Source organism: Xenopus tropicalis, chromosome 1, assembly GCF_000004195.4.
Source record: "Xenopus tropicalis strain Nigerian chromosome 1, UCB_Xtro_10.0, whole genome shotgun sequence".
Taxonomy (NCBI): domain Eukaryota; kingdom Metazoa; phylum Chordata; class Amphibia; order Anura; family Pipidae; genus Xenopus; species Xenopus tropicalis.
In genome coordinates this window covers 74,895,444-75,039,622 of record NC_030677.2, presented here as the reverse complement: position 1 = coordinate 75,039,622, position 144,179 = coordinate 74,895,444, and the positions used below count along the sequence as shown (strand labels likewise).

The 144,179-nt window shown below is 39.4% G+C and overlaps 3 protein-coding genes and 1 non-coding gene across 6 annotated transcripts in view; 2 read left to right on the top strand and 2 right to left on the bottom strand.

Moving 5' to 3' along the window:
- Positions 1–20,360, top strand: part of rap1gds1 (RAP1, GTP-GDP dissociation stimulator 1) — a 55,398-nt gene extending 35,038 nt beyond the window's left edge. For both annotated transcript variants that reach the window (XM_004911102.3, XM_002936739.4), the window contains 8 exons: positions 8,031–8,174; positions 11,445–11,576; positions 12,396–12,530; positions 13,759–13,884; positions 16,366–16,505; positions 17,560–17,686; positions 18,635–18,763; positions 19,755–20,360. In XM_004911102.3, the coding sequence (XP_004911159.1) occupies positions 8,031–8,174; positions 11,445–11,576; positions 12,396–12,530; positions 13,759–13,884; positions 16,366–16,505; positions 17,560–17,686; positions 18,635–18,763; positions 19,755–19,882 (1,061 nt within the window). In that variant the 3' untranslated portion in view covers positions 19,883–20,360. The remainder of the gene's footprint in view (positions 1–8,030; positions 8,175–11,444; positions 11,577–12,395; positions 12,531–13,758; positions 13,885–16,365; positions 16,506–17,559; positions 17,687–18,634; positions 18,764–19,754) is intronic.
- A 27,805-nt stretch (positions 20,361–48,165) lies between these two features.
- tspan5 (tetraspanin 5) lies at positions 48,166–121,127 on the top strand. 2 transcript variants are annotated; one of them, NM_001078730.1, is given in 8 exon segments: positions 48,564–48,736; positions 99,558–99,608; positions 108,923–109,069; positions 112,294–112,464; positions 115,451–115,576; positions 117,205–117,252; positions 117,527–117,643; positions 118,869–119,652. In NM_001078730.1, coding segments are annotated over 8 exon segments (807 nt in total). In that variant the 5' UTR covers positions 48,564–48,655; the 3' UTR covers positions 118,935–119,652.
- An 8,216-nt stretch (positions 121,128–129,343) lies between these two features.
- eif4e (eukaryotic translation initiation factor 4E) overlaps positions 129,344–144,179 on the bottom strand; it is a 17,838-nt gene continuing 3,002 nt past the window's right edge. Inside the window, exons 2-7 of the mRNA NM_001015909.1 lie at positions 138,668–138,765; positions 137,535–137,630; positions 135,909–135,972; positions 135,713–135,826; positions 130,979–131,118; positions 129,344–129,902 (exon numbers count right to left, since the gene is read on the bottom strand). Coding sequence (NP_001015909.1) covers positions 129,788–129,902; positions 130,979–131,118; positions 135,713–135,826; positions 135,909–135,972; positions 137,535–137,630; positions 138,668–138,765 — 627 coding nt within the window. The 3' untranslated portion in view covers positions 129,344–129,787. The remainder of the gene's footprint in view (positions 129,903–130,978; positions 131,119–135,712; positions 135,827–135,908; positions 135,973–137,534; positions 137,631–138,667; positions 138,766–144,179) is intronic.
- LOC116408503 lies at positions 133,120–133,250 on the bottom strand. The gene has a single exon (XR_004221006.1).

Sequence of the window (144,179 nt, the reverse complement as noted above, 5' to 3'; positions counted from 1 at the left end):
TGTTGCCTTAGTTTTGAAAGAAATTACAAATTATTTCCTTATAGTATAGACTTGCAAATAGAATGCCCCATACTCTGATTCTGTATATCACTGAATTTACTCTGCGGACCGTACAACCCCACAAGGATAAAAACCAGGTATTTAGCCCCCCGCCCCCAAAAAAATTAGATTATATCCTGACCTGGATGAATACTTTGTTGAGGAGGTATGAGCTGAAGCTTGTAATTTGGACTCATTTTGAAGCTTGTAACAGCATGTCCAAGGGAGCACTGCTAGGCTCATTTTTTTTTTTTTTTTTTTTTTACTGCAACAGACCCTATAGCTATATAGCTAGAAGTAATCACTGGTAGAAAAACTTGAGCAGGATGCGGCCTAAACAAGCAAAAATAGGAGGGCAGTGGCCAAAATAAATGCATCTTCTGCTTTTTTCTTGTTGCTTCTCTAATCTGCCATTTTTGGTGTCACCTACTGTGAATTATTCACCCAGGTGTTCAGGCAACCCATGGATAGAAAATGTCCCATCTGTCCTGTAGCACACAGCATGGGTGGACAGCAACCCTTGAATCAGTAAATGAAGCCAACCTAAAAAATCATGCTCATACAAAATTTTGGCGGTGAGCAGGTAATTACACAGCCCAGTAAACAAAAATTTTGCATTTCATACATTTTAATGCATTGGCCACAATTGTCAGGTGCATTAGCCCCTCAAACTACCTGAAATTATGGGAAAAATTGCTGTATCAATGATGAAAACCATGTCGAAACTGCCCTTTTCACTCATAAATGATCCATTATGACTGTATGTCTTTAATATCAATTGACTACAAAGAGAGACTTAGATGGGGTAAATATTTGCCTTTTTCATGTAAATAGACATACACAATCTAAAGATGAAAACAGCAGATTCGAGCCCCCAAAATCTGCTGTTTTCATCTTTAGATTGTGTACATCTATTAACATGAGAAATTTCATGCCTCTAACAGTGTTATGGACAAATAAGTTGTTTCTCTTTCTTCTCTTTAGAAGCATTAAGGGTTAAAAATGTGGTATCTTTTTAACATGTTAATAAAGTATGATGTAATTTCCTGTGAATGTGTTTTAAAAATGGATAATTTATCTCCCCCTGTATAGCCTATTATTAAGTCCAGTGTGGATGAAACGCATCGGCTGGTTTTAATGTTTTGATGGAAAATAAAGGACATTGAACAATAATAATCCAGTGTGCGAGCCTTCTACAAGAAAAAAGTAGATTTGCCTTTCCCTAGTGGAATTTCCACCTCTGACCAGTGTATTATTGATCATGGGCATTATTGATATCACACCCACTCTTTGTCTTTATTGATAACACACCCATGGTTACGGGATCTCAAGCATAAAATCTGCAGTTAATACATTCTATTCTATTCAGAAAATAGAATCAAACTGCATGGACAGATTATTTCTTTTGCATTGTAAGATGAAAGTGCTTCTCTTCTCAAAAGAACTATGCCATTTATGAATTATATAGTAAACACATAATTATTCCCTTCATGTAGTTCTTTACTAGAAGGCCAGCAAGTGTTCTACATTACAAATACAAAGCTATATTTGAAGTAACTTTGAAGTAACAAGGCAAATGAGCACTGCTAAAACCCCCTCACCCACCCAGTAAAACATCCAGTGATTTTGGCAGTCACAGGAAGTATCATCATTGTGCAGATTTCATAATGATGGATTTTGTTACAACTGAAAATGCTGAGTAACACACAGAAAACTAGGTTGCATGGAGTCCTATCTATTTATATGCTATTGTCTTTAGAATTAGCCGCCGTGTTAAATATCTTCTTTCAAGAGTCCTTGAGGTGTTGTCATTGTATTGGTTATTGGGATGAGTCGATTCAAGGTTTAGAGTATTTCCTGCAGTTGTCTGTGAAGCCATTTGTATGTTTTGCTACTATATTAATGAGGCTTATTATGATTGGGGAAGAACAAACACTCCTCTTTATACATTATAAAAGAACCAGCTTTGAAAAAGATACTTTTATTTGGGAAACAGGTGCCCTGATTGATTGTTAAAATGCTAAGTGCATTCTTCTATCAATAATACTAAAATAGCAAAGAAGGCCCTAACTATAATATCCACCTGCCATGCTTATGCATACCTCCCCACATTTTGAAAATGAAAAGAGGGACAAAATTTTTTGTCCATGCCCATTTTTGCGACCACACCCCCTAAATACCACTCCCATTTGACTAAATTTGGCAAGTTATTTAAAGTTTGAACACATTTCTGGGGGTTTTGGAGTGTTGTTTTATGTGTTATTACAGTTGGGTAAAAAAAGCTGAAATTGCCCTTTAAGCTACAAGTCTCAGTTCCCCCCAAGAGACCTGTTTAACTTATTAGTTACTATTGTATCTCAGTGCAGGGGGGGCTTTTTAACTTTGTGGGCTCTCTGCCAAAAGCTACTTTTTAATTAAATTTGTATCTTTTTTTAGCATTCAGTGCAGGAGATCCAAGGGAAATGAGGGACTTTTCAGTAAGAATATGGGACTGCTAGTTGAGCTGTCAAAAGAGGGACTGTCCAGCAAAAATCGGGACAGTTGGGAGCTATGCTTATGTCATCTAGATGATCTTTATTGCACCTATATGGCATAGCCTTTAATGTCCTAGCCAAGCAGGCATTAAACGTAAGGCATATAAGGTTAAATATTGAAGGACTGATAACATTAAAATCCACCACCTAGCTTTAACTCCTTATTCAACTTAACAGGTATTCAGTTTCCCTAAATTCGAGACCCTAACAACTCTGCATCTTTGGAAATAAAACCATTAGCAATAAACTGAACCTCCTCATTGTAAAGGTATGCGAGCAACTGGCATTGAAGTCTCACAAGAATTACTGTGAATTTTACTTTCTAAATAATCTGTAGGTCCTCGGTTCTTGCTCTGCAGAGGAAAGAATTCCTACTACAGCACATATTTTTTTGAATTCTATGGAATCTCCCATAACTTAACTTGAAGTTCCAAAAAGTTTAGTTACTTTTGCCCCTTACTTAGCTATCGCTATTTTACTATGCCGTAACAGTGTTTTTTTTTTATTGCTCCTAGCTTTTGCCGGGTTATGTCACCCTGCCTAAATATTAAATAGTTTACTGTTGTTTTTATCACGTAACCAGATTAAATACCTGGGATATTGTACATGTCATGCTTTTCAGCCTGCCTTTCTGCCTTTCCCTAGGAAAGGCAGCTGAGCAGCCACAGAGAGGCTGAAACAAGCATGTTCGGATCTAATAGGTTAGAATATCCTGCTTCAGTTATAGTATGGCATGCATTAAGAATATTGTTGTGGGGCTGAGGATGTATAAAGGAATGAAAATTAGGGATCACAAAAAATAGGGATTAAGAAAATCATAAAACGGGGGAAGAAAACCAGTATAGTAGATGCTTCTGAAAAATGAGAAAAGTGTGATGAATAAAGTATCAGAATTGTAGAGGAGACGATACAAGGAGAAGCAGAGGTGAAAAGGTGGAAGGAAATAAGAACAGACAAATGAGGGCTGATGGGAAGAAGAGAAGAGGAAGGGGACAAGCAGTAATGAAGGGTAGAAATAAAGAGAGTGACAAAAATGTTGGGTAAAGGGAATGAAAGAAGATATACTTTGATGACTGTTTACTGGTTATTATTATTAATATTAAAGAGGTCAAATGACCGTTTTACCTGTGTTAGATCTTAATCCACGAATCATGGCACCAATACTTTTTTCCCATGTTTACCTTGAGAGAGTTGAGAGTTGTGCATAGGCTGTTGGCATCCTAAGGTGGAACGCTGCAAAAGCTTTGTGCTTCAGACACCAGGGTAGATGGTATAGACTGTATATGTCTTATTAAATAAGTTTTGCTTTTTAAATTGGGTTTCTTCTTCATTTTTGAGTATTCATTTTCAATTGAATTACCATTAATATTATTTTCACTTATGAATAAAGCAGCAATATAGTTGACTTTTGTGGAAAAGCATCCTACAGATTACTTTCCAATAGTAACTGATACAGGACCTTAAGATGGGCCCTGCTCTGTAAACAACAATATAAAAATGTTACACAGTTTGTTTTTCATAGCTATACTAATATCTGGGTCCTTATACTGTAATCGTATGATGATGGTAATAGCCATCCCTAATACTGTAAACTGTTGGTTCTTCATATTATTGGTTATGAAATGCTGACGTGGTATTGTCAGATTTGTAATAAAGTCAATGTTGGTTTGTAGGAGTTGTGTACATCCTTGTGCTGATTTCTGGTAGTATGATCGGTATATAGTGGGTTCTTGCTGTTCAGCTGGGCCAGCTGGTAAGGCTCATAAAGATGTAGATATGATTATTTATTAATGCCCAGTGCAAGCACTAAGCAAACTAATGGGAGAGCTTATGCCCATTTTCTCTGCAAAGCAGCTGCACTCTGGTTACGTACGCTCCTCTACACAACGGTTACTTATGATTAGAAGAATTTAGTACAAAGCTTGCCAAGATTATGAGAGTTGTAATTTGCAAAATATAGCAATTGGTATCTGGAGAAATAATGAGGTTCTAGTGAAACTGAAAATAGCGGATGTCTTCCTGATAATGATAATGGAGTTCTCTGATAACCAGTAGTACCATTTTGTGGAATTGATTCACAATCCCTACATTCACTCTGGAAATTAGGGTGCATAAATGTGTGGCACTAAGACCTACATGCATTGCTATATAGTTCTTAGTGCTACAGCTTATTGCATGCATAGGAAAACTGCTGCATAGATTTTGCAACTGTAACTTTTAGCAAACATTTTTATTTATACGGATATTAGATTCTTTATCCAGACTGCTTTGGTCCTGGGGGTTTATGAAAAGGGATCTTCAGTAATTTGGATTACTATACTGTAAGTATGCTAAAAATCATCTAACCATTAATAAACTCAGTAGGATTATTTGCTACCAGTATGGATTTATGCAACTTAATTAGGACCATTTACATTGTTTTTTTATTACAGAGAAAAGGGGGAAAAAATTAATATTTGCTTAAAATGGACTCAATGGGAAATGGTCTTCCCTTAATTCTTAGCTTTATCGATAATGAATTTCCAGATAAGGGAACCCATAGCTAGGGCTGCCATCAGGGGGACACTGGGGGTACAGTTGTCCGGGGTCAGCAGAGGGACCCAGCTAATCCAAGTAAGTGCAGCAGGGCCAGGCCCCTTAAGTGATGAGAGTGTGGGAGTTGCCACACATTCTTTATTTAAAGGAGAAGTAAAGCAAAATACTAAGAGCCCTAATGTTTTCAGGTTCTCTTTTAATGAGCCCCTGGACAGCAATGTGTGTTTTGGTTTTTATGCACTGACTCCTGGGGGAGCCCTGATAATTCTATAACATAATTCAATAATAGTTCTATGGGCCCTGTGATTTCTGGTGGCAGCCCTGCCCATAGCTTTACTGGAATCCGTTCTATTTACATACCAGCACCACATGCAATTTAACATAAACACCATTAAAACAAAAGTTTCAAAGAAACCCAGATACATTACATTTTTTTACTGGTCTGGAACTGTTGGATGACAAGTAGCTCACAAAGACCTCCCAGGTAAATTTCAGGTGAAATGAGGTGTATTGTGTTTATCAGTTGCAGACTGTAACTCAGTGGGAACCTCTGTTCTGTAATGTTAATATCATCTGAGACATTTTGTGATACAAAACTATTACTAGGGGTTATACATTTTATACATTTTGTGAAATACACAAATCCTAAGAATGTAATACATATTTATACCGCCTAAAAAAGATTTTCTCCCTAGGTATAACAGAAAATGCAGTTATCTGAAGAGAGAGTGGTCTAGGGGCCTGCATCGCATTAATATATACAGATGGGGCAAATATTGTTTCAGCATCAGAAGCACAGAATTTCAATTAAAAAAAGGTGTAAAAATTATTGTAACGGACATTTGAGCAAAATGTGTAGATGAAGCTTACTTCATCAGTACATGTCCCAGCCCAATATGACACAAGCAGGACAGAAATTGTTAACCGATTTCCAGCCAACATGCTCTTAAGGTGGGTGGATAAACCCCAATTACAATTCATGCTGCACAGCTTCTGTCTGTTGCTGAGCTTCAGCTTCCAGTATTTCCTTTTCAAATCAGATTCACCCAGCACATGCTAGGAATCGTAATGAAGCAGCAGCTTGAAAAGAAAATATATTCTGTTTGTGGTTAACTTTCAGATTTCATTAAATTAACATTCAGATTGGTCACTCTGTGTACATTGTTTTTTTAAATGTCTTCATCCTGATAATTTGTTTAGGGTAAAGGTAGTGAAATGAAAGTAAAAATATGGGGGTAACGAATGGTCATAGTTACCAGTAAATAGCAAGCAGGGAAAATGCAACTTGTATAATAGTCACAGTAAATAAAATATCTGTTACAAGGGGAAATAGTATGCATTGTATGTGTAGTATGTGGAAAAAAGAACACATCTTAATTGTACTTAACAGAGAAGTAAGCAAATGGTTTAGAACAACTTTGCCAATGTCTGTAAGCATACCCAACTGCCATAGGAGGAGGACAAGGTTAAGACCATGCAAATCAGTTACTTTAGTACAAACAATCAATAGACTTCATTTACCATTCATGGCAAAAGTACAAAAGGCCAAAAATGAACACAGCTCCCCATTTTGCACTTTGCACCTTGCCCATAGCTAATGCAGCTCTTGCACTGCACTGCAGATGCAAATGTTTGCACAAAGATTTGTGAACCCTCTGCATATACAGAGCAAAAAGCCCTTACTGCATATATATGCTCGGTTGGTAGATGGGACTTGGGCACTATGTTGAGAATCAAAATAGTGAATTTATTTAAACTGTATTATATAATTAATAAATCCAATATTATTTCATATAAAATTTTAAATATATCTTCTTGTGCAATGCTTCAGTCTTGAATCATTATATACATATGATATGCATATATTTACTAAATACGTTTGCATGTGATCTGATTAAATTTTTTAGGGTTTTTGTAAAGTTTGTAATTCAAAAAATGTACATATTTTGATAAAAAGAAAACACTTAACAGAATTGTCTTATGGTGTCTGAAGTGAGGTAGTGTAAGAGATACACAGAATACACTGCAGCTTTCAACTATCACAAGTAAAATATCACACCGTTATGATGTTAGCAAAGGAACGTTTTCCAGCAGATATTCTCAACTCAAAAACTGTGGGTGAATTTTTCTGTGGTGAGCTTTAATTTTATACTTTGATAAATCTTTAAGTTTTTGTTTATTAAAGGACAAGGAGAGCTGACTTCACTGGAAAGGTGCAACTATTTTAGGCATGCCCCATGTGAATTCATAGACAAAGACTTGCACCTTACTCAACTGTAAATGAGTTAGTCTAAACGTGGGCATACACAAGAAGATTTAAGCTGCCGATTTGGCAATTTATCTGCCCGTGTATGGGGCCCTTCACAGATCGATATCTGTCTGAAAATCAGCCAGGTGTCAGCTCCTATACCCATTGTTATAATTCGATTGAATTGAGGTGGCCATACACATAGCAATTTCGATCTTTCGTGGTCGCACAAAAGATTGTTGTCACCCTCCACTGACGTTCAGGGCTGAATCGTCAGATATGGAGGTAGAAACAATATAAATTCAATAGAAATTTGATCGGGCACCTTCAAAATCTTTTAACCTGGCGGTATCGTCAAGGCACCTTACACACACTGAATATCATATGAAACAAGGTTTTGTATAATATCATTGGTGCGTGTATGGCCAGCTTTAGCCTGATGGGGACAGGGCACTGCTTTTTTTCCTGGCCAGGTGCATTTTATTTTTAAAAGGAGCACAACCCTGGGGAAAAACTATAGCGTTTAAATCTAATTACACGGGGGGCGGTGCTTAATGTATTGGCACTGCCCAGTGCTTTCTTTGTCTTTTAATATTGGATAGTGACAGACAATTCTCAGAGACTGACCAAGAAAAGTGGAATATTTGATATTAATACCCCCTTATTGTTTGCAGATGCAATCAAGATGCAGTTGGTGGAAGCTGGCTTAGTGGAATGCCTCCTTGACGTAGTTCAGCAGACTGTAAATAGTGAAAAAGATGATGATATTGCTGAATTAAAAACATCTTCAGATCTTATGGTATTGCTGCTCCTGGGTGGTAAGTAAAATGCTTTTAAAACTATATGCATGGATAGTGGAGGTACTTTCAGTATTACTATGTGATAGTCTGACCTGTAGTAACATAATGATTGGGCCAAGACATGTCTGACATAGTATTCTTTTTCAGATAGGTCTTGAAATTATGATATCATTTCCAGTTCCATATTTGAAGAGAACAATGACAGTTACTGCTTAATTTTATAAGGTTCCCTACTACATTTTTTGTTTTTTAATTTAGGGGGATATTTTTTGTTGTTGTTTGCTGCTTTTACTCATTACATTTCTACTTTTATAGCTAGGGATTAATTAATCTCCCAAGGAGGCAGCAGTTCAGTATCAAAATAGAAGATGCATAGGAAATGACTAATATAGAACTTTAAAAATAACTGTAGAACAGAAGCTTTACAATGTGTCAAAGAACCTAATATGTTAATTTGTCCTTAAAAGGAGCAAAGAAAAAAAGAAATACTCCAGGTATCATTTATACCCTCTGCATACAATGTATCAAGCTTCTTTATCCAAAATGCATCTGCACAATTTTCTATTAAATGGCAATCAGCAAAGTAAAATGATAAGTCTTTATGTGAATTTATTTAAAATGCCATCTGGTTATGCATATATGAATAATGATACAAATCCTTTATTATTTCTGCTACTGTAAAACTCTGGAATCTTTTTTTTTGTGAAAATAAAAGTGCTTAAAGAAAAACTAAAGCTTAAAGGACATGTAAACCCCATACACAAAAATTGAATCAGTGAACAGCCTCTTTGAAATCTTTTAAAGGACAAGGAAAGGCAAAGTCACTTGGGGGTGCCAAAATGTTAGGCACCCCCCAGTGACTTAAATCGCCTACCTTTTACCCCGGGCTGGTGCCCCTGTTCGGAGAGAACCGCACCAACCCGGGGTACCTGCAGCGATTCCTCCTTCCTGATCGCGTGTGCGCGCATGCGCAGTAGAGTGGAAAGACGAACTTTAACAGAGAAGTCGGCTTTTCACTCTACTGCACATGCGCCTGTCCTGGGGTCCCGGCAGGACGAAGCAGGAAGGAGGAAGTGCTCGCTACAGCTACCATGGGCTGGTGCTTTTCTCTCCTAACAGGGGCACCAGACCGGGGTACAAGGTAAGTCTGACTTGACTTAGCCTTTCCTTGTCCTTTAATACCTGACACTCTGGTTGGTCTACTCTTCTTTGACCTCACACTAAATCACCTAGATTTCCTTCTCCTCTTCTAACTCACTCAGCCCCCTGCCTCAGGAATTTACTTTGGCTGTTGGCTACTAGGCATGCATATATAGAATAGAAATAAGGCTGATTGGTAAATAATATAGATTATTAGGACACAGCGGTTCTAAAAGCAGTGCAATTAGCATCAAAATGTAATAATCGACCCTGCAGCATCGGCTTATATGACAGACAAACATCATTTTCCATTTGATAATTTGAGATGACCCCTAATTTTAGCTTCTCAACAAAGGGCCAGCGGAAATGGAGCATGTGCGTGTCACTGACCCTTCTAAAAAAAAAAAAAAAATCCAAGATGAGGAGCTCCTGTGACAACTTTAAAAGCCTGGATCTTTACTGTTATAAAGATGCGGCACATTTAGACTGGTGCAATTCTATCCATATTTATTTATAAGGTTTAGTTCTCCTTTAAGAATTAATAATTCTATTCAAATCAGTTTGTAAATATTTATCATGTATTACTGAATTTGAAATATATAGTAGGGTGTCTGACTATTAATGGGTGGGTGTTTATAACAGATAAAATATTTTTGTTATATAGAAGTAGATAAGCAAATATGTTCCAATATTCCAGATACACTCTAATTTGTAGAGGTTATGTCTGGTTAAGTATAGGGACATTGTCAATTCAGCCCAAATACAAGCACTCTGATTAACACCTTTTTAAAGTCCAGGATTTAGGACTGTCCCAGTGTAAATTCAAACAAGCATGATCTGGTATTAAAGGAGAAGGAAAGTCATTTTGGCATTTTACTGCCAATAGATTTGCCACATTAGTGCCACCTGGACCATTATATTTATTCTGCAGAAAGCGTTATCATACCTGAATAAAGAGCCCTAGAAGCTTTCTCTGTTTGTTTAAAGGAGAAGGAAAGGTCTATGTAAATACAGCCATAAGCACTGACAGAAAAGCTGCAGGAAGATACCCTGAACATGTTTACAAAAAAGTAGACAGACACAAATCCTGTGTTTCTTTTCTTTTAATGCTTATGGCTGTATTTACATAGACCTTTCTGATAAAACTTACTTAGTTTTTACCTTTCCTTATTGATTGCTTTATACGTTACTCTGTATGTCTAATGTATGTAACCCACCTATTGTACAGCGCTGCAGAATATGTTGGTGCTTTTTAAATAAATGTTAATAATAATACTAATATGGTATATTAGTGCTGGTTTCTAATTCATTTTATTATATTTCTTCAAACAATTATGTTTGCTTCATTTTCTAGGTTGTAAATTGTATTACCAGTTCAGCATTTGTGTTTTTTTTCTTGCTCTGCTAAATATATAATAAGTTAGTCCTTCAGGTAAAAATGGTTAGTATTAGAAGTACTGGAAAATAAGGCTGATAAAAGTAAAGCAGAATTATAATGTTCCTCCTTAAATATACATATTTGAGGGCATTGTACATTCTATACACAAACTGCCTAGTTCATACAATACATTTCCTCATGTTGGATGCTATGTGATGTCATGGTCAGAGGTTGGCTCTTATCAGTATCACATAGCAAGGAACTGATTTACATATTAAAATAATGTAACATTTTGACTAAAGGTGGCCTTACGCAGGCCAATTGTAGCTGCCAATATCGGTCCATTGGACCAATTCGGCAGCTTATCGGCCCGTGTAGGCACAGAAACGATGGCCATACCCGACAGATATCTGGCCTGAAATTGGCCAGATATCGATCGGGAAGGTTAAAAGATTCATTCGGATCGGGGACCGCATTGGCTCGTTGATACGGTCCCCGAACCGACTGTGCCATTGCCGCCATTTTCCCGATAGGTGGGGATATTGGGAGAAGATCCGCTCGCTTAGCAACCTTGCCAAGCGAGCGGATCTTAACATGTATGGGCACCTTTACTTCATATGGGCAAATTGGTGTTGTTATCACATAATCCCCCTTTTGTCTGTTCATATAAAAACACAGGAAAATATGCATATGGACATAACTGTACAAGTCTGTAGAGGCAGTTCTATTTTATTGGTTTGTATTGATGTATATTTATTTTTTTTACACAGATGAGTCCATGCAAAAACTCTTTGAAGGGGGAAAGGGAAGTGTCTTTCAAAGGGTGTTATCATGGCTTCCCTCCAACAATCACCAGCTGCAACTTGCAGGCGCTCTTGCAATTGCAAATTTTGCAAGGAATGGTAATGTTAACTCTCAAATCTTGTTTTAACCACTAATAATTTACTTGCTAACAAAATCCGTTCAAATACCTTGTGTAAACCCAGGTGGATACTTGGCCCCCAAATAATCGCAAGTATCTGCCCCTGCCTGCACTCAGAGCCATTGCGTCGCCCTGGGTGCTGCATACTGGAGCAGTTTTGCACTGAAATCTGCTCATTGTGTCTGTACCTGGGCCAAAGCGATGGCTTTGAGTGCAAGCACTTCAGTAAGATTTTTAGAGCGTGGAGGTGGATTTTTGGCCTGAGAATTCACCTCATGTGGCAGTGCCCTGAGTATGTTTATACGGATATGTTAAAGCCATGAATATGTTTACGCAAGGCATTTAAAAGGATAAATATGCTAATATGCCAAAATCCTGGCAGAAAAGATTGCAGTAGGTTTCATGTATTGTACAAAGTTGTGCAGGTGTGGGATCTACCATCCAGAATGCTTGGGATTTTTATCAGTTAAATCACTATATCTTAAGTCTGCTAAAAACATTTAAACATTAAATAAACCCAATAGAATTGTTTTGCCACCAATATGGATTCGTGCTTACTTACCGTCAAGTACAAACTACTGTGTTAATATAAAGTATATTCTTTTTTAATATCAGATTTTTTATTTTTTTTTGCTTAAAATGAATTTATATGGGAGATGGCCTTCCTGTATATTAAAATTTCCAGATAAGACATACCAGTTTTCCAGAGAAATTTGTCAAAAATACCATTGTGTTGGCCTGTAAACTGTTTGCTTTTTTTTTTGTTCAGCAAACTTAAACACTGAGCTTTTTCTTTTAGATGGAAACTGTATCCATATGGTGGACAGTGGGATTGTACAGAAACTTCTAGATCTTCTAGACAGGCATGTAGAAGATGGAAATGTAACAGTACAACATGCAGCACTCAGCGCCCTTAGGAACTTGGCCATCCCTGGTAAGATAAGTATTCCTAACATGTATTTAACATAACATAATATTATATATATAATATAAGTTACACATATAATTTTTTATCAACAGAAAATGCAATCAATGCAACAAGAGGGCTAAAACTACTAATATAAGATAAAAAATGATTCTCGGAGAATAAAATGGATTGTTATGAAGGGTTTTGTTCATCCAAGTTATGATATGCAGTATCCAGCGGTGATAAGTCTAAAACAATAGGATTTGTTTTATCAGTGATCCTCAACCTTATTTACCCCTGAGCCACATGTAAATGTAAAAAAAATTGAGGGGCAACACAACCATGAAAAAAGTTGCCCTTTGTGGACTGGCAGCCTACGGGAGGCTCACTTTGGCAGTATTCCTGGTTTTTAATTATACAATTGCTGCAAAGTGTAGCACCACTATGATGCCAATGCCTAAAAAAATCAAACAAGGTGTACAAGGTCATAATTATATGAACCTATTGTTTTGAAAAAGAAAAAGTAAAAGAATGCACCTCCCCTTCAAGACAAAGTTTCTCATTCAAATATAACTTTTATTCAGTATAAATATTATAGTTTTTTAAGCAACCAAGTCTTGCCTCCAAGCCAGGAATTGAAAAATAAGCTCCTACTTTGAGGCCACTGGGAGCAACATCCCAGGGGTTGGTGAGCAATCTGTTGTGAGCAACTGGTTGAGGATCACTGCTTTAGACTTATCATTACTATATACTATCTTCAGAAGGCAACTATAGGAAATTTTGATTAAGCATCTATGTACAGAAAAAAGAGATGCAGTGTGTTCTGGTAACTTTTTCCACAGTTGGTAAATGTTGTGTGCATTGAGATAGAAATCCTGCTGATCAAATGTAAGTATAAGTTGCAGAAGCATGGAAAGGGATCAGCATTCTCTTGTGTGAGGCTGATGCTGGTACTTACATATCCGCAGCAAAATGCTTTCACCCCACATTCCCTTACCATCTGCCCAGTGCATAACACTTAAATCTCACCCACGGATCCAAATGCTTATACGTCTGCATATTGTTTGAGAAACAAAGCCAAAATAATTTTCTGGCTTAGAAATACAATATACTGTACCTTGGGAAAATGTCATTTTCAAAAATACTGAAAACAATATATAACAGGCCCTGATTAAATATCAATAATTCAAAATGAAATGTTTTTAACAGACATACTGTATGTATATTATAAATATTTTATTGTTTCATTTTCCAGTTGTGAATAAAGCAAAGATGCTGTCTGCGGGGGTTGCAGAAGAAGTTCTGAAATTTCTTCGTTCTGAAATGCCTCCAGTGCAGTTTAAATTACTAGGAACTTTGCGAATGCTAATAGATGCACAAGGTAATGACACAAAGAATAATTAGGAAAATATACTCCATGTCCCCTCACCAACTGGAATAATGTTAACATTAATGTACAGTATACATTTGGTAATGGTGAAACTCATTTTCTTATATAACCCTAAAGAACAATATAGCCATACAGTCTGCTAGACTGTCATTTGTTTACAGGAAATGTGATTGTTAGTGAGATAGCACAGTGTTTTAATAAAAATGTAACAATCAGCATGTGTAACACTAAAAAAGGCTTTAAGTAAAGTGTGTGTTATGCTGAATGTGATAATTTAATTGCATATTATTCTTCTCCCAGCAGGATATTGTTTATTTAAAGAATGTTAAACCTAATTCACAACTTAGGTATCAACTAACTTTTGTACAATTGTACTAATTATATCTAAGATAAAGCTTTTTATACAATATATTCTGTGACCTCATAATGGTTATTTTTTGAAAATACTGTCATGTTCTTTTCAAAACACATCAGTTAATAGAGCTTCTCCAGCAGAATCCTGCAATGAATTGTGATTTAAAAGTTTAATATTTAATTTTGAAATTTCACATGGGGCTAGCCATATTCTTTATTTCCCAGGGTGCCCCAGCCATGTAACCTGTGCTCTGATAAACTTCAGTCACTCTTTTCTGCTAAACTGCAAGTTGGAATGATATCAGCCAATCAGCAGAACAATGAGCAGGGGACAAGGTAGCAGCTCCCTGACACCTCTGCTAAAGGATTCGGCTGTTTAAACGGATAGTGTCTCCATGGGCTAATAGTACTGCTGGTACTGTCCTAAATTTTAGCAAGCGGGTAAACCGGCAAATTGCTTATACTGCAACACAGTACTAGTACACAGTTTGCATTTCTAAATGTGCTCATGTGCCCCACCTAGTGGTAGACATGACAATAGCACCCAAGCAGGAGAAACCATGTTTTGCTATTATACAACTTGGGTCCTATTGAAAGTAAATTGAGTATTCAGAAACAATATGTTATCTGAAAGCAGTTCTAATGTGCAGCGCTGGTTCCTTCTGACAGCTCAGAATCAGGCACAATGCACAATGCCTACACACCAATATTACAGCTAAAAAAAATACAAATACATTTGTTGGTTCAAGAATAAAATTTTAAATTGTAAAGTGAATTTAGTAGTGTAATTTAGAAATAAAAAGTACAGCATAAAACTCAAAATCCCTCTAAAGGGGTAGTTGATTGATAAGTGAACTGTTATATTATAAATTGATCAGCTCAACTTTTTTCAGTTGATCTTCATTTTTTATAGTTTTTTAATTATTTGCTTTCGACCCCTTTAATATTAATGACACACAAAACTATTGTCCACTGGTGAAATGGGGTTGTTGCAAGCAGTATACATCTGTCCTTTGCTATTATCTGCACTGATTTTTCTTACTAGATGTACAATTGAATATGTTGCATATTCTGTGATTTACAGACCTGTAAAGAAGGGAACTCGAAGCGTGCAAATTATTGAGGAAAATAATCAACAAAAGTCCAGTAGCACACTGATCAATTGTCAGCTAGTGAAAGTGTTTATTCAGCCCAATGTATATAGATACTGGCAGCGTTTTGGGCCACTTTGACCCTTCCTCGAGTCAGTATCAGTATGCAGTGACAATTTATTAGTGTGCTACTGGACTTTTGTTGATTATTTTCCACAATGATTTGCACGCTGCTTGTTGATGTATACTGACTCATATGAGAGTCCCTCCAGTATTGCCACCTGTCATCTATCCAGGTGGGTTGAGCTCCTCTTCTATAGTTAATGGTGGAAAATAATGTCTTGCCAGGAGTAGAGCTGACACAGCTTATTTTTTTAATGGTACACATAGTCAGAACCAACAATTCAGAGAACAGCTGTTTTCAGTAGCAATCACATTCACAAACAACTTTAAGATTACAAAACATTTTTAATCAATATATATTGCACAGTTGCTTAGAATTCAATTTGCTTTTTTATGCAAAATATGATATTTTGGTTTAACTATACAGTACTTTTTGTGTTAGGTGTATACCCCCAAAATATCGGTCATGGGTATACAGTAGACCCCAGGAGTAGTTGGTCAAACCCATTGGTCAAGCATTTTCAGGCTGCAAAAATTGGTGGTGCGTGTAAGCATGGCCCACCACAGCACACATTATCTGACATTTGTGCACTTTAGCTGGACTCCCCACTACTTCTTTCTTTATGGTGTAATATTGCCCAGAATTCCCCCCATTTTCCCCCCAGTGTAATCTCTGACACCACTGGGCTTGGGCCATCAAATCCCTTCTTAACCTCAAGCTGGGTCAGGCCTAGGTTGAGAAACAGAAAGTTAGGGCATTTGTGTGTCTGGAAATTCACAAATGATAACATCACTACCCAGGAGCTATAATTTACTTGTTGCAGAGCAAACTCTACTGAATGTTCTGTTCTGTTTCTCTCTTTTCTGTGTGTTCATTCAATGTTTTACCTGTCTTGTGACCTAGCTGAAGCTGCTGACCAGTTAGGAAAGAATGAAAAACTGGTGGAACGCTTAGTTGAATGGTGTGAAGCCAAGGACCATGCTGGCGTTATGGGAGAATCTAACAGGCTACTCTCAGCACTCATAAGGCACAGTAAATCAAAGGTCAGTTTAAATACTTAAATTTGAGAACCGTAAACAAAACAAAGACAACTCATGTATATGAAAGTTTTCTTTGTTATGTTATGTTTAGCTTATATCCAGCAGTGTGTACAAACATAATTTATTTAAAAAAAAGTAATTCAGTAATGGGAGAATAGGAAAAAAAATAAATCCTTCCTGACTCCAATATGGCAATGGGACCAGTCCCTGGATCAACCTACTATAAGCTATTTTCCATAACCCTGTATTCCCTCACTTGTTAAAAAGCCATCCATTCTCCTTCTTGAAGCTATCTGATGTATCTGCCAGTACGACTGATTCAGGGAGAAAATTCCACAACTTTACAGCTCACCCTGTAAAAACCCTTTCCAAATATTTAGACGGAACCTCCCTTCTTCTAATCAGAATGGGTGCCCTTGTGTCAGTTGGAAGAACCTACTGGTAAATAAAGCATTAGAAAGATTATTATATGATCCCCTAATATATTTATACATAGGTATAATGCATTTTGCCATAATGTTGTACCCACAAAATAGATCTCTAACATTTATATAACACTAGCAGGTTAATATGAAGAAACGGGGATCCTACTCACAAGGGCTTATAACCTTAAGATGTACACATATCTGCATCAATTTTAATCATACTTATGAGACTTGCTTACCAATCCCTCACTAAAATACTCATTCTTATCATTGTTCAAAGCTCTGACTGTGAGTGAGTACACAACCATAACCACATATTAGTTCTACCAGTTCCCACAAGCCATATTAGTTATCTCAATGGGTTCTCTATTCAAACTGGTTAGATCATAAAGTCCTATTTTTTGCAGCGTGGAATTAGAACATAAAGTCCTATTTTTTGTCGCATGGAAATGTTAGCATTTTTTACTCTTTAATAATATAGGTGATTATGCTAGAAGTGAAAGCTCTATTCATTTCTTTGATTTGCCGTGCCTATCATGTTGTTTTGGAGCCACAGTGCACTGTAAATTGTATATTGTTGGTATAAGAACTTATTGTGCAAACGGTTTCTTTCATTGCTTGATTCTCTATAGGATGTAATTAGAACAATTGTTCAAAGTGGTGGCGTCAAGCACTTGGTCACCATGGCAACCAGTGAACATGTAATAATGCAAAATGAAGCCCTCGTTGCTTTGGGATTAATAGCTGCATTAGAATTACGTGAGTATTTTTGAGTAATGTGTTTCATCTTGACTTTGATAGCAGATTTGATTACTCTTTTTTTTTTTTTTTTTTTTTTTTTTTAAATGAATACCTATGAATGTTTTAAACATCTGAGTTTGTTACATTGCATTACTTATTTGCTACCCTGCTGGCAGTAGAAGATTCTTCTGCAAACATATATAAAATCAAGTACAATAATATACCAGTATAAATCTCCCTTCCTTCACCCTTTGTTGTGACCATTTTTAAAGCAGCAGTCCATTATGCAGGGGGTTTATCATTGCAGTGTAAATATATTTTTCTTTTTTCTATTTTTTTTTTAGGTTCCATGTTTTTCCATTTTTCATGATTAAAACAATAATCAAAAAATATTTTCAGCACAAAACCTATTCATTGAACTCATGTTGACATGTTATACTGTGACTTTAAGAAATAGAAAGCAATTAAAAAAATTTGTGGTACAACAGTTGAAAATTAATGAATAATGGCAAACTACCTCTTTTAGGGCTTATTTACTAACAAGTGCTAAAGTGCACCAGTGTAGCAACAACCAACTAGTGATTATTTTCCCTCAGTCTTAGAGGGAAGAAATAATGAACTGAGCAGTAATGAACTGAGCAGTGTAGTTGCCTTTATTTGTAAATCAGCCCCTTAAAGATGTGTGTCACCTTCAGGTTAACTTTTAGTATGTTTTTAGAATTTATTTAATTATTTGCCTTCCTCTTCTGACACTTTCCAGTTTTCAAATGGAGGTCACTGACCCTGGCAGCCAAAAAACTTTTCCTCTGTGAAGCTACAGATTTATTTTTATGGTTACATTTTATTACTTCATCTTTATCTACCATCATATCATAAGGATTTAGCTAACAACTAAACAGAATTGTATTAAAAATATCTTATATAATATCTTTTAATGTGTTCCTTTTGTAACTGAATATATTGTAGAAGCTGCCGAGCATGATCTAGAAAGTGCCAGGTTAGTGGAGGTCCTGCACAGACTGTTGTCCGATGAGAGAAGCGCTCCAGAGATAAAGTACAACTCCATGGTCCTGATCTGTGCTGTAATGGGATCTGGTATGTATTACATTTGGTTTAATTTCTAAAGTAGGGATCCCCAACCTTTTTATTTGGAGCCACACAAGCATGAAAAAAGTTTCCTTTGGGATGCCAAAAAATGACCTTGATTAGCTGATTAGTAGCCCCACGTGGCCTGCTAGCCTGCAGTAGGCTCTTCTTGGAGTCTGTGCTTCCAAAACTTAACTCCAAGCTGTTCTCTTGTAAAATGGGCACCTACTTTGAGGCCACTGGGAGCAACCTGTTGCTCATGAGCTACTGGTTGCGGATCACTGTTCTAAAGCATTAAATGTGAGCTGCAGAGGGTTATAAAAATGTTTGGGTTTTTCTTTTGTTTTGTTTTTTATTAAATCTGCATGCAACTAAGCTTGTTCAACCTCATCTACTACCAGGCCCCAGCTGTGGTTCCCTTTGCATTGTCAATTCGTATTTAAAAAGTTTTCTTGTTTATTTCTCATGTTTGTTAGTTCATCAATCTAAGGGATATCTTACCCTTAACTCACTGTGTAGCTCAGCAATAAAAATATTTGTAGAAGACTTTTATTTATTTAGTTATTTGAAGGTTGAATTGTGCCTGCTATTAAAAAATGTTTGTTGAATCACAGAATAAAACCATTATAAATACCTGATGCACTACAACCAAAAAGTGGGGTCTTCATCAGGAGTAAAGAAAAGCCAGCTGATAAAGACCAGTGGTTGCCTCCAGCAGCTTCCCTTTCTTTGATTGGTAAATGCCAGGAAGTGCAGGTTCGATTGGTTTCAGCAAATGCTTAATGGCAGAAAAGCCCTCACACCTTTACTTTCTGGTGTTTTTTATGCAAGTGAATGGGAATTGCTGGTGTCAATCACAGGAGGATTTTTGACAGCTAAAATACACCAGTCTAAAAGGCACCCGTCAAATACAGATGTTTTACTTCAAACTATTTGTAAAAGCTAAGCACACATTGAAGGTTCCCACAAGCATTATGTCTTTTGTTGTTCTCTTTTCCAGAACCTCTACACAAGGAAGTTCAGAAGCTAGCATTCCTCGACGTTGTATCTAAATTACGAAGCCATGAGAACAAAACAGTTGCTCAGCAGGCTTCTCTAACAGAGCAGAAACTTACTGTACAGAGCTGAGATTTGTTTGCACACAATGTCTATAAACACTGAATCCATTGTTCTCCCCTGTTTTTGCCAATGTCCCCATTACTTGTGTTGTTTTATTTGTGCATGTTTGTTATGATACCTCAGTTACCTTTGTTATGAGCCACCGTAGGTACCGCTACGACCATATTGTTCCACTTCTATCCTTGTTGCTTGAATCCAAGGATAAATGTGCATGTGTAGTCCTTTGATGTACATGTGATAATCAGTGCTCCCTTGATGCAACCCTGAACTGCATTGTAGAGTATTGCTAGATTAGGGGTAATGCATAATACAGCCAGTTCTTTTTGAATTGGATTATCAAATGTAGTAACACCAGCACCATTTTTGGTGCTCTATAAGCATACTAGGAAGGGACTGTATTTCCGCACATTCACTAGTCTTGACTATTGCTCTTAAACATGTGGTACAGTACCTAGAGTTGACTAATAAAATTCTGGTTCCCTCTTGATGTTCTCTTGTTTTATCTCTTTTAAAAGAACCTCACTAGATTGTTGGTCCTCTGATCATCTCTTTTTAAAACACCTTTTTGATGTCTAGTTGTCTTTTGCCTTCACTGATTAAATCATGTGACACATCTCGCATGAGCAAAGGCTATAGCCTGCTTTAAGTGCATAAGGACAAAGCTTTGAAATCAACATTACTGTCAGTATTGTCAAAACCAAAAGATCATATCATAAGCAATTTATGGTAAATTCATGTAGTCAATTGTTACAACAATTATAATGTATTAGTAAAAAGCAATAACCCTTTGTGAATTTTAGGTACAGTATGTAGAGGAATATTAGAGGGATACTTTTTTGTATCACAGAGGAATGTAGAATTCCTCTGTGATACAAAAAAGTTTTTCAATAGCTTAATAGGGTTCATAGGAAATGAAATGGAACTTTAGTCTCTACTCTGTGCAGATGGAGCCCAAAGTCATGTTCTTGTTCCCCCCACTCCCTGCTGCTTGGCAAAAGGAAATAGAATTCCAGACAATCTTTTAGCTTGCCGTGAAAAGCTCACACAGCCAATATTCACTGCTATCAGATGGGAGTTTTCCTAAACTTCCTAAAACAAAATAGGTTAAATAATGCCTGCTGTGAGAGGGAGGCAATTTCCTAACCCAGTAATGTTTGGGGTCAGTATTGCTCCATAGGCATTTTGTGATCTGCTTGTTAGGCTTACAGGCCATCAAGGGGGATCAGTTCAGTTTAAATGAATTGCAGATAGTGCACTTGTTTCCCTGGGGGGCGATGTGTTCTACAGTGAGTTAAAATACAATGATGCTCCCTGCCTCTGATTACCCTAGTGGTCAACATCCCAGTACCAAAAACAGATAACTTACCTGTAGCTGCTGCTCTTTTGTAAGAAAAAACTAAGGGGCTGATTCACTAAAGGTTGTTAACACTTAACGCATAGTTTTATGCGTTAAAAAGTGTTAATTAATTAGGTAACGATTCATCAAAGTAATTTTGCATTCATTATTACTCATATTGCATGTGCAAAAATCTCAATTATCACAAAGCGATATGTCCATCGCATTGCGGTAATTATCTAATAGAAATAATACTAACGCATAATTCACCGACATATTTTAAGCGTTAAAAGCATAAAATGTGGCAATAATTACTGTGGAACTTAACGCCTCCCAGGAGTAGGTGTTTTTAAACAACATTGCAGTTCATGATCGTCTGTGGTGACAAGATGGAGTTTGCAGTCAGAAACTAATGGTTACATGCGTGTAATAGTGCACGCTAATATTGCGTCCTATGAAATAACACATAAATATATTGCATGCTTCAAAATATTGCTTAAAAATATGTCATCGCAGGATAAATAACGACAATAAAATCGCTTCTTAATTCAGACAAGTGTCCTTTTTGTGATCACTAATTCTCAAAATATAAGAAGTGATAATATTTTTAGCGCATGCTAAATCGGCCCCTTAATGTCTGGTAATTTAATGTATCTGAATATCAGTAATGAAAGTATGAAGTATGCCATGCCGTTACTAATGTTGGAAGCCTGCTGCGGGTTCTAGCCAACCTGCTTCCCTCATGAGACAAAGCCCTGGCAATGCATGGTGTGGCCTGCAGCATTTTGTGCTTTTATATGGTAACCAAATACAAAAAAATGGATAATGCTTCACTATATGCTTGTAGCGTCAGGTGCAAGCTGCCAATGCCACTGTAACTCACTGATAAACACGCTGCAGCACTCCGCTTCTGTGTGAAAAGTGTTTATTGTGCCAAGAAAACCAGGCAACGTTTCGGGAGCCAGCCCTTTCTCAATATGGTAACCAAATTCCTTGGGGACTTGGGTTATCCTTGTTAATTAGGTTAGGGGTTACAATATTCACTGTATTATGTTATCATTACACTCCTAATTTTCCTGATTAAAAGGGAACAGTATACCCCTTTTTCAGTGAACAGGTCTTGGGTTTAACATACTTCTTCCCTTTTGTTTTAATTAAGAAATATTATTTCTTGCACTATACAGGTAAAATTGGACATTGAAGTTATACTCTTCTTTTTTTTATACAATCAAAACAACCAATCCACTGAGAAGCCTCTGTATAACCAAACCCTCTCTTCACCCAGCTGGAGCCTTTGTTAGACTATCAGATAAGGAATAGCTCATCATATAGAGCGGACTGGAGATATCTTATGATTGTGCATGTACGAGGCAGGATCTAAAATGTCACTTCACTTTCAATTTCAGATTTTTCCAAGTTTAGTTAAATAAATCAGTTATGTAACTACCAGGGTTGCAGGCAGTGTAATTGCAACCACATGGGGCTGCTGGAGACAGGACGGTGCAAGATTGAAATCACATCTGTAAGTGAAAGCTGAGGAAAAAACCTTTTTGCTGTCTTCCGCCACTCCTGTGTGTGCATTCACATTTGCTGCACTGAAATCCACTCCATGTTCCTGCACAGGCCAAGCAGCACCCGTGGATGCAGACATCAGAGTGGGGCTGAGGGGAGCAGAGGGGCTGTTTTGCAGGCCAAAAAACAACCCTGTGTGGCACTAGTATAAGGAATGTATGAGATGGTAACAGAGCATTTATACTGTAAAGAAAATATTGTATGTTATTTTCTGTGAATGACAGAACTAGAGATAAGCAAAATATCCAACAATATGGACTGGATAAAGAAAACTGACATTTCTTTTTCTACAAGCTTACTACAAACTGGGAAAGATTCACAAAGCCGTTCTTTCTTCAAATACAAAATCTGACCCAGATCTGTCAACCTGCCAGAAAGCTATATGCCTCTGGAAATAATGCTTTAGCACAGCCTGTCAAATAGTTCAAAGTGAACACATTGTTAAAGAATGACCACCACATTTTTTCTCTCTGCTAAAACGAAGCACTGAATGTTGTGCCATTTTGAACAAGGGAAAACTACGTGTAGTTGCTATGTCTGCCTTAACCTGTAATTTAAGGTTAAATACACATGGGCACTTAAGAGCTCTAAATTGTTACAGATACTCCACAGAAAATGAGCCTGTAGCTTTCCTGAGAAGCTTTCAATCCTATATGGATTCCAAAAATTCTCTTTTACAGAACAGGGATTTAAACTCAATATAAATTTCAAATTTAGCCTAAACTGTGTAATTTCAATTATCAAAAATTGCTCAACAACATTATAAAAGTTGTTTTGCATTATATAGGGTAATTTATATATTTTGAAATACCCAACAGATACATGCTTCCCAAATTATACATAGTTTTTTGAGATTTCTGGTCAAAAAGCCAAAGTAGTACAAAAGAGGAGTGGCACTCAAGGTATATTTTGCAAAACCACTAAAACATAACTTATAGCAAATAATTTTCTTAAGCTCCAGCTATTTGCTAAATATAATGTTTTATACAAACTTATACACCAATACTAGTGTTGGTAATAGAATATGGTGTTAGAGAATATTAATATGGATATGAATATGGATTTGAATAGAATATGGTAATAGAATTCTAGTCTATAAAAGCCAGGAAACATCCAAGTAAGTTAACACAGACAGCACCAAAAACAGGTACTTTCTAGAGACCCTAATAGTTACAAAACCATAATTTGTTAACATAACACTAAACCTTAAAAACAAATTGGAAGAAATTCTGTATTTTACATAGTGAACTTACTACACTAGCCTAAAGGTTCAGAATCTCCAGGCATTCAGAGTTATGCACAGGAGCTCCCCATCTTAGATTTTGTAAGGAGTGTCAATGACGCTGCACATGCTCAGTACGCTCTTGGCAGCTATTGGGTCATTGCAAATCATCAAGCAAACAATTAGGTGGAGACACAGATATTCCCTGCTAAAGGGCCGTGGTTGCCTTGGGCTGGTACAGAAACCCAAATATAATGTACAACATTTCTACTCTACTTCTTTGTTAATGGAAGCCAGTTTTGACTACTCCCCCTTTTTAAACCAAATCCACATTAAACCACACCCTTGTTGTCACATGAGCTTTTAAGACCAGGCCCACATTAATGGTGGTAGCACACCAAAAAAAAAAAACAAATAATTGGTACTTAGGGATAGCACCCATCACTCATAAAAAACGTTTGTCATATTAAGTCACACCCTTAAATCCATATGCCTCCTCCTTCCCTGTAAGAAAGCACAACATCCCCAGCATATCATAATTACACACTGTAGGGACCCTTAAAACTATTTCCAAATGCTAACAAACTCCCATAACAACCAGAGTATGGCACACACAGGCAGCATATGGCAGGCAGAGTATGGTGCACACACAGCGTAGGGCAGGCAGAGTATGGCACACGCAGGCAGCATAGGGCAGGCAGAATATGGTGCACACACAGCGTAGGGCAGGCAGAGTATGGCACACACAGGCAGCATAGGGCACACACACAGGAAGAGTATGGCACGCAGAGTATGACACACACAGGTAGAGTTTGGCACACCCAGGCAGCACAGGGCAGGCAAAGTATACAGAAGGAAGGAGAGAGCAAAACCTATAATATCTATGTAAGTAACTGATCATGACCACTCCAAGATGAACAGTTTGTGCTGCAATACATACAGTGACACTGCTCCTACAATCTGTCTGAGGTGTGAACAAGGGAACAATGTGGGAGCTTACAGTCTGAGGTGTGTAAATTCTGCAAAGTTTAATGGTTATAAAGCCAGGTGCCATTCCTCCACAGCCCTGCATTGTTCAGACCTCAGAATTCAGGCTGTAAACCCCTGTATTTAACAATACAGGGGTTTACAGCCTGAATATGAGGTCTGAACAATGCAGGGGGCCAGTTAATCTTAGTATTGATACCATTTAAAGCTTACACAAAGGTAAGCAGTCACAGCCAAACAGATGGGGGGACACACACGTGGGTGCCTTGGGCCACCAGTTGGGCAGCACTGCTCTATACAGTGGACATGTTTTCCAAAACTGGGGCAAGTAGGTAAATCTGGTTGTGGGACCCTGTAAATATAGTTCGCTAGAAACCTGATGACAGAGTTAGAAACCAATTTGAGATTGGTCCAGGAGTACCCTGGTGGCAAAAGCACTAGTACAGGGCTTCAAGTGATAGTGGGGATTGAGGTATTTTCTGCCTCTGCTATTAATTCTATTATGTGAATTATGTTTATTAAACTGTATGCACAATTGCATTTGGTATCTGTACTTTTCTAAATAGTTGCCTTTTAGTTGTGGGTCAGTGCTTTTATATTGTGGAACTGGCTTTGGAAGCCCACTGGAAGCTGGCCAGTTCAGAACATGCATTGATACATGAAAATTGAAATGGTTGTGCTGCCTACTACTGCAGCCCTGAGAAATAGTTACAGTCATGTCAGACAGACAAGGAAATTCTGTAAAGTTTAATGGTTATAAAGCTAGGTGCAATTTTTCCACAGCCCATTAGATGGCAGTAAATTAATATAGATCATAATTTTAATTTTAACAGGTGGTAAAGATCAGTTCTGCAATAGACTTCCATATTAATTTAATAGGGTTGATTCACTAAGGTGCGTTAAAACGAGCGCTATTTATAGCATGCGTTAAAAATTTTATTGCGTCATAACACACGATTCACTAAAAGGATACTTGCGTTAATTTAGACGTGATGCTGTTTGCGTTATTTAAGTTGCGAAGACTATTATCATGTGGTATTTGACGCAACGCACGCTAATTAACGCAGTGCGCACAAACTGTCTCCGCATGCACGCCATATTAGCCATACACGCCATTACTTTCAAAAAACTACTGTACTGAAAATTACCATTTCCCTGCAAACTGGAGGCTACATCACTCTAGGGCCAACACAGACTTGAATAAATCACACTACAAAGTCCATATTGTGTTGCCAAAAGCTCATGAACTGTACTTTTCTATAATTACCGCCTGCCCCAAGTAGGTGTTAATTTTCACACAGACTAATGCGATATTTAGCGCGTCTAAGTGTTTGTGAATCATGCGTTAGTATTATTTCTGCGCGAGAATTAACGCAATGCGTTCAAAATAACGCATTCGGTTGTGCGCTATTTAACGCACACGATATACGACTTAACGCATGCGATAATACTTTAGTGAATCGCGCATTTTTCGCGTCAATTTTAATGCAAAAAAGGATGCGATAACATTTATCGACCTTTAGTGAATCAGCCCTAATGTTTCTTAATCACTGAAACACATAGTGAAATGACTAAAACATACCCTAATGTTTTAATAATAAAATTGACATGACACTCCATTGCAGGAGACACTGAAATAAATAAAACATAAAAAAAACTAGAAGGCCCGGATTGGTGGGAAGGTCAAGTGCCAGACCTAGGGCGGCAAGACTTAAGGGTATGCTGGTCAGCCATTTGGGACATGCAAGAGATTTCATATATTTTTAAATCTCTCATTCTCTATATCACTAGTGCTACAGACCCAATGACTGTGAAACTTGACAATACATGGGGGGGTAAGGTTGAGGTGAAGAGTGTGTAGGGAGACTATCTGGCCTAGGGGGCACACATTTTTAAATCCAGGCATGAAAACCAGGACAGGGCAGTGTCATGTAGGCCCAGAGAATGAGGCACTGGAGGAGTAAAGGTTTATCTCAGATGTCAAAAGCAGAGAAGTGTTTTTTTTTTGTTTTTGCTGATAACAGGCCATTAGTTAGCCATGTTAGAGCAGTCTCAGTGAAATGCTGTGCCCTAAAGTTGGATAGTAGGGGGCCAGCAGGTTATGGTCACAGAGGTATAGCATCAGTCAAGTAGTTCAAAGCTGACAGAAAGCAGGGAGATGGTGTGAAGGCTACCAAGGTTATGTGCAGATTTATTTGTGCTTTCTAGGATGACAGGGCCATGACTGGCAATAAAATCATGAAGGCTGAGTTAAAAACTTGATTACAAATTTGCAGATCTCACAGTTCAGACAATGCCATTTTTACCATGGGCACCCATGAAGACACAAACAGGATCTAATGAAAAGTTTATATGCTGGCATAACCTTGAGGCACGGAAGCCACTGCACCCTTAAGATAAGCCTCACTGTTGTTTGGACTTGACCGATCTGCATAAGCACTTTAATTAGACCGAAACCAAGTGATGACTGAAAAAGGAACATTTAATAGTGGGAGATTAAATCAAAATATGACATGACACATATTCACATGGATTGTGGATTTCTTTAAACAAAAGGCTGAACTTTGCCACAGGTTTCAGCTTTCCTCTAGCTGTGCTTTGTGTATACCTTTACTATGGAAGTTATTGCCTTACTTTTCCCAGAGAGCAGACTTCTTGTGTTTCTAATGTGCTAGTGTTTTTGGCTTTGCGCACTTATAGGAGTTTTTAAAGAGTTTGCTTTTTAGGGCTCTGACCTCCTTACAAGCTTTATATTTTGCAGAGATTATTATTATCATGAGTGTTTGTTTCTGTGCTTTCCTCCAGTGCCTTCCTCTATGTTTCCCCACAGGGAAGAGCAGAAAGAAATGCGCCCGTACGCACATGTAAGCAACTGAACGCAACACGCTGCGTCCCACCTGCATTTGGCGCTTACATGCATCTGTGTCAGTACAGGGGCATTATGAGGAGTAGGGTGTGTATGCTTCTGCGCATTCCTGCATTGGACTGCAAAGGAACACACCGGAGGATAGAATAGAAACAAACACTCGTGAGTACAAGCCCTAAGGCACAATAAAAGCAAAAAATTTCTGCCTTCTTGCTTTAGTCACTGCCTATTCACTATTATGCAGCCATGCAAGCTGACCAACCACACTCCTGTCTGCTTCCTATGAAATTATAGATCTGCTATGACATTTTGGTCTGAAATAATCAAACAATGACTAGGATTCTGTACAGTACAGTATCAGTATTGTCTTTGGGGAATTATATTTTGCTTCCCTCTTCATAAATGTCAATGTGTCAGTGGTTAGGACTGCAGTTTTCCTTTAAGATGCCATGTTTTACTAAGGAAATACCATTCCTTCCCAAAAACCTAAAAGACATTGTGAAATGACAAAATATTGGAACCCCAACAATATTCAGGAATTACATGTTATATTTACTTTGAATATAAAATGTATTGTTCTCTAACCGCCTTGATAATAATTGTACTCACTAAATTTAAATGTAAGGGAAACTGTTCTATATGTAATATAGGCCTGTGGTCTGAATGAGAAAGGGTTGCTAAGAATTGCCCTAGGCTGGGGCTCACAAGGGTCTAGGACCTTCTGAGAGAGAGATTCTCTGGTATTCAAAGCCATGCCTCCTAACATTTGAAAAATGCAAAGAGGGACAAAAAGAAATAAGTGCTAAGGAGAAGATTGCAAGAAGATAATCATTATCCTAAAGATCCTAAACACCGGGAGATCAGTTCAAAGGGTTGCAAAGCTTTCACTTCAAGTTCTGCTTAAAGAAAGAATGATCACTATACCTTAACTTTAAATACCCTTTAATATGTTTGTTTAATGACACAGCTACTAATACATAAATCAATAAAGCAAAAATATTAAGTCACCATAATCTAAGGAATTGTACACCACTCAAGCAAGAAAACAATGCAAAATTTGGTACATAACAGCAGAAATTGTGTAAATATTTGAAAAGTAAATCCAGGAAACTCAACTGCCTAAACCACTTATACAGCTGTTTTTCAATATTGAGACAACAAAAATAATCAGAAACTAAACAACCACACAGTACAACAGCAACATTAACATGAACATTTCTGGATAAATGCAAAACTGCTTATATCAAACAGATTCAGAAACTCAGCAATATTAATATGGCACTTGTTATCCAGAATTCTCAGGACCTGGGGTCTTCCAGATAAACAGTCTTTCCTTAATTTGGATCTTCGTTAAAAAAAATGATTTAAACATAATTAAACCCAATAGAATTGTTTTGCATCCAATAAGGATTAATCTTAGTAAGGATAAAGTACAAGGTACTGTTTTATTATTGCAGAGAAAAAGGAAATCAATTTGAAAAAATTAAATTATTTGATTAAAATGGAGTCTATGGGAGATGGCCATTCCGTAATTTGGAGCTTTCTGGATAATGGGTTTGCAGATAACAGATCCCATACCTGTACATATACCTTATAATATATACAAGCAAAGCACCCAAAGAGATTTACTCATCAGCTCACTGCATTCCAGCTACTCACTAACCATTTGTGATTTGTCCTTGCATGTGTGTGGGACTAAACAAAAAGATGAACTGGGCAGATCAGCCTACTATTTATCCAAAACAGAAAACTAGAGTGGGTAATTGGTGGGTGTGGAATTGCATAAGTCTCCATTGGTGCCTAGTGATCCTATTACTCCAGTGGCATGATGCTTCTTATCAATGCAAATTGCCTATCTAGGTGTGTTATCAAGATACACTAGTATGAGCCCAGTCTCAGTTTGATTTGCCACTTTTTTAAATATGTGTAAGTATTCTGCCACAGGGCAATATATAGTACATTCATAAAGTCCCATAGAAATGTTTAAGAAGTCTTTAATCAAGTCCCTTGGGCACACTGCCAAAGCAAAATAGCTGAATTAAAAATTAAGGGGTAACAAGAAAAGGCTTTAATGCAGTGATAGCTGCAAAAAGTAGTGAGTTTTAAACAAAAAATACAATTATTATTTTTTAGATAGCAAAATAACTTATACACTGTACTTCTGTGTCACACTGTCATGACACCATTCCTCCTGTTTAGGTTAAAATAAGGGGGAAAAGGTCTAGCAAAGCTTGGGGATTTGGATCTTGCACAACTTTATATATTTATTTGCTAGTATTTATTTAGTGCCACATTGCTATACAGAGATGAATCATCATTCTTATCAGTCCCTGTCTCATTGGAACACACAGTGTAACAAACTACACACAGAAGGGCCAATTAACAGGAGTCTGTTAAAGGGGTGGTTCACCTTTAAGTATACTTTTAGTACGTCATAGAATGGTCAAATCTAAGCAACTTTTCAATTGGTCCTCATTAATTATTTTTATAATTTTTGAACCATTTGCCTTCTTCTTTGCAGCCAACAAACTATTGCTCTATGAGGCTACAGCTTTATTGTTACTTTTTATCATTTCATTTTCTATTCAGTCCCTTTCCTGTTCATATACCAGGCTCTCATTCAAACCACTTCCTAGTTCCTGAGGTAATTTGGACCCTAGCAACCAGGTAGCTGCTGAAACTCCAAACTGAAGAGGTGCTGAACAAAAAGTGAAATAACTTAAAAAAACTAATAATAAAAAAATGAAGACCAATTGCAAATTGTCTCAGAATATTACTCTCTATATCATACTGAACATTAACTCAATGGTGAACAACCTTATTAACCTTTTATTTTTTAATGTAGCAGGAAACCAGAGTAGCCAGGGATAACCCACACAGACACAGAGAGAACACACAAACTGCTTGTAGTGCCTAAGCTGAAATCAAACTCAGGAGCCCAGTGCTACAAGGCAGAAGTGCCACCCACTGATCCGCCATGCTACTGTTTTTGTCTTCCTTATGTAGTCAGAGAAAGAATTTCGCAACTATATTCAAAATGCAAATACCCATAAAGCCTGCAGTTAAATACAATCACAAATGTACATTTTTTTAAACCTGCATTCTAGAGTCAGCATTTCTTTTTATGTTACAGGAAAATGATATCTTGGTGCTAAAATGTCTGGAATGTTGAGTTCATCTGCTAGATTTACATCTTAAATAGCTGTGCAATATTTTCTGCTAAATTATCTGTAATTTACTTTCCCTAAATACTTTAGTACTGCTAAATTTGTAGCAGAGTGCCATAGTGTATTTTCAACTTAGAGGCTGAAAAGATGAGATCAGAATTATTTTAGTGCTGGTCCAAGCTTTCTGTCCCAACAACGGCTTCTTCTGATTTCAGCATTGGCTTCCAAACTGCTGAACGGCTGCTTCTATTAGTCTTTAGTCAATACCCAAATAGTTCACAGAAGACTGAAAAAGCACAACGTAAACTGGCTTATAGTGAGAAATATATATATAAGCCCTATCATTAAATAATTTAAATAAATTGCCTTGTGCAGCCTGTCTGCTGCTACCAATGAATTCATGGAACTATTTACAGGTGCATCAGTAATTTTTCACCCCATTCAACTCCAAGATGACTTCAAATATCCTCATATTTTACAATGGGGGTAAATTATTTATTATAATACACAAGTTTCTGTGAGTCATGTGACCGAAATTACATCAGTAACCACTGATTATAATCAGTGACATTACTAAGTACTGTTTATAAGAATACATTTTACAGGATATTCATGGTTATTGCTTATTACATATAATGTACCCCTATTGTAACTTATAAGGATATAATATAAGGAGTTCCGTGATCATATAAAGGCGTGAGACAGAAGGCTGAGTGCTTGTATACATAATGTCATAAGTTAGTCACAATCTGAGCCAGGTAATGTAGATTTCTTACCCGTAGTGTAGGTGGGTCCGGGTACTCATGCCCCAGACCTTCAGCTTAGGGAGCCATAAATCACATGGAAAAATATGAGCAGGCACTCCGATTCCCAACACATTTCAGTGTCAAACAACTACAGTCATGTTCAAGGTAAAAATGTATAAATTTTTATTTTAATCCATATATAAAAAAGAGAAACAAAAGCCTTACCCGTTTCATACCATTAGGGTACTTAATCATAGGCAATATAATGATGACATCACTAAGCTCTGTTTATAAGAATATAATTTACATTATATTTATGGCTCTAATGTATTATATATTCATACTTTACCTACCTGTTTCCAACAGCAAATGTAAAATTTGCCCATCCTATGTTTATTGTAGAATAAATTGATAAATATGAATGTAATAAAATGATTGTGTGTTGTACAATAACCTCCTTATTGTATTATTTGATGAGATAGGACAGGATTGAATTCTCTGGATGACTGTCAGTATGTTTTTATTTTTCTTCACAGTTGTATACTGGTTCATACAAAGAGTACCAGCATCAAAACTGGGCAGCAAAATGGAAAATGAGGTTCAATGTTGACAAGTGCAGAGTTATGCACTTTGGTAGAAATAATTTAAACTCCAGTTATGTACTATCAATGGATGAAAACATAATTTTGCCTCTTTATAGGTCCCTGGTAAGGCCTCACCTTGAGTATGCAGTGCAGTTTTGGGCTCCAGTCCTTAAGAAGGATATTAATGAGCTGGAGAGAGTGCAGAGACGTGCAACTAAACTGGTAAAGGGGATGGAAGATTTAAACTATGAGGTTAGACTGTCAAGGTTGAGGTTGTAGTCTGTGGAAAAAAGGCGCTTGCGAGGGGACATGATTACTTTGTACAAGTATATTAGCGGGATTATAGGCAGATAGGGGATGTTCTTTTTTCCCATAAAAGCAATCAATGCACCAGAGGCCACCTCTTTAGATTAGAGCTTCCATTTAAAGCAGCGTAAGTGGTTTTTCACAGTGAGGGCAGTGAGGTTGTGGAATGCCCTTCCTAGTGATGTTGTAATGCAGATTCTGTTAATGTCTTTAAAGGTGCCCATACCCCTTAAGATCCGCTATCTTGGTGATGTCATTAAGAGAGCAGATCTTCTCCAGATATCCCCCACCTATGGGTGGGTGATATCAGGATAATCCTGTGGCCAAACGATCAATTTATTACGGCTGGTATAGGCAAAGCATCGGCTCGTTGATGCAGTCCCCGATCCGACTAGATTTTTTAACCTGCTGGATCGAGATCTGGCCGATTTCAGGCCAAATATTGGTCGGGCAGGACCGTCGGTAGTGCCCATACACGGGCCGATTAGCTGCCGAATTGGTCTAAGGGACCGATATCGGCAGCTAGAATCGGCCCGTGTATGGGGACCTTAAGAAAGGCTTGGATGACTTGAACAAGCATAATATCCAAGGCTATTGTGATATTAATATCTAGGGTTGAACTTGATGTAACTATGTAAATACACAGAAAGAACTCTATAAAGCTTAAGTTGGCAGGCAGCAATGTTTAATTATTATTAAGAATACAATCTAAAACACAAATGTCTGACTCTTTTTTGAGTAAAGTCTTCATAAAGTCTGTGGATATTTGGAACATGTTCTACTATAAATAAAATATTTTCAAACGTAGCAGTAATCCATTCTCTAAAAAAAAAAAGTAAAATGTTGACCAATGCTCTCCATTTAGTGTTTTACTTAGATGTTGAAGTACAAAGACAAAAAGGTCCAAGTTCCAGCAAAAAAAAAAAACCATATGTAACAGAGAATCTGTCAATTAGGTCTGGAGCTAGTCATTGCATCCTTTGTTACATAGTCTGAGTTCCCAGTAAATTAAAACTTGAAATATATTCAATTTTCCAGACTCCCTACATGTTTTATCAACAGTAAAATGTAGACATATAAACAACTGGTTATAGGTATAATACAGTATTAGCTACTGGTAAGTCCAAACCTTATCTACTGTAAATTGGTAGATCAGATAAGAATATCCACAATGCTGTATGTATGGAACCAACAGTACATTTTATTGAATATAATATAATTTCTCTACTATGTATACATAAGGTGTTATGGTCATTATGGTCTTTCCTTGATCAAAAAAATCAAGAAGTCTCTAAATTACAGGAAGGCCATCTCCCATAGAGTCCATTTTAGCACAATAGTTTTAATTTTTAATAATGATTTCCTCTGTAATAATAAAACAGTACCTTGTACTTGATGGTAACTCAGCAGGAATCCATAAGGTGTAAATGATTTTTAGTAGTTTTAATGTATGGTCCCAAGCATTCCAGATAAGGAATCCTACAACTGTATTATTATTGAAGCATATTTATGAAGCTCCAACATTTTCTGAAGCAATGTACAATAAATGGATACATACATTGAAAATACAGACTTGCATAAAAAAACAAGCAATAAGAGGGCCCTGGCAAAAAAGATCTAACAATTTAAAGGATATGTGAGTATATTGATCTGTATATGTTTGCGTACCTTTATGCATTGAGGTTTATTTGGAGGGGATGCACTTCATAGACTATTATCTTTTTTTCAATCCAAATTAACTGTGTAACTTTATAACTCCTTCTTGTAGGTTTCCCCCTTCACTTCACCTTGCCGCAGTATACCTCAGGTCCATCCTCCTGCAATAATAATCTTCAATTTAATCCTTTTCTGTTTCCCTCCAGAGTTTTCCCCTGCCATGATAAGATCGTAGCACACTCTTTAGAGAGACCTGAAAACAGCTGAGCCTCTTAGTCGAGAGCAAAAGTTTCAGCTTTGAACCTCATGTCAACTTCGCCAGTAACTAAGCATTTCAGTTAATTTAGCGAGCATGCCAAAGATTTTATCATTACAGGCAAAATCTCTGCAAGGAAATGGAAAATTATTAAAAGGGCAGTTGTGGATGTAGAGGGTATTATTTTAAGATACTTTTTAGGTGGGGGGGTTGGTGTGGTTTTTACATTCATTTTTCTTTCTGCACCAGTCCAGTTTGGAATTAAGTTGCTAGGATCCCATTTATCCTAGCAATACATTATTTTTTTATTACAAAATTAATTTCTAGTTGCCTATCACTGCTAAGTAAATGCTTTTTTTCACCTTGGGCTGCACTTTCTCATTCCCTCCAGTTAACCTCTGTCTCTGCTTGCGCTGCATATGGGATCATATAAAGTGACAGTGACATATTTGATTAACAACATTTATTCCACCTTGGAGTTCATTGGAATTAAACTTACAGCTTAAAGTAAGAGTTAGAAAACAAGTAACATTGGATGTCTGTGAGCTGTGATTTAGGCCATTGACACATGTGGGTGCTTTTCATTTCATAAGATCAAAAGTAGCAATAAGCAAACAGGGGCAGCCTTACACTTGTGGGGTGTACATTGAATACCCAGGTCATGAAAGCTTTCAAGATAAACTGGGCTACACCTTGCATAGGGCATAGCCACCATTTGCATAATGCTACCCCTTCCCCTGCTCCCCAGGTATGTAATGTGGAATCACAATATAGTACAAGTTCAGAAATGCATTGGTGGCAGAAAGCTTTTGAGAAGTCAGTAAGTTTGAAATAATACACTGGCATCACAGTTAACATGAAGTTAAGAGGGTGTTTTCCCCATGGCTACACCTTATTTGTGATGTCTTTTGGACAAATATCCATATAAACACCATTTTGGTCACTGTGTTCTATGAAAACAGGTCAAGCCATCTTTGGAAATGTTGCTTCTACCAGTTCCCTTGTGTAAGAATCATGGGGTCTTGTTCTCCTAAACAAAGTAGTAAAAATATTGTGCATTTGAACCTACCCCTCATTTTAATAGGATATATCCTTGGTGCAATGTGATCTCAATTATTTAATTAATTCAGGAGCCAGACTTGGTTTCAATATCCTTTGTTTGCCACAGTTAATCAAATATTTCAGCAAGTATTTCAAATAACAGCATAATATTTTTCTCTTCAGCAAAAATACAATGCATCATGTACTTTAATACTTCTAAATCTCTCCACAAATGGGTGTTTCTGTATTCTTTTTAAACAATAGATGGATTTACTAGAAACAAGAAAAAACAAACTTTGGCATGTATAGTTTTGCTTAGTCTCTTTCTTTCTAAAACATTATTCATCTTCTGGGACTTGGCTTTTACTGTAAGGTTTCCTCCCTTGCTAAAACAATGTATCTGAAAGACATATAGCTGTAAGGTCTCCTTATTGGAATAAGAAAGTATTTCCTCTTAGTTATATTACTTAAATAGCAGCGTGTTGTAAAATATTTATAGAGCTGATGTATTGTGTGCTAAATTTACACACATAATAAATCAGAGATTGTAAAGTCCTCAGTCAACACACAACTATCTGATAGTTTTAAAGTGACAAGAAGTCAGGGTCAATCTTAAAGGATGGCCTAATGCATCTGCTGTGTTTTATGGAAGACTAATAATTATGAACTAAGCAAAACCTTTTATGACACAGAGTGAAATGTGGGGAACATGAATGTGGAAAGCAATTTAAACATGCAAAAGAACTCATCAAGTGTAAGGGTAAATAAAGACACATGGAGTTACTAGTAGCAGCTATTTATCATGTATCCAGAAAATACCCTGCCATAGACAATAATGAGAGCTGCCTCTGCTAAAATATAAGTAGAGAGAGTAGAGAGTTATAAGTAAACGATCAGCATTGTCTATTATAGTAACCACGACAAGAAGCTGCTACTACGGTAGTAGCAAAATGGTGAAAAATAATGCAATTGGTAGTCCAATAATGACAAAGCATAAGTTTATGCTGTATTTCATTATCAACTTTGCTACAAGGATTTCTCTAAGATAATCAGGTAAATTAGCAACTTTATTCTCCACTGCAGGGTTGAGATGAGATGGTTGAAAACAGGAAGCTCCACCCAAACATTGGGGTATTAGATTTAAGGTGGCCATACATGCTAATATCTTCTCCCGATATCCCCACCTACGGGTGGGCGATATCAGGCTAATTCGGACAACTGGCCAAACGACGGGTATAAGCGTCCGTCGGTTTGGGGACCGTATCAACGAGCGGTCCCCGATCCGACTAATTTTTAAACCTGCCCGATCGAGGTGTGCCCGACTTCAGGCCAAAGGTCAGACGGGCAGGCCCGTCGTTAGTGCCCGAATCGGCTAGAATTGGCCCATGTATGGCCACCTTTACTCACACATGGGGATGTGGCATGGCAGGATCTTGTCTATGAGGAGAAGCAAAGGGTTCACAAGCTGAGAGGAGAGCTCATTACAGATAAATTTAAAGTATTAATTCAATGCTGCTTTTGAAGAACTAAGTACAGAACATAGCTAATTCTTGATTTTAAAAAACTATGGTGAGTTTCAAAAAGTAGGTGACAGATCTAATTCTAAGCTTACTGCATTGGTTTACTAGTACTACTTTTCTTCTGATAACAACTAGACTCTAAAAGTAGAAAGGCAATCAACTGCATGACTATTTTAAATAAATTGCAACTCCAATCACCAAGCTTTGATAAAGATTGGCTACTAGGCAAGATACAAAAAGACTGTATTGCACAACATAACATAATAACATATAATCAGATTTTTGCTTATCTATAAATATGTGGCTTCAATTTACAATACCTCTGAGCATAGTCCCTTTTTGCAAAAGCATGAGATCAGTATTTAATCTCATTGATAGTGACATCCTATGGGAAAGAGTGGTTCTTCCAAAACACATTAGTGAATCAGTATTTCCAAATAGTCTGTTTCACTGAGCATACTGAGGCCCTTTATAATAACAATGCAAAGATATCAGAGAAATTGCCAGCAGTGAGAGGCTCATCTTACATGTCATATTACTATGATGAAATACTGCAATGTTAGGACAGGGCTCTTAACAGAATATTAGAGCTCAATGTACTGCTTTGATTGTATTAGATGTCATTCTGCTGTTTCATCTCCCTGTTGCTGCGTGATATACATTTCACAGAAACATAAACATGTTAGTTACACAGTTAGTAAAATGTTTATTTGACGGTGCCAATTGTAAGGTATTTGGTATCTTTTATGTGCGTATATATATATATATATATATATATATATATATAGGCACCATATATATATAAGCACACTACTAAAGTACCTGGTAAGTGCTTAGAGGCACAAGAGGAAGGAAGTCCCTGCCCCAGGATTACTGAATTGAACAACAGAGCCCATATACCTGCCTATCAATACTACTAGACCCTCTATTTATTGGAAAGTTCTGTCTCTTTTGACAACCATTCAGGCCCCAATCTTTGACTGGGCCCAAGATGGGACCCCTGCCTGTTCTCCGTTGAATGGCAGCCCTGCCCTGTTATGGAAAAGAGTACAAAAAACCCATATAAGTTACTTTTGTTTTGGTGACTATGTGAGCTCTGCTGTGTTTGCTTCAAAAGCCAAACTCTGAAATGACTCATTTCCTAGTTTAGTGAGAATAATATGACTTGATATAATTATACACCTCCCTTATACACTTAGTTTCAGCGTCCCCGCTGATTCTAGCATGTGAGCACACCTCTCTGAATCTGTTACCTTGTATTAAATATAGTTTGTAATAGTTAGTAATTTTTAGCTCAACCTCTCCTTTTCTCCAACCTGAAGAAAATCGAATTGCCTCTATTAGCAAGTATTTTGCAAGATTAGTGTAATTTATTTTTTCGTGTGGAGACATTTCTAACTATTGTGACCTATATAAATATGAAATGGTTGCTTTATTGGAAGGATGGTAGGTAAGCAGGGGCTTTCCAAAATGATCCCATATACCGTATATACTCGAATATAAGCCGAGTTTTTGAGCACTAAAAATGTGCTCAAAAAGTAGCCCTCGGCTTATACTCGAGTATATGGCATGATGTGCCCGATGTGCCCCCCGACAGACTTGTGTCCTTGCGTACCTGTGCCCGCGCTCTCCCTATGCCAGCTTCCCAGAACGCCATCCTAACCGTTCGCTCTTCTCCTGTGCGCTCTGCTCTTCTCCTGTGTACGCTTCTGATCTGCTTGGCGCCGCAGTCGCGCCAGTGACGTCACGCGCCCCCTTCAGTTACTCATGGCCTGATCTTAGACCTTGTAAGATCAGGCCATGAGTAACTGAAGGGGGCGCGTGACGTCACTGGCGCGACTGCGGCGCCAAGCAGATCAGAAGCGTACACAGGAGAAGAGCAGAGCGCACAGGAGAAGAGCGAACGGTTAGGATGGCGTTCTGGGAAGCTGGCATAGGGAGAGCGCGGGCACAGGTACGCAAGGACACAAGTCTGTCGGGGGGCGCCAGTAATGGTCTGCAGTATATCCAAACTGAACTGCAAGACAGAACATTTACAAACTTGGGGGATTGTGTGTTAAAAGACACTGGTCTGTATTAGTCTGACTATTTTATACTTCCTTCAAAGACTGGTCCTAGAACTGAGGTGGATTTTACTTGTGGCTGCCACCACATCATAAATAACTCTTGTAATTTTTAGAACAATTTACAGAGCCTAAAGGGTATGCAATTAATCCTAAACGATTTTGCTATGTAGGAGTCAGGGGAAACTTTATCTTTGAATTTTAGATTGATGGTTTCTGGTTAATAAAAAATTATTTTGTTTCACCGACACTTGTAATCCATGCATTTATAGTATCAAACTGGAAAGGGCTATTGTCATTGCTGTTTTTATTACCTTAGGTATTGGTAGAACATCACAGAATACCAATGGCTGCACCAACTCCTGTACTATTTCTGCTAATCTTAAATGTGCTGTTCTTGGTAATCAATATAGACTTTGGAATCCCATGACCTTCAGCTGCTGTTTATACACAATCATAACTGAGCAAATGACTTTCTAAATGAAACTGTGCATTTGGTTTTGGCTATAATAAATAAATCTTTTTGGGATACACAATTAAACCAAAGTGTGAGCACACTTTGTGTGCTGGCTCACTCGCACCAGCCCTACTGGTGACACCCTAGGCTTATACTTGAGTCAATAGGTTTTTCCAGTTTTCTTAGGTAAAATTAGGTACCTCGGCTTATATTCGGATCGGCTTATACTCGAGTATATACGGTATATATATATATATATATATTTTTTTTTATTTTTTTTTTTTATTGTATTGTTTTCAGACATAAAAGATATGTGTTCTATACCTGCCCATCCAACATCATTTCTGAAACCAAAGGTATTAATATGATGTTGGTTCTCTCTTTGCTGTTGTAACAGTCTACTACTTTTAATATTTGAAAACCCCTTTTAAAAATGTTTGACAAAGCATTTTTGTATAGAGATATTCCAGGTTTAATAAAAGAAAAACTTGTGATACATTACCAAGGGAACCAAGCAATTTCTCTTTTCAAAGATTCTATATGAGACTATTAATTGGTAATTTAATGTGTTCTTTCTTGGCAAAGGTCTGAAGCCTTTTTCCTACAATTATTAAATGTATGTCCATGCCCTAATAAGATCATTAATTCGCCATAAGGTACATTTTCATTTGCTGTACTATTTTGTAGTGATGGAATGCAGCTTATTTTTACCCAGGTAACATGATATAGGTACTGGCAGCCGATGAAAGAGATTACTAGAAGCCTCCTTGCCTCTGTTATTAGTACAATTGAACCCTCACACCTTGTGTTTTACTTACATATATTCAGGGCTGAAACTAGGGGTAGACAAAAGAGGCAGAGGCCTAGAGTGGAAAACTGGGGACGACGCTAGGCACATACCACTTCTGTCGGCCTGCCCTGGAGTAATACCAGATGGGCCTGATTGTACCCTTTCACACCACACAGGTTTGCGTGTGGATGGTGGGGTGTTGTTGGTAGCACCCTTGGACGCAACTTCTACTTGGCCTCTGTTTGCAGATGTTTATGTTGGTAAAATACTGGGTGGGAAAGGAGTGGGAAGGAACAAGACACAGAGAATATTATTTTTTATTCATAAGCCAAGGTATATCTGCTCAGTACCTATATTTATTCACTGTGTATACAGAAAAAGGCAATCTAAAAAATAATAGAAGAATACAAATGAATTACAGTACATATAAAATTAGAGAGTAAAACACTATGGTATAAAAATGAAAGAAATGAATGTAAAGCAGGTATCTTTATTGATGAATTTTTTAATTTATAGCACTAGAAACTCTCTGGAGTTTAGGAACCCTTTATGCCTCAGTTTTGGAATGCAGAAAGTGTGTGGTGTCTTATGAATACAAAGTACTAGTTTTTAAGTGTTTGTGTGAGGAGTTGGCTATAAAACTCAGAGGAAAGTGTTTTGACCCAAAAGGAAATGTCATTGTAAACTAAAGGCAGTAATGTCCTTAATTATTTTGCAGGCACTAAAAATATAAAACTGTAACTATATGTAGCCCACCTGTGCAAATACTGTGGTACTACTTGCTTACTTTGGCGCTACAGGAGCCCTGAGCCCCGCTTATTATGGGGACAGGCGTTTCCCAGCAATGGCGTGCCTCCACCCAGGGATAGTGGTATGGACTTATTTCCTACCCCCTGGGAACTTCATAGGTTGATGTGCCCCTCCGGACTAATAGATCTCACCACACGGGTATATAAATGAAGTATATGAAAAGGTTTATTGGACGGACACCTCTCCAGGAGCAGCTTAACCATAGTATACAGTGCAGGGTATATCTCCATACATCTCATTGAGTACCATCTCCTGTTGGCCTACCCAACGGTACTCCCGACATGTGTTCCCATCTAGGGGCTCTCCCCGGTACTCACGGTAAGACACTCTACCATAGAGTTCCCCCGGTACTCACGCTAGGACGTTACCCCACAGGGACCCACACCGGTACTCTCACGGGGCATCCTCAGATCCGGCCTCCTGGACTGGTGGTGCCTTGGTACACCTTCCCTAGCCTCTTGATTCCCTGCACTCCGGCTGATGTACTGCCGGGAGGTCTTAACCTCGCTTACTACTCCTGGAGGGGCCATGTCCGCCCATTCTAAACTCGCTACTCTACATATCACTCCTAGAGCGATCTATCACAAAACTCCTATCTCAGAACTGTGCCCGGGACACCCACTCCATTACTGGAGCAATCCCAGGACTAACCCCCCTCCACAGCACATGGCTGCGTTACTTATATGGGCCTATGTACCACCCTGTGGCCATAACCCGAACTACAATTGTACACCCTATTAACCATGTGCAACCCAGTCATCCCAGTGTCCCTGTTTCCCAGCACCACCCTGTGGTCTGTCCTAGGGGTTCCTGTCCTAAGGGCCCGTTTTTGGTAAACCCCTACATTCTCCCCCTACAAGAAAATTGTCACCTCCTGGCTGACACACATTCTACTAAATACAATACATTTACCATATTGTTTTCACATCACGCTACACAGTTCCTCCAGGAGACTGCCAGGGTACAATGGGTGACTCAAAAGGAAAAGTGAGACATAAAAACATCCCCACCCTCCATAGTCTTGGTGAAAGTCCCCATAGAGTCTCTGTCCCTTAGACATTTCACACTCAATGAAGAACCGGACAATTTATTTGCCCAAAAACCAAAACACTTTCTTTTATTTTACAGCAAAGAAAATAAAGGTAAACTTTCCTTTTCCTGGCCCTCCCCTCCTCCTTGAGGGAGTCCAGTTCCCAAGGTGATCCCACCTTGGGTCCATTCATCCACCAACGGGTGGGCATTAGGCAACTTGCGCCCTCTTGGGCTAACTCAGAATCTCCCTTCCGGGAATCGTGACAGAAGCGACACTTTCCTCCCAACCAGCCGGTTGACTGCGACGTGGGTGATCCTTACCCATCGCCGACGGTTCCTCCCTGGGAAAAGTACAAGTCCCTCCTGAGGGGCACACCTAAACGGCAGGTGTCACTCACCCCTGAACTGAAAAGTTCCCTCCTGGGATTAAACAAGTCCCACTGAAGACTCTCTCACACCATATACGCAAAACGCATCTGTATATCAATATATGAAGCGTAGTAGCAAGGGTGTGGCTTTTCCACTGGTACCCCACTGGGCAATTCAACTTCCGTACTAAAATAGCGCGGTTCTGGGCTCTTTCTCCCGCAGCTATATACTGTGTGGCGTAGCACAGTGCGGCCCCACCACCACTCTTTTTCCAGCGCCCTGACAAACTTCCAGGCCGCCATTTTCTTCAGGGGATCAGCGTGGTACAGGCACTTCCCAGCCTTCTTTTCCTTGGCTGCTATCTCCGCCACCACCCAATCGTCCATTAGGGACTCCATTTTATCATACACCCAGAGGGGTGCGTATGGCATATAGTATCCCCATAGCCTAAATATCTTGTAATTCATGACCCGCTGTATTCTGGACACTCGGCAGAATATATCAGGGTCACCCTTACCAGGCAGAACCCAGAAGTCCTTCTCCTCCTCTTTCGTAATTTTTCTAGGAGCTAGGATACTATTAGGTAGTTTAAACAACTGAGGACTATAGAAGTCTTCCTCCTCCGTCTCATCCAGGTTATCCCAGCCGGGATTAGGGGTACTAACTGCCCCATTGGCTCCTTCAGAGGCTTCATTTCTCTTTTTGAGAACCTCTATATAGGGTGGTAGAGACTTTACTTCGGGTGGTCCCCCTTTATCACTAGTGGACTCGGGACTCTGCGCGGCCTCCTCCGGGCCTTGCTGCACCCCTTGGGGTTCTGGCTCAACCGCAGCCTGGGCTTGACTGATACTAGGGGCTTCAGGTAAAATGGCTGCAGGCTCACTCTCTACCCGTTCGGCCTGGGATTCCCAACCTTGGGACTCCTCATTCACCCCCTGGGGTTTCTCACTACTTACATCCCCGGAGGCTACGGACCCCGAGATCTCCACCTTCCAGGGATACAACTGTAGTGGCCCGGACACCAGGGTAAGGTCGCCGTCCCCTAGGTATCGCCCATATACGGCTGGACTTGGCTGGTTGGTATTTAGAGTCGTCAACATTGCCAGCGTGGTTCTGTATCCATCATTTAGCTTGTCCTCTCTCAAAGGTCCCATCCAGCCTCTGTGTCCACAGCTTGGGCAGCGACCCAGGGCCTGTTTTAGAGCTGAATGGAATTCGGCCCCGCAGTCACCACATATTGGCACCATGATGAATTCTCCCAACGGCGTGGGCTTCTCTACAAAAGATCCTAGCCACACGTAACGAATATTGGCATCATACAGGCTACCAACTTCCGGTCTAGAAAGCATGGGTGTCTCACTCCCTCTTTCACTTCCGGACTTAATCGACATGCTTGCTGTGAAGTTGTAGAGAAGCTCACTCTCACGACTCACTGCCAACTGAGAAAGTCCCAAAATGGCCGCCGTGACGTCAACTAGCATCGTCACTTCCTCAGCCCTTGGCGCACTTTCTAACGTGTCCTATTGGCCGCTGAACCTCACGGGGCGGTCGGTATGCAAATCAGGTACTTTCCCTTCTGGCCCGCCTAAATCTCACGTGTCTTCCCCGGCTCTCCCTTGGCGCCAATCTTCCTGCAATCCTATTGGCTAGGAGCGCCCTTGCTCCTCTTTTCGCGCCAAATCCCACCTGGGGATGCGGATCAGGGTGGCCCAAATCTAGTCCAGTCGGGAAAAGGGTTTCACAGACACACTAGGCCTCAGTTCCTTTAGAGCCCTGTCTGGCAAAAAGTTCCTGCTCTCATCTCAGCAGTGCCTCCAAATGTAGCCCACCTGTGCAAATACTGTGGTACTACTTGCTTACTTTGGCGCTACAGGAGCCCTGAGCCCCGCTTATTATGGGGACAGGCGTTTCCCAGCAATGGCGTGCCTCCACCCAGGGATAGTGGTATGGACTTATTTCCTACCCCCTGGGAACTTCATAGGTTGATGTGCCCCTCCGGACTAATAGATCTCACCACACGGGTATATAAATGAAGTACCGTATATACTCGAGTATAAGCCGATCCGAATATAAGCCGAGGTACCTAATTTTACCTAAGAAAACTGGAAAAACCTATTGACTCAAGTATAAGCCTAGGGTGTCACCAGTAGGGCTGGTGCGAGTGAGCCAGCACACAAAGTGTGCTCACACTTTGGTTTAATTGTGTATCCCAAAAAGATTTATTTATTATAGCCAAAACCAAATGCACAGTTTCATTTAGAAAGTCATTTGCTCAGTTATGATTGTGTATAAACAGCAGCTGAAGGTCATGGGATTCCAAAGTCTATATTGATTACCAAGAACAGCACATTTAAGATTAGCAGAAATAGTACAGGAGTTGGTGCAGCCATTGGTATTCTGTGATGTTCTACCAATACCTAAGGTAATAAAAACAGCAATGACAATAGCCCTTTCCAGTTTGATACTATAAATGCATGGATTACAAGTGTCGGTGAAACAAAATAATTTTTTATTAACCAGAAACCATCAATCTAAAATTCAAAGATAAAGTTTCCCCTGACTCCTACATAGCAAAATCGTTTAGGATTAATTGCATACCCTTTAGGCTCTGTAAATTGTTCTAAAAATTACAAGAGTTATTTATGATGTGGTGGCAGCCATGAAGTAAAATCCACCTCAGTTCTAGGACCAGTCTTTGAAGGAAGTATAAAATAGTCAGACTAATACAGACCAGTGTCTTTTAACACACAATCCCCCAAGTTTGTAAATGTTCTGTCTTGCAGTTCAGTTTGGATATACTGCAGACCATTACTGGCGCCCCCCGACAGACTTGTGTCCTTGCGTACCTGTGCCCGCGCTCTCCCTATGCCAGCTTCCCAGAACGCCATCCTAACCGTTCGCTCTTCTCCTGTGCGCTCTGCTCTTCTCCTGTGTACGCTTCTGATCTGCTTGGCGCCGCAGTCGCGCCAGTGACGTCACGCGCCCCCTTCAGTTACTCATGGCCTGATCTTAGACCTTGTAAGATCAGGCCATGAGTAACTGAAGGGGGCGCGTGACGTCACTGGCGCGACTGCGGCGCCAAGCAGATCAGAAGCGTACACAGGAGAAGAGCAGAGCGCACAGGAGAAGAGCGAACGGTTAGGATGGCGTTCTGGGAAGCTGGCATAGGGAGAGCGCGGGCACAGGTACGCAAGGACACAAGTCTGTCGGGGGGCACATCGGGCACATCATGCCATATACTCGAGTATAAGCCGAGGGCTACTTTTTGAGCACATTTTTAGTGCTCAAAAACTCGGCTTATATTCGAGTATATACGGTATATGAAAAGGTTTATTGGACGGACACCTCTCCAGGAGCAGCTTAACCATAGTATACAGTGCAGGGTATATCTCCATACATCTCATTGAGTACCATCTCCTGTTGGCCTACCCAACGGTACTCCCGACATGTGTTCCCATCTAGGGGCTCTCCCCGGTACTCACGGTAAGACACTCTACCATAGAGTTCCCCCGGTACTCACGCTAGGACGTTACCCCACAGGGACCCACACCGGTACTCTCACGGGGCATCCTCAGATCCGGCCTCCTGGACTGGTGGTGCCTTGGTACACCTTCCCTAGCCTCTTGATTCCCTGCACTCCGGCTGATGTACTGCCGGGAGGTCTTAACCTCGCTTACTACTCCTGGAGGGGCCATGTCCGCCCATTCTAAACTCGCTACTCTACATATCACTCCTAGAGCGATCTATCACAAAACTCCTATCTCAGAACTGTGCCCGGGACACCCACTCCATTACTGGAGCAATCCCAGGACTAACCCCCCTCCACAGCACATGGCTGCGTTACTTATATGGGCCTATGTACCACCCTGTGGCCATAACCCGAACTACAATTGTACACCCTATTAACCATGTGCAACCCAGTCATCCCAGTGTCCCTGTTTCCCAGCACCACCCTGTGGTCTGTCCTAGGGGTTCCTGTCCTAAGGGCCCGTTTTTGGTAAACCCCTACATATATAACAGAATATACCATAGTATCTCTAGAGGGTCTTTCTCTTGTGTCTCACAATGTGTTGTGCATCCCCTGCACAAGAGCTACACATTTAAGGTTTAGTGGCTATCAAAAATGCAAGCTGGTGTTGTCAGTGACTTGACTGAATCTGTGAGAGCTCAATCTACTGTTCACATAGTATATAGGTTTTGCTGCACATTCATTATGTACCAAAACAATTTAAAATATAATATTGTGGTTTGTTGATGGCAACGTGACTAGGGCACTGTAGTAAAGTCTGTTTTCATATATGTTTCTGGTTGCAGTTAGATCATAAGTAACCAGTGTAAATTTGGACCAAACAATGGCAATAGCAAGTGGAGTTTCTTTATATAACTTGTCCTCATGCAAAATATTTTTGGACCCTTCCCACTGGCACTGGATATAGGACTCCCTCAATACTCTGTAGCTATTTATGCCCACATCTTGTACCTTCTGCATGCCAGAAACACATAAAAATACAGTATGTATTTACTGACTGCATGTCAGAAACTGGACACTCTTCTAGAAAATCACTGCATTGCTTGCATTTCATTATCCGGTTGAAATTTTGGCAACTGTAAGTGGTACAAGCTGTGCGCAGGTCAGACTGCTGAAGATTCCCTGTCTTGCAACCAGACAAGCGCACAGAAGTAGAAAATGGAGTGGAAAGATGAGGGTATGGGTTGAAATTTTGGCAACTATTTGGGGGTTTAGTCTGGGTGGGGGTCAGACTGAGGAAGTACACTCATCTGTTTCTGAAAATTTCCTTTTTTACAACATACATGTGCACAGAAGTAGAGAATGGAGTGGAATGATGAGGGTATGGGTTGAAATTTTGGCAACTATTGGGGGTTTAGTCTGGGTGGGGGTCAGACTGAGGAAGTACACTCATTATCTGTTTCCGAAGATTCCCTGTTTTGCAACCAGATGTGCACACAGAAGTAATGCATGGAGCGAAAGATGCAGGTATCAGTTGAGGGTTGAGCTTTTGCGGTTTAGGGTTAAATGCAAGTTGAGTTTTTCCTGGCTCTCATATCACTAATGGGAATCGAGTTTTTTTTGTGTAGGAAACCTGACATTGTGCTCTCTACTGAGCTAGCCTGACCCTATCCAAGTGCAGGAGAGCTAAGTGCACACAGGGGTGGTGTAAAAAAACTCTATAAGTGCAGCATAAATGCTACTCACTGTATTGTTGCATGAAAACAGAGAAGTGCATTGTTTACATAGTAGTTGAGGCTAAATAATCACCCTTCGTTCAGTTTAAGTTCAGCCTTTGATCCACATTATGGCTAGTTTTCCAACTTTGTTGTGCAGCCAACAGTTTTATATCAACACCTGTATATTGGTTAAAGTTGGGCAAAAACATGAACATGAGGGCTTAGGATTCTACAATGTTCCGGTATATAACAATAAGGTTATACTGTATAACACAGATAATGCATGGTGGGCGAGGCTAGAGCGGAGGGCGTGTGAGGCGAGGGAGGAGCCTGTGTGCTGACAGAGCTAGAGCCGGTCTGTCAGTCTGGTGGTGTCATCGGTCTGGAGCTGATCCATCAGCAGCTGGGCAGGAGGGACATACAAACACGGTGCTTGGAACTCATCGCGTCGCTTGCAGCTGCACGTACCGACTGCAGCAACACCGAGGGTTTCTATTCCCAGCTATATAAAGCACGGCGGCTCTTTCATTCACCGCAGTCGCAGGGTTACAGTCTGCGGGAGAAGCTGCACCCAGTGCCCAGAGGAGCTCCGGTGCCTCTATGTGGCACACACACGCAGTACTCGGGAGAGATACACAGCCAGTGTAGGTATCGCACACGGTGCCCAGGAGGCGCAAACAGTCACCCGTGGGCTGCGGCGATCTGCTTCAGTTCTCTGGGCCTGAAACTACTGCCTCCACCTGGCTCCGTCCCGGGCAGTCAGTCCTGATCCTCCGCGCTGCCAGCCTGGGAATCTGCCTTCATGCTCCCACACCATGTCTGGCAAGCACTACAAGGGTCCTGAGGTCAGCTGCTGCATCAAGTACTTCATATTCGGCTTCAATGTCATCTTCTGGGTGAGTGTTTATTCCCTTACGGATTTAGCTCAGTGCCATCTGCCTTCTTTATCCCTAGGCACTGGGGCACTCTGGCTCTGCCCTCTCACTATGTGCCATTGTGTGCTACATGTGTACTCACTGTGTGCCATTGTGTGCTACATGTGTACTCACTGTGTGCCATTGTGTGCTACATGTGTACTCACTGTGTGCCATTGTGTGCTACATGTGTACTTACTGTGTGCTACATGTGTATTCACTGTGTGCCATTGTGTGCTACATGTGTACTCACTGTGTGCCATTGTGTGCTACATGTGTACTCACTGTGTGCCATTGTGTGCTACATGTGTACTTACTGTGTGCTACATGTGTATTCACTGTGTGCCATTGTGTGCTACATGTGTGCTACATGTGTACTCACTGTGTGCCATTGTGTGCTACATGTGTACTCACTGTGTGCCATTGTGTGCTACATGTGTACTCACTGTGTGCCATTGTGTGCTACATGTGTACTCACTGTGTGCCATTGTGTGCTACATGTGTACTCACTGTGTGCCATTGTGTGCTACATGTGTACTTACTGTGTGCTACATGTGTATTCACTGTGTGCCATTGTGTGCTACATGTGTGCTACATGTGTACTCACTGTGTGCCATTGTGTGCTACATGTGTACTCACTGTGTGCTACATGTGTATTCACTGTGTGCCATTTTGTGCTACATGTGTACTCACTGTGTGCTACATGTGTATTCACTGTGTGCCATTGTGTGCTACATGTGTACTCACTGTGTGCCATTGTGCGCTACATGTGTACTCACTGTGTGCCATTGTGCGCTACATGTGTACTCACTGTGTGCCATTGTGCGCTACATGTGTACTCACTGTGTGCCATTGTGCGCTACATGTGTACTCACTGTGTGCCATTGTGCGCTACATGTGTATTCACTGTGTGCCATTGTGCGCTACATGTGTATTCACTGTGTGCCATTGTGTGCTACATGTGTACTCACTGTGTGCCACTGTGTGCTACATGTGTACTCACTGTGTGCCACTGTGTGCTACATGTGTACTCACTGTGTGCCACTGTGTGCTACATGTGTACTCACTGTGTGCCACTGTGTGCTACATGTGTACTCACTGTGTGCCACTGTGTGCTACATGTGTACTCACTGTGTGCCACTGTGTGCTACATGTGTACTCACTGTGTGCCACTGTGTGCTACATGTGTACTCACTGTGTGCCACTGTGTGCTACATGTGTACTCACTGTGTGCTACATGTGTACTCACTGTGTGCTACATGTGTACTCACTGTGTGCCACTGTGTGCTACATGTCTGCCATTGTGTGCTACATGTGCACTTACTGTGTGCCATTGTGTGCTACATGTGTACTCACTGTGTGCTACATGTGTACAAACCGCTCTTAGTCGTTCCTGTTGAAGTCACATACTCCTCTTGTGTAATAGATATATCAGATGTTCATGTGCAAGATATAGTTCCCATTTAGGAAATCATTTTGGTTTGCCATTGTGTAGCTTTGAAGTTTATCAGGAGTGTTGAGATTAATCTGATTTATTATTTTATTTGAGTGACCATTGTGGGATTATGGACCAAGCATAAACAGGATTATGAACCTGGCTAATAGGTTTAGGGAGAAGGATATAACTTCCCTATAAATGATAATAACATTGACAATATTTTGGGGCCATTCTGAAAGCTTCAAGACAAGGAGAGACTATCCAATAATAGTCAGTACAGTCTTTAATGTTGTTGGTCAGATGCTCTTGTGCAGTGGCTTATTAATATCTGTACTAGGTACAGAAAATACGTAAATAAATGGGAAATACCCTTGTTAAAGGGGTGGTTTACCTTCAAGTTAACTTTTAATATGTTATTGAATGGCCAATTCTTAGCAACTTTTCAGTTGGCCTTTATTTTTTATACTTTTTTAAATTATTTGCTGCCTTCTAACTTTTTCAAGCTTCCAAATAGGGGTCCCGGACCCCAGCAGCCCATAAACTATTGCTCTGTGAGGCTATAATTGTATTGTTACTTTTTATTGCTTATATTTCTATTCAGGTCATCTTCTATAAATATATCAGTCTTTCACTCAAATCAGTTGTTAGGATTGCTAGGATAATTTGGACCCTAGCAACTAGGTAGCTGCTGAAATTTCTGCTGAAAAAAAGCTAAATAATTAAAAAAACCATAGACAATATAAAATGAATACCAATTACAAATTGTCTCAGAGTACCACCCTCTGCATAATACAACCCCTTTAAAAGTATGATATCATACACAAGAGTCTGTTGGGCTTTAACAAATACTCTTTCTTGTTGTTAGGGTGGGGGGACACATCTGGTTTGCAGAACTCCAGTTGGACAGCCCCCAGTCAGTGTATATAGCACATTTTAAGTTGAGAAGATTATAAAGACATTTGGTTATGGAGCTGTATCATATTACACAAGTACTAGTTGCATAAAAAAAAGTGAACCAAGGATGAAAGAAAATGTAATTTACTGTTATTATTTAGAAAGCATATATTGGGCATTATTGGGCTGATCCAATATGGTTTGCAGGCCTTCGTGCAAGGACTACATCAGCAAACCCATGTGGTCTTTTCAAAAATTTTTAAATTTGCCCATATTTTGCCCAGGTATTGGTTGGGTGGCAATTGAAGGTCCCCAGATAAGCTGCCAACTCGGTCTGAACAGGCTAAATAGGTAGCTTAAATCTGCCCATGTATGGCCACCTTAACGTCTCTTAACTATAGCATGATTTGCAAGTGATCTTCACTACTTTGCTTAGTATAAATATATTAATCATCCTCTGGTCTTCTTATAAGCAGACATAACTATTGGTAGCTCAATACCAGAAAGTCACCCAGAAGCTCTGCTAATAGCACTTCCAGCCTAGACAAGACATGTAGTCATAATTTGTGTGGGTCTGTGTTGAGTTCTAGACAATAATTAGTATTAAGGATTCACATCCATAATTGTAGGATTTAGCCAAATAGTTAACCAAGTTGAAATAGTAATGTTCATGTTCAGAGCACAATTAACAAAACGGTACCACCTGTCAAGAAACAATTGTAGCCATAGGACTTTTGGCATATGGGCATTTCTTCCACCTGCTTCCTTTTACTGGAATGGTAAACAGTTTCCTATTCAAGTCAATGGGAGACTGCTCGGGTAGTTTCAGGTACTTGTCTGTAAATGTAAATGAGATGTACCATTCAGGTGTTTGCCATTTAACTGGATAGGAGGATGCTGGGGCAGTTTTAGGGGCTTCTCTCTGTCAGCTGAAGTAGTCCAGGGGAGGACCCTCCTTATCCTTATTAGGAAACACATTTTTTCATGAGAGATAATACTATTTGTTGATAGTGCTCAAATTTGAACATTTCTGCTTTAAAATTATATAACATTGAGGGGGGGGAAGGGGGTGATTTATCAACATTCCAGTTTGAGTTTTTACCACAAATAGAGTTTGTTTGTTTTTTGCGGAATTTATAAAGCACAATAATTCTAAAATTTGACATCTAAAAGCTGATGAGTTAATGGAAAAGCAGAGGGGGGGAGTCACTTTCTACCTCTGGCCAGTGTTCCTCTTTTTAAAAAGACACACCGGCCAGAGGTAGGAAGTAAATGACTAGTATCAGTAGAACTTTTCCCTTAAGCAAATCCAGTTCTGGTGTTTTAGGCCACTGCTGCATGGGGCAATGTGGTAAGAAGGATTTTGGCAGGGAAACATGCGTATGCATTTTCACACCAAAATCTGCTTTGTGTGTCTGCACTCAGGCTGATGCAGTGACTCTGGGTGCAGATGCAACGAAGATCTGCTCCGTGTGGCAGTAGCCAAGGGCATTCACTGTACCTATTGAAGCTGGAGACATTAAAATGCAGAGAAGTTCTGGTCTTCTGTGCTTACCCAGGGCCTAACAACTTGGCACACCCAGTGATTCTACATTTTATTCTCCTTATATATTATTATATTTTCTTACATTATAAAGAAACACTATCTGGGTGGAGAACCTCTTTAAATACTGCACAACCTATAATGAGAGAAATCACAAAACTGGTTGTAGTAAACCTCTATGAGAAACTAGATGCATATGCATTAAGACTGATAAAACCAATTCAGACTTACTTGGGATAAGTACTTCAGATTTAACACCTTCTTTTGAAATCCAGCCACTCCATTTTCTGATTAGATTGAAATGTAATAATCTAAATCAGTGCTGTCCAACTTCTGTGGTGCTGAGCCTGGAATTTCTCTATTCTCTAGCATACATAGTGGAGGGCCGCTAATGGAAGCTAGTTTTGACCACTCCCCTTTTTTAAACTGCACCCACTTCAAACCACACCCATGTTATTACAATGGTGGTGGTGGTGCAGTAAAAACGCAAATGCTTGGTCCTCACTGCGGGGATATCAACCATCATTCATATGTGAAAGAATTATATTCTATATATATTAAGACACACCCTTAAATCCATAGGCCTCCTCCTTCCCTGTGGATAGTACAGCAACAAACTCCCAGGACAAATCCCTGCCAGGTTCACCTCCCACAGACAGCATAGGGCAGGCAGAGTATGGCAGACACAGGCAGCATAGGGCAGGCAGAGTACAGCCTGTGCGTGCAATACTCTCCCTGCCCTACCCTGCCTGTGTGTGCCATACTCTGCCTGTTCTATGCTGCCTGTGTGTGCCATACTCTGCCTGCCCTATGCTGCCTATATGAGCCATACTATGCCTGCCCTACCCTGCCTGTGTGTGACGTACTCTGCCTGCCCTGCCCTGTCTTGCCTTTGCCTGCCTTATGCTGCATGTGCCATACTCTGCCTGCCCTATGCTACCTAAGTGTGTCATACACACAGGCAGCATAGGTCAGGCAGCATACAGTGACATAATGCTGGCACTGCTCCTACACCTCCTCTGAGGTGTGAACAGATGAACAAGGTGGGTGCTTACAGCCTGGGCCTGAGGTGTGAACAAATGCAGTGGGTAAACAATGCAGAGATTAAAAGGTGTGAACAGTACAGGGGATTACATGTTTACACAATACAGGGGGATTACATCCTGAATCTGAGGTGTGAACCAGTTAATCTCAGTACTGATACCATTTTAAATTTACACAAAGGTAAGTCATCAAAGCAGCCACACTGAGGGGGGTTGCGGGCTGCCAGTTGGACAGCACTGATCTAAATGATCTAAAACTGGAGAGGAACCCATATGTAAATAAAAGGGGATGTACATAAACATTGTTTGCTCTGCAAGACTTTTCCAAAATTTTGCTGTTTGGCAAATGGCAGTGCAAACTAACATTTTATCAGTTATTTAAGGCTCTTGCACACAAGCTCTTGCTGGGCTCATGCAACATGCAGCGTCTCCCTGCATTCAGTGTGGCCAGTCAGCATAGCCTACATGGAAAATTGGTCCACTTGTGCATTCATGTATGCGGAACACATCCAGAAGCCACAGCATAGGAACACATGAGCAAATGCTCATGAGTAAGAGCCCAAAAGCATGCTTGGAGCTGTAGTTCCAAAGTGTAGCACAGTCAGACTTTCCTCAGCTATCCAGGCCCAGCAGCCCAATTAAAATGCAAATTAAGTTTTCATTGAGAATCCCACTTAATATGTGTGAGGGCAGCATCTGGCAGGGAAAGCCCTAACCAGGCTCTCCCCCAGTGAATAGAGCTTTGCAGCCAACTAGATTATCTATCTACATGCCCCCTGATTGGCCATACATGTCTAGATGTTTGGGTAATATTGGCAAAATTGGCCTGACTTCCCAACCATATCTGGGCATGTGTGGCCAGGTTTAGATGACAGCAAGATGACTGACATACTGCTGAATAACTATTTTTATTTGTGAATATTTTTGTATGGGTACGTTTTGGTTGATGTACATGAGAGAACAGGTGGGGCACAATGGGACCCTTATTTACTAGGACCTCCCTATTATAACCTTAGAGCTTATGTGAAAAGCCTTTGATGTGGAATCTCATACTAGAGACCCTGGTTCAATTCCCTGTAGCAACTCCTGACCATGGACAAGTCACTTAATTTCCTGATGTCCCAGCATACTTAATGCTCCTATAATGGCTGCCTTGCATACAGTAAAGTGCTTTGAGTCTCACAGGAGAAAAACACTTTTAAAATGATTCACTTATAACCAGTTGGACTTTTCTTTTGGAATGCCCAGGTATTACACAGTTCATATTATCGGAGTCATTTATTTATAAACCATTTATTGGTCAGTGTATTATTTGTGTTGTCAGAGCATGACTTCACTTGTGAATAGTCTCCTATCATAGTTCACATTACTGTTCTTTTTGATGCACAGTTCCTAGTCCTTAGTTTGCTTTTGCTAGAACATGATGTACTGCTGGCTAAAGCAGTTTTCATTGCCGTCTCCCTTATACCTATGCTAGCATATTGCTGCTTTCCCTTAATACATGTGCTCTAATTCAGCTTAGTGGGGCACGTTAATAAATGCACATCTGGCAATGGTAAAATCATGTAGCATTTTATGCAGAGCACAGAATCTAGGCCTCCTTTATATCTGCTCTTAATTAAGGCAGGGGAAAGCTCCATATTTCTCCCTGCAGAGAACAAGTGTATGAGAGTAACCAATGCGTGCATTCAAATTGGTTTTAATTATTTTATGTGCTTATTAATTATTAATTGCATTTCATTTGAAAAGACTTTGTAATACAGTCCAAGGCTCTGCTTGATTTTTATTAAGGGCAATGGAATACTGAGTATTTTGATCCCTGCCGCCCACTGATCTCTTTCTCTTGAAGTGAAATGAGGGTGCTGCGAGTTACCCTTCAAAGCCTACCCACACGGGTCTTCACATTCATCTCACTGGGAACTAATCTAGTGAAGATGGAAGGTGATTTGACTGCACCTAAAAAAAAATCTGTTTGCTGTTGCCCTTATACACATTTGTAGTCAACATGCTGAAAAACTAAGAAAGAGAGAAAAATAGCAGCATTTGTTTTTACCTAGATTTAAATTTTAAAATGCACTTGCTACAAAGTACTGAACATTTAGGTTGGCTGGGTACTTGACATTATGGGTGGTGAGAAAAACGTGTAGACCAGTAGTGGCCTGAAAGAAGTAAGCTTTTTTTTTTTTTTTTAATGTATGCATTATGTAATTGCGTTAAGCAAAACAATTTCATCGAAAGATACCCTAATTTAGATTGATTTCTTTGGTTCATGTTGAAACAGAAGTAACAAAATGATATATATATGGATGTGAGAGTATGTATAACTTTATTTATAAAGCGCCACAAGGGTACACAGCGCTGTACAATCTTACAAAATTACACACAGGGAGGACAAGTGTTATAATAAATAAACAGAATAAATATATATAAATACACAGGGAATAAGTGCCATGTGGTATGAGACACAGTATTAAGGAGGTCCCTGCCCTGTAGAACTTACTCTCTTACTTTTCCATAGACAGCAAAAGCAATGTTACCAACTAGGGTTGCACCAAATCCCAGACTCGGATCCAAAACCTTAAAATCACATGGTGTAAGATTGCTGAATTCTTTCTCAGGATTTGCTATTTTGCATAAGCAAATTAGGTTACAGGTTCAAATTGGGTTTGGCCGAATCTTAAGTGGAAGCTTTAGTATTTGGCCAAAAGATTAAAAAAAAAAACCCAATAACAATTTGGTGCATCTTTTATTTATTCTAAGGAATGCTGTTTTCACTAAGAAGGAATTACCAAGGTGAATACTTTGCTAAATACAAAGAAAAATGTTCTGGTTAGTTTTTATTATACTGGTGTAAGCACATTTGGGGAGGTCAGAACTTTGCAGAAGGCCAAATTGCACTAATCCAATTGTTTGGCCTTGAAAGCCAGTAATCAGATGGTAATAGGGGCCTATGCTTAGTTCTTGGACGAGGATTAGATTAAAGGACTAATGCGCTCATTTGATACATTTATTTTTTGTATGCATTGTCTATTATACCCTGATGTTTTTATATTCTTATAGTCTAACCTTAATTTTTTCTTCAGATCTTGTAACCTGATTCACTTTTCATATCTGTATCCGGTTCTTTTGATGTGCTTGTCTGTTTTAGCATTTTTTGTTTAACTCTTCGTTTTGTTATGAAGTAAAAGGTCAAACTATTCTAAAGGCCTAATTGCCTATAGCAAGCATTGGTAGGTAGTATTTACCAGTCACGTGATTAAAAGGAAACATCTAATTGGTTGCTGTGGGTTACTGTACCTGGGCAAAATTAGCGCCTTTTTTTACATATGGCGGTAAAGGCTTTATCTTTGCCCCATAACAATTCCTCATTGTTATACTCCCCTCCACTGTATAATAAACCTAAGGGTTAAATTGCTGATTTTGGTGTCCTTGTTTTACCATCATGCCTTCTGAGTTCCTACTCCTTACTACCACATACCATATTTTGCCTAAAGGAGAAGGAGAGGTACAACCATTGGGGGTCCCAAACGTGAGGCAGTCATTGTAATAACTTACCTGACACCCCAGAACAGTGCTCCTGTTAGCAAAAACCTGCACCAGCCCAGGGTACATGCGAGTGAGTGATGCAGGTTTCTGCTAACAGGAGCACTGGCCCGGGGTATCAGGTACGTGATTACAATCACTGGGGTGTGGGGGGGCCTAACATTTGGTAGCCCCCAGTGATTGTACCTTTCTTGTTTTCTCCCTATTTCAATATTAACTGTCCTTATATGTCCTTTAAAAATATTCTGTCTTCCTATAATCTTTTTTTTCCAGTGATAAACTCAACCCTTCTTAAAATCTTGTTTGTCTCTTCAAAATGTAATTTGCTTGTGGTTTCTGTTTCTCTGTTGATATCATGTAGGCAACTCTCTAATACAATTAACTGAGTTTTCAGTTACTTTCATTTATTCTCTCTGATTATTATCTTCAATCATCTTATTTAACATACACTCACCATTCTAGTACCTAGTGATGAAATCCTCTCACACAGTCCTCTCAGGCGTCCCCAGTAAGCAGACCTCATCGTTTTAAGAAATACAGTTTTCGATAGAGTTCTTGGGATCAAGAACTCATTCTTTTGTTTATCCAGAATATAAATCCCACAGATCCACCTCGTCAGGGTCATAATAAGAGATGAAGAACATGGTTCAGCTCCTGGGGGTTCAGGAGTGTAGAGGGGCCAGTGTACCCTTAATTGATAAGTTAAAGCCAAACACATATATGGCAGAGAAGAGGCAAGGTCTTACCAAATTTGTAAGGTTCTGTGCATACGGTGCTTAAAAGGTGAATGGAGCGGAGTTTGGCATTAATGCTGCTGAAAATCTGTGCTACAACTGAAATACTGAAATTCACTATTAACATGTCCTATGAATTCATTTGACCTGTAAAATAAGGCCAAATAAAAACCAATAAATGTATTCTGTCTAATGAGCTTTCTCAGTTAAGAGCATTAATGTATTGGATGAAATTTTATCATATAAATTAAGGATGTCAGTTATATCTATATATATACAGGTCCTTTTCAAAAAATTAGCATATTGTGATAAAGTTCATTATTTTCTGTAATGTACTGATAAACATTAGACTTTCATATATTTTAGATTCATTACACACAACTGAAGTAGTTCAAGCCTTTTCTTGTTTTAATATTGATGATTGTGGCATACAGCTCATGAAAACCCAAAATTCCTATCTCAAAAAATTAGCATATCATGAAAAGGTTCTCTAAACGAGCTATTAACCTAATCATCTGAATCAACAAATTAACTCTAAAAACCTGCAAAAGATTCCTGAGGCTTTTAAAAACTCCCAGCCTGGTTCATTACTCAAAACCGCAATCATGGGTAAGACTGCCGACCTGACTGCTGTCCAGAAGGCCATCATTGACACCCTCAAGCAAGAGGGTAAGACACAGAAAGAAATTTCTGAACAAATAGGCTGTTCCCAGAGTGCTGTATCAAGGCACCTCAGTGGGAAGTCTGTGGGAAGGAAAAAGTGTGGCAGAAAATGCTGCACAACGAGAAGAGGTGACTGGGCCCTGAGGAAGATTGTGGAGAAGGACCGATTCCTGACCTTGGGGGACCTGCGGAAGCAGTGGACTGAGTCTGGAGTAGAAACATCCAGAGCCACCGTGTACAGGCGTGTGCAGGAAATGGGCTACAGGTGCTGCATTCCCCAGGTCAAGCCACTTTTGAACCAGAAACAGCGGCAGAAGCGCCTGACCTGGGCTACAGAGAAGCAGCACTGGACTGTTGCTCAGTGGTCCAAAGTATGTCATTCGGAAATCAAGGTGCCAGAGTCTGGAGGAAGACTGGGGAGAGGGAAATGCCAAAATGCCTGAAGTCCAGTGTCAAGTACCCACAGTCAGTGATGGTCTGGGGTACCATGTCAGCTGCTGGTGTTGGTCCACTGTGTTTTATCAAGGGCAGGGTCAATGCAGCTAGCTATCAGGAGATTTTGGAGCACTTCATGCTTCCATCTGCTGAAAAGCTTTATGGAGATGAAGATTTCATTTTTCAGCATGACCTGGCACCTGCTCACAGTGCCAAAACCACTGGTAAATGGTTTACTGACCATGGTATTACTGTGCTCAATTGGCCTGCCAACTCTCCTGACCTGAACCCCATAGAGAATCTGTGGGATATTGTGAAGAGAAAGTTGAGAGACACAAGACCCAACACTCTGGATGAGCTTAAGGCCGCTATTGAAGCATCCTGGGCCTCCATAACACCTGAGCAGTGCCACAGGCTGATTGCCTCCATGCCACGCCACATTGAAGCAGTCATTTCTGCAAAAGGATTCCCGACCAAGTATTGAGTGCATAACTGAACATAATTATTTGAAGGTTGACTTTTTTTGTATTAAAAACACTTTTTTTTTATTGGGCGGATGAAATATGCTAATTTTTTGAGATAGGAATTTTGGGTTTTCATGAGCTGTATGCCACAATCATCAATATTAAAACAAGAAAAGGCTTGAACTACTTCAGTTGTGTGTAATGAATCTAAAATATATGAAAGTCTAATGTTTATCAGTACATTACAGAAAATAATGAACTTTATCACAATATGCTAATTTTTTGAAAAGGACCTGTATATATATATATAAAATCTAATATACATTTTTTTTAATTGGGGATACACATCATGCTGGTGTATTGCAAATAAAGGAAAAGTTTTTCTTTGCTTTTTTTTTTTAATCTATGGCAGAGATTATTAACCTATGGATTGGGAACAAAATTCAGGTATGCTATGTATTATGGGTTTTACATGCTCAAGCTGATACTATTACTTGTTATTTCTTGAGCTAATCAGGACAAACATAAACATTTGGGATTAACAATATGCAACCACCTCCCTTCGCCCTTTGTTTTGTTTTGTTATTATGTTTATATTATTTTTGTCCATTATGGGGTTTATTTGTGCACCTGTAATCTGATTATCTACCTTGCAAGGACCAAACATGGAGCAGTTTCATTTTTTTTGGCTGCCCTGTTTAACAAAAAACATAGATTTTTAAAATAATAGCAGAAAGTATGTTCCACACAAGCCCTATTCATGGCACTCATGTTGAACAGTAACTGCTCCCAGTTTATCTTTGAATGAAACAAGCCTGAAAATATGTGAACCTATAGGTGTGGTTCTAGAGTTTGACTTATAATAGAGTTCATTTGGAAGATATATTTCACTTCTCAGTTTGGGTGGAACACTCAGGATCAATAATTATGTCATATGTAAGGAATGTTGCTTATCGTTTTCCTCCTAATATCTCTTATATCCGGTGTGCCTAAGCCATAGATATGCAGTCTCTTGCTAAACACCAACTCCCAACATAAACTACAAACCACTAAAGGGCAATCATCATCACCATGATTTATATGATTATTTGAATAATTTATAATAAACAGGGGTTTTACAATAACAAGAGTGGTAGAATTAGAGGGCCCTGCTCACAAGTGCTTGCAAATAAATACCTGGAACTGTTCCATTTCTATCTGGGACTGAGATCTTAAATATTGTTGCACTAAAAGCTGCATATTCACAGTCCAATTTTAGCTGCCAACATGGTTTCTCCAGACCAAGTCAGTTGTTTACCATGTATCATGCCAAGCTGACAGCCTGTCTGAAATATTTATCTAAATTTAGTCAAACCCCGATTTTACATCTCTTCACTTTAAGTTTTACTGCATTTACCTACTTTGCAGTCCCCTTCTGTTCAAATGCTTTCACTGGGTGCATTTCCAGATTTTAAGTCAGGTTTTCACGCATTTTACACCATTTTTGGCCCATATTTGTAAAAAACACCTGTTTGTCCCATACTTTTAATGAAAAAGTTTTCCTGCATTTTAAGTGGGTTTGTTTTTTTTCACAGTTTGAACCAGTTTTACAGTCAAAGCCTGATTTTTACATACTCCTAATATATATATATATATATATATATATATATATATATACAGGTATGGGACCTGTTATCCAGAATGCTCAAGACCTGGGCTTTTCCGGATAAGGGGTATTTCCGTAATTCGGATCTCCTACCTTTAGGTACAGTAATTAAACCCAATAGGATTGTTTTGGCTCCAATAAGGATTAATTATATCTTAGTTAGGATCAAGTACAAGGTACTGTTTTATTATTACAGAGAAAAAGGAAATCATTATTAAAAATGTGAATTATTTGATTAAAATAGAGTCTATGGAAGATAACTGTAACACTTGTTTGGCTATGAAATGGTTAAACCAGGCTAGTAGTGATATGAGAGCATGTGTTACATGCGACTCTCTTTCTTAGGATGGGCCTTCGCTTAGATGGAAGAAACCTAGACAGGAGCTGAGGGTGTAGTTTAACTACCACTCACTGTAGCTGTGTAGTGCAAGTGCAGGAAATATGGACGCCAGAAAGGTTCTTGCTGTTCAACTATGATACAAGTTTATTGTCCAAGACAAGATGGTAAACAGGGTATCAAATACTCACACACAAGCAGATGTCTATGCCTGTCTCTATCTCTACTCCGCGGCCCTACACTGAGGCAACATTGCCGGATAGGAGAATTACTCCCAGATCTAAACTCTCCTTTGTTGAGGCTATTAAGACTGCCCTTTCTTACTAGGTGCTGACTACTTCACTTTCCTAGAAAGTGCTATGACAAATCTGCTGTGCTTACTAAGACCTCGTTCACGGGACCTTGTCCCTGACTTCTCCAGAGAGTATGGTGGTCTCTGGGGTACAATGGCTTCTGGGGCCTATGTTCTCCTCCCAAGCTCAGTGGTGCTGTTACCTGAGAAGCAGAGGCAGCCTGCTAGACACTATATCAGTCTGTAAGGGGTGTGAACAACCTGACTAACCAATAAGGGATAGTTTCATAACTGTAACCTGAGTACAGACTTTGCCCAATAACAGTATAGATGTGAAGAGGTAGGGTTTAAAGCCATAGGGAGCTTAACCCAATGGGTCCCTACATAACCTTTCCTTAATTCGAAACTTTATGGATAATGGGTATAGTTTAAAAATTCTGCTTTTGCTAATGACAATGAAGCAGAAACTAGCAAGCCTGGAAGAGAACTAAGTTTTACTGACTGACTTTTGTTGCAACACTGCTTTTACCTGCAATTACATATACAATTAACTTAATGAATCTACATAGTAACATAGTAACATAGTAACATAGTAACATAGTAACATAGTAACATAGTAATTTGGGTTGAAAAAAGACATACGTCCATCAAGTTCAACCATAATGCCTATACCTAACCTGCCTAACTACAAGTTGATCCAGAGGAAGGCAAAAAACCCCATCTGAAACCTCTCTAATTTGCCTCAGAGGGGAAAAAATTCCTTCCTGACTCCAAGATGGCAATCGGACCAGTCCCTGGATCAACTTGTACTAAGAGCTATCTCCCATAACCGTGTATTCCCTCACTTGCTAAGAATCCATCCAGCCCCTTCTTAAAGCTATATAATGTATCAGCCAGTACGACTGATTCGGGGAGGGAATTCCACAACTTCACAGCTCTCACTGTAAAAAATCCTTTCCGAATATTTAAATGGAACCTCCCTTCTTCTAAACGGAGTGGGTGCCCTCGTGTCCGTTGGAAGGACCTACTGGTAAATAAAACATTAGAGAGGTTATTATATGATCCCCTTATATATTTATACATAGTTATCATGTCACCTCTTAAGCGCCTCTTCTCCAGTGTAAACAGACCCAACTTGGCCAGTCTTTCTTCATAACTGAGGCTTTCCATACCCTTTACCAGCTTAGTTGCCCTTCTCTGGACCCTCTCTAACTCAATAATGTCCCGTTTGAGCACTGGAGACCAAAACTGAACAGCATATTCTAGATGGGGCCTTACCAGTGCTCTGTAAAGGGGAAGAATAACCCCCTCCTCCCGTGAATCTATACCCCTTTTAATACAGCTCAAAACCTTGTTTGCCCTTGCAGCTGCTGCCTGGCATTGCTTGCTACAGCCAAGTTTATTATCTACAAGGACTCCAAGATCCTTCTCCATTATGGATTTGCCTAGTGCAGTCCCATTAAGGGTATACGGGGCTTGCATATTTTTACATCCCAGGTGCATGACCTTACATTTATCCACATTAAATCTCATCTGCCACTTAGCTGCCCAGATTGCCAGTTGGTCAAGATCCTGCTGCAGGGATGTCACATCCTGGATAGAATTGACTGGTCTGCAGAGTTTTGTGTCATCTGCAAACACTGATACATTACTCATAATACCCTCCCCTAAGTCATTTATGAAAAAATTAAACAAAAGTGGACCCAGTACAGAACCCTGAGGGACCCCACTGAGAACCTTACTCCAAGTAGAGAATGTGCCATTAACAACCACCCTCTGTACCCGATCCTGTAGCCAGTTTTCTATCCATGTGCAAACGACTTCACTAAGACCAATAGACCTTAGCTTAGAAAGCAGTCGTTTGTGGGGAACGGTATCAAATGCTTTGGCAAAATCCAAATAGATTATATCTACTGCATCCCCACTGTCCAGCTTCTTACTTACCTCATCATAAAAAGCAATTAAATTGGTCTGACATGACCTGTCCTTCATAAAGCCATGCTGATTACTGCTCATAATGCCATTCTCCACTACATAATTTTGAATGTGATCCCTTAACAAGCCTTCAAATAACTTGCCCACCACGGATGTCAAACTTACAGGCCTATAATTGCCAGGCTGAGATCTTACTCCCTTTTTAAATATGGGAGTGACATTCGCCTTCTTCCTATTCCTAGGTACCATACCTGATGAGAGCGAGTCTGAGAATATCAGAAACAAGGGCCACTGCAATTCTGCCCCTAGCTCTCTCAGTACCCGAGGGTGTATTCCATCTGGCCCCGGTGCCTTGTTTACATTTATCGTGTGTAACCCTTTAAGCACCATATCCTGTGCCAACCACTGTATAGTTGGAGCTGAGGCAACAGTGAAGATATTGGGTGGGACTTGGCCCACTGGCTCCTCTACTGTATACACAGAAGAAAAGAACTGGTTAAGCACATCTGCCTTTTCTGTATCCGCTGTAACCATATTGTTATTATAACTCAATGGGGCCACACCCTCAACCTGCATCTTTTTACTATTAATATACTTAAAAAACTTTTTGGGGTTAGTCTTGGCCTCGGCCGCGATGCGCTCCTCATTTTCTATCTTTGCCTTCCGGATTGCTGTTTTACAACACTTGTTATAGTGTTTATATTCATTAAACGCAGCTACTGTCCCCTCTGACTTATATTTCTTAAAAGCTTTCCTTTTTCTCCCTATTAACTTCTTTACCTCAGAGTTAAGCCACATGGGGTGATTCTTAACACTTCTGCTTTTTCTTATTAATGGAATGAATTGAGAACAGTAATGATTTAATATCATTTTAAATGACAACCATTTCTGCTCTGTATTTTTATCAGAAAACTTAATGCCCCAATCTATGCCCTGAAGCACTGCCCTTAAGGAGCTAAAATTTGCCTTCCTAAAATTCAGTGTCTTTGTTGCCCCCGTGTAAAATTGTTTCCTGCACCAAACATCAAATGAAATAACATTATGGTCACTATTACCCAGGGGTTCAACCACTTGCACATTTGCTATACGTTCTGGGTCATTAGAGATCACTAGATCTAGTATAGCATTGTTCCTGGTTGGCTCCTCAACAACCTGTAACATAAAGTTGTCGTGCAGCAAGTTTATAAACTTGTTCCCATTTACTGTCCTGGCAGTACTATTGCCCCAGTCAATATCAGGGTAATTAAAATCCCCCATTATTATCACTTGCCCCAAACTAGCAGCCTTTTCTATTTGCAACAGGAGCTGGGCCTCCTCCTCTTCGCTTACATTAGGGGGTCTATAGCATACCCCTACAATTAGTTTGGTAGATTCTTTACTATCTGTGAGAAGCTCAACTCATAAGGATTCAGCTCCCTCTGTTACCCCCATAACTTCCTCCTTAAAGGAACAGTAACACCAAAAAATGAAAGTGTATAAAAATAATTAATATATTAAGTACTATTGCCCTGCACTGGTAAAAGTTGTGTGTTTGCTTCTTAAACACTACTACAGTTTATATAAATACCCTGTTGTGTAGCCATGGGGGCAGCCATTTAAATTGAAAAAAGGAGAAAAGGCACAGGTTACTAAGCAGATAACAGATAAGTAGCATAGATTCCCATTGTATTCTACACAGTTATCTGTTATCTTCTTATGTAACCTGTGCCTTTCCTACTTTTTTCAATTTAAATGGCTGCCCCCATGGCTACACAACAGCTATTTCTATTAACTACAGTAGTCTTTCTGAAGCAAACGCACAACTTTTACCAGTGCAGGGCAACAGTACATTATATTTTAATTATTTTAAAACATTTTTATTTTTTAGTGTTACTGTTCCTTTAATATTTGCTTTTAAGTCGTGCTTAATGAACAGACACACTCCTCCTCCTTTTCTATTGCCCCTGTCCCTCCGAAACAATGTATACCCCCCAATATTAACTGCCCAGTCATGAGACTCATTCAACCAAGTTTCAGCAACACCAATCACATCATATTTCCGCTCCAACGCCAGTACCTCCAGCTCTCCCATTTTACCAGTCAGACTCCTTGCATTGGTAAACATACATTTAATACTGGTTCCGGCGTGAGAATGACGTGTAAACAACTTATGGGCCTCCCTGCCATTATCAGTATCCCGAAGCAAGTCTCCTCCCCCAATTTCCCTTACTATGCCCACTACCTCATCTATCCTGTCTACCACAGAATTTCCCGCTGCACCCTCCCCCCCCCACTCCTAGTTTAAAATCTCCTCCAACCCTCTAGCCATCTTTTCCCCCAAAGCAGCTGCCCCATCATCATTGAGGTGCAGCCCATCCCTGGCAAAGAGCCTGTAGCCGATTGAGAAATCAGCCCAGTTCTGGAGAAACCCAAAGCCCTCCTCCCTGCACCAATCTCTCAGCCACGCATTAATCTCCCTGAGCTCCCGCTGCCTTCTTAATGTTGCTCGTGGCACAGGTAATATCTGAGAAAATTACCTTGGAAGTCCTCGCCCTCAACTTTGCACCTAGCTTTTTAAAATCGTTCTTGAGGACTTCCCCCCCTCCTCTAACTTTGTCATTGGTACCTATGTGTACCAAGACCGCCGGGTCTTCCCCAGCCCCTCCCAACAATTTGTCCACTCGTCCCACCACATGCCGAACCCTAGCACCAGGCAAGCAACACACAGTTCGGCATGTAGGGTCTTTGCGACAAATTACCCTATTCACCTTTCTAATAATTGAATCCCCTACAACTATAACCTGCCTTCCCTTCCTAGCACTACTCCCCCCACCTGTATTAGAGGTGCCGGCTCCCAGGGTGCTCTGAGAGTCAGCCTGCTCCATACATGCCAGCTCAGAGCTGCCTTCCCCAGCATCTTCACCTAACGCGGCAAATCTGTTGGTTTGTACAAGCTTTGAACCAGCCCCCCTACCCTTGTGTCCCCTACTTCCCCTCTTAACTGTTACAAATTTGTCTCCCTCATTAACCTCCACTGTCCCTTCTCCCCCCCCCCACTACACCGGCCCCTGCCAGTGGTTGCTCAGTGAGCCTCCTGTTCTCCCCCATGTTTGCAGCTGCCCTCAGTGCTGCCAGTTCCCCCCTTAGATTCTGCACCTCAGATTCCAAGAGGAAAACCCACCTGCATCTCTCACAAGTAAATGCTGCATGGAACTGCTGCTCCAGGACCACATACATTCGACAAGATGCACACTGAGTAACACCAGCAATCATACTGCAACTCATATTGCAACTGAGTACTTACAGTCTCCCGAGTGCAATCCCTTGTATAGTGCCTTTTAAGTTTCAAACGCCTTTTTTGTTTTTAACGCCTGCTATACACTTAATTTACATGCAACACTCGCTTAGCAGCTCCCACACTCGCTGTGCAGTCAGAAACTTATTGAGGTTCAAACCAAACAGCCAAATGTCTGTTGAGAATCTATATTGGAAAGTTGCAGAGAATGATCTATTCTCTATTGTGGAGTTATCCTTTCAGGCAGCATATCCATTGTGTCAGAAGCTTGTCCAACAGGCTGCCACACCCTTGGACGATGTAACTAATAATAACATATATTTATTGCTTTTCACTGGAAGTAAGACTGGTACCCCATTAAAGCTACATCGTTCATTTTAGACTCCAGGTTTATAGATATATTGCACTATTGATAAATATCCAGAACAATATTTCTTGTGATGGTACCTAATATCTGCATGTGATAATACACATCACGTTTTTCTTGCACTGATGATTATTGTAAAACCTCACCGATTTCAGCACTAGTTTAAAAGCAGCAACCAGTTTAGCGGACATAGCAGTCATAGGTGCTATAACAAAAAATGTTGTGATCAGCGCTGGCATTTCAAAAACACAGAGGGCCAATGTGACCTGGTCTGGACTGGGATTTAGAATAGCCACTGACATTTCAAGAACACAGTGGCCTAAACAGCCCCCTACTAGCCAATTAAATAGTGACTGTCTGACATCTTGCAGCAGCCCCTCTGGCTTTTTCTAAAATCCACAAATTGCCAGTCCAGGCCTGTGTGTGATTGCCAGAAAGCAGCTGGCCCAGGTTAATATTCTACACTTTATAGTTATGAACCCTTTTTCTGCCATGCTAGTGTCACACTGCATCACCCGCTCAGTTGCACACTACCGTAAAATCAGTCTTGCCTCTTCGTATTCACTCATAATGCTAAATTGCAACTGAGTGTTCCTCTGGGATTTTGTGTAAAGGCAGACTCAAGATTTATTCTGTGTATGTGAATGGATGCCAAGCTGGAGGTGGAATCTTTGATATGACTGGAATCCTTCTTGTTTTAAAGGTTAATTTCTGCTTATTGAATAGAGTTGGACATCTGGAGTTAGGTGGGAGGAAGGAATGTTAACAAATATGGATAAATACAGCCTACATACCTGTAGTTATAAACAGGTGTTTTTTTGAGAAGATACCATCCTATTATACTTCTTAAGAAAGTTATCTTTTGTTTTTTGCTATATCAGTTCCTGAATTTTATATTTTTGCAAATGGAATTCCTGTCTTTCTGTGTTGTTGTTGTTGTTATTATTATTATTATTAATAATAATAATAATAAATGATGCGCTTTATTTATATATAGCACTGACCTCTTCCTCTGCACTTTTTGGTAGAGATTCTCAAAGAGGTTTTTCGTGCCAAAACACTTTCATTTAGACTTGCAGGGGCTAAACTAGAAAAAAGGTATTTTCACTGTTCACTAGGGTCTGGAACCATCCATGTGGTTACACAACCCGGGGATGCCCTGCTCTAAGCCTTGGCTGATAATAGCCATGCCATGTGGGGGAGTCAAAGCTCACATAAGGGTGACTTAAAAGTTTTTCCTTGATGTTTTAAGTCAGTGCTGTCCAACCCCATCTATGTGGGCCGCCCACCTGTCTGGCTGCTGTGACTGCTTACCTTTGTGTAAGATTTAAATGGTATCAATACTGAGATTAACTGACCCCCTGCATGGTTTACACCTCAGATTCAGCCTGTAAACACCTGTATTGTTTAAACATGTAATCCCCTGTACTGTTCACAACTTTAAACCCCTGCATTGTTTACCCCATGCATTGTTCACACCTCAGGCTCAGACTGTAAGCACCCACATTGTTCACCTGTTCACACACCATGGCACACACAGGCAGCACTCTGCCTGCCCTACCCTGCCTGTGTGTGCGCCATACTCTGCCGGCCCTATGCTGCCTGTGTGTGCCATACTCTGCCTGCCCTATGCTGCCTCTGTGTGCCATACTCTGCCTGCCCTATGCTGCCTGTGTGAGCCATACTCTGCCTGCCCTATGCTGCCTGTGTGTGCCATACTCTTCCTGCCCTACCCTGCCTGTGTGTGCCATACTCTGCCTGCCCTATGCTGCCTGTGTGTGCCATACTCTGCCTGCCCTATGCTGCCTGTGTGTGCCATACTCTGCCTGACCTATGCTGCCTGTGTGTGCCATACTCTGCCTGCCCTATGCTGCCTGTGTGCGCCATACTCTGCCTGCCCTATGCTGCCTGTGTGCGCCATACTCTGCCTGCCCTATGCTGCCTGTGTGCGCCATACTCTGCCTGCCCTATGCTGCCTGTGTGCGCCATACTCTGCCTGCCCTATGCTGCCTGTGTGCCATACTCTGCCTGACCTATGCTGCCTGTGGGAGGTGAATCTGACAGGGGTTTGTACTGGAAGTTTGTTAGCATTTGGAAATAGTCATTATATGACTATTTAGTGGGTCACAGATCTTTTTCCATATTTCTTATCTTATATTATTATCTAAATTTTAGCTCTTTAAAACTTTTCCTAAATATTTTTTTCCTACCCCACATCCACTTCTAAAGATGGCACTTCCAGTTTGCAGCAACAGCACCTTCTGTTTAATGGTGGTCAGTGGGTCACGGATCTGGTTGCACATAAGGCATTTGTGGGTCAGGTCAGGTAGCGGGGTCAAAGCAAGTAAAAATGCGGGTTGTGGGTTTTGGTCTTAAAAACTGGTTCCGCGGAGGACTTTCACTGGCACCACACATTCACTTAGGGTTCTAAATCAGAAGCATAAAATCTAAGGAGTTTAAGTGATTTTTTAATAGACTTGAGGCATGATGATCCAAATTACTGAAATATCCTGTCTGAAAAACCCCAGGTTGATTGAAGTACCTTTTAATAAATGGGAATTTTCTATGCAATCACAACTGTAGTGCAGTAGATAAATATCCCCAGTATACATTAAGTATGCTTTATCCTAGGGTCACTCATGTATAGTTTAAATATGTGACATTAAGTCCTTTCGGACTTGCTCTCTGACTTATGTACCTGCATTTGCCATGCTGTGGATTTTTATGTGTTCTACCACATAGCAACACAGGTGTTAATTTAAGTTATGTTTAAGTTGGAGTTTTCTCTATAGGACTGTACAAATGGGAGTTCACATAATTATGTCCTGGTTTCTCAGTGTTTATCAATATGTGTGCTATTAAAAGTTCAGATCCATAGGGAAGACCCAGATCAAAACCTTTACCCACAGGAGTGCGCTTAAACACTGAAAAAATATTTTATTAGTTCAAAAAGTAAAAAACAAATTGCAGCTTATCTGACAGCCAGAGATAATATGAGCACCACCTTCATATTTTCAGATGAGTTCAAACACTGTTTGGTGTGGTTTAGCATTTGTTTAGACCCACCCATAAGGGTCATGGCCCACAGGAAGATTAGTCATCCGCAGTTAAATCTCGCCAACTAATCTCCTGGAAATGCCATTCACCTGAGGCCTATGGCCCTAACAAGTCTGCCTTATTTTGTTTTATATTGTCATAGGAAACTTTGGTCTGTAATTTTTTTACCCCAGTTGTTGTTTTGGGAGCTAATTTTGATGACTATGCTAGAAAACCCAGTTAACATTTTAATATGCAAGTGCCAGTGAAAAGTGCTTAAATGCAAAATGAATGCACATTGGTTGCAATTCACAAGGTTACTTGTTCCATACATGCTCTAGAGCAGTGCAGTCCAACTGGTGGCCCGCGACCCCCCTCTGTGTGGCCCCCCTCCTGTCTGGCTGCTTTGATGGCTTACCTTTATTAAGCTTTAAATGGTATCAGTACTGAGATTAACTGGCCCCCTGCAGTGTTCACACCTCAGACTCGAGCTGTAATCGCCCCCATTGTTCACCTGTTCACACTTCAGACATTGCATGTACTGCCTGGACCAGGGGTCGGGAACCTTTTTGTCTGAGAGAGCCATAAACACCACATATTTTAAAATTTAATTCTGTGAGAGCCATACAATATGTTTGCGGGGCAAAGTAGGGTGGGTCCCAAGGATGCCGGATGCGGATGTGATGCAGAGGAGGGTGTGGCCTGCGCTCAGTGGATAGACGTTTTCTAAGGCTTAGAACACGTCTTCTATCCGCCGAGCGCAGGGGCAAGGTAGGGTGGGTCACAAGGATGCCGGATGCAATGCGGAGGAGGGCACGGCCTGCGCTCGGTGGATAGAAGACGTTTTCTAAGGCTTAGAAAACGTCTTCGATCAGCTGAGCGCAGGCCACCCCCCCCCGTTATTTTTTTTTATTAAGGATTTGGCAGCAAGCCAGATGCAGCCATAAAAAGAGCCACATCTGGCTCCCGAGCCATAGTTTCCCTACCCCTGGTCTGGACTATGCTGACTGTGTGTATGGCACACACAGGCAGCATAGGGTAGGCAGATTATGGCACATAGGCAGCATAGGGCAGGGAGAGTATGGCACACACAGGCAGCATAGGGCAGGTAGAGTGCTTCCTGTGTGTGCCATACCCTGCCTGCCCTATGCTGCCTGTTGGAGGTGAACCTGGCAGGGGTTTGTTCTGGGAGTTTGTTAGCAGTTGGAAATAGCAAATAAATGGTCCCTAAGGTGTGTAATTATGTGCTGGGGGTTGCTGTGCTATCCACAGGGGAGGAGGCATATGGATTTAAGGGTATGTCTTAATATGACATAATATAATAATTTCACATATGAATGACAGTTGATATCCCCGTAGTTAGCACCAAGCATTTGGGTTTTTGCTGCACTACCACCATTGTGATAAAATAGGTGTGGTTTGAAGTGGATGTGGTTTAAAAAAGGGGGGTGGTCAAACTGGCTTCCAGCGGCACCGCAGAAGTTGGACAGCACTGCTCTAGAGTATCTGCCCTGCTGCACTGATGCTTGGAAACTCTGGAAATATAGCCAGTTTGGACATGGTGGTAATGAGTTCTAAAAGCAGGTTAATGCATTAATAGCCGCAACTGATGGTATTGGGTTGCCATATGTACAAGTATAGGACCCATTATCCAGAATGCCTGGGACCAAGGGTATTCTGGATAAGGGTTCTTTCCTTAATTTGGATCTCCATACCTTAAGTCTACTAAAAAATCAATAAAACATTAATTAAACCCAATAGGATTGTTTTGCATCCAATAAGGATTATTTATATCATAGTTGGGATCAATTACAAAGTAATGTTTTATTACTACAGAGAAAAAGGACATTTTGAATTATTTGATTAAAATGGAGTCTATGGGAGACAGGCTTTCCATAATTCGGAGCTTTCTGGATAACGGGTTTCCAGATAAGGGGGATCCCATACCTGTACCAATATCCCAAAGCTAGTATTTAAGAATTCTGGTGAAAAAACACTTTGCTGTGTGAAAAACACATGCCAGATTAATCTGAAAATTGTACTTTGTCTTGTGCACAGTGTTTTTAAATTAGGATTCTCAACTCCTTTTTTTTTTTGTCATCTTATTTAAAGGAGAAGGAAAGGCAAAGTCACTTGGGAGTGCCAAAATGTTAGGCACCCCCAAGTGACTTAAATCGCCTACCTTTTACCCAGAGCTGGTGCCCCTGTTCTGACAGAACAGCACCAGCCCGGGGTATCTGCAGCGCTTCCTCCTTCCGTCTTCGCTCGCGCGCACATGCGCAGTAGAGTGAAAAGCTGAATTTTAACAGAGAAGTCGGCTTTTCACTCTACTGCGCATGCACCTGTCGTGTAGTCCTTGCAAAACGAAGGCCGAAGGAAGAAGCGCATCGCTCGCTGCAGGTGCCCCAGGCTGGTGTTGTTTTCTCCTTACAGGGGCACCAGCCCGGGGTACAAGGTAAGCGATTAAAGTCACTTGGGGGTGCCTAACATTTTGGCACCCCCAAGTGACTTAGCCTTTCCTTGTCCTTTAATTGTCACCATTGTTTTTTTGTTTTTTTTAATAGTGCCAGCAAGTTACACAGCGCTTTACATTACTTCATGACAAACAGGGCCTCACAAGAATTTAACAAACAAGGTTTACAGAATAAAAAAAGGATCAAAGACCCCTCACACTTGTAACACATAACACCGTTGGAAAGCATGGGATCAAATTAAATAGCTGGGAAAATTATAGACCATTGTTCCCTTTCAGTGGCATATAGAGTATTGATGTGTTAGACTGAGCCACTGTTAGTTTTATTACCCCCCATTTTAGCAACAGTAGAGGTAATGATAAACTTCTTAGACTCTTGTGTCCTGTGACCCAAAAATTTGCTGGAAAGGTTTGGTCTGAAAAAAATTTGGATATGGACGTTGTTCAATAGACCTCTCAGCCCTTAATCTTGTTCAGATGCCCACCACTGTCCTGCATGTTCAGCAGTCCCATACAAAACAGTATTTAGGACTCTTTTTACAGCCCAGTGAACCCATTTTTAATATGATTTGGGAAAAGATGATATCCCCGAAAAAAGGAAAGGTTTGCAGGTACATTGGCTTTGAGAGCTGCTACCGTGAAACCATAGCGTGCCTTCACAATGGCACCATTCAGTTGATCCACTGGCATGTGTAATAGATCTTTCCCTGAGACTTCTATTGGCATTCCTGGTTAATCCCAACCAGTACGTGTGTACAATGGAAAAATATACAGTAATAAAGGAACAAATGCATTTGCTTGACCCTTATCTTTTATCTTTATTTATTGTCAAGTTATGCTATGAACCATAGTTTTGCGACAATTAGCTCTATATGAAAATAATTTTCTTGTAAAGGTATGGGACCCATTATCCAGAATGCTCAGGACCTGTGGTTTTCCGGATAAGGGGTCTTTCGGATATCCTACCTTAAGTCTGCTAAAAAAATTATTTGAAAAGTAATTAAACCTAATAGGATTGTTTTGGCTCCAATAAGGATTAATTATATCTTAGTTGGGATCAAGTACAAGGTACTGTTTAATTATTACAGTGAAAAAGGAAACCATTTTTTAAAATGTGAATTATTTGATTACAATGGAGTCTGTGGGAGATGACTTTTTTTCGTAATTCAGAACTTTCTGGATAATGGGTTTCTGGATAAGGGGTCCCTTTACCTGTATTTATAAAGAGGCACACTGCTTCACTCTAATTGCTAATCTCACAGTAGCTGCATCTTTGTTAGCATGTAACTAGCAGCACTTAAATATTCACTATGAGGCTTCGAAAGGTTGCTTTTTGCCACAGGTATTAATATTGTTATTGATATTGGTGTAGCAGAGACTTACTGAGGTGTCTTTGTGTATATAGGCATACATATTATTTCCAAAAAATCCAGACTAGAAAAGGGAGAATGGGATCTGTTCCTCCTACTGAATAAAGCTAACCTACATACGGGTAGGCGATATCGGGGAGGCATGTAGGCGAATTCGATCGTTCGGCCTTGGGCCAAACGATCGAAGTCTACACGCGGCAATGGGGCAGTCGATTTGGGGACCGCATCAACGAGCCGATGCAGTCCCCGATCCGACTGGATTTTCTAACCTGCCGATCGATATCTGGACAATTTCAGGCCAGATATCGGTCGGCCAGGCCCCTCGTTTCTGCCCCTACACGGGCCGATAAGCCGCCGAATCGGTCCATGGGACCGATATCGGAAAGCTATAATCGGCCCGTGTATGAGGACCTTAAGGCTGCATTATTTTGGAATTTGGACACTATCCCTATGCACTGAAATACAGACCAATTCATAGAATAAAGACACACACAACAACTTGGTAGATAATCTGTTTAATTCACAGCTTTATTAATAAGAAAAATTGCAATTTTGATCCTGAGGAAGTCAAAAAACCTCTGAAGGCAAAAATCGAATTTGCTCCCAGTATCAATGTGCCAAATTTAATCAAGGGAAGCAGGCTGAGGGGAAGTGAATACATACACACGAGCAGGTGAGGCACTGCCAGTGAAACTGCAGCAAAGGAGGAGGGGTGCCACTGGGGGAACTGAGGCAAAGGGGGGCACCTCTGGTGGAACTGCGGCAGAGAAGGAGAGGTACTGCTGGTGGAACTGTGGGCGAGAAGAAGGGGCGCCTCTGGTGGAACTGCGGCAGAGAAGGAGAGGTACCGCTGGTGGAACTGCAGCTGAGAAGAAGGGGCGCCTCTGGTGGAACTGCGGCAAAGGAGGGCACCTCTGGTGGAACTGCGTCAGAGAAGGAGAGGTGCCAAGAATGGCTACTGTGCACCTCCCCCCGCTCCTCCACAGAATTGAAACTCACCTCATCCTCTCTTGCAATCTTGAATCTGCTGCTTCAGCCTGAGGCAGCAGGGCCTATACCCCTATGCTAAGGGGGTGAGGGGAGCTGCGCTGATAGTGCCAATTGTGTAATTGCACTTTCTGTACTAAAATAGACAAATTTACATTTAAATAGAAACTGAACTATCTTTTATATAGCACAATCACATTTACATAGCACTTTACAGAGGTTTTTTATAATTTACATCAGCTACATTCATGCAAAGAGGGAGAAAGTAGAAAGTGAAATATATGGCCACAGGTGCAGAGTGCAATTTTGGATGCAATTCGCAATGTTTTTCCCTATAATTTCAACATAATTGTGGCCGCAAGTGAATTTGCACCCAATTTGTTTCTGATATTTACAGAGCGCCAACATATTTCTGCAGTGTTTTACAGAGATTATGCATCATTCACATCAGTCACTGTCCTAGTGGAGCTTGCAATCTCTAGCTTATTCATACACACTAGGGCCAATTTTATCAGAAGCCAGTTAACATGCAAGTATGGGTTTTTTTTTTTTGGAGTTTAGGAGGAAACACACACAACATGGAAAACAATAGAGACCCACTGCACAAAAATGGAAAGAGGACAATGTAGCTCTTCCGTCAAAGACTAGGGGGTTATGTAACAAGTTTGCCCAGGAGTAGTAACCCATAGCAACCAATTAGCGGGTAGAATTTACTGGTCACCTGTTTAAAAGGAAACAACTTATTGGTTGCTATGTGTTACTGCTACTGTTCAAACTTAGTGCCTTTTATGACATATGGGGGTATGAGAGCAATAATCAGAACTTTAGCCCTGCAGCCACAACCGATGACCTGAAAACAAACAGAAATGTTCAGAAATCCCAAGACTAAATGGATTATACTTATATTTTGTTCAGCATTATGAAACTGTTTAAAATCCCTGAAAAGTAAATGTTATCACATATGTAGGTGAAGTAGAGTTATAAAAACAGAAATTGTATGGATTGCTACCAATTTTCCTTTATTTATTTGCATTCACATTTGACAGATTCATAAACCTGCTGAAAAGCTGGAGGCTCCCTGCTTGCTTCTTCACCCTACATTCTATTTCCATAGGGGATTTTCTATTGCTCTTCCCTGCAATTAACATTTCTTTCAAACTTAAAAAGGAAACGTACGCTGCCTGTACAACAAGCTTGCATGACATAGCAGATGTGCCGCTCTGTTGAAAGCATTAGAAACTGCTTTTAGTCATTCCCACATCGGAGCCAACAGGATACTTTCATCTGCAGAATTGCTTGGACAGGTTTGAGTGACTGAAAAATGTCATCATCAGAATCCTTTAAGGAGAGGTTTGCTTTGGTCATTTTACAATTTTGCTTGCTATGGAAACATTATAATATGAAATAAGGTTTGCACTGGGGTAGCCTAACACCCCAGTGATTTTGCCTTTTATTCTCATTATTCTCAAAATAAAAAGATTTCATATAGGACATATTTATTTATCAAAGTCCTACCACTGCAAGAAGGTGGAAAACGCCTTTAAAGGAGAAAGAAAGGTAAAAACTAAGTAAGCTTTATCAGAAAGGCCTATGTAAATACAGCCATAAGCACTCACAGAAATGCTGCACTGACTTCTCTGAAAAAAGATTAGATGTGTCTGTAATTCCTGTGCCACAGACACACAGCTTTCTGTTCTCTGCTCTTTCCTGCTCCCCCTCCCTCAAGAATGCTAAGAACTCCCCCCCTTAGGAATGTGGATCTGAGCCAATCAGCAGGAAGCTGACTCATAGGGGCTGATTTACTAAGACACGATTTCGAATCCGAATTGGAAAAATTCCGATTGGAAACGAACATTTTGCGTTTTTTTCGTATTTTTTGCGATTTTTTCGGCGTCTTTACGATTTTTGCGTAAAAACGCGAGTTTTTCGGCGTCTTTACGATTTTTGCGTAAAAACGCGAGTTTTTCGTAGCCATTACGAAAGTTGCGCAAAGTCCCGATTTTTTCGTAGCGTTAACACTTGCGCGCAAAGTCGCGCCTTTTTCGTCGCGTTAAAACTTAAAAGGCGCAACGTTTCACGCAAGTTTTAACGCTACGAAAAAATCGCAACTTTGCGCAACTTTCGTAAAGACGCCGAAAAACTTGCGGTTTTACGCAAAAATCGTAAAGACGCCGAAAAACACGAGTTTTTACGCAAAAATCGTAAAGACGCCGAAAAAATCGCGTTTTTACGAAAAAAACGTAAAGACGCCGGTGGTCTCGGTGTCTGTGCAGGAGTGAGGCATTATGGGAACTTTCTTTACACAGCTCAGCATTTTTTCTTCCTGTTTGGCTTCTGATCATCTGAACAGGAGAAATATGAGGAGACTTAAGGGCACTATTGAGACAACTGAAGGTATGCCTGCAGCTTGAGATTAACTCTTTACTAGCCTTTCCTTCTCCTTTAAGCCTTATATTCCATAGCCCTGTCAGTGCAATTATTTGCCATGAATCAAATGATTGTCATTAAATGCAAGACATTTTCTTATTTTAGCCCAAACATGACAATCTTATTTTGTTCATTAAAGTAAATAACCTATTAATTATTCTAACGCTCAATTAAATATTATTTTGTTTTGTTAATAAAATTTGTGTGTAGTACATGAGTCAAATATAAATATTGTGCTACAAAATATGCTGCAAATTTTATAGATAGATAATTGTTGGATTTAATAATTTATAGCCAAAGTTTGCACCCACATTACATCACTTTCACTAAATTATATAAATTGCTTGAAATAAGCCTGCTAAAGGCTGTAAGCTATGGATTGCATTTTATTGTGCTGATTCGGGCTAGAAACTAATGAATTCATGTTTTGCTGTTACAAGTTCATTTTGTTTCCAAGCAGACAGCCAGAAAACCGCAAAGCTCCCAGGGTGCCTCCAGCTTTATTCTGCCCAATGGGTTTTTGACCTGTATGGATGTCTAATCATATACAGACTGACAAGGTGCTGGGAAGAATTCTCAGTGCAACTGCGGGATAGCAATTTTAGAACATCTAACAGCTGCCTGACCGTACCAGACTTCCTATTTATTTATCTACTTATTTATATGAAAATATGTCTGTGCCCTATACTAAATTCTCTGAATTTAAATGAGGCTGCCACTTTGGTTGCCAGTTGATTTCAAAATAAAAATAAAATGCAAGATATGTTAGTGCTGTGTTCTATTATGTACATCAGTTATGTTATTAGTAGTTTTTGTTAGGCCTTTTTATTTTCTAGAGTTATATTTCCTTTCAGGAAATAGGCAACAAATTTTAATATTAACGATGGACTGGCAAGGAATGCATGCAATGGCACCTGCTAAATATGTTTCCTTCCCTCTTCATCCCCAGGGTAGCTGTGGTAAGAGAATGTGCAGTACACAGGACATCCTCACCCATTATTCATTTCACCTTTTCTCCCTGCTGAGTCTGCCTGCCTCCACTTTGGTATCACTCCACTCCATTTGCAGTAAAATCCCAGCCCTTTACATCATAGACACCCTTCTTGGCCCTGCCTTGTCAGAAACTCCCTGGTCTAGAAACAGGGATCTGAGTTAAACTGGCCACTGGTCCTCCAGGTTAAGCCACAGGAGGCAGTGGGGTTGGGAACACAACCGGCCATTCTAACATGCCCCAACTTCTACTGCATCAGTCGGTAAGGGGCCAACCAAAAAGTGGAAACCCTAACGACAGGGCACAAAGATGTTAAATTCATAAAATATAATTATACTGTAAGAACATACACAGTATACGGTGCCCCTTGATTCCACCTTGCTGTTGTATATGTTTGGGCCATTTGCAGCATTTCAATTCAAGCAGCACTTTACAGAATAAAGGGCTACAAAGACAAAACAGTTAACATGTACATATAGACGATTCACAAAAAATGGTTTACAGTTACATTTGGATAAGGATTGGAGACACTGGGGGGGGGGGGGGGAATTTCAATGCTAATACAGAAATACCATTAAAGAAAATCAAAGCCCAGTTACACAAAGCAAAGCTGAAATGTTGTAAGTGTTTAAACATGGTACACTCATCCAGCTGGCTCCATTAGGAGATTGATGTCTGTGGAATAAAACCCAGCTGTATCGTTTTAGAAGTGGTTGAATCATCACTTGCAATCATCCAGAGACCCTGCCATACCCAGTTCATAGACATTTTATTCAGTCCTTTCCACTTCACAAAATACTATTAGAGGTTTAAAAGTAACAATGTCATATACACTACTGTTATTGCATAGAGTAAGTGACAACATTTTCAGAAACAATTTGTGACATTTAGGTGCTTATACATGAACATGGCTAGAGTAAGCATTGTATAGGGGCATTTATTAATAGTACTGTTTTATTCAGGGGCGGGCCAAGCCTACCGGGCGCCCTAGGCAACCCGGTCGACCAACTCCGCCCACCTCCCCGCCCCCATCCCCCCCCCGGACGGCGCATGCGCGCCAAAGCACAGGCGGTGGTGCAGGGGGGGGGCAGTGCAATTAGATCGGTCATTGCCTCCACCGCTAATGACAAGCGGTGGAGGCAATGACAAAGTAGCACTAGGGGTAGGCAGGAGAGGCTCCTGCCTGGCGCCCCCCAATCGTTGCGCCCTAGGCAGCTGCCACTTCTGCCTACCCCTAGTTTCGGCCCTGGTTTTATTTATTAGCTTTGACCCACTTTAAAAACTTAGTGTTTATCTTAGCACTTTAAAGGCTTACCTTAGAAATATTAGTGGCCGTAGAAACACTGAAACTAGGTATGCACCAAAACCACAATTTTAGGATTTAACAGAATCAATTCCACCAAAAAAAATGTGTGAGTCCTAAACTAAAAACAAACCCACAATCAAATGTAAAAAAGCATCATAAAAGTTTATGGGGTGCCAAATAAGGGCAGTAATTATTTGGTAGCCTCTATGCAGACTATCAATTTACAGGAGGCTTTGTATGGTAGCACATCTTGTTTTATTCAGCCAAAACTTGCCACCAAGCTTGGAATTTAAAAAATGTAAGCGCCTGCTTTTGAGACACTAGAAGCAACATCGAAGAGGTTGGTGAACCACATATTGCTTACAAGCCACTGGTTGGGGTCACTCGTTTTGTCTGAGGAACTCAGAATTTAGCTGAAAAGGCTAAATTTTAATCTGAATTTAATCTGGTATTGCTTGTTCAGTGGTGTTCTTAATCACCACCAGTTTGATAACTCTTTACTATCTATCCTCATGTGTCTGCACAGTTTTATATTCATTTGTGGGGAAAGATCTAATTGACTGTGCCCACAGGGTGAAACTGGTGTAGATGTAACTCCTGCATCTCACGTAGTTAAGCCATGGAGTAATAGATAATTACAGGATAAAAGTGGAGCAATTAATTGTTTGAATTTTTGCATTTGTAAAAGGCTAGGCCATGTCTTTTCTTACTCCCCTTAAAAAAATGTAGAGCTGTAGAATTCATATTCTATATACACTTTTTATGTGTTATGGTCAAAAGCCAAGGAAATAAAAGATTACCTTACAGCATAAGCATTGTGAGACCTTGGCTTTCTATTTTGTCATACAACAAACCCTGTTTTTATTAAAGTCTTTGCAAAATCCTGATCTGTTAAAGTCATGGAATAATAAGGGACAATATCTTGGGAACCAGTTGTTTCCTTTACTAAAAGCCCACATGAGATTCTGCTGAAGGAGACAGTGGAATGAAATAATAAGGAAGCAAGAGAAGATATCCAAAGGAAATAGTTGCTGCAGACTTTACAACCTTTCTCACAGAAAGAGGAAACTGCAAGTAAATGTGTTTAAGTCATTTTTTATGGACACAGTGTTAGATTTTGTATGACTAGAGTGGAAGGTTTCACATTTTAGGTTCTTCTTATTCACAATGTTAGCTCAATATACATGGCAGGCCTTTTAGGTTAACTTCTTTGGGTGCCAATGAATCCATACAAGAACAAAGTCTAGAGTTGATAGAGTTGTGGGTTAAGTGGAATTCTGTCGGGATTCATGGAAGGTTCAGTTGTAAGAAGAAAGTTAAAGTATGCCAGGACATAACCATCTCAAAATATATTTTAATATTTTTATAGTATATCACAGCACTTTACTCAGTGGAGTTCACAGTCTTAGGTCCAGACCATGCACAGATATTTACACATGCACCACAGTTTTTTTTAAGAGCCAGTTAATCTGCCTGTATGTTTTTGGAGTATGAGAGAAAACCGATTGGAAAGGATTATGAGAATGGTTAGTGTTTAATTCATTAAACTGTCAGCTGTATTTGATTCAAGCAAACCACCTTGCATTAATATTTCATCTCCTGTGGCCCTTCAGAAAATTTTTATGGGTCTTAACTTTCCCCAAGGGCTCCATTGACTTCATGCATTTCATTTCTGCAAGTGGCACTGTGAAAGCCATGGTACTGTCCCACTGTACAGTATTTAGGTATTAAAACTTATTAGTTCCTAACAAAATTTCTGATCTAATGAGTAATAATCAGTTATTTTTAGTGCAAACTGTGTAGTAAACATATATTGAGATTTAAGTGCCACCCACCACCACCACCACAAAGTGCTTATTTGGGAAAGTATTAGAGGTATCGGACCTGTTATCGAGAATGCTCAGGCCTGGGGTTTTCCAGATAAGGGGACTTTCCATAATTTGGATCAACAGACCTTAAGTCTACTAAAAATCATTTAAACGTTAAATAAACCAAACAGGATTGTTTTGCCTCCAGTAAGGAGTAATTATATCTTAGTTTGGATCAAGTACAAGGTACTTTTTTTTATTGTTAAACATGTTTTGAAATGTTAAATTATTTGATTAAAATGGAGTCTATGGGAGATTGCCTTCTTGTAGTTTAAAGCTTTTCTGAATAGCAGGTTTCTGGGCAATGGATCTCATTCCTGTGTTTCTTATGGACCGATTCTTAAATGTATTACACTGGGGGTGCCTAAATATAAAGCACCCCTAAGTGAATATTTTTTTAAAGTTTTTTCCCCAGACTGGTGGGAAAAGCTACCTAAGCACTGCGCTGACGTCCTACTGGCATCCCAGGTGACCCTTGTGAGAATCCATGTTCACACATGCACAGTAGGGTAAACCCGGCAGATCTACTTTAATGCCGCAAGTGCAGATTGCCATGGGCCGGTGTTGTTTTCTCCTAACAGAAGCACCATTACAAAGAAAAGTTTAGCAATCTATTTCACTGGGGGTGCCTAACATTTTGCACCCCCAGTGAAATAGACATTGTAATTATGTCCTTGTAGTATATTGCATAGGATGCAGTGGTGTCATTGTTGCTTAGTTTAAGGGTGAAGACACATGCAGCGATTAGTTGGCGCCACTTTTTTAAAACCTGCACGTGAATAGGTGTAGCAACTTATACAATACCCTGTGGTGGGAAAGTCATAGCACTTAGTTGACGCGACCGCCTTTTTTAAAATTTGTGGTGACTAATCTCCTCACGTGTTATTGCCCTTAACTTGTAATTGCAACAACAATACAGAAAACATAATCAACACTCATAGGATTATACAGGTATAGGATCAGTTATCTGGAAAGCTATTATCCTTTTTCTTATTTCCTTTTTCTCTGTAATAATAAAACAGTACTTTGCACTTGATCTCAACAGAATACAATTAATCCTTATTGGAGGCAAAACAATCCTATTGGTTTTATTTAATGATTAAATGATATTTCAACAGGCTTAAGGAGGCCATACATGGGAAGATTGGCCTGTTTGGCGAGGTCGCCATGCAAGCAGATCTTACTGGGCTGCTGTCTGTAGAGGTCTTTGGTTTAGCTACAAGGTAGGGCAAAGATAAATACAGGGCCATATTTATATACAGACTTGTGCCTCGGGCAGCAGCTCTATTGGATGGCTTGTGGGTGCCTATATTTAAAAAAAGAAACGCTAAAAAAAATCCCTCCCCCATCTGCCACCAAACCCTTGTGGCTTAATAAGGCAGCAGATCATTTGGCTATTGGCATTTGTGCATGCTCTGGCCACGAAAAGAGGTCAGTCCAATGCCTAGGGCAGCACCCGACCAAATGACAGCCCTGTGTATATTACAGATAGCTAATAATACAGCATGGTGAAAGTATCCTTTCAATTAATGAATCAGCTAATAAAATGGAATGTGTCATTTGGCCGTTACAATATTCCTTCTATTTTAAAGGAAATGGGAAGTTGTTTGAGGATTTGGTACACTTTGCCATCTTTTAGGCATTATTTTGTGTTGACATTGAATTGGGTAAGCAGATTTCAGTGTTTAGGGGTTGATTCACTCATGGCTGTATCAATAATAGATATTCCATTCACTTCATAAGCAGTGTGACCCCAGGGGAAAACTATCAGCCAGCTGAAAACTTCCTATAATGGTTTAGTGTGAAAGCACTTTGCACGTTACCAAGCTGAGTTGCCACTTCATTTATTTTATGAAAAAAAGAGTACATTAGTTTGTCACTTACCAAGTAGGCCACATTAAATATATATTTTTTATAATGTAGTCTCCCGTGTATGCACTCCAGTGCAGCTGAAGATCAGAATCAATACAGGTATGTCCATCCTATGAGTCTCCAACTGAACTAAAACTCCCATGACTTTCTAAGGCTGCTGTTCTTTTGATACGGTAGTTACAACACATTTTTGCACTTGGTAAACAGGCATCCAACCATTTTTTGAAAGTAAACACTGTATCTATTTCTGCAAATCAATGACAGAATTTCACAACCTTGATGCATTCATTGGAAAAAAAAACTTTTGACACCTAAAGGATAAGTAGAAGTAAAATCACTGTAAGTTTCCACTTTGTTTGGCCCCAATCCCCCTCCCCCCAGGGCTGGTGCAATTTTTTTTTTTTCAAGTTTTTATTTATGCATTTTTCAATTTAACATAAAAATGACTACAATAAAAAAAAGGGGGGTAAGTAAAGAAAAAGAGTTAGGAAGAGGAAAAGAGGCAGACTGTAGAGCTGGGGATATTGGAACCAGTTTGTATTCAATGTTGTGGTATGCTGTTCGTGAAGTTTTCTGGGGTTTCATGGAAGGTCATCCAGGGGCCCCATATTACATCAAATTTTTTAGGATAACCCCATGCAAGGTAGGTCAGTTTCTGGTTGGTAAGGGTGTTGTTGACTAGAGTCCTCCAGAACGGGAGGATTGGGGGATTTCCATTGTAAAAGAATGCCATTTGTGGCATAGTAGAGAAGCTGGAGGTAGCAAAGTTTAAGTCCCAGGTCCTCAGCCACTCCCAGTAGGCCAAAAATTGGTGACAGAATCCGGGGAAAGCTTAGGGCATCAGAGATATACTTGACGATTTCTCTCCAAAAGTCTTGCACAGCTGGAGAGAACACATGCATATATGAGCCAGTATTTCAGTCACATTTAATACAAGTATCTGGGGTGTGGGGAAACATCTTGGAAAGCCTGTGTGGTGTAAGGTATACTTCATTTGTATGTACCTGTCCGCTAATGATATTGTCAGGTCTGGAATTTGCTTTAAAGCATCTACCCACATTTCTTCAGTTAAGCTAGGGATGTCGCGCAACCATTTCTCACGTACCTTGTCCAGGGGGTCTGGGTTGGCCTGCCATAGGATGGTGTAATACCAGGATAGGGGCTTGGTGAGGTTTTCCCTGCATATGTATTTTTCTAGGGTGGTTTCTTTCAATTCTTCCAGTCTGGTGGGAAATTGGGAGTGAAAAGTCTGTCTGAGTTGATGGTAATTAAAGTGCATCGTTTGCAGGATTTGGTGACTTTTTCAAAGTGCTTGGAGTTGTTTGATGTCCCCATTCACTAGTATGTCTTGCTGGTGCAATTTTTAAAGAAGAGGAGGGCTGGCCTGAGCTGCCTTATAATGAGTGTTAGTGCCGACAGCCTTTCCTGCTTTCCATGCTTTGCTCTGGGCCAGTGCATGCATGGTAGGGAACTTCTTTCTCCATTTCTGTACTATAACATGAGCACAGCTTCACTGGGTGCAGGGTACCAGAAAATGCCATGGTGTGGTGCTTAGAGGAAAGTATGCTGTGCCAAAGCATTTACTGAAGATGAGCACAGGCTTGGGGAAGGACTAGGAGGTAGCTCTCACCACGATTTTTATATTTTCCTTTAAGACTAAACTGCCTTTTTTTCTTTGGAAATATCTAAGGGGAAATAAGGCACCAAAGAGGTTATTATATGGTCTTCTTAAATATTCATACAGAGATCAAGTTTCTCTTTCAGCTTTTTCCCAGATTTTTCATTAATTAAACAATATTTTCTGTCCCTATTATCAGTTTACTCTAGGCGTAAACTTACTAACACTGAATCACTTCTGCCATTTAGCTACTATACTCTGCTTCGTTATGCTTATTTCAAACTGTCCTTGCTCACTGGAGTTTTTTATTCCCTTGACTGTACATAAGGCGGCATCATTAACCATCGGCTTTATTAGCAGTCTACCACTAAAAATAAACAGCTTAGGAGCTAAGAACCTTAAGTATAAATTCTTTTGTCCTTCTTACTGTGATATAAAGTCATTCACAGCCATATATGTGATTCAAACAAAGTATTTCCACCCAAGCCAATACTATGTGGCCCAGTGCTCTAATTGCAAGCCCCCAATCCACTCTCCCATCACTCTCACCTACATTCCTTGCCTCGGCATAGACTCCTGGCTGCCCCTATTTTTCTTTGCTGATTGCTCTCCCTTCAGTGCCCCACCAGTGCCTGAGGCATGTACCTCTTCTACCTGCCCTTAGTTCCAGCCCAGAACATTTCTATAAACAATAAAAATTGTATTGCTTTATAGTGTATGAATTAAAAATAAAGTAAGAAATGTGACTTAATTAGAAGAATGGTTAAAGAGGTACTTTAGCTTTAAGCTAAATGTAAGTATGTAATAAAATGTCCCATTCAGTCTGTCTTCATGTTCAATCTTTTATAGGGTTTAATTATTTGCCTTTTTCTAATGCATATTTTCAACTTGCATTTTAAAATTATATCTGGTGCTGAGAGGCTACAGTTATTTCAAAAACCACAAACAATAAAATAATGAAGGGCAATGCAGATTGTCTTAGGATATCAACCATCATATGAAAGTTAATTTAAAGGTGAACTATGGAAGGAAAAAAGGAGTGTGAACTATAAGCCTGAAGTAGCTCTATGGACAACAAACAAACTCAGTATATGCTTTTACAGACTTGTGTAGCAATATTTTAAAGAAAGATTAACTGTTGATGTGGCAGCGCACTAGTGAAATGCAGGTCAACAAAATGTTGACCCGTGCCCAACCCTAACTGGCCCACTTCCATCCTGGCTATGCCAGGTTGGGGATGGGGACAACAGAAGAAGAGCTCAGCCTAAACCTACCCAGCAGTATTGTGCATGTTGACTCAATCCTGCCCGACCTGTGGATTTTGGGCCAGTCCACACATGACTAAAGCTGTATGGGTAACCTGTAGGATACACACCTCATGCATTTGTGGTGGTTTTGTGTTTGACCACAAAGATGCGGAAGGGCTCTGTACTCTACACCTCCCACAGAGCAGACCTAATAACATGATTCTATTTGTTTTGTAGATGCTTCATTTTAAAGTCATTTAAAGTAATTTTAAAGTCACATGTTTTCTACTCCAAAATAAACCACAAAGCTTTCCTGAAGTTGGAGATTTTGATGATCTTTCAAAAAAACACCTCAGAGCTTCCACTTTCCAGCGTCTTGTCTCCTACATTTCATTATGTAACCAGATAAAACACCCTAAATATAATTATCATGTACATGGCATGTAGAGAATTTAAAATATACCTTGTGCATACTAATTTTGTGGCTTACATATACAGTAATTCATAAATATGCTGCTTGTAATATGTAGGGTACAGCTGCAAGAAAGTACTGTGACCCATGAAAACCATATATTTTTGCAAAGTACACATTCTGACAATTCCAAAATAGGTAATGACTTCTTTCTTACACCAAACTACCATACTGCAAAGTTTTCCAAAACATAGTGGGTTTTTATGGTATTTCTGAAAATTGCCTAAAAATGTTGCAATTTGCCACATTTATCTCGCACAATTTCTTACATACAAAGTCAAATCACCCTAAGTATGAGGGCCTGAGGTCTTCTGAACAGATTGATGCCAATATGCCTAGATTTAACTAAGTATGTGGTATGTACGGACCCCAAATGAAATTAGTGGATATGAATTTTCTCGCCTGCCATCTCAGCTTCTCCAAACACCCCATAATTGTACAATAGTTTTGGAAAATACACATTCGAACAGATCCAACATAGGTAAAGACACCTTTCTACATCAAAGTACCAAACTGCAAAACTATGTTAAAAACATATAAGGAACAGCAATTCAGGGATAAAAATGAAACACAACCACAAAAATTGATCTGACAGAGTAATTAGTGGGCAAAATACCTTATCCAATTGTCACACTGTCAAATTAAACAGTTTTTAGAGTATATGTAACTGTGTAAATAAATGCTACTTAGTGTTTCTAAGCTGGAGGGGTCATGTAGGTCGGTTCAGGCAGAGTGCTGCGCAGCAGGAAGTGAGTGGGAAGCGCTAGGCAGAGGAAGAAGCAGGAGAAGCAGCAGACATGCAATTTGATTGTGTCTGCAGCTTGGAAGTCTGTCCTGTAACGATCGCGTTGCAAGGCTGACATAATAGCCCCCTTGCCTCGTTGCCCAGGGGGCTGTCCTCACTCCTGACTTTCTGCATCGGGCATATACATTTTTTTTTACTAGGCATATATTTTGCATTTATTCATAAGAAAATTAGTAATTTAAAATGTGTACAGTGTTTTTTAGATGTGTCCTTATTGTGTGAAAGGCTTGCCGTTTGTAGGACAGATTAAGATGCTTAATTAAACAGCTCACAGAGTTAGACATAATTTCCTTACAAATTAAACTAGAGATGTCCTGGCTTGAACACTAATAAAGTACTTGCTGTGTCAGCTTCCAGTTTATGCTGTGCGTGGATACATTTACAGGAAGCTGTTGCACCAGTGCTTTTATAAAGGCGTAAGAAATTATCATATGGGATTTACTGCAGTGCATCTATTAGGCTTGAGCTGGAAAGAGTACGAGAGAGACGTGCAACTAAAAAATGGTTCTTCATGGTGAGGGCAGTGAGGTTGTCGTATGCCCTGCCAGGTGATGTTGTGATGACAGATTCTAAAAAGACTTGGGCGATTTCTTGGACAACCCTAATACAAGGCTATAGTGATCTCAACATCTACTCATAGTTTAGTATAGGTATGTGAATGTATAGTTTTATATATGTTATGTGTATTGATAGGTCTGTATAAGAATATGTATATGGGTATACTACCTGTTATCCAGAATGCCTGGGACCTGGGGTTTTTCTGTATAAGGGGCTTTTCTGTAGTTAGCCAAGTCTACTAAAAATTAATTTAAACATTATAGATTTAACATTAATGAATTAATAAACCTCTTTTTCTTTCTCCAAAATGACTTGTGCATAGTATAACATACCTTTCTCCCTTCATTGAGTCTCATGTAAATTCTGTATCACAAGCAGCTCCACTTTAGCTCTCTCAGCTACTTCTTAGTCTAGCACGAATCTCCGCCCCTTTTCTTTGCTGAGCTCTCCTTCCCTCTCTGACTGTGAAGATGGTTATGGGGTGTCTACTGCATGTACAGTAGCCCATCTTTGACCATCTTCGCAGTTAGATCTGTAAGTGGTGCATGCTCATTGGCTATTTTAGTATACTAGACCTTTTATTATATTGCCCCTTGTCATATAGACTCTCATGGGGCCTACCAGTATATACTGTAACGTACCGTACCATACCATAGCTTAATGGGTGATACTTAGTAGTTTGCTTTAGAGGATAGCAGCAGAACAGTGCCATTTATATATAATTTCTATATTGTACTGAGTAAATCAGGTTTATCAGACAAAAAAGCTATCTGGCAAAATATAATAATAATCACCTAGGAGACACAATCAAGTAGCTAGAACATATTTCAGGTAAGAAAAGTAGCACTCTTTATTTTTGCCAAGTATAAAGAAAAACTTATTTTTTTCTTATTTTCCTAATCATTATAAGTAGGGACTGCTATACTATGTGAGCTGAAATATCCTTCATACACTTAATGGACACAGTTTCTCCAATCCTTGTAAAAAATGTTACAGTAATTGCTGAGTGTGCTGGCCAATATGTTTTAAAAAAATATATATATATTAATAGGGGAGTACTTGTTTTACTAATCTAATGCAGGTAGGGTTGCCACCTAGCCAGTACACATTATGCTTTATATCAATGTTATTAATAGAGAAGAGGGTTAAAAATATAGGTATTTTCTCTTTTCCAGAAAATGGGAATCCTAGTGGGAATTTTTGGAAAAATATGCAACTGGTCCATATAATGTTACATTAACTAACTGGATAAATGATTATAAATTTCACACTGCTAAACACTGGCATTATGTTTTTTTTCTAAGATGGAAAAACAGAAAGTCACTAGCCTTGGCATCTCTCCAGCTTGAAGCTGGCCATACATGTTAATGTGTCCAATTGCTTAGGTAGCCATTCTTTGTCAGATTTGACCACCAAGGCAGTGACCCAAATCAGGTTGATCCAATATTTGACTCCAGTTCAATGATCAGATCATGACAGAGACCCATGCTGAGCCTATGAATAGGCCCTGTTGGATTTGTATACCTGCCAGATCTGTAACTGTGACCAGTTATTGGTTAAGCAGAGTGTTGCCTGTTGACATCATACATGGCCAATAAGCTTGTCAGGAATCAGTGTCAGACTAAGGGGGAGATTTATTAAGACACGAATGCTCAGAGTGTTCATTTGAAGGCTCTGAGCGTATTTTCAGCAATTTTTTTCACGCTTGCGCAACTTTTTCGTACACCCGCGCAACTTTTCTGTACGCTTGCGTGAAAAATTCAGAAAGGTTCTGCCGCTGTTTACAATTGTTCGGCACAAAAATTTTGTGACTTTCAGATCGCCAATACTATATTATCATGACTAATACAATTTTTTCGTAAGCATTTTCGTGATATTTGCGATCTTCAGAAATTATCATATCCAATCCGAATTTTTCCGATTCAGGATTCAAACTCGTGTTTTAATGAATCGGCCCCTAAGATGTCCAGGGCAGGGTTGCCACCTCAGAGCCTCTCACCCCCAGTCACAAACTTCTCAAACCACAGGCGGGCCTCCTCCAAACCCCCCCCCCACACACACATCGCATGTCCAGGGCCTAAGTTGCTGGCAGGGCCACCCCACCAGCCCGGTCCTACCCTGTCAGGTATGGCCAGGCCTATAAACTTGTGTATGGTTAGTTTAACTGAACACTACTTGTAAACATTGCAATTTAAAGGTATGAAAGGCATTGGCTGGTGGAGCAGCCAGTATGAAAGTAACACACCAGTATGATGCCTGATAACTTGTTGATTAGTTGAGGACATTTGTTAGTCTTACTAGTAAATTGCCAGTGACAATGTTTTCCATGCATAGGCTGTGTAATGCTGGTAGAGATGAATAGGGATCACGAAGACAGGAGGAATGTTCTGTTCTAAAGCCACACTGGGGCTGTTTCTTATAAGCAGGCCAAAAAACAGCCATGTGTGACCGTAGCCTTAAAAATATACAATAGTATGGTAGCAACATCAGATAGGGCTGTGATGGGCAATCCAGTCAATGTAGCCTTAGCTCACAGATAGATAGTGCCAGCAGTATAAAAACTTGTAAGGAAAATTTTGCCTTCAGACTAAGGGGGAGATTTATTAAGACACGAACGCTCGAAGAGCTCATTTGAACGCTCCTAGCGTATTTTCCAATGATTTTTTCGTGTGTCAACGACTTTTTCGTACGCTTGCGCAAAAAATTCGGAAAGGTTCTGCCGCTGTTTACAATTGTTCGGTACGAAAATTTCGTGACTTTAAGATGGCCAATACGATATTATCGTGACTAATACGATTTTTTCATAAGCATTTTCGTGTTATTTGTGAAATTATTGTATCCAATCCGAATTTTTCCCATTCGGGATTCAAACTCGTGTTTTAATGAATCGGCCCCCTAGTGTTCCATCCACTACTTTGCACTACTTTCTCACCTCTCTGTATTTTTAAAATAAAAAAAGCAAACATTATTTAAAATGACATTTGCTTCCAAAACCTTTACTTCCCAGTCAGCTGCTCAGTTGCTTAATTTTCTTGGTTAGCTCTTGGTTAATTTTAATAAAGACACTCAATGGGCTAATTCTGTTGCTAAAGTATTGGCTCTCCTGGAATACTTGGCTGTAATTGTCCAAGTTTTAAATAGGAACAATATTGACGTTGTTGTGCATGGAGGGAGGTATACATTACTGAGAGCTTGTTCAAATTCCAGAGAACAAGTAGAGATTTACTGAAGATTTCTAAAACTAGAAAGCTAAGAGCCACTTGCATAATGTAGCCAGTGTTCCCTCTCATTTCTTGTTGGCTGTGTGTGAAAAATGTCTTTTTGAAAACTGAGTGCACAGTACAGTCAGTGGGTCTAAGCAAGTGTGTGTCTATACAAAATTTCCATTGTGCTCTGCCCTGGTTACTGTGTGTTGGTGTCATAAAGTGTCTGCCTGCAAACGAGTGTTCATCTTAGAGGGAGCATTGTCTTAATCTGGTGTACGTACACTTCATGGAATAAAGTATGTGGTCCCCCACTGTATGGGTCCAAAACGCTGGCCTGTCTGACAAATATGTGGTTGGCAATTAATAGTATCATAGGATGAAAGTTCTTACCTGGCACCTATTAAAGGAGAAGGAAAGGTAAAAACTAAGTAAGCTTTATCAGAAAGGTCTATGTAAATACAGCCATAAGCACTCACAGAAAAGCTGCACTGGGTCCTCTATCAAAAGAAACACAGGATTTTTTTGTCTCCTTTTTTGTTAACATGTTCTTTGGGTATCTGACTTCCTCTCTCAGATAAATCCTTCATTCCGGAGGCCAGAGTCTGCACAGTTCTCTCCTCCCTCCCTTCTCCTGCTCCTCCCTCCCATAAGAATTAATAAAACTCACTCCCCCCTCTCTTAGGAATGTGTAATCTGAGCTAAAACAGCTAGAGCTACACCAGGGAGCTATGAAGACCAAGCTAAAATGGCAGCTGCTATCTTAAACAAACAGAGGGAGCTTCTATGGCTCTTTACTTAGGTATGATAAAGCTTTCTGCAGAGTAAATATATTGTTCTAGGAGGTGAATCCATTGGCAGTAAAATGCCAAAATTACTTTCCTTCTCTTTTAAGAGCCAGTCATTGGCCAGATGACAAGTTTAAAAATAAACACTGATCACTGTGTACTTTATAATATAAAACACATAGATTTTTTTCAGTTGAATTGAATCAACACGTTTTCTATGCAAGCCCTATTTCTTGCAGAACACTTTAATTAGTATTTATGAGTTATGTTTTGGGTTAAAAATACATAAACAAGAAAATAAAGTAATAAAATAAGAAAAAAACCATAAGTGATCGTGCCCCGTTGTCTCTTTCTGTATAGGCAGATCTGGGTAATTTTACCATCTCTGAATATTTCCAATTGTCTCTTCAATAGCCACATTCACTGAACTCCACTCTTTTCATCTTTTATTTACAAGGTCTGCACTGTATTGCCGCCTCCGCGCTGGTGATAACGGCTCTTTGATATTGTGCTGTGGCTCGACAAATGCCATTTTCTCTGGCGCTTCTCCAGCGCTGAATCAGTCCTCGCATGAAGATGCAGCACCACTTTGTAGACAAGAGTTTTCTATTAAAGCGTCAATTCTCGCAGACAGTAACAAATTCTCACCAACTTCTCAAAGTTAATCATCATAAAAATTTCAGTGAATTTATAGTACATGCATAGCAAGCCAAGGGGCTAATCGTATTTTCTGGCAATAAATAGACACTTCACGCTAATTGTAACAGCTGTTAGTGTTAATGACATGCAAGTAATGAGATCATTTTCACTGGGAAATTGCTTTAAATTGTTTAAAACATTTATCTTCCAAGCTGAAAATGAATTGTTAGGAATTAAAAACTACATCTTAAATTGTTTAAAGACCAGAACAGTGCATTAAAGTAAGATATAACTGCTTTCTTAAAGAGACGGTATTTACCATTTATTTATTCATTAGCTGACAGTATGAAGAGCTGGCTTATTTCAAACACAAAAGGGCTCAGGTAGGTCCCATGTGCAGTTGCAGTCCCTACACTTTCCACTCTGTCAGTTGTGCGTAAAACCAGGTTCAGTAAATGTACTTGTTTCAAAAGGTACTCCTTGCATTTCTGTTTAGTCCTTCCATTATAAATTGAGCTGAATAACCGTGGAGCTACCACCACCGCTATGGACCATACAGTAGCTCCATGGTTTCCCCAGCACCCTGCATCACTTTTGCACTTCAAACTCAGAAATGATGGCAGGCAGACTTCCAATAATATTTGGTGCTACTGCACAGAATTTGTGATAAAATGCACACATAGTTTCACTAATTTTAGCAAATAGGGCACAATTGAGTTAGTTGCTGTGAAATTATGTCAAGAGCATCAGTTCTTTGCAACTGCAATATTGCCAGAATACTGGCTAGAAACCTCCTTTCGTCTAAGCTTATTAGATGCACACCCTTCCACTAGAAGTGACCTACAAGAGTCATAATTATTTGGTAGATTATATCCTTATAACTGTTGCTTAGTGATGTCATTAGTTATAATCGGTGTTCAGTGATGTCTGTAACATGACTTACTGAAACTTGTGTATTATAATAAATAATGTAACCCCTGTTTAAAATATGAGGATATTATGCCTTAGGCTTTGTGCTTTTATATGGTCGTGGAGCTCCTCTGTGACTTATATTATCCTTATATCTTACCATAGGGGGTACATTATTTACTGTATATATGTTACAGGCAAAAGTAGCAATATGCAGCACTAAATTTGTTTTTGAGAGAAAATGCATTACCATTTTAAGCACACTACTATGTAATGAACAACAGATGTGTTTAAGGGAAGAGCCTATTCTGTGCACAGAGCATATAGAAATATTTGTCTTTTTACATATTAGTGGAAACTGCCATAATGCTTTGCTGAATAGAGACTCTATAAATACTTAATTTGTTTTGTCTAGTGGTCTTATATTGCTGACACTCCCATGGGCACAGACCCAAATAGAATGGATCAATAATGCCTGAATTACTGTGCACTTGCATGCTGGTAAAAGTGCCCATGTGTCAGGCCCTACTATTCCGGAATATAATTGCATTGGTTTTTAGAATAATGCTCTTGTGAAGTTCTTGCCTGCTACATGACGTCCCTTTATAATATTCCTGTTTGCCCTCACTGTCTGGTGACAGCCTGATGGCCATGCAATAATGGGTCTGCATGTAGTGGTCACCATCCCATTTATCAGTGAGGTGTGAAAAACGGCTGAGTGAGCAGAAATGTTTTTTCAAGGTGACCTGGACTGCTTTATCTACTGGCTCTTAGTTATAGATTGTAATCTGAGAAAGAGCCCGGTGGCACTCCATGGTAAATTGAATGTAATAACAGGGCCCTTCTACACAATTGCAATTGCTTCAGGGACAGGGACACAATCTATTTCATATTCTCTCTTGTTTTCCTACAACCTAGAATTGAAGTAGAATGTGTGTGTGTGTTTATGCACAGTGCAGTTAGGCAGTTCTGACTTCCTGTAGGGTTTCACAACAGCATTAAAGGGGTGGCTGGCCTATACGCATAACTAGTTAAAAATGATTGTTGTCATACACACATCCTTACAAAAGCACTCACTCTTAATATCTGTCAAGGCATTTTACAGAATCACATGTCTTTTCGTTATATTTTTTTGGTAGTTATAGTAAGGCTGCTCAAGGTAATCGTTAGAAGGAGAAGCATGCTTAACATTGATCACATGGGTCTGATCCCCATATTGTTACACCATGTAGAAAAACTTGTTCACAGTACTCATAATAGGGTGGGTTTAAAGCATTGATCCCGAATCAATGTTTCGTAAGCAAAATGTTGCTCACCAGCCCCTTGAATGTTGCTCTCAGTGGCCTCAGAGCAAGTGCTTATTTATGAACTCTTGGTTTGGAGGCAAGTTTTGGTTGAATAAAAACCCAGTGTACTGCCAAACAGAGCCTTTTTTAGGCTACTAGTCTGCATAGGGGCTACCAAATGGGCAATTATAGTTCTTATTTGGCACCACTGGAACTTTTTTTGCTTGTGTTGCTCCATAGCATTTTTTTTTCCATTTGAATGTGGCTCACTCGTATAAAAGGTTGGGGACCCCTGATTTGCAACAAATATGCCAAGTGATAGGGGGCCCAGCAGAAGGGGTCACAGGGGTGATGTCAGTATGTGTTATCGCGTTTGCTTGCATTGCTGGTAACCTGCAATTTTGTGCAACTAGGCCCTGACTTTTTTTCCCACAGGGGGGCCAGGCCCCCAAGTTACACCCCTGCAAGTTTGCTATAGGTCTAGTTACCTGTAAAAGCCACTCAGTTGGTTGCATTTACTGGTTGCATGTTTGAACAGCTGATTGCTATGGGTTACTATGTCTGGGGTAAACTTTGCACTTTTTTATTATATTTACCCATATGTCTTCATAACTGAGGCATGGAGAGATAAAATGACATAAGACTGGAAATGACAGAGCTGAAAAAATAAATACAGCTCCACTCGAAGTCAGTTGCTAACTTTATTCTGATTGAGTTTCAGCCTCTGGTGTAAGGTTCTCATATCAATCCTAATTACTGAAGGGAGATGTAAATTACCTTCAATGCATCAGATAATTAAAGCATGCCATAAACAATGCAAAACAGATGCAAAGAGGCGTAATTAACCTGTAAAAATAATCTTTATAAATGGTGCATGTTAGTTATTAGTTATAACTGGTGATATAATGTGACTCACTGACATTTGTATAAAATAGGTTCCATGACCTGTATAAAACCCTTCTATTTTAGCCTGGCCCCTTAATATGATTATGGAACCCCTTAGTGAATTTTAATATATTTTTCAATATGAGGCACCGTACATTATTCCCTATAGTAATTTACATTTTTCTTGTGCATTCTTTTGTATCTTATTATATCTCAGTATAAGCATAGGGAACCTGAACATTCGTTATAGACAGCAATAGGACTTTCCCTTTACAGAGCTGTTAACCCCCCCATTTTGGTGTGCCGCATTCTGCCTCAGCACACACAGCTCTGCCAGAGGCCAGTTATTTTTGTTTACTACAAAGAGTTAAAACAATAATATATTTATTGTCAGGCGTCTACTGAGCTGGAAATCACGTGAACAGCAAAAGTTCACTGCTGCTTAGTAATCCATTACCCTTACGCCTGTAAACAACATTTACTGAAAACATTTATGTGGCTGGAGCCAGCGGTAGGCAGAAGAGGCACATGCCTAGGGCCTAAAGATTGGGGGGCACTAGGACCCTAGACTTGTATGAGCATCGGATCAGCAGCTGCGGGAAAAGTGTCAAGGAGATGCAGAGAAGGGACTGGGTATGGTCAGGGCTGCCATCAGGGGGGACAGGGAGGACAACTGTTCCAGGCCCACCATATGTGTTTCATATCGCCCCTTTGAGTGTTACATTGCCAGCACTTGTCTACACATTTGGAAACATGGTATGTAAGGTGGCCAGGCATTTGTACCATCTAGATAGGATTTTGTAGTTTGTTTCCTGCACTTTGCAGGCTGTTACCATTGTATGTGTTAGGGCGAAGCAGTCTTCCCATTCCTTTTCTGGGAAGGTATGGTTAAGATCTCCTTCCTATTGTTGTATGAAATGAGGCGGCTGTTTGCACTTTAGTTCTAGTAGGATAGCATAAATTTGAGAAATGATATGGAGTGGGGTATCCCTGGCCCTTTGATTCTTTCAAAGGGCATTCACTGTTTAGATATCCATTTACCTTAATCGTAGAGCTTATATTTTCTCTTCAAATGACGTTAACCTTCCAACACTGCCTTTTTGAGAGGCAGAGATGTAATGCTGGCAATATAATGTGACTTTTATATATATAAATATATATATATTTATATATATATATATATATATATACATAATTAATTGTTTACAATTATGTTCGGTATCTTTAAACTCATTATGTAAACACCAGAGCTTTGATGATGCTGCCCAAGCAGCACCTGCCTATTAACTACGTATCCACCAAAGAGTGGCTACAGGAAAACATTTTCATGAGGACTACAGTACAGTATTGAATAATGAATGTATGTTGTATTGGTGTAGCAGAGACTTATTGAGATATATTTATTGTTTAGGTATAGCTTTTCTATGGTAGGCCATATCTGCTTTTAAGATCCCAGATCCATTGTTTTTCACTATAAATGCAATTATTTTGTTTTTTCCTGTGACTGAAACCAACTGTCTGAAACACCTTTGCCAAGTTGATCTGCTCTTTTCCTGTACAGGTATGGGATCCCTTATCCGGAAACCCGTTATCCAGAAGGTTCCGAATTACAGAAAGGCCATCTCTCATAGACTCCATTATAAGCAAATAATTCTAATTTTTAAATATGATTTCCTTTTTCTCTGTAATTATAAAACAGTACATTGTACTTGATTCTAATTAAGATATAATGAATCCTTATTGGAGGCAAAACAAGCCTATTGGGTTTATTCAATATTTAAATGATTTTTATCAGACTTAAGTTATGGAGATACAAATTACGGAAATATCCCTTATCCGGAAAATCCCCAGCTCCCGAGCATTCTGGATAACAGGTCCCATACCTGTATATTATTATGTAGTGCTGCTGGGATTTTGTGGCTCAGCTATTTGCACTTAAGTAAGGGAAATTAGTTAAGTTCCCAAGGATCTGATATGAGTATTGGACCTGCGCCCCAATGAATATCAGCACTGGGGCTTAAGTGCCCCCAAATTAAATTTGTTAATGTCTGAAATTTAATTATTTGTTACTGTGTTATTTATAAAGCAACACCTTTTTACTGTATGAACGGTAACACTAAGTGTTTACACTGTTACTCTGCACTGGTAAAAATTGTGTGTTTGTTTCAGAAACCCTTCTGTAGTTTAAACAAATAAGCTCCTTTAAGTTGAATTGCACAAAAAGGCACATGTGTACATATTATATATACTCTGTGGAATACAGTAGGTTGAGTTTATACGCAGAAAGGTAAACAGGACTGCTGATACAGGTGTTCATTTTGTTATCCAAGAATGCTAAAAATGTTCATTTTTGGGGCAATAATTGTCTGTGGTACAGAAATTTTCAGGCACTTTTTCACTGATGGAGGTGTGGTCAGGTGTGACATTAATCTAGGGCATATATGTCAAACACAAGGCCCAGGGGCCAAATCCGGCCCACCTAGCTGTTTTATGTGGCCCTTGGTGAGTGTGTCTGACCATCCAGCCTGATCAATTTCCATTTTCCTCACATAGTAACTAAGACTAAGGGGTATATTTATCATGCTGTGTAAAAAGTGGAGTGAAGCATTACCAGTAATGTTGCCCAAGGCATCCAATCAGTAATCAGATTTCAACAGTAGCAAAGCATCTATTGGCTGCTATGAGCAACATCACCGGTAATGTCTTACTCCACTTTTTACACATTGTGATAAATATACCCCTTAGTATCTTACTAAGTATATTAATAGAAAATGTGGCTCACAACTTAGCCTGTGTTTTAGATTTTGGCCCCCTTATGTGATTGAGTTTGACACCCCTGGTCTAGGGAATCATATTCTATTTACTTACACTGGGCAATTTAGCTTTATAGCTTTAGTGCAGTAACTCATAGCAACCAAGCAGAGATTTACAACTCACAGTAGACAGATTGGCTGCTATAGGTTATTTCTAGATCTATTCTCCTCTCTCCTATCTTTTAACAAGGTTTTCTTATTCCATTACCTTTGTATGAGCTATGGTGCTACTGCTGTTCAAAAGTGATACATTTACTGGTTTACAGTCATTAGTAACCTCATCACTCCTTGCAACAATGACTTCTAACTGGCTAACTCTTTGCTATATTTTTATTCATTGCTAGTAATCATGCAGCCTTGGTTTAAAATCTAGGGCTAAATTACTAAATAGCACAAGTGGAGTTGCCTATAGCAGCCAATTAGATATTTGCTTTCAGATATTTGTTTTCATTCTGCTGATAGCTGACTGATTTGAAACTAAATTCTGATTTCGATGGGCAACTGCACTTATACTATTTAGTAAATATGTTGGCAAATGTGCCCTACTGTGCAAGTGAAGGTATTATTGTATATAATGAGCACAGAAAAAGTAAAGCAGTTCTTAAACTCTGCCATTAAATGTTGCATTCTGCTTCTGTTACAGCTCTTGGGAATTACATTTCTTGGAGTTGGTCTGTGGGCATGGAGTGAAAAGGTATGTTCCAAAAATCATTTTTACTATGTATGTATGTTAAAAAACAGTTGCCAGTTGGGGAATTTTCTCAGTTTAGTGAATTGTTAATTTAATATTAAATACAACAACACCAAAATTTGCTCTAAGCCACTCAGCACATCAAGTCTAATTTAAAATTTGAAACAGCCAGTCTCAATTAGCATTCGCTCACCCCTTCACAAAGTACGGGTGCCATGCCCCGGACACTTCACCCACGGAAAATTATTTTCACGACTATTTCTTCATTAGATTATCATATAAATCACAGTTTTTCATCGACACTCACCCCACTGATCCGATGGTCCGGGTGCAGTGCCCCAGACCCGTAGCAAAGGGAGACCCAACAGTCACAAGCACAATTTTTGATGGGTACACAATCCACCTGTGTCTGGAGTGCGTACCATTCGAGAAATTGTGCTTGTGTAAATTTAATATGCCAAAACTTCCTGGGTCCAGCTAACCCCTATAAAAGGTCAGAAACAGGGGTCAAAATTTTAGGGGGGGCACAGCTCCCCCTCAGTCCTAATCCAAAGAATATAGACCATATTCTGGACTTTTTGGAATTTGTTATTTTCAGCTGGGCCACAAGTGGCTGCTTGTGGGTTGCAATTTTAAAGCAGTTATTGTTACTGCCCCATCATAAGATTGGAATTGAAGTTTTATTTTAAATCAAGTTTTTTTTGCAGCAAATATACCAAGTTCATTTTTCCAAAATTTGAGTGTTTGAAAGAAAAAAGTCTTGAAAATAAAAATAAGCCATCTAACAGCTGGGGAGTTCATGTTAAAGTCAATAGGACTTGTATGAGCAAAATTCAAACCATTTTTCAATTCAGGTTTTCTATACTTAATTGAGGCTTGAAAGCCTTATTGAAAATTTCAAGTGGAATGTGATTTTTCATTTTCTTCGGTGAAAAATAAAGACTAGCAAATTTGACTTTTGATAAATATGTCCCTTTGCGTTATTTTAAAAAGCTCCCTCTCCTGCTAAGGAGAGTTTTTCAGTGTTGTAGTTTCACAGTAGCCTTAGAAGGACCTTCATTTTGCTTTAAAGCATGTTTGCTTATGTCATTTATTTTACTTGATGTGGATCTCAAAGCCCCACCTTCATCTATGTGGAATTTACTTCCTTCTGGGAATAGTGGCTCAGCAAGTGGTAAAGGGGTGGCACTATATGTATAAGCATTTATGTTGATTTGGGGGCCCTAAGTATAAGCTGTGAGCAGCCTTACCTGATAGTTTGGTCACAGGCATCTTGCAGCCCATGTCGGATGGTCCTGTAATATAAAACATAGATTTGGGAAGTTTAGGGTTAATGTGGAGACTCCAAATAAATCCATTAGAGAAAAAGTGGTAACCCACTGTGTAACCTGCATTTTGGTATTTTAATTGGGAACATTATGGGCCGTGTGTTTTATATTTACATGAAAACAAACTCTAGCCAGAAAATGTACCCATTTTGTTCCTGTGGGAATTTAAATCTGAGGCTTCAGGTGGGTTTTTACCTTCCTCAGGATCAGCTCACAGTTAGGCAGCTTTCACTTGGGCAAATAGCTTGCACTTAAATTTTTAATTAAACCTCACCTACTGTGTGATACATATTATAGAGGAAGACATTCAGGATCCTTAATCCAGATGACCCAAGATAAGATGAGCAAGGTGTTTTTTGCTGTAGAAGAAAATTACTGTAGAAAAAATCCTGTAGAAAAATCGCTTTCCAAATCGCTGTCAGTCGCACAGAATAGCAAAGGATCACAAAGAGTCGCACTATTTCACTATATGGGAAGAAAGGGAAATATGATTGTAAGCTCTCAGGAGCCAAACCCTCTCTTCTTTATTTCAGTATGACTCCCTGTTGTACAGCACTACTTTTTATGTTTGCTGCTCTGTCAATAACCAGTTAAACAATTGGTAGCAGCTTTAGTAGAATAAAGTTGCTTATTTGGGGCAGATACAAATGGGTGATACAATCAAGGTCAATGGACAACCAATTAGGGGGTTTTAGCTACGCATTGCACAGACTAAGGGAAATGGAAAAGGGGGGATTTGGGGTATTTGTATGCCAGTTACCTTGATCTAAGGATCAAGAAAATTAAATTATTATCCCATAATGCACTGTGAAATCTCCAGGACTATAGTTGCTATGTGGGTCTCCCATAATTCTCTTTGAAGTATTTCAGGCAACCAAATAGCAACTGGCATTTAATGCTAAAAACCAGCAGAAATTTTTTTCAACAGTTAAAACATCAACAAGTAAACAGGGGACACCAAACAAACTTTGCCTCTTTGCTACTAAGTCACTGTATGTCTCAGGGGATGTTGGGAATTGTAGTTCAGAAAGAGCTAGAGAAGCACAGTTTTAAGGTCAGTGAGGCAGTGAAATTTAAATATAAATTGTCACTTAACAATTTGTCCTGCATTCCACACTTTGGATTTTAAATAATGACTTTACATAGGAAGGGAACAGATTAAGTCTCTCCCTAATTAATATTTTTTTAAAAATCAAGACCAAGATGCCAGATAGATGGTAACTTTCTCTATTTATTTTTTTTACTTAGGGCAATGAAACACAAGATGTACAATATCTAGTAGAATTAAGTCTAAAACAACTGGACTTTTCTGAGTTTTTTCCTTGAAAACGTTTCACCACTCATCCGAGTGGCTTCTTCAGTTCAAATGACTGGTAGGGAATTCCCCTGTATTTAAACTCTTGATGGTAGTACAGTCACAGACATCCATCACAATGGTTCTATGTGCATAGATTTGTTCTTCTACACATAATTTATGACTGGCTACTACTATCTGCTTTATATATGTACCCAGGATTTGGCTAGTTTACACTATGCATAGTTTCTAGCTTGTGCCAGCTGTGGTATGCATGCTCCTTGGTTTGTAAGTGGCATAGTATGCAGGCCTTCTGCCTAGTGTTGGGCACATTAAGCATTGACCATGGTTTTGCCAGTTGTGGTATTCTTGGCCTCTGACTGTGCTCAGTTGTGTGTTTGGCTTGTAGATCTTTAGGAGACTGAACCATTTGGTGCCATAAATTAGAATTCGGAATTCTGTTAAGGAATTTATTAAGTGATTATTTGATTTCTAATTATTTTCAGTAGAGGCTACATTACACAAGCGTATTGCTAACTTCTAAAAATAGTGATAATCCGTGGATTGGATGACTGATTGTATATATGCTCCATTTTAGTCAAAATTATATATTATGTACTGTTGTAGCATGATATAATTATTCTGCATTGATTTTTCTAATAAACTAAATGCATGTTGAATTGCATCTGGCTCTATTGGAAAATCTGCAATCATTCAATTAGGAGATAAGTTTTTCTCATTAAATTGAATCTGACCCATAATAAAACTTATAATATTTGGACCCAACCACCTTTCTACAGGGGCTGATTTATCAACATTCAAGTTTAAATTTTTATGCAATTCAATTTTCTTTATTCTAAAACGCATAAATTCTAATTAGGGTTTTCAAAACTTAAATATTCGATATTTATTAAATTTAAAAAAAGTCGACATCTAAAAGTTCATGTAGAAGTCAAAGGGAGTTGTTCAAGCAAAATGTAAGTGATTTATTTCAATTCAAGTGTTTTTATTTTTTTTTGAGAGTTTGTAAAGCAACTGAAAATGATGAGTTGAATGCAAATTTGCTGTTTTATATTTGAGTTTTTAATAAACTAGCACACATTTGAGTGGTAAGTTTTAGAGTTTATTCTAATTAAAACATTTTTTTTAAAAAGTCTATGAAGATGAATTAATTCGATAACAACTGGACTTTTCTGACTTTTTCCTGAAAACGTTTCACCACTCACTCAAGCCACTTTTTCAAGTTTTCAAGAAAAACTCAGAAAAGTCCAGTTGTTTTAGACTTAATTCTACTAGATACTGTATTTTTTTACAAAACATCACACATTTTATTTGAAAAATAAGCCCCTCCACATAATTTTCACAACCAATTTTAATGCACAACCAAAGCGCAACTTGAGAGAATGATATTTGGCCTGTTTTGTCATTTTTACCAAACTACCCAAACATTCAATAGAGTGCCAGCTAAAAAAGGTACTATGTACCACATACCTCCCATCATTTCACTTTTGAAACATGAGACAATTCAGGCCTCAGATCTGCCTTATCTTTATCAAGTTATAACTAGAAATGTCCCTGATCCACCAATAACCCCATCCATATTTTAGTAAGCCCTACCACTCCTGGGCGCATGAATCATGACTGACCATCAGGAAGTATAGTGCTGTATCTGTTGCATATTTTGAAGCCCCTTGAAAGAAATGTAATTTATGGAAAATGGGGAATGGCTTGCTAACATAGGTGTCTTGAGTAAATCCATGTTCTAGTATTTAAATGGGATAGTTACGGAAAAATGTAACTGTGCAATTTTATCAAATAAAAACTTGTAAATGCAAATTGCCATGGTTGGTGGGACAGCACTTTTCACTGTTGCCACTTGCGCTTTGTGCAACTGTGATAACCTAACCCCCTGTATTTGTATATCATGTTGTGTAGTGACAGTAAATGATACATATGTGAATTCCTTGAAAATTTTCAAAAAAAGACAAAAATTCTTAAAGGGGCAGTGAAATTTAATGTAAAGTCACATTTTTGTTGGTACAAGCAAAATTAAAACAAATTGGCAGTCCTGGGGAGCCCCTCTGTAAACACATTGTCCCTTCCCCTAGATGCAGCCTGTTGGGGGTATATAGATAAGACACAGCACATTATATGGAAAGCTACACAAACCAATTGGTAATATACATGGGGGTAAGGAGGTCCCTGCCCTGTAGAGGTTAAAGTTCAATTAGGTAAAGAAAATAACAAGCACAAATAGGAGTGTAAAAATGCTGCTAAACACAAAGCATTGGGCATTGATTGCAAATGGTGTCTAAATCTGAAGGTCATCTGCATATAAATTATATTTAAGGCCTAATTAATGGATGAGGTATCCCAAAGAAAGGGATGTTCAGGGAGAACAACAGTGGGCGAGTACAGAACCCAGAGGCATTACCATAGTAAGCTGAACCAGAGAAAATGATTGTTAGCAATAGAGAGGGAAGATTAACTAATAATGCATTTTGTGGATCATGTACAAGAGTGCAGAAATTGTAGGTAGGATTGCAGAGGGGCATGGATCCAGTACCATAACTACAATACAACAGATCCAGTGGCTACACTGGGGCCCTGGCCAAGGGGCCCCTCACTAATATGATACAGTTTGCAGCAAAGTTCTGAGGGGACCTGGTTACTGATAGTTACACCACTGTATGAATGTCAATAACAGAGGACAGAATTGAGTTCTAGGTATAGAGTGTTTATAATAAATGAGACAATGATCTGAACTAAATCGCTGCACAATGCAAAGGGGTTAGGCTTTTGGTTAAGACCAGAACAAGGAAGTGACTATCCCTGTGGGTCCACTGCTGGAGATCGAAAGAGGAGGTTAGATTGAGAAAGTAAGTCAGCTCTTAGTGTTTAAAGCCGAAATCACACAAGATAATTGCAGGGCTGCCAAAACATCTGGAAAAAACAGCCTGGATTTAAAATCAGAGACAATTTAGTAGAGGATGTGGTAGGAATTATTCTGTAAACAACCACATGTGTAGAAAGAGGGTGGAAGAACTGAATTTCTTGCACCTCAAAAGAAGGAAACGAAAAGGAGAGAGGACTGAAAAAGTGTTTAATGCAGCAGTGAAAGGCGATAATGCATAATCCCCACCCACTGATAGTAGAATGCAGGTATGAGAGAAGGAGGAGCCACCGTGAGAGAGCTGCCATGCCACTCCATTGCCTTTCTTCCATGTGTGGCATGGGGTCTTCCTGTGCACCCAAATAATGGATTTCAGTGCAAAAATTATCAAGTATGCTTTTGTATGTACGCTAGCTGAGAAAACTACCCTATCAGCCTTCGGAAATCAACTGTTATTACTAATGGCCCTTATAGAGATAAAAATGTTTGTTACCGTGATGCCGGATACTTGCCAGAATACTAGCCAATGTTGTTTGCTGAAAGTTTAGGAGTAACAAAACACAGAATGTGAATAAACCACCGGAGCTGAAATGTTTATTTTACACCATCAAAAAACCCCATCCTGGTTCTAACACATATAATGTAGTTTACTTACTGCACAGCAGGTTTTTCTCTCCACTTTTATCCTGCAGATCTAAACATATTTTTTTTTCAACACAATCTGTTTCAAGGAGCAGTTTATAAAGCTGCCAACTTCATTGCCTATATTAAGACAATACAGCTACTTAGAAATCAACAGAAATTATCCTTATGCCTAGCTCTCCATGACTAGTTAACGGCTAGACTAAGTAGTGCTTAACTGGATTAGGTGGCAACACAAAAATAATGGACAGACTGTCATGTATCAATATGTGACAACTGCACAAAGCAGCCCAACAGTGTGTTTGGGTCATTGTTTTCTAGTGCAGGTAGTGAGGTACTTACACAGTACTTGAAGGCTAATTTTTTTTGTACACTGGGTCTGAAACATTATTGTATACACTAGTGCAGCATGGTGGGACCAACCAAGACTAAACTGTGTGCAGAAACATCAAATCAAATCATTTTTATTGTCACATCATAATACTGGTACACTGATACAGTACATGTGAGTGAAATTCTTGTGTGCAAGCTTCGCAAGCAGCAGTGGAGTACAAAATATAGAATAAATATGCACATGAGTAGGCATGTATAAGAATATAAGAATGAGTGCACATGAATAGTGTCGTAGTGTTGCTGTAGTGTCTGTGAAGTGTTAGTGGTCAGTGTTCAGCAGTCTGATGGCCTGATGGAAAAAGCTGTCCCTCAGCCTGCTGGTTCGGGACCAGATGCTACTATATCTCCTGCCTGTCTGAAGTAGTTGGAACAGTCCCGTGGCTAGGGTGACTGGAGTCTTTAAAAATCCTCTCCGCTTTCCTCAGGCACCGCTTCTTATAGATGTCCTGGAGGGAGGGAAGCTCACCTCCAATTATCCTTTCGGAACACCACACCAATCTCTGCAGAGCTTTGCGGTTGTAGGCAGTGCTGTTGCCCTACCAGGTAGTGATGCATCCATTGAGGACACTCTCAGTGGCACAGCAGTAGAAGGTCCTGAGGATGCAGGGGCTCATGCCGAATCTCTTTAGCCTCCTGAGAAAGAAGAGGCGCTGCTGCGCTTTCTTCGCTGTTTTGTCCGTGTGAACTGACCATGTGAGATCCTCCGCTAAATGCACACCCAGGAAACGGAAGCTACACACTCTCTCCACATCAGCTCCACTGATGGTGATGGGGGTATGTACTCCTCCACACCTCCGGAAGTCCACTATCATCTCTTTGGTCTTTGTAACATTGAGGGTGAGATGGTTCTCCTGGCACCAATGTGACGGCACTGACCTCCTCCCTATGCCGTCTCATCACCATTGGTGATAAGACCAACCACTGTTGTGTCATCCACAAACTTCACAATGATGTTGGAGCTGCTAGTGGCCGTGCAGTCGTAGGTGTGAGTACAGGAGAGGGCTCAGTACACACCCCTGTGGAGCACCAGTGTTCATAATGATGGAGGATGAGGTGGTGCTGCCCAGTCTTACCATCTGACGTCTGTCTGACAGAAAGTTAAGGATCCAGCTGCAGAGAGAGCTGCTCAATCCTTGATCTTGTAGTTTCCAATCCAGCTTTGAGGGAATGATGGTGTTGAATGCTGAGCTGTAATCTACAAACAGCATTCGCACATACATGTCTTTTTTCTCCAGGTGCGAGAGAGCAGTGTGTAATGTCAGGGCTATGGTGTCATCAGTGGACCTGTTGTGGCGATATGCAAATTGTAGAGGGTCCAGTGAGTCCAGTAGCACAGAGCAGATGAAGTCCTTGACCAGCCTCTCAAAGCATTTGCTCACGATGGGGGTCAGGGCTACCAGTCTCCAATCATTCAGTGATAAGACTGTGGATGTTTTGGGCACCAGGACGATAGTAGCCATTTTGAAACAGACTGGGACTACAGACAGAGAGAGGGAGAGGTTGAAGATGTTTGTAAAAACTCCAGCCAGCTGAGCCGTGCATGATTTAAAGGACATGGCCTGAATACCGTCAGGATCAGCAGCTTTACTTGCGGTCACCTGTCGGAAACCCCCGCACATCCTCTTTAGACACGGTGTGTGCACTGACATCATCCACAGTGTGTGCGCTATCCGGTATCGTGGTGTTCACTTTGCGAATCTAGCGTAAAATACATTTAGATCCTCACAAAGAGACGCCGTGGTCTGTGGTGTGCCGATTTTACTTCTGAAGTCTGTGACTGTATTCAGTCCTTGCCACATTCTCTGAGGATTGTCAAATTGTTCTTCCACTCTGTCTCTGTACTCACGTTTGGCTGACTTAATTGTCTTAAACATAGATAGATGGCTAGTGAATGCCAGGCCACCATCTTCTTGCCTGTTCCAGGGTTTCCTTGCAGTTTGCATGGGTTGTGCATATATGCACATGTAATGTAAAATTAGAACATTAGTGCACACAGCTAACCACAGATCCAGGGACAGGAAACAAGATGGTAGCCTGCCACTCGCTTGTCCCTGGCCAGCCAGTGCACTTTTCAGTGAGGAGGAACAGTGGCATGGTCACCAATATGGTTTATGCAGCTTAGTTACCATCAAATACATTGTACTGTTTTCATTTTTTACCCACATTTGGGAACATCTTCTCACTCTTCTATTATATGCCAGCTGTGTGTCCCTCTAAATACTGAAGCAGGGTCCATAAATACTTCCAAAGAAGTATAAGCTGTCTGTTGCAGGGTGATGTGAAAATGAATTGAACTCTTGCTACATGACGATAGGTAACGAAGAAACTTCCTGTATGGTGCAGAGAATAGGACAACTGCTGATGGCACATAGAATGAACCTGGAGCCTCGATTTCCTGAAGGACAGTAGCATAACTAAATGCTACTAGGCCCCACGGAAAATTTCAAGTTAAAGCCCCAAAACATTAGTCAGTTGATCTATTTTACCAAGATATATTAAAATTTCTTGTTAATTAGGGCCTTATTGGGCCCCCTATACTCCTGGGATCCCCCCTTCCTAGGAATTGCAGGGTCTGCATCCTCTGTAGTTACGCCCCTGCTGAAAGCTGATGTTGGGAAGAACAAAGAGTAGAACAGCTGAAGGCTGATGGACTATCAGATAGGGCATCTGGTAAAGACTGATGTGAAGGGGCACAGGGAACATTAAGAACCATGCAGTGCTGCCTCATGCTTCTGCAGTATGAATTGTACCTTTGCTTTCTTCACAGGGTGTGCTGTCCAACATCTCTTCTATCACAGACCTCGGAGGCTTTGATCCTGTGTGGCTGTTTCTGGTAGTTGGAGGAGTCATGTTTATCCTGGGCTTTGCTGGGTGCATTGGGGCACTCCGGGAGAACACTTTCCTGCTGAAATTTGTATGTAACCTGTACTTACTATTCATAATGGCAACTTTAGCATTTGTTAAATGCAATAACTAAGATTTCCTACTTATCAGTTTACCCAGTGACACTATCAGGGGCACATATGCCTACACAAATTTAGCCATGTAAAAAAAAATTCTATAATTTCAAGTCTCATTGCCTTTGTTAACCTTTTAAAGTAAATGTATAAAACCACACCACCCTTTGTATTTAGCAACTGTAATTTAAAGGAAATTTTTTTTTTGTGAATGTATACAATATAGTTATATTTAATACTGTTTTTCAATAGAATTTGATCATTTTCAATTGTTTAACTACTGGAGTAAGGAATCATGGGGGTCCATGCCACTAGGTTAACATGGCCTTTCCTCCAAGAGGGCTCCCAATTATTAGGCCACTGGTCAGCTGGGCCCCCTGTTTGCTGAGCCTTGGCAACAAATACAATGGGGCCCCAGTGAAAAAAAGGCCTTTGCATGCACAGCCACATCTATTATGTACCTCGGCCACTCTCACTCATGCCAAACTGCCCAAGATTGACCCAACCCCACCTACTCCATCTTATGTGGCCTGCAATCTTGATTTTCATTCTTGGAACCCCACTCTGCCATGGGGCCTCTGACAACAGTAGTCCCGTAGCATTCTGTGTGTAGCAAGCAATTTAACAAATTATACTCTTCTGTGTTTAAGGGGAAATTTGGGTGATTAGTTACAAATTTGGTGTTGTGGTTCAGAACCACATCCTGCAGGCTGGTTTGTATCTGGCCATCCATATTTACAGTCAAAATATTCAGATATTAAAAGAATGATGGTAATTCCTGTTTTCATTGTTATTTTGCTTTTCCCCTTATGTTCTGAATATCTGCAGTTGAGGTGTTAATTACTCTCTGAAGTGAGATGTAGGAATTAAATCTTTCTGTAGGCGTACTCAGGCACACGCAGCAACAATGGCATAATTAAGAAAAAGCTTCATTCAGAAAGTGACAGAAAGGGGTAAATGCTCCCCAATATAGGAGGGAAAAGGTTGCATTTGTGTTAATGCACAATCTTCTCATTTGCATGCAAACCACCAAGAATCCTGGGATGGAAACCAGTTTTTTTTCCTAATATTTCCTTTTTCATTGAATACCCTATTGACTGAAGTTCCTACCCTGCATTTTAAAGGGGTTGTTCCCTTTTAAGTTAACTATTTAGTATGTTACAGAATAGCCAATTCATAGCAACTTTGCAATTGATATTCACATTCTTTATAGTTTTTGAATGATTTGATTTGCTCTTATGCCTCTTTTCACCTTTTTAAATGACCTCAGTAGCCAAAATAAACAATTGCTATTTGAGGCTACAATTTTATTGTTATTTTTTATTACTTATTTTAACATTCAGACCAGCTACTATTCATATTCAAACCAGCGACTGTTTGCTAAGGTAACATGAACCATAGCAACCATATAGCTGCTAAAATTCCACACTGGTGAGCTGCTGAACAAAAAGTTAAATAGTTCAAAAACCACAAATTATAAAAACTGAAGGAAGACCAATTGCAAAGTGTCTCAAAATATCACTCTCTACATCATACTAAAAGTTACTTTAAAGGTGAGCAACTCCTTTTAAGGCTAAGGACCCATAGCGTGGTTCAGTCGTCTGTGATAGATTTCTGGTACTGCAGGAGACTAACGGCTTCAAAATTCCCTTTCACTTCCAACAATAGGAGTCGTCGGTGGAAAGGCCATTGCATCGCTTCATTATTCTGAAGTTTCCTGTAGGAGCATCTATTGAGGATGAGTGAGCCGCTCCGTGGGTCCTTAGCCTAAAGCGCAGTCAGCGTGCTATTTATCACATGCCACAAACTGCAAAAATCTTGGAATGAAATCCATAAAAATTTTACTTTTAGGAGGAAAATGTGGCTTTCTTCCCAGAATTCCTGGTGGTTTGCATACAAATGAGAAGAGGGTCCCTTAACTCCAAATGTGTCTGCCATTATTATGCTTTGTATTTAGAGACTGGTCAGCGAATTTCTCCATTGGTGCTCACAAGCACTTTGGGTTTAAACCCAATGTGTAAAACTGCCAGTTACTCGACTAGATAGGTCTTCTGCGTGCTGCCTTCCAGACCTCATGCATCAACCCCCGAATGATAGAGCCGCACTCTCGGCCAGTATTAGTCCTGAAAATATATGTAGACAAGACAAAGCGCAATAATGCTGCAAAAAAGTGCTTTAATTGCTATGCCATACATAAGATACTTGGTTTTAGGGAAAGGTTTTGAGCAACCACACTTTACTGCAGTGATCCCCAACCAGTGGCTTGTGAAGCAACATGTTGCTCACTACCCCCCCCCCTTTTTTTTTTAATGCTGCAAAAAGTGCTTTTATTGCTATGGCATACACAACATGTTTCGGGACCCTTCTGTGCCCTTTATCAAGTGTACATCTCCAAGCAGTTAGTGAAATTTAAAAACACAGGTATAACCACCCACTTTGAATAACCAATAATTTCAAAGCATCATTAACTCTTTGGTATCCTTTGTGTGCAATATCATAGTCTTTTAGAAAAAATTTTCAAACAAGATTAGCTCATTAGTGTCCATAGTGTACAGTGTCAATATATTTTATACAAAATTCCTCAAGTGCATCAATATCCATAATACATCCAAAGTCCATAATTCTTGTGTACCTCCTCTAGAAGTATGGCATAGCAATAAAAACACTTTTTGCAGCATTATTGCAATTTGTCTTGTGCACCCCTCTACATATATTTTTTGGACTAAAACTGCCGGTTACAGAATGTCACCAGGGATTCTTTATACTATTTCTTTATATTTCTCAAGCAGTGGCTCACCACCCCCTTTGATGTTGCTCCTAGTGGCCTCAAAGTAAGTGGCCATTTTTACATTTCTAGCTTGGAGACAAGTTTTGGAAGCACAGCAACACAGTTTTACTTCAAGCAGAGCCTCCTGCAGGCCACATGGGGCTACCAAATAGCCAATCAGAGCCCATATTTGTCATCTCAAAAAACGTTTTTTCATGCTTGGGTGACTCACTAGCACTTTTTACATATTAGTGTGGCTCATGAGTAAAAAAAGGTTGGGGATGCCTGCTTTATACATTACCTCTGATTAAATCCATCTCATGTCTCTATACATCTACTATGGCAATAGTGTGAGTGCTGATTACTTTGCTCTGTTCTTACCTATAAATGTAATACTCCTCTTTACATTTGCAGTTTTCCGTGTTTTTGGGAATCATTTTCTTTCTGGAGCTGACGGCAGGAGTTCTTGCCTTTGTGTTTAAAGACTGGATTAAAGACCAGCTGCAGTTCTTTATTAACAATAACATCAGAGCCTACAGGGATGACATCGACTTACAGAACCTTATTGACTTCACACAGGAATATGTAGGTACAAATCCCACACTCAGCATTTCTCAGTTGACCAGCATGTTTTGTCAAAAAATTATGAAGAAATATATAAACATGCATGTAGTCATGTGTTTGCTACATATCCAAGATAATTAATAGCACATGGTGTGTTCTGTTCTCTGCTATTGAATAGCTGAGATCACATCCCGATGAAGGGTCAGAACTTGCTAATAGTAGCCATTGGCGTGGGATTGTTTCCAGAAACCACACACCTGCAACACTAGTGCTACTTGTGGTGTTACCAATGGCAGTCATTTGGAATAATATTTGGAGTAATATTTACCTGCTATTCTCTAATGCCAGTTAAAATCCCTTGTGTGCAATAGCCTAAGAATGCACTTTGTCAGTACATCAGCATTGAGAAGGGAAGCACCTAAAATGTGATGGTGAAATGGAACTGCCATTATATACATATGATAGGAGTGTGTATTTATATATGTTTCACCAGCCCTTTAACGGAGATATAAAAGGGAACTAAAAGTAGTTTTTGATAGTGTTTGATTAATTATTTTTGTCTATTAAATTTGTCAATCTGCTCCCTAAGCCTAACAGTCTTAGTGTGGGGTTACGTGGGTCACTGATAGCATGAGATACTTTGGTTTTACGGAAAAGTTTTGATCAACCACACTTTACTACAGTGATCCCCAACCAGTGGCTCGTAAGCAACATGTTGCTTACCAACCCATTGGGTGTTGCTCTCAGTGCCCCCAAACCAGGTAGTTATTTTTGAATTCTTGACTTGGTGTCAAGTTTTGGTTGAATAAATAAAAAAAATAATAAATAAAAACAAGATTTACTGACAAATAAAGACTCCTGTAAGCTAATAGTATGTATAGAGGCCACCTAATAGCCAATCACAGCCTTTTTATTTGGCTCCTCCATGAACTTTTATGATGCTTGCGTTGCACTCCAAGTTTTTTTACATTTGACTGTGGCTCACAGTAAGAAAGGTTGGGGACGCCTGCTTTACTTTGTATGTTTAACATGCTGTCAGGCAGGCCTGGACTGGTATTCAAAATAGGCCCTGCCATTTCAAGTACACATAGGCCCAAACAGCTCCATGCCAGCCCAATAAATAGTGACTGTCTATGGTATCTTACAGCAGCCCCTCTGGCATTTGTCAGAGCCCACAGATTGGCAGTCTGGGCCTGGCGTCAGGGGTTAAAATGCTTTGAGATCTGTAGTTCGCAAGATCAGGTCTGTAACCTAACAAGTTATATTACTCTGTAAAACTTTTTCCTAGCTCTCCAGGAGAGTGACCCTATTACAGTACAAAAGAATCCCCTAATGAGAATTAGATCTGGTTTATGTAAATCTGGCTCCATGTTCTTTATTCTTGCAACTGAAGATGGACGCGTTACACAGGTTTCTAGCACTTAACTGTTTGTAGTGATAGTTCTTAGTCTAGTACAATGGATCCCTTATCCAAAAGCTCCTTTATGCAGAAAGCTCTAAATTATGTGAAGACCATCTTCCATGGAGTCCATTTTAAGCAAAAAATTCTAATGTTTAAAAATTATTTCTTTTTTTTCATCTATAAACAGTGCCTTGCAATTGATAGTTACTAAGCTGTTTTAATCCATATTGGTGTCAAAACTACTCTACTGGGTTTATTTAATGTTTAATATGATATTTAGCAGACTTAAGATATGGAGATCTAAACCACAGGACCCAAGAATTCTGGATAATAGATCCTATACTAGTATGTCTTCTTTATTGTTGAAGGGTTTCGTGGGTGCCATGTTTATATCCCCTTTACCATGGTCCCCACCAACAGACATTTGAAGCTCTTCCAGAACCTTCCTCGTCGTGCTACTGACTACCTCAGATATTTTGACTCTAAACTGAAGCCCCAAGAGAGACAGGAATACCTGGCGTTTCTAAAACAGCCAGTAGGGGGGATGCAATAAAATTCATAAACATAAAATAATATATAAATAAGAGCAAAAATCCAAGTATATGAATTCGATATTAGGTTTTTAGCAAATTGCAGGTTATCATTTTGCACATCATACAGGCAAAAGAGCCTCTTTCAGCTGCTAAAAATCTGAATATTGGGAGAAATTACATCTTTAGGGTGAAGACACATGGAGCTACTAGTAGCAACTACTTGTCGTGGCTACTAAAATAGACAATGCTGATAATTTACTGATAACAGTATCTACATGTGTTTTAGCAGAGGCTATTATCAGTATTCTCTATGGCAGGGTATCTTGCTACTAGTAGCTCCGTGTATCTTCACCCTTAAGCAGGACCATGGTCTCAAACACAAGGCCAAGATAACACCTAGGGGCACATTTACTAAGACACGAATCTGAACCGAATTGGAAAAATTCCGATTTGAAAACGAACATTTTGCGACTTTTTCGTATTTTTTGCGATTTTTTCGGCGTCTTTACGACTTTTTCGTTACCAATACGATTTGCACGAAAAAACGTGAGTTTTTCGTAGCCATTCCGAAAGTTGCGCAAAATCTGCCGATTTTTTTGTAGCGTTAAAACTTGCGCGAAAAGTTGCGCCTTTTTCGTAGCGTTAAAACTTAAAAGGTGCGACGTTTCGCGCAAGTTTTAACGCTACGAAAAATCGGCAGATTTTGCGCAACTTTCGGAATGGCAACGAAAAACTCGCGTTTTTTTGCACAAATCGTATTAGTAACGAAAAAGTCGCAACATTTTTCCGAAAGAATCGCAAAATATCGATCATTACGAAAAAAACGCATTCGGCCCGTTCGTGGGTTAGTAAATGTGCCCCCTAGAGTGGCTTAGAGTGTCAATGACTAGCAGTGCTCATTCTGTGGCAGTATTTGAAAACTGAGATGCAAAACCATCATCTGACTAACCTGAACAAATTGAAAGAATGTACCCAAAAGACTCGTATGCAAGCCAGTGTGTATGTTGAGATGAACAGTATAAACAGGACTATATATCTGTTTTTTCATTTTTGCATCATTGTCTCTTCCCAGTGGCAGTGCTGTGGGGCGTTTGGAGCTGATGATTGGAACTTAAACATTTATTTTAACTGCACAGATGCTAACGCAAGCCGAGAGAGATGTGGTGTGCCATTTTCCTGCTGCACAAAAGATCCCGCTGTAAGCTAACAGTCACGAGAACACCTTCCCCTTTATTGCATCAGTTCTATGTATATATATATATATATGCAGGATCTTTAATGAAGCCCCATTAAAGCTAGGCAGTTTGGATGGTTTTATAGGTGCAACCTGCAATCCTATAAGATCATAATTGGTCTTTTCTAAAGTAACTAACAGTCTGCCAAAGCCACTTCTCAGCAAGTGGATGGGGCATCAGCACATGATACCATTACAGGGGCTCCAACTCCTTGCTGTATTTCAGATCCACTTGGTAAAGGGGAACTCCAGCTTCCAAACCAAAATTTGTTAAAGTGCCCCACACAACACAGAAACCCCTAATATTCCTATCACTGTAGTATGTCCCTTCAAAAAGTATGAATAAATACCATTTTTAAGGTGCTGAAAGCCAGCTGTAAAACAGTTCATTTTTTGCATAATTTGAAATCTGGCAGGGGAAAAATATTAATGTTTCCCACAGCTTACAGACAGCATGCAGGAATTACATAACCCACAATGCATTGCATTGTGATGTTCTATTCCTTATTGACATCATGTGTCAGGGAATTGTGGGATTTGGAGGATGCAGGCTGAAGGTAGGCTAAGTACAGTCACCTACTGTTGCATTTTTTTATGTTTTAAAGGAGAAGGAAAGGCAAAATCACTTGGGGGTGCCAAAATGTTAGGCACCCCAAGTGACTTTAATCGCTTACCTTTTACCCCGGGCTGGTACCCCTGTTAGGAGAAAACAGCACCAGCCCGGGGTACCTGTAGCGATGCGCTTCCTCCTTCCTATTCGCACTGCTGCTGATTGTCTGGAACAAGGGCATGCCCAGTAGAGTGAAAAGCCGACTTTTCTGTTAAAGTTTGGCTTTTCACTCTTCTTCAACCCAGGAAGAAGGAAGCAATCGCTGCTACCCCGGGCTGGTGCTGTTCTCTCTGAACAGGGGCACAAGCCCGGGGTACAAGGTAGGCTATTGAAGTCACTTGGGGGTGCTTAACATTTTGGCACCCCCAAGTGACTTTGACTTTCCTTCTCCTTTAAAGTAGTCAGTCAGATCAGCAGGAGAACAGCGGGCTAGACTTAGGTAACTGTTCCAAACCACATGATTAAATTAAAAATCTTGAAAAGCTGTATATTTTTTAACAGATGTATATTGTAAAGTTGCGTAAAATTATGTTTTCTTTTCAAAAAGCTTAAGTTGTGTTTGAGCGTGGGGGCCCCTACTATCAAAAAAGATTCTTGATGTGCCTGCACTCAGAGCTATGGTATTGGCTAGCTGCACACTGGGAATTGGGCAGGAAATTGCTTGAGTATGCAGTTTCACCCTAAATTCTGCTCCATGTGCCTGCACCTGAGTGCAATGGCTCTGGGTGTAGCACATCTGTATTATTTTTGGAGCATGGGGTGGATTCTTGGCCTGCAGATAAACAAATAAACTGTGGATAAACTGTATATGGGAGCGTTGTCACTTGTCCACATGAAATGCCCATTTGCATCACTTTCTTGGCCCCCAGGGTTACACAGGCTTATTACAGTGAAATCTGGAAGTATGTGGTATGTATATGTGAGTTCCTAAATCCTTTAAAAGGGAAAAATTTATTGTGGTGTTTTTTGATATTTCTCTCAGGAGGATGTAATAAACACACAGTGTGGCTATGACGTCAGACAAAAGCCTGTAAGTATAAAGTTGAACCTCTTCACGTTCATTGCAGATCTAGATAACCAAGCTTTTTGCATTGAAACATGTATGAAAGTGTACTTGTGAACTGAAATAATTATCTGAATGGGGCAGACAGTGCCCCGCTTCCTTCTCTTATCAGTAGTCATAAATCTGCCTCTGTCACATTAAAAAAAACACCTGCTGAAAGTTGTTGATGAAAGATATATGAGAATGCAAAGCACAAGATCCAGGTAACGTGAACTTTTGCTTCTGTTTTATCTTTTCAAAGGAATTGGATCAACAGGAGACTATTCACACAAAAGGCTGTGTCCCACAGTTTGAGAAATGGCTGCAGGACAATCTCACCATCGTGGCAGGCGTGTTCATAGGAATTGCGCTTTTACAGGTATATGGCGTATGCACAGCAGACTTCACACACAAACATCATATAAACACAGCGACTAATCACCACATGGATTTACTGTGCGGATTAGTTACCGCAACTTTCTAAAAAGTTGTGTTTACTAATCACTGCATGTGTCTTCGCCCTAATTCGACACTTAGGGTGAAGACACACGTGGCGATTAGTAGCTGCAACTTTTTAAAAAGTCGTGGTAACTAATCCGCACAGTAAATCCATGTGGTGCTTAGTCGCAGATATATATATCTATATTGGAATTACCTTTTAAAACCGTGCTTATACTTACATAACCTAAAGCCACGATGGGTTAAATGTGTGGTGTAGAAGAGAAATTTTAATTATTTTAATTTTTCCTGTCTAAATAACAGCTATGGTAATCTCTAAATAAAGTATGCTTTTTATTACTTACCTATGGTGTGACACCAATTTATGAAAGTAGTATTTAATGTTGTCGTTATTCATGTTAGTTTTACAGCCTTGTCATGTTTGGAAAGAATACAAACCCAATAACACACTATCAGGTCCTTGGGTAGGTGGGTGCCCAAGTGGCATCCAGATGAGACAGACGGCTGTTATTGATAATATTATTGTGTCCTCTAAAATCTTCACTTCCTAGCTGTAGTCTTCTATAGGAGTGTGCAGAAAGGCTTCATACCTCTAGTGAGGCCTTAACTGAAAGGAGGGTGGTATAACATGGAGTAAAGTTACTGTCTCCTTAGGCTGATGCCACACGTGGCGTTTTTCCGCTGCGTATTTTCTAATTCTCTCGGCGGCTGAAAAACGCCCGATATCATCATCCATAGAAACAGCTTGAAAAGACTTGAAGCAAACCACACAATGTGGAAATACGCTAGAAAACACCTTAGCACGGATTTTTCAAGCTTAGGCCGAAATACGCCAAGCAAACTATTCCTACACAAAGGCAGCTGGCAGACCTAGCGGAAATATGCAGTGTTTTTTGCTATTTCGCACTATTAGCACCATGGAAACGGGATTTGCTTACGTCACTAGGACTAGTCTGAAAAACGCCATGTGTGGCTTGTGCGGCGTTTTTAGGCCGAGAAAAAACGCAGCGGAAAAACGCCACGTGTGGCATCAGCCTTACTCTAAACAAATTTTTGGAGACAGTACAGCAGTTGCCTTTTGTAATGATTACACAAGTGTCACAATGCCATGCTAACAATATCATTAAAATTTTTGTTCTTTTTAGATATTTGGAATCTGTTTAGCACAGAATTTGGTGAGTGACATTGAAGCTGTCCGAGCCAGCTGGTAGAATTATTACCCTGAAAACAAAGCGCAGTGGGAAAGTGATATTCTGCATAGCCTCACAGCCCAGTATTACTGACTGGTTCTGAGGGTCAGAGCCACAAACCTATTTACTGTTTGTCATTCAGACAGGTTTAGTGATCTCTTCTATTCTGGAAACTTCAGGAATTGTGCAGCATGAGGACACTGAGACAGCAAATGAAGAAACGATCATCTGCTAATTATTTCACTGTAAGATGCATGTCAGTAACTGAGGATCTATGTGCAGCCTGTTTTATTTCCATTAATAGCAAACAATTTTCTACACCGATGGATGACTCTAGGCTGGGGAAGCTTCAACCGGCTTTCTATTAAACGTGGTTACACAGCTCCCAGCATCACTGACAGCCCCAGGCTCTAACTGGACACATCTGACCTCAACAAGGCAAGATGGATGTATAAACTGTGTTCCACAAACTGGCACATTTCAGACTTATTTATAGGCCTCTCTTCTCCCTGCCAGAGGTTGGGCCTTAGGTGTTTTTTTATTTACCTGTATATTGAGTGGCAGATGGGTGAGTGCAATATATTCAAATGGTGGATTGTGGCTAAATGTTTCTTTGCAGTGTATAAGTGTTGTCCTATTACTATATAATTTTTACTTGGGAAAAAAACAAACAAAACTTTACACAGTTGAATTTTTAATGAATTCTCATATAACTGAATTAAAGTTTTGTTACACTTTACGTTGCTTTTATTCCTTGTTACATTTCATTAAGTGTATTATAGGTAATATAACTGGATCCGTTATATGTGGTTGTAATATTTCCATCTGTCCTATTTTGATCTGAAAAAAAATACATTTTTGGTTTTGCCAGGTTATCAGCTTTAGTGCAGAGTTGTTAACAATTCCGCTGGGAACAACAAAATCCGCCAAACTGTTCTACTGTGTCTGAAGTGCAGTGGGTACCTTAAACTGGTTTAAAGCTAGTCTCCTATATTATAAGTGTTGGTTTTTTTTTTTGCTTTCATCCTTCCAGATGGTTTCAGTTGTGTATCAGTACAATTGTATTAATTTGGTGTCATGTCCTTCCACGCCTATCTCTCCTAATGGTTTATCCTAGATCTGTCTCCCCTAGTGTATTATTAAAATATTACCTGTTTGTATAAGTAATTATGGAGAATACAAAGTAAAAATATAGTAAGGACAAAATAAAAGTTTACGGGTGAGGGGAAACACAGCAATGGGAAACACAGAAAACTGAAATATATTTACAGAAGAAACAGCAGAATGCATGCTGCAGAAATGGCATTGGGCATCAGGCAAAGACAGCAGAGGGTAATGGGTAACATTAAAGCACATATTAAGAAGCAATGAGCAAGGTGCTACACAACACAAAAGAAAAATCTGAAATACAGAAATATGATGTGAGTAGCGTAATGTGAGTGGCACAAAGAAATAGTCTGAATCTTTTCAGTCTGTTACAATTGGTCCTTTAGGGTACAGTCCAGAAAATCAGAAAGGAACAAAGCAAAGCCAGGTTGGCTCCATTTTAATGTGGTTTAGAATTGTTTATGCTACAGTCAACCCCTGATTTTATGTTTCCTGGAGGGGGAGGAAAAAAATAAAATTAAATTCAGTAAATCATAAAAATAGGGTTTGCCTTTTTATGTAAAATGTTAACAATCTAAACATGACTAACCTTAGTTTAAATTTGAGTGCCAATCTAATATGGTCTGTTTAGAACTCCATAAATTCATATACATATACACTCACAGCATTCAAAAGTTTGGAATCACTCAAAAATATGTATGTTTTGTGCAATGTCATGGCATTCCCCATGATCAGCTCTTGATCCCTGCATATGGGGCAACAATCCGAAGCCTACTTCTAAGCTATGCAAAACATATTTGGGGAAGAAGCAGAAAGACAGAATACTGTCTGATGGACTGGCCAGCAAGATCACCAGACCTCAGCCATATCAAGTAAGCAAGCAAGCAAGCATCAGTGTAAGGTCAGAGAAATATTCTATACAAGCCAGTCGCACCTCTGGGAACAGCTATAAAAGACGTCGGTAATTCCCCCGAAAGGTTTTAAAAAACTGACAGGTGGACTCCCAAAGGCCTGCAAAACTGGAACTGCTGCAAATGGAGAATTCTTTGAATAATGGAGAGTTTGATGAATGGAACAGTTATATTAAATAAAAAAAATATTATGACATATATGACGTATTGCCTATCATTTATCATTTACCTTGGTGATTAACAGTATACATATTTATCAAAAACATTAATAATCCTGGGTGGCTAACTTTGAATGCATTGAAGTGCATTACAAAAAGTATATCAGAGGATTTACATTTCAGGTTTTGTTTGTGCCAATAAGAAGATGGCTAAAACTTTATAATAATCATGATTTCAGTGCTGTCCTAAATACCTGTAGTTTAAATGCCTACAAAAGAATAGTTTTGCGCATGGCCTAAGCAGTGGCGTTTTGATAGGATGCAATATGTTCATATATTATAAGAAACCATACTACTGATAAAATGTAAATAATATGTACTACCTACATCTTATACAAATAGTATATATTATACAGGTATGGGACCTGTTATCCAGAATGATTGCGACCTGGGGCTTTCCAGATAAGGGGTCTTTCCATAATTTGTGTCTCTGAAAAATAATTAAATAAACCTCATAGGATTGTTTTGCCTCCAATAAGGATTAATTATATCTTAGCTGGGATCAAGTAGAAGGTACTGTTTTATTATTACAGAGAAAAAGGAAATCATTTTTACAATTAAGAATTATTTGATTATAATGGAGTCTATATAAGGTGGCCTGCCCATAATTTGGATCTTTCTGGATAATGGGTTTCTGAGTAACTGATCCTATACCTGTATATACACTATATATATCCTAAACTAATAGTCTCAGCCAATGGGTAGAGAAAAAAGAACTGAAAGGCACCAATAAATAACAAATAAAAAGTGCGTCCACTTTCATATATGGTCTGATGCAGGGCTGGAACTAGAGGTAGGCAGGCGAGGCTTCTGCTTTGGGCACTTGACTGTGGCACCCTTTTGTGGGCCAGCCTGCAGTGACAATTTTCACTTACCCTATTTCAAACTGTATCCTTGGCAGCAAGGGGGTTCATGTACTCTTGGAGCACACTCCTCTTGCTTGTCACTATAGAAATAATGCTTTGATTGAGCACAATTCAGGGACAGAACAGAAGCACTTGATTTTTATATAGTATTCTATTTGCTGAAATTTCTATCAGAGCCAAGCCAACACAGGAATGTGCCTAATTTAAGACCCCAGCTTTATCCGCCCCCCCCCCCCAACAGGTTTTTCTCTCTCCTTCTACTGCCAACCCCCCACCCCACATAACTCTCCCCTCCAGTCTGTAACTATCTCCACCTCCTGCCACTACCTGCTTTCCAACTACTCTCTCCCACCCTAGACACTCACTGCTTCTGCAGAGGTACGATCCTAGGGTCCCAATTCCCCCCAACCTTGTGCCCTAGGTACATGCTTCTTCTGCATACCCCATAGTTCTGGCTCTGCTTCCTATTTCTCAATTAAATGCTATTGTTGGGAGTGGCACTGCTGCTGAGTACTGCCAGACAAAATGCCCTGTGTGCCATAGCCCTAATGAAAACTGCCTAACACTGCTAGTACAGGGGGTTATTACATTTCTCTAATGTGCTTATCGGGACAAAAACCACTTGCACTTTCTGTGTCAGACATTTTCCATATACATCAAAAAGAGGAGCAAGAGAGACCTCAGATATTTCTCTGTCAAAGGACTGCCCTGTTTGTCATTAGCTTATATGCTTTAGCCCCAAATACATTATATACAATTAGAGGTAATGGATCCTGACACCCCAGACCCCCCTTATCCTTCTACAAAGCAGGTGACCTGAAGGCTACAGTAGGTTTCAGTATTGCAAAGATTCAAATTAGACCAGAAATCGTCTGCATTACTATACACGTACCCATGTGCCATCTAGTGGTAGGTAGCCCACAATCAGAAGAAATAGAAGGAAAAGCAATGCTGTATATGGGAGACAAGAATTGAATAGCTGGAACGGCATGATTCCATAAGTCTACCTAAGTGGCACAATGGGCTTTTATTGTCAGTATGAGTGAATGTTTACAGATTTAAGGATATTTGGAAATGTGTGTATATATGCAAACTACTAAGGGCTCTTACACCTGGGCATTTTGCCCTGATTTCTCCTATATAGACAGATAGTGGGGGATCTATTTTCTCATAGAAAAGATAAACTCACCAGAGACCACCCTTTTAGATTAGAGTAAGAGAACTTTTTTTTTTCATTTGCAGCAGCGTAGGTGGTTCTTCATGGTGAGGGTAGTAATGTTTCAGAATGCCCTGCCGGGTGATATTGTGATGGGAGATTTTATTAATGCCTTTAAGAGTGGGTTGGAAGATTTTTTGAACATGCATTTTATCCAAGGTTATCCTAAGCTCTACAGCTAGAATATGTAGTAATACAGTTAATATTTTTGAGTGTATAGGTCTGTATAAATATGTGCATATATGTGGATATTTGGAGGGTTGAACTTGATGGACTTATGTCTTTCTTCAACCCAAATTAACAATATAAGTATTTAACTAAAGTTCCACCTTCCAGGGCAGTTGTGGCACACAAACAGTGTCGGACTAAGATGCTAGGGGCCCACCAGAAAACCTTGGACCATAGGACCACTTTCTAATCTATTATTCCTCATCTCCTCCCTCAACCTTTCCTCTCTCATGCTCTTTATTATCCAAGTCTCTTTTTTCTATCCTTCCATCTCTTTTACCTATACAGAAATAGGGAATGACCATACAATTGGCCAAATAGTTAGAAGCAAGTGGGCCTACTGACACCTCGGCCCACCGGGAGTTTTTCTGGTATCCTGGTGGGCCAGTCTGACAATGCACCCAAATGTAACACTGTAGCTTTCGAATCCACCTGATCTGATCTTTTCTGTTCCTTAGGGGTATATTTATTATGCTGTGTAAAAAGTGGAGTGAAGCATTACCGGTGATGTTGCCCAGGGAAACCAATCAGCAAATAGATTTCAACAGTTAGAAACCCAAAGCAAAGCATCTGATTGGCTGCTATGAGCAACATCTCTGGTAATGCTTTACTTCACTTTTTACACATGATAAATATACCCCTTAGTGTCCATAAGCAGGTGGGAAACTTCCCATCATTCATTGTGCATGTAGATTCTCAGAAACACACTGACTACTTTCTGTGCTTACCATATGGCTGTGGATGTCTTGGCCATGTGAAGAGAAAGAATGCTAAGAAAGGACAAGGTGGTGTTGGAGATGAGGAAAAGGAAGATTAAGCCTTAAAAATGACTTCCATTTGCCATTTTGGAAGCGTAATACTGTAAGTTTGACAAAATACGGATGTCAGGAACTAATTGGCACACTGTATTTGAGTTCATAGTAATATTGTCCATATTCAAAAATATTTGTATCCGTATTCAGTATGAGTGACAGATCCTATTCTCCCTTTCACAGTCTGGCATGTACTTGGGACAAATGGCACCCCATAATATTTCTCTTATTATTACCTTCTTCATGGGCATCCCAAGAGGGAGAGCATAGTCATCCAGCAAAAGCAACTTGTTATACTGAGTAAGACTCTATACAGGTATTAAGGAAATGGCAGATCTGTAGGGAAAAACTTTACCACATATATATAGTTCAATTGTGTTGCATTTTAGTTAGACCCCACTCCCACCCCAAACTCTTTTTTAAGTATCTCAATTAAAAGTATTTAAAGTATCTCAAAACCATTTTAAGGTTTTCATTGAATGCAAAATAATATCACTAGGTATTAAATGACAGTGACACTTATGAATCAGTCCATCCATCTGGCTCCAGCTAATATCTGAGAGGCCACCCTATACACCTTTTGGGGGAGGGTTATAGGAGGTTGTGATAGTAGGGCAAATTCTGGATCTGGATTAATTTAACCTGTAAAAAGTTGGGGCACTGTGTAAAATGTAAATAAAAAAGAAAGAGAGGATATGATAATTATTTAACACCTATATTTAACTGCAAATATTACATAGACAGCACATCAAATGTTGAAATTGGAAAAATATATTGTTTTCTGAAAAATACATGCGTATTTGCCAGCAGCACGTTTCAAAAAAGTTAGGACAGAGCATTTTTTTTTCTTCTACCGGGACTTACGTAAAATAACACCATCAAATTTTCCAGATTCCTTTCATGTTTTGAAAATTCTTTGTGGACTATGAGACCAAGAGGAATTATCCTACAGACGTGCTGTTCAACTTCTGTGGTACAGAGGACTGATAATGGAAGACCATATGCACATTAATGGTAATAACACACCAAAAAGACAAATGTTTGCAGCTCCGGATTTGTGGGCAGGCCACAAAGGGCACAGGCCTAGGGCAGCAAAAATCATGGTGCAACATACCGCCCACTTGCCACATCTGAACTGGGGAATGGGCAGGAGATTGACAGTTATTTGAACCCTCCGGCCAGTCCAGCAACAGGGAAGAGTAGAGGGGTATGCAACCCTGAATGGTTGGCAGTCACTGCAGGAATATCACCCATCACTCATATGTAAAGAATTGTCATATTAAGACATACCCTTAAATCCATATGCCTAATCCTCCTCCCTGTGCAAAAAAGCCCCAGCACATAATTAAAGGAGAAGGAAAGGTAAAAACGGAGTAAGCTTTATCAGAAAGGTCCATGTAAATACAGTCATAAGCACTCACAGAAAAGTCCTCTATCAAAAGAAACAACAGATTTCTTGTTTCCTTTTTCCTGTGCCAGAGTCTGTGCAGCTCTCTCCTCTCCTGCTCCCTCCCCCTTCCTTAGGAATGTGTTATCTGAGCTATACAGCAGGAAGCTTCCTCAGTCTTACAAACAGTGTATGTACAGGGGTCTTGGTGCAGGAGCGTAGCATTATGGGAAATTTGTTTACAGAGCTCATTGGTTTTTTTTTTTTTCCTATGAGGCTTCTGATCATCTGAAGAGGTGAAATATGGGGAGACTTAAGGGCACTATTGAGAGAACTGAATGTATGCCTGCAGCTTGAGATTAACAATTTATTAGCCTTTCCTTCTCCTTTAAACTATTTCCAAATGATAAACTCCCAGAACAAACAACCATCAGGTTCACCTCCCACAGGTAGCATAGGGCAAGCAGGGTATGGTACACATAGGCAGAGTTTGGCACACACAAGCAGGGTAAGGCAGGGAGAGTATAACACACAGGCAGCATAGGGCAGGCAGAGTTTGGCACACACAAGCAGGGTAAGGCAGGGAGAGTATGGCACACACAAGCAGCATAGGGCAGGCAGAGTATGGCACACACAGGCAGCATAGGGCAGGTAGAGTATGGCACACACACAGGCAGCATAGGGCAGGTAGAGTATGGCACACACAGGCAGCATAGGGCAGGCAGAGTATGGCACACACACACAGGCAGCATAGGGCAGGCAGAGTATGGCACACACACAGGCAGCATAGGGCAGGTAGAGTATGGCACACACAGGCAGCATAGGGCAGGTAGAGTATGGCACACAGGCAGCATAGGGCAGGCAGAGTATGGCACACACACAGGCAGCATAGGGCAGGTAGAGTATGGCACACACAGGCAGCATAGGGCAGGTAGAGTATGGCACACACAGGCAGCATAGGGCAGGCAGAGTATGGCACACACACAGGCAGCATAGGGCAGGTAGAGTATGGCACACACACAGGCAGCATAGGGCAGGTAGAGTATGGCACACACAGACAGCATAGGGCAGGCAGAGTATGGCACACACAGACAGCATAGGGCAGGCAGAGTATAGCACGCACACACAGGCAGCGTAGGGCAGGTAGAGTATGGCACACACACACAGGCAGCATAGGGCAGGTAGAGTATGGCACACACAGACAGCATAGGGCAGGCAGAGTATGGCACACACAGACAGCATAGGGCAGGCAGAGTATAGCACGCACACACAGGCAGCGTAGGGCAGGTAGAGTATGGCACACACACAGTCAGCATAGGCCCGAGCATGGCACCCACAGGAAAACCTATCACAATATAAAACAGACATCTAAGGTGTGAACAATACAAGTGTGAAAGGTGCATTGTCTTATAGTGGGGCATACAGGCTGATCTGGTGTGAACACTCAGTGCGGATAACATTTAAAAACAGTTGGGCAGCACTGTCCTACAGGAACAGCAAAACTTTAGGCTAATGCCACAGGAGGTGTAGGGCGGATATTTTCAGCAAGCGGAAAAACGCTTGCTGAAAATATCCGCCCTATGCCTCGTGTGGCATTACCCTTATCTGAGCTCAATCAGAGTCACTTTAATTCATGTCAGGTGTATACTATTTATGATGAGACTGAATGTGTTTGGTTGAAAAAAGTTCTAATACCAATTTTTTTTATCAAACAAAAACTTGCCGTTTTGCAGGGTCATGTAGACTATTTATATCCAGAGTATGTCCCTGACCCTAGGCATATTACCATTGGGATGAATTGGAGGTGTATTTTCTAGCCTACCAAGTGGGAAAATTATTGGGCGAAAATAACACAAATGTGCCATTGCCTTTAAGAGTTTTGGTCCCAACAGAGCATAAGGACACCTAGGAGCAGATTCATCAAAATGTGAGTTTAGAACAATGGGTGAAAATTAGAACTCACCACTTGATGAATACGCTTCTAACAATCCTATAGAAATGAATAGAACGTGGGTGAGTTTTAATGTATTAGGGCTCTGGCACATGGGGAGATTAGTTGCCCGCGACTAATCTCCCCGAGTTGCCATCCCACCGGCAGAATGTAAGTTGACGGTGGGATGGCACACGCTGCGCAGGAGATTTCGGCAAATCGCGCCGCTGCGTGTGCCATCCCACTGGCGACTTGCCATCCCACCGGCGAAAATGTAAGTCGACGTTGGGATGGCACACGCTGCGCAGGAGATTTAGGCAAATCGCGCCGCTGCGTGTGCCATCCCACTGGCGACTTACATTTTCGCCGGTGGGATGGCAAGTCGCCAGTGGGATGGCACTCGCGGCGGCGCGATTTCAGCAAATTCGCCGAAAATGCCTCGCGAGGCAACTCTTTAAATAAATATAAAACTAAACACATTTCTTTGTGGTTGACTCTTATTGTAATACTAAAATAGGCAAAAACATGAACCTGTAAAAATATCCTTCCCTCTGTTTTACTATAAAGACACCAGAGTTCATAGTTCAAGGACCTCCACAAAAAATTTGGCCTGTGATCTTGTTATATGGCATCCAAAACTCATCCGATGTAATTTTGTTTTAAAGGGGCATATTAGTCTAATTATAATAGGAACCATTTAAACAGCGTTTGTGCATTCACCTAAATATGTTTATTAATATTTAGTCAAAAATAAAACAAAAGTAGTAAAAGAAATAAGTGACAAACCAACTGACGGAATATTAAATATTTCAGATACCAGGCAAGGAGTTGTGTCTGTAATAGTAGTAAACCGAGGAAAATATACGGCAATTGGAACAGATGTAAAAAAGGCTGAATACTGATTCTACATGAAAGTCCTGGAAATAAAATCATTTTAATGCCTGAATGTCAAACAACTAACAGGATTTGGGGGGGGATTTATTTTTTTTTTAATTTGAGAAATGGAAGATGCAATACAAGTATTTTTGTAGCCTGTCTTGTAATCAATTTATGAAGACATTTTAACTAGTAAACACAATTCATTTGTTTGGATGTAAACTCTAAATGTGAAACCAGTACTGTCTATACCAGACATGATGTCTCTTTCGAAGGTGAAAAAATAAATGACAAATCTAGTTGTCTAAAAGACAATTCACTGTACACATTTTATTTACAGTTTTGTACACTGTATTAATAATTGTATGAATGGTGACTGCTTTGCTACTTGAGCCATTTGTTTTTTTTGTTTTTTTTTAACCAAAGCAAAATATAGTCTAATACAATGTGTTAAAATACTCCATAAGATACAAAAAAAAAAAAAACAGACATACTATTTCTAGTAAGGAATGTCATTATGGTGTACATAAAAAAAAATTAAAAATCCACAACTATGTTTAAGAAATCACAGAAACAGGTCACTGATTCTACTGAAATGCATAAACTTGCAGCAAAGCTTTGTAAATGTCATATAAAAGAAAAAAAAGAGGATTATAAACTCACAAAATAACACTTTTATTTAACCCATTTCCCCCAGATCCATCACCAAAAAAAAAAAAAAAAAAAAAAAAAAAAAAGGAATATCACTAATGTTATCAAGGAGGGAAACAAATAAATTAAACCTAGCAGCCAACATCAGCACAAATTACAGCCAGAACAATGCTGTTAAAAAACAAAAAAAAATTTTTTTTAAATAAAACAAAACCATGAATCGCTAGAGAAGTTTGAATGCTTTTTAATCCTCCGCCTTGCAAATCACCAAACTACTGTACTGCATACAATGCAAATGTTGAGCTTCATTTTACTGTGGGTGATGTAGGTGCACATTCAGGATAAATATTTCTGTAATAGAAGAGCGCTAAAACTCTATTACAGAGATAACCTGGGCAACAAATATGGACACTGGGAGGATGGGCATCTGCGCATTGAAATGTTTTGATTGGATAACTTTACTAAAAAAGAAAAAAAAGGTGGGGGTGGTGAGGAGATTTGAACATAGCACAAGACAAAAAGGCCAAAGACTTTTCACAAATCTTAGCAATATTTAGATGGAATTTGAATTTAAATGCAGTCCACTCTGCTTTTGTAGAGGCTTTGGTACAGCTCCCAAGTCGCGATTGCTTGACGCAGTCTCCTATGAAAGAATACTCTGAAGGCGTCTTCTTAAACAACAAATCTATTTTTAGTGGTGGAGCCGCTCTTAGTAGCTGTGTCTGCATGGGACTGATAACCAATCACTACCTTTGCAGGAAGTCCTAATCTTTCTTTGTAAACCTTCCTGTGTTAAAGACAAAATAAGCACAATAAGTTACAAAGAATGTTATAAGATAAAACAAACTTTCAAATGTTAACAATATTACCTGTGCCTCATAAAAAACCATTGATGAATTTACAAGATTAGTAGCACTACTATTATGTAGGTAAATGTTGCAAAAAAATGATCAGATGATACTTGATGGTATTGGGGAGCGATTCTACTATATAAATTTTATAGAAATGTGTTTGATGGGCTTCTAGGATTAAAAACATTGTGAGATTACTTATTTGAGAAATAAAGTTAAGGCTGTAAACTACAAGATGTCCAGGCAGTCAGAGGTGAGCTACAAAATGGCAGCATTTTAATGTCTTTTTCACTCTCCATTTTTCAGATATTGCTTTATGTTCTAGTAAAGTGGCATTTAAACAAATACTAATGAGCCCACTGGACTGATCTTTGCAGTTTAATCTTCAAAATTTTCTCAAAATAAAAATGCCAGAAGGAAAAATATCAAAATCTAAATCTGAGGGTGAAAAGCAGTTCTTTAAAAATGTCTAAGAACCTTTGATAAATTGGTCCTTTAGTATATAAAATCTTCAGTGCTATGCTTAGTGAATAAAAGCACATATTTAATAAGGTAAGTCCATTTACATGCTTTTGTTTGTTTAACCATCTTAAAGTTCTGTTGCACAGTAAGTGAGGACTCCATGCTGGGGATCAAACACTTGACCCAAGCATGCCGATTTTGCTAGGCCATGTGAGCGTGCCTCTTTGAACATATAGACACAAAACATACACCAACATATATTCTCATTAAGAAAGCATTTTAGAAAGAACCTCAAGTTGATCAAAACTAAATTCGTGATCTCTGCCCCGGGGCAGGTTGCCAAGAATAAAAGGGCAATATACATGTCTTGTTCAACCTGAGTGCAATGAAAATGGCTTGTGATAACCAAACTTTCTGCCTATTGTTATCTATGGTTTTTGTTATTCCCTTAAGTAAGCAGGCATATTGGAGCTATTCCATGTTTGTTCCTAGCAGGTCTAAATTAGATTACCAGCGCACACATAATTTTAAGGAAATAATTCTGACTTACCCTATATGTGTAACAGCGTCCCTGTTTTCAAATTCAGTAGTCCAGATTGCTATTTTATCCCCTTTTGCTCTAACATTTACAACTGCTCCACATACATCGTCGCTATATTCATCAAAGGACTCTCCAATAAGGCACATAAGCTGTAAGATGAACAAACGTAAGGAGACATGCTACAATTATTATTATTAACATTTATTTATAAAGCGCCAACATATTCCGCAGTGCTGTACAATAAGTGGGTTTCATACATTGGACATACAGAGTAACATATAAAGCAATCAATAACCGATACAAGAGGTGAAGAGGGCCCTGCCCAAAAGAGCTTACGATCTACAAGGAGAATCAAACAGAAGAAAAACAAAACTGATACCTAATCATTGTAATGATTTATTACATATAGGTTACCTAATTTAAATGTAAATAGTGTCATTTAGAAATAAAAAGTAGACCATAAAATCATTCCAACTTGCAGATTAGTGTGACTGAAGTTTATCGAAGCACAGGTCACATGGCTGTGGCACCCTGGGAAATGAAGAATATGGCTAGCCCCATGTGATTTCTCAAAATTAAATATAAAAAAAAAAAATCGGTTTTTGAAAAATGGATTTCAATGCAGGATTCTGCAGGAGAAGCTCCTTTAAGGGGACATGTTACAACCAAAATACCTGTACAGAAGAATGATCTTTCAGCTTTCAGTCTAAATGTATTTTTGTGCTCTAATACAGAATGTTTGTCCTCTTAAGTGTGTGCTCAACTATTGGGCACTTTCTATAAAAATACTAGCGATAATATAGTTCAACACTCAAAAACAGAAGTGACATAATTATTGTAACACATGTTTTAATAAATAAAAGTTGCCTGATTTCTTATCCGAATATATAAATATATATGTCAAAGCTAATGCATAGCCCCACTAAAAAAGGCTTCCGTCAACATGTAAGTCAAGTATTCATTGCAACTTTTGTTGGGGAAATATATTTGCAAAAACCAAAGCAAATCCCTACCCCCAACCCTATTTCAGTCCTACAGTTATCCCTTACTGTTAGCCCGAGTGCCTTATAAAATAATGGGCTTGCTGTACTTCAAGTTTTACCAGATAATGAAACTGTAGACCACTTGTTATTTGGGGGTATATTTATCATGCTGTGTAAAAAGTGGAGTTAAAGATCACCGGTGATGTTGCTCATAGCAGCCAATCAGATGCTTTGCTTTGATTTTCTAACTGTTACAATCTAATTGCTGATTGGTTGCCCTGGGCAACATCACCAGTAATGCTTCACTCTACTTTTTACACAGCATGATAAATATACCCCTAAGCTATAGTTGTGGAGATCCCTTAACAGATGAATGCTGAAATGTGAGCAGTGACCAAATATCAATTATAGTTCACATGCAGAGACTTTATATACCATGTTGGTCTATTGTTTATAGCAATCTCTGGATTCACTGCAGTCTTTATGGAGTAGATGTAATAAGTCATGAGTGTAATTTTTAAGATGATGTCACATGTTCACAACTACTATTGCTACATGAATAAAGCATACAATAAAGAAATATCACTGCAAACCAAAATCATTGCGCTCTCAGGAAGTAACTCAAGAAGTGTTAAAATACTTTAAGGAATCTTAGAGCTAAAAAATGTGTACATTACACACCTGTTTCTGACACAAATTAATTTAAACAGGGTTAAAGAAATAAAATATTGAATAGAATATAGAATACTAGTATTTATTTTTGTCTTACAACAAAATGTAATTGCGCCCTGTCAATTGATTTAAATGGCAACCACCTGTGACCGCTTATACAGTAGTTGCCATTCAAGACAAGAGACATAGGCAGTTGGTGTGCCTTAGTCTTACCAGGAAAACATTCCGAGACCAAGTGCTTCACGTGACTTCTCCTATGGGGTTTCATTTTTGACATTGCAAATAAACATGGTTTTCGTGGAAAGGAATTTGTGGTTTCAAAGAACTCAAACCACTAAAATTATAATGTTGATAAATGGGCCTCTAAGACAACACTTTAATTTTACCAGAAGTGCATAAAAACGATTAAAAAAGAATGAAGTAGGAAATGCATGTAAAACACCCCCACTGCGTATGCAATTTAGTAGCTGAAAACAGAATGCTATTAACATTTAGACGTGTTGGTAGATTAAGTAGGTCCTGTGTACAAACTTGCAAACAGTCCTGTTCCTCTACCATTTTATGTAGGAGGACAGTATCAGTAGGATCCATGAAACTTGAAAAGATCTACTTTCTTAATCCTCCATATATATGGCAATAATGCAGGGTAAATTATAAGAACAGCTTCTAAACATCACTTTAGTGATAAGCATCTTAAAAAGCAGTGATGTAAAACAGAACACGTGCAAACACTAGAGAAAAGCATAATGAGCATGAGATAGAGATTAATGTTAAGTCTTTAAAGGAGAAGGAAAGGCTAAGTCACTTGGGGGTGCCAAAATGTTAGGCACCCCCAAGTGACTTTAATCACTTACCTTGTACCCCAGGGCTGGTGTCCCTGTTAGGAGAAAACAGCACCAGCCCAGGGTACCTGTAGCGCAGCGCTTCCTCCTTCGTTTTGCAAAGACTAAACGACAGGCACATGCGCAGTAGAGTGCGAAGCCGAATTCTCTGTTAAAGCTTGGCTTTTTCACTCTACTGCGCATTTTGGCACCCCCAAGTGACTTTGCCTTTCCTTCTGCTTTAAAAAGTTGTAGGTCCATATCTGTTTAGGTCTATGTGAGTTATTAAAATACTATAAGGTGTGTTGCTGTAATGGACCAATTTCCCTGTTTTATACACACAATTTGTTACATGCTACATATCAAGTTGGGGGTATCCTTAATGGAGAAGGATCTAGGGGTTTTTGTAGATAACAAGTTGTCTAATTCCAGGCAGTGTAATAAAGTGCTGTCTTGTATAAAAAAGGGCATTGACTCAAGGGAAGAAAACATAATTTTGCCTCTTTATAGGTCCTTGGTAAGGCCTCACACCTTGAGTATGAGGTGAAGTTTTGGGCTCCAGTCCTTAAGAAGGATATTAATGAGCTGGAGAGAGTGCGGAGACTGCAACTAAACTGGTAAAGGGGATGGAAGATTTAAGCTATGAGGTTAGACTGTCGAGGTTGGGGTTGTTTTCTCTTGAAAAGAGGCGCTTGCGAGTGGACATGATTACTCTGTACAAGTATTAGAGGGGATTATAGATAGGGGGTGTTGTGTTTTCCCATAAAAGCAATCAATGCACCAGAGGCCACTTTCCATTTGAAGCAGCGCAAGTGGTTTTTCATGGTGAGGGCAGTGAGGTTGTGAAATGCCCTTCCTAGAGATGGTGATGGCAGATTCTGTTAATGCCTTCAAGTGGGGCCTGGATGAGTTCTTGAACAAGCATAGTATCCAAGATATATAGATATATATATATATATATAGATATATATATAGATATAGATAGATATATAGATATATATATATATATATATAGATAGATATATATAGATAGATATATAGATATATAGATATATATAGATATATATAGATATATATATATATATATATATATATATATATAGATATAGTTTATGCATGTGATAGTATAGATTGGTAAGTATAGGCTGTGTGTGCTGGGTTTACTTGGACTGGTTGAACTTGATGGACTTTGGTCTTTTTTTACACCCTATGTAACTATGTAAGTTGTGTTATTCCCCATTCTCAGGTCCATCACCATTACTGAAAGCAGCAGGCACAATCCCTTACCAAGTTAAAAGTGGCGATATTTATGAAGGAGTGTGCAGGTATAGGACCTGTTATCCAGAATGCTCAGGACCTGGGGTCTTACAGAAAAGGGGTCTTTCCATAATTTGGACCTCCAAACTTTAAGTCTACTAAACAATTATTTAAACAATAACTACACCCAACAGGATTGCTTTGCATCCAGCAAGGATTAATTATATCTTAGATGGCATCAACTACAAGGTACTGTTTTATTATTACAGAGAAAAACTAAATCAATTCAAGAATGTAATTCTTTAATTAAAATGGAGCCTATGGGAGATGGCCATCCCTTAAAGTGAAGCTTTCGGGATAATGGGTTACTGGATAACAGATCCCATAACCGTATTTTGATTTTCCTATACAATGATATATTACAACACTCAAGAGCAATAAATGTGGCCAAAGGAGAAATTACTGAGAAGAAAATAGTGTAATTTATTACGGCGTGTTATTTATTTAGGTGCATATGTTGAATTAGTCTGGAAATTATACTATAATTTTACTCCATTAAAGTGAATGGAACAACTTTTTGGAAAGAAATTTCTTTAGTATAACAAGCAGTAATGTAAAATGGACTAAGAACACTTCATCTACAACTCCACGAACATTTCTCCCGAAATTCCAATTGAAAGAATTAATGTAATACATCTAATTTAGGCTACAGGGGAATTCTGGAAGTACTAGTTTACATATTTGGAGAATGCTAAAATGCATAATAGTCGAGAGATGTATTTGCTGTGTAATTCCATAATAGCCACAAGGGGATGCTAATAAATGACTAAGCTGTATTTTTGTAAGGGTGGTCAACTGTGTCAACTGTTCTCTCACCAGGTATAAAATGCTCCAGTTAATAAGCATGTTTTTTTATTACTATATAGAAAAATATATATAATATATAGAAAATACAACAACAATTGAATAATTTTATTAGGCAATTAACTAGATTAATCAAACAAGCTTACCGTCTCTAGCCAAAAGCGATCTAAATCATTTCTTCTCTGCTGTTTGTTTAGTGTGATTAGCCATCTACCTCCACGCTTATTCTTTTCATCTTCCCACATAGGCTCAATCCCATCCTAATCAGAAAGATACAAATATATCACTCAACAGTCAGAATAAACAAGTACTTAATGTTCTGCAGGACTTGCAAGAGCTTACCTTAAAGAGCGAGTAGTCGCATCCTGACATTAAATTACTAGACAACTGGATATGATTGTAAAGCCTGGAGAAAACAAAAACAAACACCATATACATCAAGAAAAGTTAATCTACTGTAGTTGCACACCCCTCTTCCTTTCTGTCAGGTATAGGTTTTCTAAAGGAGTGTTAAGTAAGGCCAGTTATCAGCAGCTAAAATATATAAAAAACACATCTGTTGATACCTTTATACATAGTGCACTGGTTTTGTTATTTCCCATAATCCTTTATCATATTACAGAGTTATATCAAAATAACATGCTCTGGTGCATCCCTGGTGGATCGAAACGCGTAGATACGAGTACAGAATAATAAATGTTTTTGCCTTTTTAAATTTCTGTTCTGCTGTGAGTGCTTTCAATTTTGCGGATGGATATTTTTTGGTGAGCATCCGGCACAAGTTGGTGAGTGCCATCGATGGAGAATGAAAATAACATGCTCTGTATAAAGAGCTCTTCCATTCAGTGCAGAGGATTTTTTTTTTTTTTTAAAGTTTTTATCGATTTTAGCAGTTTGAGAAAGAAAAAAGAGAGTAAACAAGATTTATAGAGGAGGGGAGGAAGATGGGCTTCCCAAATATAATATAAAGGCATGCTACTTTAAAATCAAGTTCAGCGTAGGACAACATCCTTTCTGTTATATTATTGCATTGCCTGCTTGTGGGTCAGCCAACCAGTGATGCCTATTTTCTCGAATTTTAGTGCAGAAGATTTTAATATACAGGCAGATCAACTAGGAAGCAGAGCAAGCCCTGAACAACATATACAAGAATATAACTTTTGCACATCTCATCAAAGGTCCACTTTAAGTCTTCACAAGCAATCTTCCAGGGCAAACATATTTAAACAGGCATCCCTTGTATTGCAAACTACAGTTTCAGGCATCTCTGCTGTTTTCCAAGTTGCTGCAACTCATCGGCTTAAGAGTTCAGTGATGTAACCATAAGAACTGCAGATGGCAAAGGGACAGTATGAGCATGATTTCAATGAAACTACCTATTATTTTAAGCTAATGGTGCTCTCCTGTTAGCAGAAAACTGCACTGGCTCTGGGTACATGCAAGTTAGTGATCCTCTTCCTGCTTCTTAATTCGTGCTGAGTACGCATGCATAGTAGAGTGAAAAGCCAACCTTTAACAAAAAAAGCCATTTTTTTCGCTACTGCACATGCATTGGCCCCAGGATTTTTAATAAAGAAGGGGAGAAAAGTATCACTTGCTCACATGTACCCTGAGCCGGGACAGTTTCCTGTTAACAGAAGCACTGGTCAGGGGTATCAGGTTAAGTGATTACAATCACATCCAAAGAGTAAAAATGAAAGAACCTATACTTTGAAAATCCAAGGTTGTTCTTAGCAACCGTGTGATCTGTAAACCTAAGACGCTGGCAGCAGGTAGAAGGGAGAGGATAAAGAGCTTGTTTTTTCTCCTGAAATTGGGGGGTTGTGGGTGAAAGAAGGAAAACAATATTTTTTTGCTTATTATAAAATAAATACATAAAATAAATAAAAAGCAATTTTACATTAAAATAGGTAAAATATTCAAAGCACATCTTATTTATTATGCTTATGCTCAAAAAAAAATACTTACGCCCAAAAATCTTCAACTGTATCAAATTTTGAAATTAGGCGAAGGTTAGCCTGCCAAGTTTTGCTTTTGTCATTTTTGAAGAACCAAAGGGCCCATCTAAAAATTTCCAAAAAGTTAATTGTTAATATCTCTACACATACATAGACACATTGTTTAATGAATTTTTAAAGCCCTCCAATCATTTTTGTATTTAGTCTCAAGGAAGGAGGTCCCCATAATCCAGCTGCTACAAGTCCAAAAATAGCATTTTTCAGATACCGACTGGCTGACCACATTTATATGCACATATTCCCACAATAGCACACAGTGCTGCAAGTTTAATATGAATGCAATGGAGACGGCAGTTATATAGTTTGTTACTTCAGGTACCATGGCTTTAAAGAGACCATGATTTGATATTCACTTTAAAAAAAAACCATGTTAATTACATGCAGTCCGCTGTATTGAACAAGCATGCTTAATATTTCTGTATGCATACAATACCAATATTCCATATCTGACTTTCCTTTAGGTTATGGTACAATTTGCTGTTTAAATGTCATATAAATTATAATTATTTACAGACTGCACCCTACCAAAAAGAACAGACTGCATTGTGAAATCTCCAAGGAGTCTTATCATATAAAAGAAAAAAATACATCTCTCAGCCTGCCCTTCTACAGCCATATAAACATGCTGGTACTTGAAGCAGCTGGTTTCTCAGAGAATTTCAACACAGCTCAATGGAAGGTGGCATCAGTCAGAGCAAAGCAGGTGCAGATACATAAACCATTCTGGTCTTACTTACTACATTCTAGTTTCTTTTAAGTAGAGAACATTTTGGCTTAACAGATGTTCAGCAACTAGTCTATACTAGCAGGGCACGGCATTGTTTTACTCTTGGGACATATGAATTTTGATTATAAAACCTCAAGTAAGCCATATTTTAACAGGCCAGGTTAGAGACATGTGCACCGCATTAACACTGCAATGTATACATTGTAATTTACCACTCAAAAAAAGAAATTAGTCTGACTCAGTTCTACTCAATCTACAGAGGTTATTAGTTAACCTAAAATGTAATTATAGTATATAAACTGTCTTTAAAATGGCATTATTCATGCATAGCACATTTGCAATATGGATTTTTTTACCTGTTCTGTAGTGGATGCTTAATGTACTGATCGGGGCTTACAATCTCCTGACTAGTCTCTGTTTTTTCCTCTTCCGTAGATTGGGGATTGGTACCCTCCTAACAAAAAAACAGGGAAACATTTAAATCCAGTTAGTTCCGGTTTGCAAAAACAAAACAAAAAAAAAAAAAGTCAAAAATATTGTTCAATACAGAACGTGAAGTTGTGTATCCCATATTCTGGAACTTTGAGTAGTACAATATGAATGTTAAATTTTCGATTTGGTGTTGGGAGCGTGATGCTCGATTTTTAGAAATATGCCTTGGACCACAAGGCTTGTTTAAATCTAACAGTCTTAATTGTATATTTGATATTTATTAATAGTACTTCATAATGTATTGACAATGGGATGTCATTTCTGTGGTTATCTATGAGAACTAAGATGGTGGTAAAACAAGATTTATTTGCCTCATCTTTTTAGCGCCATTTAAAAAGTTGTGTAGCTCTGCCCAGCGAAGGCTGACAATATGCCCCATGCTTAAAAAAAAAATCTTGTTGTGCCTGCGTCTGGAAGCATTGATTCCACCCCGGGTGCAGGCACAGGCAGCAAATATTGGGCAATTCCAAGTCTGGCGTTAGTTGGCGGATATTGGCCGTGTGTGCCTGCACCCAGGTGGATTCAATGCTTCTCGGAGCAGGCACAAAAAGTTTTTTTTAAGCGTAAGGTGTATCGTCAGCCTTTGCTTATCCGCAGGCTGATAATACACTTGTGTGACCTTACCCATAAGTTGGCCATACACATTAAGATTTTTAAAAGATCTCTTCATTTTCGTAAGACCAAGCTTATCCTGAAACAATCATTTAAAAGTAACATCTGCTCATCAACGAAAAGGACCATTATAAGCAATATCATCTAGTTGAAACTAGAAAAATGACCTGTTTGGTCCTACAAATAATTGGACAATGGTCAAATTTCATTGTTAACAACGAAAATTTTCAAACCTGCCCAATCAATTTTCTGACCAATGTTGGAAGAAAAACTGCTATATCCACAATCGTTCGGTGTCTACTAACTTTAGAATAATTTGGCCGATTTGTTGAATTGCAGTGAAATTAGTCGCTAGGGAGAGAAAAATCTCAACGTATATCACCAGCTTCAGGGTGGTTTACAATCTCTAATTTAAAAACACAGACTTGCACACCACCAAGAGTGGTAACCACACATTTCTAGATCAGATTTACTTTTCAATCTTCTAGGTCTCAGGTTACTTCAACATTTTTTCTTTCACTTAATGTATTTTTTCAGTTCTCAGCTTTTTATCAAAAAAGGTCTGGGAAACTACTTAAAATACAAGGAAGAATGGATGGTGCAAAATAGGGAAAAACTACTGCAAAAGAACTCCAGATTTTCACAGAGCAATTATCTTAAACACAAGGTGGCCAAAATTACACTGGAGAAGCACAAAAAAAGTGAATGTCCTGCACAGGCATGGACCCTTGCTATCTATCCATCTGAGAATCCGTGACACTATTTTAAAACTAAGGTGCACTAATATTCCATCCAACAAACTTGAATATGGAGAAAATCTTCCTGGAAGAAACTATCAAACTGTACTCCGGCCCATGTACTTCACTGTACAGAGAATACTCGGAGATGAAGATCTGCTAAGATCATAAGCGAATAGCTGTTTTAAGATTAGAATTAAAAGAAATAATTCACTTGATCAAACTAAAGGAGCAGATTTTTGACAACTCTAAAAACGTTACACTGATATATAGTACTAAATAATTAGCTATGCATCAGATGCTAGAACTACATAAATCAATTTTTTCTCATTTTGCGAACACATTTTTAAAAGTCTCTGGTATGTCATCCCCTGGACCTCATTTCCTGCAGAATACACTATTTTGCCCTCCAAAACAGATGATTCTCAAAGGGACAGCCACACCAACTTTTAGGCTTGACTAATTTAGGAGTGAAGACACCCTATCATCCCTGGGAAATAAGGTCCTAAAGATGACATACTGATGACTTGTAAAAATGTGTCAGTATTACATGCAACACAAAAAAATACAAGATCAACGATTATGTTGTCTCAGAGCACAGAATGTCTACGTCAGGAAGCACTGAGCTGACTATAGGAAAACTGGACACATTTGTTTTCAGAACTGCAACTTGCAGACTGAGCATCCACCCAGAAACTTCTACCCACAATAAAGTTGCTGAAAAGCCTGACAGAAAAACCTTTTCACCAACATCCATGCAGAAAATTGGAAGGTTGTGTTATGCCTATTTAGCTCTTTTTAAAGAGATACAAAAATTGCATATATATTTTTACACACAATTATTAGGAAGATGCTATGTCACACTGTCACAATTATCTCCTCCAGTAAAGGTAATTGATTGTCCGCTCCCAACCCTGGAACACATTTACATTTCCCGTTGCCGGAAAAAAGCTCTGGGCATTGCACACGACCCGACTCACCCTGGCCACTGTCTCTTCCAGCTCTTGCCATCAGGGAAGAGATATAGAGCATTTAAAGCCAGAACTAATCGTCTGAGAGACAGCTTTTATCCAAGAGCAATTATGGCTTTAAATATGTAACAGTAGACTGATATTATCTTTTACTATGCCACTGCTTTGAGTTGTTGCTTGCTTCTTTTAAATCTCGTTGTTTACTATGTGACAATGACAATAAAGATATATTCTAAATCTAGTCACTTACTGATGTCAAACAGCCCCTTCAAGTTAATTTGAAGAAGCCTTTCTTTTGTAGCTTTTCAATATTAGATAAGGGTAACTGCATATGCGACAATCAGGAGAATTTTGTTACTCTGGTGTTCTTCAACTTGTGCGGTGTGGGACAAAATTCTACTTTACTGAATGGGATTTGCTGGAAAGCTGGTGTACTGCCATAGCTTTAAAAAAGCTGCCTTCTTAAACGAGGTGATTTTAAGTGGTCCCATGCTAGTTAAAAGAGATTTGTGTTTGTCCCATGCCCAACAAGCTAAAATGCTTACTGTGCCACTACCCTGCAAGTGTGATGAAAGAAAACCCAATGCAATCTTAATTATACCTGCATGAAACAGGCATTACGTTTCCATAATTAAGGGTAAATTAATGATTTGTGCTCTTGTGGGAGACCAAAGAACAAATTACTGTTCTATTAGGCTGATGCGGCCCTCCTCCGTCAGGCATTACAAGCGCACGTGCTCATAATGTGCATGTGTGTGCCCCAACATAGCGACACACGCTTGAAGCTTCCTTCCAATTGTGGGAACCAGAGCGCTCAATAGGGGCTTTCTTTATACAGGAAATAGACCTGAAGGTTTGGCATGTCCTTTACATAGTTCAAATTATACAGCAAACCAATTAAAATAATTTCTAGTTAATCTGATATGCGTAGATCCAGAGACAGAGTTGCTTCGAGCACTTTAAAAATAAACCTGTTAATGTAACTGTAGAACAACTGCAGAACAATGTGTGCATGTTATCTTGGTAATCGATATAAACTGGATACGAAGTACAGTAAATGTTACATCTATTTTAAAATAAATATGGATAAATTTGTTTTCCATTTACACAAATACAGATATGGGATCCCTTATCCAGAAACCAGTTATCCAGAAAACTCCGAATTACAGAAAGGAATCTCCCATAGACTCCATTATAAGCAAATAATTCTAATTTTTAAAAGTGATTTCTTTTCCTCTGTAATAAAACAGTACTTTGTATTTTTAGCAGACTTAAGTTATGGAGATCCAAATTACAGAAAGATCCCTTATCCGGAAAACCTCAGGTCCAGAGCATTCTGGATAACAGGTCCCATACCTGTATCATTGCAAATGAACTTGTTTAGGACACGTTGCTGACCTGTAGCTAGAAAACTATAATTACTATTTATTTATGAAGCACCACTAAAGAATTAAGAAATATATAACGGGTTTCCAGTGCCAATATTTAAAATATGCACTTAACTTCCACTTCCATACTTTAGAATGAAGGCATTAAAAATGCCTGGTTAATCGAAGCAGACCTAACAATAATCCACAAAGATGCTGGTTACATGCCATTGTGACTGTGTAAGCACATATTCTACTGTGGTAAAAATAATTTTAACCTGAGCTCCTTCAGTTGGGCATAAGTTAAAAAAAAGTGCATCAGAGCTGACAAAAATAAATATAATATAAATGCAGTTTTTACACTACACTACAGGTATAGTAGCCGTTATAAGGAAACCCATTATCCAGAAAGCTACAAATTACAGAAGGCCATCTCCCATAGACTCCATTTTAATCAAATAATTCACATTTTAAAAAAATATATAAATATTTATTTGTACTTCCCCAACTAAGATATAATTAATCAATCCGTATTGGAGGCAAAACAATCCTATTGGGTTTTTTAATGGAAAAATGATTTTTAGCAGAGTTCTAGTATGGAGATCCAAATTACAGAAAGATCCCTTAACCAGAAAACCCTAGGTCCCGAGCATTCTGGGTTACAGGTCCTGTAACGGAGAGGAAACCATGACAGCCTGCCTCAGTGCTCCTTGTGACAAGGTCCCCATCCTCCTTAGGGCAGGCATATAAGAGCTGACCATGTAGCATCTTCGCACCATGGTACCTAGGGCTAAACAGACAGAGCATACATGGTGTCCTATAGTGCATATTTCTCTGCCACAAACGATGTCAAAATGCAGAAAAGTGTACTAAACCTCTTCTTGTAAAAGTAAATTGGTCTTCATCAATTATTTTGGATGGTTTTTTTTTTTTTTTTGAGTTTCTATTTTGAATTTTCCATCTCACAACTAAAATGCTGTTTGTTAGGTCAATGATCCTGCCCCCACCCCAAAAAACACATTGGCTGAGAGGATCTGCAGTTATTGTGTTTAATATTTTTGCTTACCTTTTTACTCAAGTTCTCTATGTATATGTAAATTTTAAAGTAAACCATGCTTAAACGAGAAGACCTTACAAAGATTTAGACCACTGGGGAGTCTGTTCAAAGGACTGCTGCAAGGTCATCAGCAAAGCAGTCTTATAAGTTATAAAAGAATGCACTGACAATTCTGTAATGTTAAAAAGGTGGAGCAGTCAGCCAAAAAGTATTTATGGCGATGACAGTATTCATTACAGCATTCTGTGTGGTGCTTTTCCTCATCGGAATTGACATTTATGGGCTTATTTAGCAATTTTCGAGTTTGTGAATTTGAGTTTGTTTTTCTAAATTGAATAAACTCGCATATAAAATGCTCGCTTATTTATTAATGTGGTAAACTTATGCATTTAAAAAAAAAAACAGAATACCTTGAATTTTTGAGTTTACAAACTCGAATAAAACTCAAATATCTTGAATTAAAAATATGGCTTGACTTTGCCTAGGACAACTCCCATTGACTTCTATAGAAACTCACAAGCTTTCAGATGGCAAATTTTTACATTTGGCAATAAAGTGAATCGCCTGTGGAAAGGCATATGCACCTCTTCATTTTTTGAAGTTGTGCAAAGTTTCCTCTTACTAATAGCATT

Bases quoted from the DNA above. Each gene is read 5' to 3' on its own strand.
- tspan5 (XM_031901463.1), top strand. From the start codon at position 48,656: ATGTCTGGCAAGCACTACAAGGGTCCTGAGGTCAGCTGCTGCATCAAG. The intron at 112,465-117,204 runs GTAGGTACAAAT...TATTTCTCTCAG, and splicing joins TTGACTTCACACAGGAATAT to GAGGATGTAATAAACACACA. The intron at 117,644-118,868 runs GTATATGGCGTA...TGTTCTTTTTAG, and splicing joins TAGGAATTGCGCTTTTACAG to ATATTTGGAATCTGTTTAGC.